The sequence below is a fragment of the Aythya fuligula genome, chromosome 1 (assembly GCF_009819795.1).
Source record: "Aythya fuligula isolate bAytFul2 chromosome 1, bAytFul2.pri, whole genome shotgun sequence".
Taxonomy (NCBI): domain Eukaryota; kingdom Metazoa; phylum Chordata; class Aves; order Anseriformes; family Anatidae; genus Aythya; species Aythya fuligula.
In genome coordinates this window covers 62,692,092-62,797,540 of record NC_045559.1, presented here as the reverse complement: position 1 = coordinate 62,797,540, position 105,449 = coordinate 62,692,092, and the positions used below count along the sequence as shown (strand labels likewise).

The 105,449-nt window shown below is 39.1% G+C and overlaps 1 protein-coding gene across 2 annotated transcripts; it reads left to right on the top strand.

Annotated features, from left to right (window-relative positions):
• The first annotated feature begins 2,420 nt into the window (after positions 1-2,420).
• On the top strand, positions 2,421-97,105 carry FGD4 (FYVE, RhoGEF and PH domain containing 4). 2 transcript variants are annotated; one of them, XM_032205387.1, is made up of 17 exons: positions 2,421-2,465; positions 54,680-54,844; positions 62,743-62,923; positions 66,605-67,091; positions 76,303-76,392; positions 78,138-78,283; positions 83,456-83,612; positions 84,799-84,937; positions 85,552-85,610; positions 86,221-86,367; positions 87,754-87,926; positions 90,724-90,754; positions 90,929-91,024; positions 91,433-91,558; positions 92,750-92,890; positions 93,660-93,800; positions 93,885-97,105. In XM_032205387.1, the coding sequence occupies exons 1-17, from the start codon at positions 2,444-2,446 to the stop codon at positions 94,140-94,142; spliced, it is 2,559 nt and encodes an 852-aa protein (XP_032061278.1). In that variant the 5' UTR covers positions 2,421-2,443; the 3' UTR covers positions 94,143-97,105. The 2 variants fall into 2 exon arrangements, with proteins under 2 accessions (XP_032061278.1, XP_032061286.1); XM_032205395.1 differs by lacking the exon at positions 2,421-2,465 and adding an exon at positions 39,467-39,638.
• The last annotated feature ends 8,344 nt before the right edge of the window (positions 97,106-105,449 follow it).

Here is a 105,449-nt window from a genome sequence, read left to right as displayed (position 1 = left end):
CCTAGAGATTTCATTTTTCTTTTTTAAAAGATCTCCCTTCCACAGATTAATCTGTTTGGACTGTGTATATGTTCAAGATCATACTTGCATCATAAAATGGTTATATTTAGCAGTAGTTTAGCATGTCAATTTTCTATCCTTAGTTCAAAGTCTGGAATGAAAACACACCAATTTACCTGCATATTTCTTTCTTTGTGAGGGGCTAACTTGGAGCTAGAAATTAATGGCAAAAAAAAAAAAAAAAAAAAAAAAAAAGGAATTGAGAATAGACTTTCTGTGGAGGTGGACAAAGATGATTACAGCTGGTGGAAGACCCTTAACCTTGTAGCATTCCTTCTGCTATAATCCCTGTACTGTCCTTTTCATATGTGGATTGCACCTACTCAATGCTGAACAGGGAAACCTTTCTAAAACTGTTTTGCCTGCTGCTTTCATGGCAATAGATGTCTTTGCATTTGTACTTTTTTTTTTTTTTTTTTTTTAAATCTTCTTCTCCTCTTCCTAGGTTATAAGTACTTAGAAGTTCAGTGTAGTCTCTGAAAGGTTAGAGAATCATGCTCTGAACTGCTGATGGCTGCCAAAATAAATTCGTCTCAGCATTTTTCTCTCCTGTCCTTCCTTCTTAGTGCTGAGCAGCATAAAAAGGAATGACATAATGGCTATATTTTTGGATATAAGAAGCAGACGTTACCCAGTAAGTGTACTTGCCTCTGTATAAGAACATACAACCCACAGGACTTTTCTATCCAGATGTAGGCCAAAACACTGGATCCTTTACTGTTTTGTGTCCAGTGTTAGTAAAAATATTTGACCTGTGGTTTTGAATTAATAGTCGTGTGCCACTATGCTAAAGAAACTTAAAAAATCATACTTCATCTGCACCAAGCATATCCTGTTTTCCACTTCAAAACATGGCTGGAAAGTTCAGTCCTACTTCTGCTAAGTTATTGCACCAAGTTATCAGCTGTAGCCCTCAGCACAGGGACAGTAGATTCTGAAGATGCCATGGAACTCTCTGAGATAAATCATATCACACAGTACTGTATGATGATGAATAGTGCTGGGCTGACTCTTTCAGAAAATTGAAACGTTCTGTTTGTCCACAGACGGTAGATGCAGTTATAGATTGGCTGGCTGCTGTGAAATCGCTGGTTTTAATTGAGAACTGTGGAGTGTTTTCAAATGAAATGGAAAAATGGCACATTTTACGTCTCATTAAAATAAGTATTGATATTTTAACAGAAAAACACTCATATTTTAAGCTTAAAAACAAATAAACCTTCTCTTGTACTGTTTTAGTTAATTGATATCTCTGTTATTGGACAAATAGGCATTGAGACTCTGTTGCTGTATAAACCACTCCAAAATAGCATGGTACACAAGATTAAAAACAATGCTTCTATATATATATTAGGGTGTTTTCACACCACAGGCTCTAAGTTAGAAAAAACAGAACTACCTGGTTTGTTATAACATTTAGACTGGTCTTGCTGATTTTGAGCATGCTTCAACAGCATTGTGGTGAAGAGACATCCTGCAAAAGTATTGACCTTGTATGCTATTAGTACAAGATATTTCAGCTACAGGGCTACTCAAAAACTGTTTGATATGATCTCACTACTCTGCTTGTGAAACTGAGAAGTAACAAAGTTGTGATGCTTTCTGTGCCCTATATCTCCAATGAAAATGACTTGGTCCTTTAACCAAATGAGTGATGTAAGGTGAAACATATTTACGGCAATCTTTTTTTATATTTTAAATAGGGGTGTCTTTATTTATTTATTTATTTATTTATATATTTTTTTAAGATAAACTGGTGCTTTTTAAGATACTTGGTGGTCCTCAGACAGGGGTGATAAAAACAAACAAAAAACCTTACTGATGTTGGCTGAGGCTTTCTTACAGAAATAACAGGCAATACTCAGTAGGCAACCACCTCACTTTAAGCAATGGCGAAGTGCAGTCTAACAAGATGTTCTTTTGGTAGCTACAGTAGTGTGCTTTCAATTCAACCAAACAGACTTTCATGTTCCCTTAAGTATCCACTGTCTGGAGTACATGTTAAGCATTCACATTGCAGCAGTAAGAATGAAGAAGTCTTCTGATGTTATGATAAATGTTGGCATCTTTGTACATGTCCCTAGATCAGAGCAAATTAATGTGAGAGGACATATCAAAAAGTAAGAGTGAAGCTCTCCCTTTTAAATTGTTTTATGAATATACTGTTTTTTCAGAAATATGATATTCTGGTGAACAAAACCTCTCCTTCTTACATTGGTCTTGAAAGCCACAAAAGGAAGTGAAAGACAGTGAGCCCTTCAGCATGTAGGCTGTACGGCTTTCTTTAGTGTGAATATTGAGGATGCAAACAGGAAGCAAATTTCATTTAGAAAGAACTGTATTTTGACCCAAGCAGAAGAAACAAATCCATAATTCTTAACAAATGCTCTTAGATATCTTCAATGGTAAGTTAATATATTACTGTGATTAGCTATGAAATATTTTGGATTAGTAAGGGTATGGTAGGGGTGTCGAGTGAAACTCAATAGAGTTTCTTTTCCTAAAGCAGTCATTTAATGCAGTGAATGTTTAAGCGAAAAAATAATTGTGGATTTCTCTACCTTGGAATGTTAAGGGGGAAAAAACACAACTCTATTTAAACTATATTCTTTTTTGACAATGATGTTACTCAGATTAAAATGGCTTTTTAAATTCCTGACTGTAGTTCATTAGGACTGAGAATCTCTTTCTAAATAATAATGCATAGGGAAAGCATAAGTGTTTCTCAGTGCAATTAAGTAGAGCTAAGAGTAAGGTTGAAATTAATTATTTCTGTAGACAGGATGTTCTGTACAAATTTAGTAGCTAAATAGCCTGGTTTTCTGAGGTAATGAATTTGAGCTCTTTTGAAAACTGGTTCACTAATTTACAAGTCTAAGTACTGGATTTGTATTTTCGAACTTCAGGCATGCAAACCGACAGATTTAGGTACGTAACTTGAAAGATTAGCATCAGTAAGTACATTCCAAGTATTGTGGCTTTTTGAAAATCTGACAAGTATATTTTATCTATTTAGATAAATAAATAAGATTGCTTGTGTATTTTTGGAGTGTTAAATTGCTAGTACAAGCAAAATCTGAACTGTGCAAATGGCATCTGCACACTGCTGAGATTTGTAGTGCAGTGAAAATGTGAGGTCTAGAATGCAGTAATTAGAGATGGTAGTCAATAGTTGTTAATGAAGATGGTGCTTGTGATCCATCTTTAAAGGGAGAGCAAACCACTGCTGCCCTGCCTGTGGTGCCCTTATTGACCTCCTGCAGCAGCTGCTCTCTGCTTCCATGGCTCAATCATGGAATAATTGGCATGTTTCCTTTAAGAATAAATAGTCTGTTTTCCAAAAGTGGTGGAAATACTTTGAGAGAAATGGAAGACTTACGACTGAAAAGGGTATGTCTGGGTATGTAGTTTGTGTGCATAATTTCATGTGTTTTTGTTTGTTTGTTTGTTTGTTTTCCGTTTTCTTTTTTCTTTTTTTTTTTTTTTTTTTAGGGTTTACAAAATCAGATAGCTGCTATTTGCTTTTTTTTTTTTTTTTTTTTTTTTTTTTTTAGTGTGGCTTTGCTTTTTTTTTTTTTTTAAATAGATCAGGCTAACACAGGTTTTTACACCTGAAAGAAGGACACAGTCTGTGAACTGCTTGTTGCTGCTAAAGGATAAACAAAGAGGTGTTTGGCAAACAAGCTTTAAACATTCATCACTGAGAGACTGATTCTGCCTAATTCCACTATCTGTATGGGAAGCCTATGCAACAGCCAGGCATGTTACTGCACTTGAATGTCTGTTTTGTCTACTCCTCTATTTGTGCAGTTCCCATGGGCTGTTTTTCTGCTTTTTCCTGGGATGCCAACTTGTAGGAGGTGATCAGAAGAATTGGCCTGTGACAGTAACCTCTTCTTTATTGTAGCTGTCAAAGCAAGTTTGCCAGGATCAAAGGTGGTGAAATGGTTTCTCACAGAAAGGGAGTCTTTGCATAGTGTTTCTTTTGAGGCTATTCTAAATCTGGCTTACGATGAAGAACGTGCCATTGAGGTGTCTGTCATCCTATTTAGTTCCACTGTTACAGGAGAAAGTACTAAAGATGAAGAGGTGTTCATTTTCCCATGAAAGACCAAAATGATTACTTTTTCCTTTTGGAGTAAGGTAAATAAAATAGATACCTTTGGGGAATTTCTTTATGAAGAATTTGTAGTTCATTGTAATCAGTTTTATTCAGGGTGAGTGCACTGCAGTGAGCAAGAAAAAAGACTCAAAAAATCAAGTTCTGCTTCTTCAGTTTCTCATGCTTGTTACCCTTATTAGCATGATTTGGTAGTAATCAAGGGTGTTCTCAGAAACTTTTATAGCAGCCTGTAGACACTGGTACGCTCGTGATACAGGGCAGTACTCCTAGAGCAGCTACGTCTAAAGGAAAATGTCCCTTGGCCCTGCTGATCCCTGGGCCTGCATTGTTCTTGATACCCAAATCTATTACTTGCAAGCTTACATTGACATAGATGGATTCAGTTTTTCTTAATCTTTAAAAAAAAAAAAAAAAGAAAAAGTTACAGATATTTAAAATATTGTTCTCAGTACTGAGAAAGAAAATGACTATTAATTTAATGGAAAAAGATTTACTGAAAGTGATTTTTGTCAGGACTGCTCTAAGTTAATAATTGAAAGATGGTACAGTGGCAGACTGCTGATGCTAATGGTGGTCTTCAGATTGTCAGCCTAATCCTGTGGACTTTTAGAATTTACTTGCTTTGATGTTTACAAGATGCCCACATAAACTTGTAGATGTTTGAACTTCTGGTGTGGTGAAATCTTACAGACCTGGATTTATCAATCACTTTCTCTGTAGACAGCTTATGTTCTGATATTAGCAGAACTTCTTTGTGCTAAAGTTAATTAAGTGGGATCTTGATCTTAGTGTGGAGGCTACTCCCAATAAACTTTCTGTGCTCATAGATAAAGTTTATGAATTCAGCCAGGTTGGAGCCATAGGAGAGGTAGCATCTTTTGCACTGATCCATGACTGGGGAGAGAAGGGATAGGAAGTTGAGCTTTTGACTGCACCAAAGCACTGGGAAAGTCCAAAACAAAGTAGAAAGCTGCAGTTTAGGCTTATTTTTCCTTCTCTGCCTCTCTTTATTTTTCATCCTCTAGTAAATCTTCTTGCAATACTTAACTTGAAGTGTAGCAGGGGCCTTGTTTGGGGAAACGTAATGTCAAAGCACAAGTCTTGTATGACTAAAGAATGAGCTATATTGGGTCTGTTTGTACTATTTGACACATGAAAGGCCTTATTTAAATTTAGATGCTTCCTGTGCTGCCTTGGTGGAACCATGAAGTCCTTCTCCTTAGATGGGGCTCTGTATGCTTTGAAGTAAGGAGGGAAGACAATGATGCTGTAAACAAGGCATTTGTGTTCTAGCAGAACTTCTGGGAACACAGAAAGAACTGATGTTCTGAGCAATAAATAAAATTTTCAAGGGAATATGTTTTTCTAGAAGAACGTATATTAAGAGTACCTTGCTAATTCCAGTTCAGTAAATTTCATGGAAGCCAGACATAGGGGGAGGAGAGGGAGTTTTGTAAATCCGAAGAACAAAGCATGGTTGACTGATACATTTGTCGTTGCTTCTAGATGAAGTGTTGTCTGTTGCCCATGTAAAAAACAAACAAAAAAACCTTTCTGTTTTCCTAAGACTGAAACCAAACCACCTACATTCAGAAAACTAAAACAAACAAACAAACAAAACACAACAGAAACAAAACAAAAAAAAAAAAAAAAAAAAAAAAACTTAATTTGTGCCAATCCTATAGTATCAAGTAAGGTTTATCGGTTTATCAGGTGGGGCATTTCAGAATACTTTGTAAGAAGCTCCTATTACCAATGTGTTAATTCTGAGAAAGGAGAGGCTTGTACAGCAGGGTCCTACATTGCCCTAGGGGTAATGCTACTTGCAATCTGCAAAGCAGAGCCTTCACATGAGGCTTAAGCATTGCTGTCACCATGCTTCTTCCATACTTGCTTCCGTGGACTGCTGGCTGCAGAGTAGAGGTGTTGGTGATGGTACTGCAAGTTGGATAGAATGAACATGTGTGCGTGTTTGTTTGTCCGCCTGTATGCATGGGAGACTGATGATACAGAGCCATACAGAAGGGGAAATGAGGGCATTTTGAGGGAGAGTGGACTGGAAGAAGAGACAATAGAAGAGGTTGTGAGTGAGGTGACAGGGTGAGTAGAATAGGTAAGAAGGTAGTAAGAAGGTAGGCAGTACATCTCTTGTCCTTTCATTATAGAACCAATTGTCTTTGTTTAGAGACTGACAGCCCAATACCTTTCAGTTTCCATACTTGGCCTCAGCTGTCACCAAGTTTTTCCCTACCCTATTGAAGACTGATGTATGAAAGCAGAAGACTTATGCGTGAAAGCAGCCCACCTGCTGGTTCTTTGGTGCTGCTGATAGACCTCCTGTCCTGCAGGTGGAATGGTGGCACTCTCTCTCGAAAGATCAGTCTGGTAGGGTGGTTTTGCCAAAAGCTTTGAGACTAAAATATCAATGATTCTTCAAAGTCAAAAGGTATGAAAAATTAAAACTCATGTATAGATTCTGGCTCAGGTAAGAACAGAACAGGGTTCTTTCTTTAATGATCTGCTTTGGGGTTTGCCAGCCATTGCAGGGTGCTGGTTGGCTTTAAAGTTACTGTTCTTTCCTGTCTTCCTGGGACTCTTGGAAGTACTTTTATCTGATTATCTGAGTTGCCTGCCATAATGCATGAAGTGCTAGCCCTGTTCTCCTTTGCCCACTGCTGTGTCATGTGAGCCTCCTGTGAATTTTCATCCTTGTTTTTTGGATCCTGGCATTGCCTTGAGATAGCTCATGGTCTTCTTTCTTTCTTTCTTTCTTCATCGGACTGCCCCAAAACAGTGAGATCTGTGGAGCAGGAAGACTGTAGTATGTAACACTGTAACTGCGATCCAAAACACTTCTGATGAAACACATTTTTATGTATTGGAGTGATCATCCTAGGTATCACAGAGAACAGCTTGTTCCTTTATGAAACTTGACTTGTACGTGATTTGAAAAAGAAAAAGTTAATGTTCCACAGTAATGGTTTATCTCCCGGTAGTAGTCAAAATGAAACCAGTGAGCCAATGGCAGTGTTTGCAACTCAGTTTATTTTTAAAACTTCCTTCTTTTTCTTGAATGTATTCCAGATAACTATGCTTATTTTCATACCTCAGGGAGGTACAGCCTGTGTATGATAGATACCTCTAAATTTGATAAACCTACTTTCAACTTTTACTCTTCTTGACACTTGAATTTTTAAATGGCATTGATGTAAATATATGTGTACCAAAGGAAATCACTAGCTTAGAAAACAGTTCATTTGTTAAGGCCTTTTTTTTTTTTTTTTTTTTTTTTTTTAAACTGACCTGCACATAGCAAATATTTTTTAATGTTGAAGTTGTTGTTGTTGTTTTTAATGCTCTTGAATGTAGTCAAAATATACTTATGACAAACCTCTTTGGTTGTTCAGTCTTTAGTATTTTCTCTCTCCTGCTGTGTCCCTTGATACTGTTCTTGAAGGTCAAGAAGGATTTTGAGGTTCCCGTTTTGTGGCCCAGTTTGTTCTGTAAGTAGAAAAGTAAATGCCTGGTTAGCAGCTTTTTCAACAGGAAGTTTTTGCAGCCTTAGAGATTTGTCTGACATCACTGAAAGAGACAGCTATGCTGATCACTCTGAAACAGCAACGAACTACAATAACCATGATTTAATTGTTTCTGTTGCAATAATGGTTGAATGCTGTAGTGAACTGTTAGATAGCAGTCAAATTCTGCCTTTTCTGTATTAAGGTTGTATGGTTCAATTTTTTTTCATGGTTGTTATGTAGGTAAGTTTTTAGAACAATACTTGTTAATAGGCATCTAGTCTTCCTGGCAATAACCACCTTTGATGTGTCACCCTTCCCCACACACATAGGGTACTGTTCACCCTTGCAACTGCAGAGGAACAAAATTACATCTGCCTGTTACCTCAAAACTAGTAAATTTCAGAGCAGTCAGTTGTTTCTCATTGAAGAGAACTTCTGGCTACGATTTGGCTGGAATAAATATTTCCTGGTTGTTCTGAGTGATTAAAGTAAGTGACAGCTGTTTCTGGGGGTGTTAAAGGACATTATTCTATGCTTGTGGATCTGAGTTTCTTCCTGCATCTGTCTTTGCTACTCTTTTTCCAGCTGATGCTATATGTGATGTATTTGAAAACAAAGTGCAGATGTTTTATAATGAATCACTTTGTTGTTTGGTTTGCACACCTTTACATCACTTCTTCATCTGTTTGACGGGTTCCTGTTAAGCTCTTACAAATATCACAAAGGCAATATATTCATCCTTCGCATCAGTTTTGATATCAGTGCCATGCTTTACAGACAAATTTTTGTTTAAAAAGAAAACCTGAGAAAAGTCATATTTTATAGTTTAGTTGCAAACATACTGCTATGTGGGAAAAATCTTGTTACATTTTCTTGGGTAGTTTTTGACTAGACTTAGCTCTTCCAAGTCCTAAAATAGTTGGAAATATGCTCATTACCAATGCTTCTCTAAAATATTGAGAGCGCATTGCTGAGAGCCTTGTACATGAATAATCTTAAAATACTGAGATAAATTTTGTATCTGCTGTCTTCCCAGAAGCACTGTGCGTTGCTCAGTAAAAATAGATTTGTGGTGATATACTAGCAGCAACATTCTCAGTCTAGAAGTAGTTCCCTTTGGAGTGGGATGTGCAGATCTGAATTCAGATCAGCACATGGGGCACTGGCAACTCTTTAAGTACGGATGTGAGCAGAAAAAAAAAAGGAACATTGGTTGCATTTTTGGAATAGCTGTTTTCATGCTGGACCTGGGAAATTGCAAGATGAATCTTAACCAAATTCCTGGTATCCTGGAAATTCACTGTCTTCTTCATGGATTTTTTCCATACAAGGTCAGTATTTAAACTCCCTAATGGCATTTTTCTAATATACTTTTAGAACAGCTTACTCTTTAAACTTGGCAGAGGCAGGCAGCTGCAGCCCTAAAATGATCCTTGGCAGTTGACTGCTGCTTTCCCCAGCTGGCAAGTTTTCCTGTTGTTTTCCTTTTCCCTTTTGTGTCAGCCAGTTGATGATATTTGTTTGTTCTCTAATGGAGAAACAGTTTCCTCCATCCAGTATTAGAACAAAGTCTGATTTTTATTTGGATTTCTGGGTCACTTTTTTCTCATGTAGTTGCTTAAAAATACCACGTGTGCCATCCGGAACTGTGTGTGTGTTTTCCTTGGTTTATATTCCTTGCTTTAAAATATCTGAACAACCTCAAGTAGTTAATGATTTGTTTTCTCCTTGTACCTTCATAGCCAGTGGGATTTCTAATCCTATCGTTACCTGCAGAGAAGTCTGCACAGACAGCGAAGGAGTAAGTTGAGGAGAAAAAACAAAACAATAATAATAATAATAAAAACCCTCATTGCAGAGCTGAAGAATTGGAACTTAGATTTCTTAAGGTAATTCAATAGCTTGCCATCAAGCTGTTCTTTTTTATCGTGGAGTTTTGGCATTTTAAATTTACCATGCAGATAATAACATAGTAATTCCTTTATTAATTCCTATTTGGATTACAGCTTTTCCCAGTTCTTTGCATGGATATCTTTCTGTTTTCTTGGTTCAGAGCATCACGAAGATGGATGCAGATTTTTGTAAACTGCACTCTTGAATGTGAGTAGGACACAGTGGTGTGGTGAACTTTCTTCTTTTTAAAGGATTAGTATGTCCTATGCTACACTTCAGTTTTTAATGGACCTCATTTATCTCACAGAATGTGAAGCCGCCTATCTGAATTGACAGATTTACTAAACTAACTTCTAAACGTTTTCTATGCTATGGTCTTGATCATTTATGACCTCATGTTCAAGCTTAATCTCTCTGTTGCCCCAGGGTAGTTATCATAAAAGTTATTTATCCATGTCATACATAAGCTATTTAAGAATTAATATTTAGACATAAGCAAAAAATTCCAGGTCACTGAAGAAGAGTGCAGAAGTAGTTTTTTTCAGAGGTATGAACTGCATTGTTTTGTGAAGTATTTTAGCAGATGTCTATTTATGTCAGATGTGGTGCTCCAGAGAATTTGCTTGTGACTTCAGCTAAGGTCCAAGGTTGATGTGGTGTGTGTCATCCATGGAACTTCTCTGCAAACTTACTTTCTGCGAATAATAATATGTTGGTATTGTCATTATTTAGGTTTTCCTGCTTCCTCCTGTTCCCTACCCCTTTCACCACTGAATAAATGCCAAAGACCCGAAACATAAAATGTCAGTTTGACATTTAGTGTGTCTGAACTTTTTTTTTCCATGCAAATAGTTGTGCAATGTACAACAAAAATGTAAAAATCTTTGCCCTTCTATAAGGTTACTGCATTCCAACTCCTCAGAGGATCCTTTGGGAAAGAAACCCACCAAAGCAGTTTTGCAAGGTTCTTCTTGGGTCTTTTTTGTTTTCTTTCTGTCATATGCACAAACAGTTCAGGACAGGAAAAGGAAAAGGCTTAAAACACAAGAAACTCAGCAGATGAAGAAATATAATAGATAACAGTCACTGGTGATGTTATTATGATATTTTAAATAATATTCAGAGTAAAGTAATTTGTATTGTATATATTATATAAAGCATTATATTGTGGTATTTGTGCTTGGACGAGGAGCCACCTTATCCTTTTGTGCTTATATTTCTTGAAATATTGTTCTTTGGGTAGGGACAAGGTGATAAGAGTGATTCTGGGGATGATTCTGGCTTCCAAAGCAACTTCAGTAATTCTCTGGAAGACACTGTTCGTATGATAGGCCAGCCAATTTACAGATATTCCCTGGAAGACAGGAAAACGGTAATTCCTTTTTCCTGGGTTAATTCTGGGGTTGACACTGTTCCATCTTAATGACAATTAACTAGCTGGACAATAGGAAGGAGGGCATCCTCAGCAAGTTTGTGAATGATGTTGAATGGAGGCAGAGTAGTCAATAAGAGTAAGGTAGGGATCCTATTCAGAAGGACCTCGTCAGGCTGGACAGGTGGATTGGCTGAAATCTCCTGCAGGCCGTCATGGGCAAATAAAAATGTTAGTATCTGCTGTGGATCATCTCTGGGCAGTAGTACAGGCTGCTGGTTGGAGAGCAGCACTGTAGAAAAATATGTGGGGAACTGGTGAAGAAGTTGTATGTGAGTCAGTAATGTGCCCTTGTGGTGAGACAGAACCAACCACGTTAGGTCAAGTAAAGTGGTTATTAGTGACAGCTCTGTACCTATCAAACCAAACCAGGAGCACTGTGTCTGGTTTTGGGCTCCCTGGTGCAAGGAAGATGCTGTGAAACTGGAGCAAGTCCAGTGGAAGGCCCTGAAGTTACAAAGGCTGAAGCATATGACACATTAGCTCAGTAGAACTGGATTTGTCCAGAAGAGAGACATCTACAGTGTTATTTTTTACTATTTTCTGACCCCTAATGGGGGTGTATGGAGATGACAGAGACAGACTTCTCTCAGAGATAGATGCACAGTGTTAGCACAAGAGACAGCAGACACAACTGCAGCTAAGGAAGTTTTAACTGCACATGCTGGTGGGAAATTTGGCATCAGAGTGGTGAAATGCTGAAATGGGTGCCCATAAGGAGCAGATACTTGGAAGTCAATTGGGAAGGCCTTGAGCAATTTGATCTAAGCTGGTCCTACTCTGAGCAGGGCATTGGACCAGATGATCTTTGAGGTTCCTTCACAACTAAGCTACTTCACAAACTGAGGTAGGGGAGAGAGGGGCTTGAACCAGATGGGATCTGACAACATTTCTTTGATCAACTGTTGTGATTTGGAGATCAGCTTATCAGAGTATAGATGGCTGAATGCTTGGCTGAAAAATATAAATGACACCCAAAATACAGTAGTTTTCAATCTTCCCCCCCCCCCTTTTTTTTTTTACTGCATTCAATAATACACACTGACACATAGAAGAGTGACTTGTCTTATGTAGGCAGGACAATAAGAACACATCTTACAGTAGAGGCTGTACTGAAAGTAAGTGCTTACTGAGATAGTCTTTGTCATTGCTGTTTTATTGTAAACATGAAGTAATTGTGACTGCCTCCTACAGGAAAGAAAGAAGCACAAACTTCTGTGTCTTACATAGCAAAAGAAACCATACAGAGTGTTGTGGTAACGTTTCAAGCTCTCTCTAGTCCGGCACTTTAGCTGCACAAAATTTTCTTCCTCCTCCCCCTTCCACATCCTCATTTTGTAGGAAAGTTATTAAATTATACATTCATTACATATATCATACAATAGATGCTACTATACTTTGAGAGGCCTTCCTTCGTCTTCTGGTTACTGTGATAGTCTGTACTGAAGGAAACATAGATTGAATATAACATTGCTTCTTGAACAGTCATTTTTCCTTCTAGGTTTCCTAGAAGGAAAGGTACATAAAACAAAATGGCAAAGAAGATGATAGTGTGCTCTAGGATCCAGATCTTGCAAAAAGGGATTCCTCAAATGCAAGCAGCAAATACTCACGTCAGTTATTTAGTGTCAATTATTTAGTTATTTAGATTTTTGAATTGGTTGCCCAACTTCATGCATCTGCTTTGAAAGTGTTTTGTGAGAATATCACCATACAGATAAGTTATTTAGGTTCTGAAAGAGCTAAAAAGTCATCCTTTTTCCCCACCTGCCATCTCCGTCTGGTCATGGTAGTTGATAGAAAGGATCAACAATCTATTTCTGACATGCCTAGGGCATATTGCAATACCAAAAATCTGTGCAAGGCTCATGCAGAAAAAAATAAAGAAATCCTTGGAAAAGGCAAAACCAACTTTTTTTCTCTGTGTGGTTTGTAGAGGCTTTTTTATTATTAAAGGTATGAGTGTAGAACAAAGTAATAGTGAGGATGACCTAAACCATAAACCTAAACCAAAGAGTAGGAAGCAGCTAAAGAGTAAGTAGCAGTGTTGGCACTCTAAAATAGTGAGTCAGAGTCATGGGTGTACAAGACTTTGACAGAGTAGAGTTTTTGAGGTAGTTCAGCTCTGTGGACTATTTTCAGTTTTCTTGGCTCTTGCTGCATGAAAACATATTGTGTGCTATGACTGATTAATATAATTTACCTTTTTAATTCAAATGGACACATATTGAATGTACAAGTGTAAGGACAGTCGGACACTGGCAACCTGATGTGACTTGAACATGATTGCTAGGAACTGTGCAGGGCGTGGCTTGTTTACAAAGCAGACACCTTCCACCCTCACTTTCCCCCCAAAAAGGCAGCAACAAGAGCAAAACAAACAAATAGAAAGCCCACAGACTTGCATCCTCTGAAATAAAAGCAAACTTCCTGGACTTATGTGCATGTCTGTGTTCTCCAGCTCCTCTTTTCCCTTAGTTTCCTTGATTGCAGAGTAAGCCAAAAGGTGGACTGTATGAAGTTCATTTGTTACCAGAAATTTGTGGTTTTTTTTTTTTTTTTTTTTTTTTTTTTTTCTTCTTATTGGCTATTCTACTGAAATTGGATGCTGAGTAGATGAGTCTAAAATTCTGCCAAGCCACTATTTCCAGGGTACCTTGTCTCCTAGTTGTGAAGTAGTGTGTAAAGCGAAGAAAAGGGGAATATTCATTCATCTTGGTTGCTTATTAAAAAAAAAAAAAAAAAAAAAACAACAACCAACCAACCAAACAAAAAAAAACTTATTGAATATAATTAAATTTGGCTATTGTTCTGTCTCTGGAAATGGGAGAGACTATGGTGTGAATGTGGAAACAATCCTCTGAACGCTCCCACCGTTTTTGCTTGTTTTTGGTTAGCATTTGGTAGTCTTCCTAAAATACAGTTCCTTAGCACGCTTTAGCTACAATATTAAGTGAAGATGTATGCTGTTGAAGGGGGAAGGGAAAATAGCAAGGATGTTTACCATCGTGTACTGCACTTATGTAGACTTACTGTGTATCCCTGAGAGAACTTCTCAGATCTTTCTGCTCCCAAATCTAAACAATGTAATCCCTCAAATCTCCAGAGATTTCTGAGGAAGACAGTATGGCTTCTTGTGGTTTATGATGTCCTCATAGTCTAAATAACTATGGTTGGAGTCTTTCAGCTATTTCTTTAGCATTTCCTGAGTTCTTGGTAACATGCAACAAAAATGCAACAAAATAGTTGCATTTTCCTTTTCAAAATAAAATATTGAGTAGTCTCTCTCTCCAGTCAGTGAGCAACAGAGGTGTTTCTGCCAGCTGCAGCTTTATAGGAAGGTGGCAAATGCATAGAATGTATATTATGTGCAGGGGAACACACTTATGGTCAGTTTGGCAGTGTCTCCCACTGCTTCTAAATTATGTGAAGTCAAATGAAGTATTTATGTCCATTTTTAGCATCACTTTTGATAAATCCCAAATGTAGATGCCTCTGGTCTGACTCTGTCTTAAATTTGGATTTGCTAAATCTTCCTCTGAATTGAGGAGTCGATGCATTTTGGAGATTACTTGCTTTCAGTCATGTAAGACTGAACTAAAAATCTATTCTGGGGTCTCCTCTCTGTCAGTTCTGTAGCTTCCAGGTATGAACATGACAATTTATTAGTCTTTACTTGTTACAGAATAGATTGACTGATTAATAACTCAATCTGAAACTTGTTAGATGAGAGATTTCTCTATACTGTATACCATCATAGTATGGGATTACCTTAAAATTAGATTATGATGATCTACTGAAGCAACAGAAATAGGAAAAGACAGAAAAATTGCTGTTATAGGGTGCAGCCTTAATCATTATTATTTTTTTTAAAGTTATATTAAGCCTTCTATAAAATAATAAAAGTTAAAATATATGGCAGTGTAACATATGATATAATGCTGTTATATTCTAGGTAATCATGGTCTGGATGAACAAGTGCTCTTTGTAGACTGTCACTCCTTTTGTTGATGATAGCAATCACTCTTAATCATTACAGTGCTTAAATCAAATGTAACCCTGCAAAACAAAAAGCAGAATTTTATGATGGTTTCTTTAATTTCTGTTCAGATACAACTTCTTTCTATAACCTGAAATTGCAGGAAGAAATAGAATATAAAAATTCACTGTCTGCTGTTAAAGTAGGAGGAGATTAGTAGAACAAACATGACCAAAACCATGGCTGTAATTCATACAGAACTTTTAATGACTAGCTACAGGGCTTGAAGGTTAGGAGGGTTTCTGGGTGAAATAGTGGATGGTGTTGGAGATGGCGATGTGAAACTCCAATTTGTCTAGGAATGCTGAGGATCTTAGCTCAGCCAGTAGCAGGAGAAAATGGTTGACTTCTGTTAGTACCATCAGATAGCTTTCTTAGTGAAGGCCTGTTAATAGACAGTTCACAAATTCATCAGCTGAACTGTCTAGCTGCACTGTGTTATTGTTTCTCTTCTGTTAGACTGAAGTAGGTATAGTGTATGCATGTGATGATGTAGTGTTGTCATAGCTATCTTCCTGGAATGGGCTAAGCATACTTAGTGTGCTTCAGGACTAAGCACTGGATTCTGTAGTCTCCTAAAATTTCATCCATTCATGTATTTCCTTAGCTATCTTATGTGCTGATCATAAAATGACAATTTTCTGAAATCCAAGTTTTCATACTTCATAGAGCAATAGCGCAGTAGACACATGCTCAGTATATTGTTTTAGCTGATAGTTCTTTCTGTTTTCAAAAACAAATTTGAGGAGATGGTACTCTAGTGGATGTTAATAGAGTCTTCTGATGTCAGCCTTTTCTGACGTGCTCTGTCTGTGGGGACCCTTAGCATGTAGGGAGGAATTCCTTTTTGCAAACTTTTATCCATTTGGTTCTCTTCTTTACTGTACAGTAAAACCTCCCCTGGTGCAACTTGAGGCCATTCCCTCTACTCCTAGTTATTTGTGAGAAGAGACCAACCCCCAGCTCCCCACAACTTCCTTTCAGGTTGTAGAGAGCAATAACATCTCCTCTGAGCCTCCTCTTCTCCAGACTAAACAACCCCAGTTCCCTCAGCCACTCCTCACAGGCAGGACTTGTGTTTCAGGCCCTTCACCAGCTTTGTAGCCCTTCTCTGGGCACATTCCAGGGCCTCGATGTCCTCCTTGTACTGAGGGGCCCAAAGCTGAACACAGTACTCGGCCTCACCAGGGCAGAGTACAGAGGGACAATGACTTCCCTGGTCCTGCTGGCTACTCTGTTCCTGATACAAGCCAGGATGCCATTGGCCTTCTTAGCCACCTGGGCCCACTGCCGGCTCATGTTCAGGTGAGTATTGTCTAGCACCCCCAGATCCTTTTACTCTGCACAGCTTTCGAGCCACTCTGCCCCAAGCCTGTAGCATTGCATGGGGTTGTTGTGGCCAAAGCGCGGGACCCGGCACTTAGCCATGTTGAACCTCATCCCATTGGCCTCTGCCCATTGACCCAACCTGTCCAGGTCCCTCTGCTGGGTCTTCCTACTCTCTGGCAGATTGACACTCCCCACCAACTTGGTGTCATCTGCAGACTTACTGAGGGTGCACTCAATTCCCTCATCCAAATCATCAGTAAAGATATTAAAGAGGATGAGCCCCAAGACCAACCCCTGGACAACACCACTGGTGACTGGTTGCCAGCTGGATTTCACTCCATTCACCACTACTCCCCTGGCCCAGCCATCAAGCCAGTTTTTAACCCAGTAAAGCCTGTACCCGTCCAAGCCATGGGCTGCCAGCTTCTCTAGACGAATACTGTGGGAGACTGACAAAAGCCTAGGTAGATTACATCAATAGGCTTTTCCTCATCCACCAGGAGTGTTACCTGGCTGTAGAAGGAGATGAGGTTGGTCAGGCAGCATTTGCCCAAAACCATGCTGGCTGGGCCTGGAATGAAAAATGAAAGAGCACCAAATGCAACTTACGTGATTGTCATATTTATGAGTTTTCTGATACTGAAAGATAATAACTTCCTGCTAGACATGATACTACTATGACAACAGTAGTGAGACTGTAAGTGGAAGCAGCTTATACAAATCCTTTCTCTGTATTTATTCGGGTGTTTATAGTTCTTCACAATCTAAAACACAGAACCCCTTACAGATTGAGTGACAGTCATTTTGCATAGCCAGAGTTGTCCATCATTTTCTTAGTAAATGAGGGCTCTTAAACTCTTCAAGATGCAATTAGACTATAGCTTAGGTAATGTGGGATAGAACATAGCTATAGGATTCTCCTTATTGGCAGTACCGAGATAAGTGAATTTTAACCTGTAAGGATTTTTATTTCTTTTTAAAGAAACATTTGCTCTGACTTATGTGCCCACTCGCACAATCTACTGTTAGTCTGTTAGTATGTGTTGAAATATTTCTTGTTGCGTGTTTCCTGAGATATGTTGGTGAGTTATGAAATCCAAAACTTCCTTTTTTATATAATGAGTTGATAATGCTTGTTCTAAGCCCAGTTTAAAGACTGCCTCCTAGAAAGGCAGAGTTACTTGCACAAAAACATTGGATTGTGTGGAATTCTGTTCATGGTAATGGCGTTTCAATATAAGGCATGGGTAGCTGTAAGTAGACTTCTCTTTTTGCCTTTTTATTTTTAATAGCTCACTCTTTTTGATGTGAATTACTGACTTAGGGGATAGTCTCTGAAATATCTGAAAATAAAGATATATGTAGCTTTCTCACCCTGGCCTGTAGGTGATATTGGATCTCTTTTAAAGCATTATAGGTCAGCAGGAGTCAAATAGGATCTGTTCTAGCCTGTGATCAAGATTCTTCTTGCAGGAGTGAGTTCTGTGGTCTAGATGTAGTTTTTCTGCTAATGACAAGAAGAATGCTTGTTTGTCACTGTCACTGAGGAAGGAGAAGTAATCTGTCAGTGTCCGAGGGTTTTGAAAACTGGGGCACTTGCTCTGAATTGACCTCTCATTGCATGGATAAGCAGCAGCAGAAGCAGAACATGAGAGCACTGATCAAAGGCAGCTATCACTGCAGTGAGAAGTAGAACCTCGTGACCTTCCTCACAGCACACGATGGGTTTCTGTTCGAATTTGAGCCTATTTTCTGTCACTTTTCTGCTTTTTTCTTCCTATTTTTTTGTCACATGCAGTCTGGGATAAGTGATGTTTGATGTGGGTGTGGGAAGGAGGGATGAATGCCACTTCAGCCCACCCACATCATTAGCTAGCAGTGCATCACCAAGTAGTCTCTTCTCTCAAACCTGAAATTAAGGTAATACTTGTATCTACTGGTATGCCTATATTCTAGCTGTTTAAAATGTAAACATAGATTGAATAAAGAGCATTTCACTGTAGAGTACATATATAATGTATATGCATAGATATATATACACAACATTTGCACTATCTTGTATTACTTGAGGGACATAGAGATACTGTTAAATATTCATCCCTCTTTGTAGTGCATGGTCTTTTGACTCAATGAGCTCATCAGTGTTTATAGTGAAGACAGTAAATAAATCTTATGAACTAAAAAATTTTGATTCCAAAATTTTTTTTTAGTGTGCAAGTTCAGTTAATTAGTTCTGTTCTGTATGTATCTGTATCAGTCACTATTAATTTCTTGTAATGTATAGGTGGTTTGGAATCTTTCTTTATATGTACATCTTGATTGATGATGTTTAAATATTTTTCTGTATCCTTATGTTTACTAAGAACTTTTGCATTAATGACAAACTATAAAAAATCTAGATCTTTCAAGGTATTGGAGTGACCTGTGTGCCAATATCCTTTTTTCCCCTACATTGTAACAAAAGAATAAAATCCCTGAAAGCTGTCGCTCCCTCTTTGTTGTACTATATGTCAGTAGTAAAAATATAAATCTCCATTATATCCTTGCTGCAAGCAAAATGCTGTACAAGAGTAAGCTATACTAAACCTATTACTTATATTGAAAATAATCTGAAAGAGACGACCTGTGTTTTCTTGCTGTATGCCTCTAATGCTCTACATCTATTGTGGGTCCACCTGGATGGAAACCCCATCAGTGATCTAGACCCCTAGTATTCATAATGCAGTCTCTGCCAAAACCTTCACTTCTTTTTCAGCTGCAGAGTTGGTTGCCCATCCTTTTGGGAAGGGGTAGACTGCATTGGGAGCTTTGAGCCATTGACACACATACAAAATAAAACCACAGGAATATTTTGGGTGCCTGCAGTGTAATGTGTAGTTGCTGTCAGCCTAAGCAGTACTGTAAAGCAGGGTTGTTTAAAAAAAACCTAACTCACTAGTGTAAGCTGGTATGGGATGTGGGTGGAATTTTTGGCATTCAGTGCTGTGGCAACTACCAGTAAATCCTGCACTGCTGGTTTTCCTTGCACTGGCAGTGGAACTGCTCCCTGTGGGTTGGGATGGGACAGGAGACTCAGGACGTTCTCTACCACAGTGTAAGTACCACAGTGGGTTTCCTAGGCAGCTGCCTGATCTGTTGACCTGCTGGAGGAGCTTCAGGCGAGGGAAAAGGAAGGTGTTTTTGTAAAACTGATCTGGCGCTTTGTCAGAGGACTGCTGTGGACGGCTCAGAGAACTGTTTGTGTTGGATCTAGCACAGGTGTTTCTCAATCTTAGAAGCCTGTGACAGATCAGTGAGTTTGGAGAGGAATTTGAATGGAATGAAAGTGTATTATATGAATGTGTCTGCTAAATGCATTTTAAGATATTTTGTTTCCCTGGGTTCTTTGCCACTAATGGGTTAGCCACCTGTAATGGGCTAAAGCATGAGGGTGCTGAGGTAATATTTAGTGCAGCTCGAGCACCGCTGCTCCAGCTGTACCTCAGGTTGCCTCTGTGAAGCACCAGCTGAAGTTCTGCAGTTACAACAACTTACTTTCTTCCGAAGTTTAATTTCTAAAGAACAAGAATGAGTTTTGGTGGGACTTCTCCAAGCCACAGCAACCCAGCTGTCCTCTGGTTCCCATCCAGGCTTCTCAGAAGCTTTTCAGTAAAGCCTACGGAGAGAGGAAGGTCCCATGGCCGTGTTTCCCACCCATGTGCATGTCTGTTCTGCTTTCACTGGGATCTTAACTGGTAAATAAAGAGCACAGGGCAGAGCCCTGGGGTCAGCTGCTCCCCCAGAGCTGGTTTTAGTCCCGCGTTGCTCAGAACCCTGTCCAAAGAGCCGCCTGTGATCTCTCTTTGAGCCTTGCATGTCTCAGCTTTGTCTGGCTCGGCTGTCAGACGCTGAATGTGTCAAACTAGAAGGCTGCTGCTTTTCCATGGAAACGCTTTGTGCAATTGCAGAAATAATCAGGCACGTCTGCTGGTTGTTATGCCCTATTGTTGGACCCTTCCAGACACCAAATTGAATTGTCTTACCTTGATAAACTGAGTTTTCAGCAAAAATCCGGTGCTGCTTTTGTCATTCTTCTTGCTTTTTTTTTTTTTTTGAATGCAGATGGATTGAAAAGTGTTTGTGTCAGTTTATTCTGTTGTTGCAATGTAAGCCCCTTGATGTTGGCTGTCCCTTTTCCCTCTGTTCATGCACATCTTGCAAAACCAGCTCCAGACCTCTTTCTTGCTTCTGGGTACCCCCAGTATGAGCTGTCTCATGCCTTCTGTGAGCTAGGCCTGAGTTGCTGTGTCCTCTTCAGGGAGGCTGTTCTATTGTATGTTCTTCTTAAAAACACTGATTGCAGTGCTTTGTACTGCTAATATTAAAAATAATCACTGTTTACAAAACCAAACTTATTAAAGTAACTGTAGCTGTTGCTTTGTGCTTAGCAATTTCCAAGAAGTTGTTCTAATCTCAGACCTTTGGGTTGGCAAGTGGATTTTTTTTGATTGATTTTTTTAATTATTTTTTTTTTTAATTGGCATTCTATGCATCATATCTATAGATATGATTTGCTGTTGGTTTTGAAGAAAAAAGCCAACATCTTTCCCTACAGACATATTACTAACTTGAAGACACAACTGATACAGCTCAGTGGAAGAGGTGCCTTAAAGTATTCGGAAACTGAAGTACTTGCAGCTAATGGACTAACTGTTTCAGTGTATTGGGTTGGTGCTGCTCTTACGTGTTTGGAGACATAACAGTGGAAGTCATGACTTTCCTTCTTCCTTTAAAAAAAAAAATTTTAAAAATTCTAAGTTGAAAGCTGTGCTGTAGGACAGCTGTGAAGGAACGGTAACTTTCAGACTTGTATTACAAATGCTTGTGGGTCACTAAGATGGCCTAGTGTGAGCTCTGTCCTTGTTTCTTTGTTGTCCTTTAATGATAGCTGCCAAAAATAAACATCCACATAAACAGCTGTCCTAACCTTTGGAAGAATGATTTGCTGCAGCGACTGAATCACAGAATCACAGAATCACAGAATTTCTAGGTTGGAAGAGACCTCAAGATCATCGAGTCCAACCTCTGACCTAACGCTAACAGTCCCCACTAAACCATATCCCTAAGCTCTACATCTAAATGTCTTTTGAAGACTTCCAGGGACTTCCATGGAGACAGTCCATGTCATTGAACTGGTGAGAAGGAGTTAGCTTGTCTTCCTATTGTGAATCCTGCTTTTATTAGAAGCAACAGTTTGGAAATGTTTATCACTTAAAACACTTAATCAAATAGTGGTCTTAACGACAACAACAAAAACAGTTGCTGCTGCTTCTCTCTTCTCTAACATGTGCAGCTCCAAGCCTGTTGAGCACGGTGTGGGAAAAGAGGAAACTCAGTAGTCTTGCTGCTTTTGTGACTTTGAGGAAGCATGTGCTGACTGGAAACCATAGGGTCCTGAAACACTTGAGAAGTAAGGGGAGAAAGCCCACCCAGATGTGAGGTCTGTATTTGCTTTATATCTGTAGAGGTGCTGTGGAGAAAGTACTTGTTGTCAGCAGAGTTAAATTCATTGCTTTTCTTCTGCAAAGTACAGTAGTTTACAATTTGGGAAGAGAACCAATTGAGATAGGACTGGAAGAGCATAAGTGTTGCACAAAGGGATCTTAAAGAACCAGCGTGGGAGCCTTACCCCTTCTATGCTGATCACCAAAAATGCTGAATGTTGGAAGTTTTTATATTGTAGATGAGTAAAAAGAAAACTGTGAATTTTGGCCCTTACAATTGCTTACACAAAAATTTTTTTTATACTCTTAAAAAGTTAGACATCCTATTTCCCTTAAAGTGAACTTCCTCAATACCAGATGCTGTCAAGTTAAAATAAATATATATATGTTATGTTGAAGCTATTACTCATAACGGTAATATACCAGACTTAGTGCTTACTATAGCACTTAGTTTTTTCACAAAAGATATTCCTCCTCTTTTGAAGCAAGTGTGAGAATTTAAAGTATCCTTATGCCTTTCAAAGTTATATGTTACATTCTGGTATGTTGGTTAATTTGTGTTTTTTTTTGTGTGTGTTTTTTTTTTTTTTTTTTTTTCACCAGTGGTACAAATGTTCATGAGATGTACAGCTGTATCCCTCTGTTTAGAACTTTAATTATAAAAATAAGTTCACATTGAAGAGTTAAAAAGTATCTTTCTTTTCAGAAACAGGTGATCCTGTAACAGAACATGTCAATGGTCTATTGTAGTGTTTTATCTCGGGCACTAACTTACACTTGATACCACTGCCAGGGCTTATAGGGTGGTTTTAGTACAACTGTGAAAACAGGTATGAGAAATGGGCAAAAGTTCAAAACCATGCACATGTGAGACCTGTTGTTGGTTACCCAAATGCAGTGGTTGGATTTATAAATACAACTTTAGATCTTACACAGGAAATGAAGACTAACACCTGTTAACATTTTTCTCAGGTTAATAACACGCGTTGTTCTAAACTCATATGATTGATTTTGGATTGATAGGTTTTCAGCAGTCAAAAAAAAAAACAAACAAAAACTATTTAAATAACATACAGTTCTAAAATCCAGTTTGAGTCTCAGTCAACTTCAGTAAAATACCAAAGTTTCCATCTATCAGATAGCATCTGGGACTGGAAAAAGCTGAAGCGTACATGGCATCATCATTATAAAAGACACTCGCTTTATGGTATTCCCTTCAATGAAATAAATTCAGGACACAGGATGTCAATATGTTGCTCATTTTTTGTTGACACCTTCTGACTAACCAATTTCTTACTAAACTCTGGCCCAAATGGGGCTAAAGAATAAAGGGAGATGGGTATGTTTGCTTTCCCTCCTCCATCTCTCCTCAAAAGCATTTTGAATGTGCTGTTTTCTTCTCTCTATTTCAAGCAGTTTAAATTTTTGTCAAATATATAGAGGATTATTTTTTAATGTTGTTGCATGTAATTTACATATTGCTTCTGCCAAGATTTGTAGTGCACCCTATTACCCCTTTTTGTGATCAGTATTGTGTGTAGCTTGTTAAAACTGGTTAAAATTAGACTTAATAATAATAATAATAATAAAAAGTTGGATATGGACTGCTGTTGCCCTTTATTCTGCTAGCAGTCCTCCTGTGGTGAGTACATCTAGTACTTGTATGAGTACAGCTTGAGGAATTATGTCAGTGTCTGGAATGGGTTTTCTGATGCCCAAGTTGTTTGCTGTATTTCAGTAACTACTTTTTTTTTTTTTTTTTTTAAAGCAGTCAGAATTAACATAAATCTAAAAAAAACCAAAAAAAACAAAACAGAACAACAAACAAACAAACAAAAAACTTTGCAGGAGGTCTCTCCTGAAGGAATTTTGAAGTCAGTGTGTTTGCCAAGAACTGAAATTGCTACATTTTTTGTTCCAGAAATGCATAAATACATAAAATAGACAAATAAAAAAAAATCCTTTTTTGAGCCATGTTCTTTACTTTTAAGAGAAAAAGCAAGGAATGTCATATGTTTCATAATGCTTAAACACTGAAAAGTTTATAATAAAAACATTAGCCAAATGTTAAAGAGGAAATTGGCTTCCTTCCTTACATTATTTTACCTTTGTTGGCAGTGAATGAGTAGGATTGGTGCTCATACTTGATCAAGACGTTTTTTGGTGATGTAAAAATGGCTTATTTAGGAGCAGAAAATGCGTTGAGAGGTTTTTCTTCCATCTTCGACAACGTGAGAGTAAATGAAAAGTGACATGCACAGCCTGGAGCACACACCGTGGTGCCAGGAGGAGGTGGGAGCAGCGGGTGGGAAGGAGCGGTGTGAGGCACAATGATCTGATAGCCCTGGGGTGGGAGCTGGCAGACCCGGGTTTTCTTCCTTGTCTGTCACCTGTGAGGGGTGTGAGTCCCTTCCCAAGGCTGGGTGCTGTTTGACTGCCAGGCTCCTCTCGGCTGTGGGGATGGCCTTACGGGTACGTATAGCACCTCACTGGTGGGGCTCTGGCCACGGTTGTTGGAGAGGCTTCCAGCGCTAGCTGTGTAATAATGGGGTCTCTTATCAGTGTAAGAAAAACTTAACTGCACTTGTGAAACAAAACTGCCTTCCTTACACAGTGAGGTAGAGGGAAACTGAAAGTTTAAGGGGGGAAGAAAATTGACCTCTGCTTGGAGTCACGGGAACAGATGAGCTTCTCTGTGATGGTGGGTTCTGGTGCAGAAGTTTGCATCCTTCTGTAGGAACCAGTGCTGCCTTGCAGGACCAGCTACAAGGTCAAAGGTGCCATTAAGGGAGAAAAGGAAACCATTTTCCCTTCCTCAAAAGAGTAACTTGCCAGACCTAAGTTAGCATGTAGGAACACAAAGTCCAAATTTGGTTCAGTTTTAAATAAAGTTACCCACAGACTTTTGACGCACTGTTAGTCATACGCCTTGCATGGCTTCGAGAGTGAGGGAGAGGAAAGTTGAATATCAGCACGTTCAGTCCATGGGTCCATGGGGTACTGCACTGTGTGCTTCTCACATCCAGGAGTAGGACCTTAAATATTTTGGGATGAGGTCCTGTACAATTCGTAGGCATGTAAAACTTATTTTCTTTTGTAGCTGTTCTCACTTCATGGACAGGATTGCTGCTGGTTGGTCTTGAAAACCCACTTCCTTCTCCTCCCCAGAGGAGGGGTGTGGGAATAGGGCTGCGTGCTGAGTTGGTGCACACAACTGCTGGAGTGCGTAGCGGCACAAGATCTGGTCCGGTGAGAGCTGTGGTTTCAGGTACAGCTTTGATGCTAAATAAATAAATAAAGCTTTTCCAGCCACACCCCCGCCGACAGCCTGGATGCAGAGAAACAGCGGCTTCTGCCTGCTGAATCAGCATCAACCTTGGCAGATGCAGGAGCAGATAAACCTCAGAAGCCGTGAGATCAAAAACAAGGAATTGGTCAATTCTTGGTGACTAAAACCCAAACTGGGAGTTTGTAGAATGCTCTGAGAGTGCTGTTGCGGGGTCCAGGAGGCTCCCACTCAGGGGAAATAAACCTTCTTTCAGAAAATAATCTTGTTAAGGGGAAAACAGCCCCCAGCTAATTTCTTTGAACCCTTCTGTGCGTTAAAAACACATGAAAATCCTTGCTATCCCCCGCCTCCATTTTAGCCTGTGCTTTACGCCCTTATTCCCTGGCGTGGCATGGGCCCAGGCCAGCGTCAAGGTTAAACCTGGTGGAGAGCTTTGTTAAGGTGCTCGGTGCCTGCTCGCAAAGGCAGGGCACCTGCTAGGCATGCCCAGTGAGCGCTGCGAGCTGGCTCTCCCTTCCTGACGGGTCTGCGAGGCTGAAGCACAAAGAGCGCTTGTTGCCCGCTCCCCGGTAGTCTCCCAGTGCTCCCACTAGCTGGGAAGGACTGGTTACCATGGAGGCTGCCATCTGTTCACTCCCGCTGGAATGTGATTATCCGTGCTGGGTTGGGAACCGGCACAAGCAGGGGAGCGTGTGCTGGCTGCAATTATCTGCAATGGAGTGTGGTAATGGAAGGCTTGAATGAGCGAGCTGGAGCAGCACATAAAAGGATTTTGCCCGAACTGTTAATGGTTTCTAGCCAAGAGGAGTAAATGCGGCTTTTTGTAAGGTCAGTGCTAAATTCATAACGCTTTCAGTTAATTTTTAATGGGGGCGATGTATTTATGATTTAGGGACGATAGTACCATGGTAATAGTGCTTATTGTTAAGAGTGCTATGGGGAGGGGAGAGTGGCTGTGTTTTAAAGATTTCTGTCTCTCTGTTTCAGTTTGAGCAGTTTAATTTGGGGTCATTAAAGTAGTAAGTCAGAACAATAACTGGCCAAACTGACACAAATGGAGCAATTCATATCTCTTGTCTTTATGAAATGCTGTTTGCTGCCAAATCCATTTGATTTACATGCCTCTTCACGTTGATTGCTTTTTGTCTGAGTGATTTTTATTTTCCTTTGGATGCGATAAGGGTTGTGTTTCTCATACTGGAATGATGGGTGAGAGATGGGGCTGAAGCAGAGCCAGTGGTACAATAGACCTTTGGGGTGTTTCGTGCAGTTTGCTCGGAGGAAGCAGTGTAAGGTAAGCTGAATGCAGTAGCAGGTTTTTCCCTCCTCGCTCCCACCCTTTGCCCCTGCTTCCAACTCGCAAACTGACCAAAAATTTTGGAGTCTTCCTCTCGTATAGCTTAATTGTACCGAGACTTTTCACAAGTTTTTCAGGCTGTTCTGCAAATATTTGGGCTGTTTTGGTGGGAGGATTTCATGGAAAGGAACACGAATTAGAAGTGTATGCTTTGTAAGGCTTTTGTGTCTCCTAAAAGACACGTTTGTTATGCTCTGGGAGAAGGTATATATATATTTTTTTCCCCCAAAATGCACAATGAATGTTTATGTGCAGTTCAAAATTATAGTGTTAAACAAGGGGCCACTGAAATTCATTTCGTAGAGCCCTATTGCACACCAAATAGATAAAATGTTACAGCAGCAGATATTTTTAGTCCTGTAGGGGCTTTCCCATCTCAAATAGAGCTCTTACGCTGCATCCCTCTTGGCAGGACTGCCATTTTTATTTGATACAGGGGAGGATACTGCTAGAGGCTTTTAATTAAAACTGTGTCTGCCCTAATTTTGACTTCTGCTTTTGTGCATTTAAAATGTCAGTGCATTGGCGTCTGGGAGAAAAGTTCCCAATACGGTTAATAAGTCACTATTGCAACATAGTTGACTATGGCAAATTTTTAACCTACAAGAGGCTTCGCAAGTCCTTGTGCCTAACAAAAGCTGAGGGGGGGGAGAGAGAAAGAGAGGGGCTGAGTTTTTTTTTTCTTTTTTTTTTTTTCTTTTTTTTTTTTTTTTTCCCCTTTTCTTTGAGTACTCAGCACTGCTGGCTGTATATGAGCTTTTCTCATGCCCGTGGGAGCCTGGTGTATGTGCCCAAAGTCCTTTCAGATGTTCCTTGTGCACGTTGGTGGAACTGGGTGAGTCTTCTCAATGCAGGCTGCCTCACCCTTGTGATTTAAAAGATTTCTTTTTAACGCCTTCCTTCTTCAGAATTTAAACATTCCGTTCCCATTGAAGCAGGTGATTTATGCCAAATGTGCTTTTAATGGGCTGCAGTGGACTTGTTCACACGTGCCGGTTGCACGTCTCTAATTGCGTTGTTAGAGAGAGTGCAGGGGGCAGATTGGCTTTTGTGCTTGGGAAGAGATCAGACTTTCACCCTTCAGAAGCTGGGCTAAAGCTTGCTGAGAGCCGTCAGGAGGGAAGGGCAACCACCCCAGGGCTAGTTATCCTGGAGCTGGTGTGGGATGTGTTTCTGTTCTCTGTTTGGTTTCTGGTAAGGTGGCTGTGGGTGGGAACAGAAAGCTATGATCATATTGACATAAAGGTAATGTCTTGTACACTCCTCCCAGAGGTGATTTCTCCTGATTGCTAGCTGGCGGTGTGCTGAGAAGCTTGCTTTTCCACTGCCTTTGCTAAACCTTACCCAAGAATAAACAGGGGGACTTTGCTCTTGGCATTCCCCAGCTCTGCTTCTTCTATTCTCTGACAAACATTGTGTGAAGGCCCAAATGGTCTTCAGCAAATGATTTTTTTTTTAATTTATTTCCTTTTCTGAATGGTTTATATGTAGCTGTTGAATATACATATTTTTTACTATTAAATTTTACTTTAGGTCACTGGGTCAGCTTTGTTTTGCAGATACAGGATTTAAAGGCTAGACACTCTTCTAATCCATTTGAGCATCTGGCATTTTATAGTGGACATCCCATTTCCATGTAGCAGAGGAACTGTTAAATGTCTGTTTGAAATTAATTATTTTTTAAAGTTTTTTTTTTTTAATCTTTGGTGGATTATTACAATCAGCTCTGATGTTTATGCTTAATGCAAACAAATAAAGGTCAGTGTAATCTGCTACATGATCCCTTGAAGGAGATTTGTTCTCAAATACTGTCTTTGGGGGCCAGCAGAGGTGGTGATGGGTTGTACTCAGTAGTGGTATTATTTTAAGATGGTAAGCTCCATTTTGGTACATCATCTCACAAAAAAAGGCACTTTGAATGAATTCCCAACTATAAATAGTGTTTAGGAATACAACCTATTAAACATTGGATTTCACATGATTTTGTTTATGATAGATATACATATCAAACTTCAGGAGACTTGTCATTGAATGGTGAGAAATCCTGAGTCAATATATAGGAGGCTGGCTTGCATATAAACGATCACAATTGTTTTCTTCAAACAGACAAGTCTTTCTGCTTTGCCTTCGACGCATGACTGTGGAATGCTGTTTGACATGACTTGCTTTTATTTATACAGTCTTCAGGCTGCTACTTTGCAGAGCTCTTAAACATGCTCAGTGTTTGATTCACTTTTTCCTGCCATTTACTGCTGTATGCTGGAGTGTTAAAACGATAAAAAGCTGAGGGGCTGTACTTGTCTCCCTCACAGTACGTTGCTATTAAAGCCTGCAGTTCCCTTGAAGAGCTCAGCGTTTTGGAAAGTCTGGGTGCCTGTTTACAAACTGTTTCTCTTTGCAACTCCATGGAATAATGGAGTCCTCGGGATACGGGATGTGGGAGGACAAACCTGCTGACACAGCACTGCTGCTCTTGGTCTGTTCGCAGGGCCTTGCATCTTTTATGCTTTGTATGGGTGAAGACAAAATGCAGGCATTAACGCTTTTTTGATGATACTAGAAGTTGTTGTGCCAGATTTTAGAAAACATGAAATTTGTTGAATCGGTTCTAAAGCAGATCTCCATACTAAACCGGTGCAGTGAGGCTCTTCTTTATGCACGGCTGGATGTGAGAGGCTGGCAAGGTGTGGAGTAATGATGCACCTGTGAATTGGAGCAGATTATTATTATTATTATTATTATTAGACCATTCTGGGGTCTTGCACTTAGTAAAGACGTACATTTGTCCTGTCCTTTGCAGTGTCTCACTGAAGACTCTGAAGGCTAGGAGCTGTTCTGCAAATGACTTCAGAAAACATTCCTTCCAGGTAATCGCTGCTCAGACTTAGCAGTTAGGAGGAGAAGAGGGTGGGGGTAAATGACCACAAACCAGCAAACAAATGTCTTGAAGGGGCATTTTTTCCCAAGGTGTTCAGCGCATCCAGTTGCTCTAAAGTACAAAAATATGACTTAGTCTGGTAGAAACATGAGAATTGCTTACTTTGTGATGAACATCTGAGCAGAGCAAATACTTGAGTGCATTTGGGAAAGTGGAGCTCAGAACTGGAAGTGATGTGGTGATGGTGGTCTATCCCTTAGTCACTGAGAGGGATGCTTTTGTGTGTGGGCTGTATGGTGTGAGCCTTCTCAGCTCATGACCTCTGCCTAAAGTCAGTATTGAGGTTTCAGAAGTCCTGAATTCCATTTTTTTTCCATAGCTGGGGGACTTTGTTTTGCAGGCACTGAGTTAGTGCCATGGGCGGCACTGAGTGCTGTCGATCACAGCTGCTGTTGGAGTGGTGGAGGGAAGATTAGCTCCAGGGCTTGTGTTACCGCTTCAAGGAACAAGTTGATTCTGTACTGAGCTATTCCTGTAGGGCAGGACCTGAACTTCTCACTTGGAATTTTCCTGGCTCGTGTCTCTTCCTCTGTCCCGGCACTGCTTTTGTGCCGCCACGTTCCTGCCCCGCTTCCTATGTGGGTTAATGTTTTTGTCATCCTTTTCTTAAGGAGATCATTGATGCTAAAGGAAATGAGTGCAGGCATGAAGTGTGCTTTCTGCAATTCAGAATAGTTTATGAAGGCTTCCCATATCATGCTTGCAGTAGGTACACTGAGACTGAGATGTATCATTTAGAAGAAATATTTTGATGCCATTTTTACTTTATTATTTGCAGCATGGTTGAGTATTGTACAGCTGTTATTAATCTTGCCAAAATACATAAACTATGAACCCTTTTGATGAGTACCTTTTTCTTTTTCTTTCCTTTTTTTTTTTTTTTTTAAAAAAAAAAAAAAAAAAAAAAAGATCCCATGCCACTTTTCTTTACAGCTTTAATAGTTCTCTGGCAGCTCTATGTGCCAAGTCAGCTTCCATGACTAATTTTGATGTTGATTCTCTTTAGTAGCTCTTGTTCATGCAATTGCTTGGAGCCTTATTTTGCTGTTATGTCTTGGACACCCACTGTAATGCAACTCACAATTTTTTTTGTCCTTTTGGCTTGTCAAGATTTCTGCGTGTGAGTCAGTTTTAACTGTGGAAGCTGCTAAAAGCAAACTCTTAAAGATAGCTGCTACAAGCCAAAATAAACTGGAAGGCTTACTGCTGGACTTAGAGCTTTATCTAAAACCTCAAAATACAACACATCCCAGTATGATGTAATATTCAGAGGTAGCCATGTGAGCACTGTTTGCATGCAGTGAAGTCACCAGTGCTGCACAGCTCTGTTAGTTTTAAGTTATTTTTGGTACATATTATTTGGAAAAAACTCATCCAGGACACTGTAGACAAAACACCATTTTTTCCTCATTTTAGACATTTTTTCCTTATTTTACTATTTATTCTAAATGCTATGGCATTGCTGCTGGCATAAGAGGATGGTTGCTGCTTTCATTTCTAATTTTTTGGGGGGCAAGTGTGTCTATAAATTATAAGTATTATAAAATATGGTCTTTCTAAACAGTTTACTTAAATTTTCCAGACTTGTCTTGTTGTTGATGATGGTCTGGTATGACTGAGAATACTCCAAAATGTTTCTACTGTTGAAAATTTCTGAGAATTGTAAAATGTTCTTTTGCTTGCTGTTTAGTACAGGAATAAAACTTCAGTTGGTAGCTGAGTTTGTTTGTTTGTTTGTTTGTTTTTTGTGTGTGTGTACACGTGCATTCGGTGTAACATCCTCAGCGTATGTGAATGATCCACAGAGATAACAAGTGTGATACATACTATAATTTCACATTAGATGTTTTCAGGGTAAAACAATGCACAGGGCATAGTCATTATAGGAAGGAAAATCTGCTCAATCCAATGTCATCTACTTACAGTTCTTTGATGCTGTAGTCTATTGATCATGGTTTGATGTATGAAGATTTTCTTTGTAGGTCACTGAAACCGCTTTAATCCATGTTTATCTCAAAATTGGTTGGAATTTTAGAATCTCTTTCCATAAGAAAGGCAACGATGACATTGTACAGTGTATGTTTTATAACTGGCATCTTTCCTGACTCTAGTTTTTCTCGAGTTCATAGACAGCAGTAAAAGAACTGTGGGGAAAAGCTTATTGATTGCTTTTGTGTTAAAATAAATGATGAAAAGCTATTACCAGCTGGCTGATGAGGTCTGGGGTGTGGATAGTAATACTTTAAAGAAAATTATAGTTTCATTAGTGCTGATGTGGTTTCTGAAGTATGTGTTTAACTAGCTGCATAACTTTGCTATGGAAAATGAAGAGTCATGACTGTCGCTGATCTTACACCTTTATGGTACCAAAACTGAAATTCTGTCACTTGTCACCACTGTCTGTACCATTACCTCCTTTTCTGAAATAACTTGGTTTGGGGAATCCCTTATGATCATTTTGCTTTGGACACTTGAAGTAAGGCCAGATAAACTGGAAAAAAAAGCAGCAATATATATTTATGGCAGGAGCTAAATAGACTGTAAAGAAGGTCCCAATTTGCTGACTATCCTGTAGGTACTAGGCTAGGCTGGTCTAAATATGACAAAGTCAAGAGACTAAAGCTGTTTGTGTTCTGGAGAAATTACCCTAATACTTTTTAGAATGGGATGGGGATGATGGAGAAGGGTGAAAGGGAAAGGGCAACACTATTGTGCCATCCAGCTTCTCTTCTTCAGGAAGCATGAAGTCAGAGTTGAGGTAGAACAGGTTAAAAATGCCTGTACTGTTGCATATTCCGTTCAAGAAATACAAATGGGACTCAGGAAGAGACTAAATAAATTTGCGGTGAATATGCCTGTCAGCAGCTGTAAAACACAGTTGCACAAACACATCTGCTGACTCCTAGACATCTGATGCTGGAAGCCATGGGGACTGAGGGAAAAATCATTGTGTGCTAGCTGCCTTCTGATGTTGGTTACCCAAACATTTGCTACTGGTTCTTTTCAGACATGCAATATTTGACTGAGTGATTTCCTCTTATTATTTTTTTTCTTGCCATCATTTGTAGTTCATATGCCCCTATCTGCTCTGAAAATGTACTGATGTATTCCACTCTGATGTTTTTTGTGAACTTGTCATGCTGTTTTTCATTAACTCAAAGCAAGAATAATTAATACTTTTATACTTAGTATCTGACGCTGCCCAACCTTTTTTTTTTTAACATATTTATATGAAAGCTAAATCACTGTCACTGCATGCTGACCAGCTCCACTTGTGAGTCTTTCTACTGCCTGGATTCCTAACATGGCAGGATAATTTTTAAGCTGAGGATGCAGCCTTTCACTAACTGCTAAATTTAAAGAAAAGTCTGTGTGCTGCTCTTTCTGGTTTGAATTGTGTTTTGCTTTGTCTTTTTTTTTTTTTTTTTTTTTTTTTTGGGGGGGGTGAGGAGGGGGAGAGAATAGGGATGTTTTTTGGCGAATGTGTAATGTATGACCAAAAGCTAAATTAACTGGAAAATGAGAGTCTGTGTCCTTCAGCTGTTTTGCATAGTTGTTAAATGAGCAATAAAATAAAAAAAAATCTATGAAGGTGAAGAACGATGGGTGGCACAATGCTATTAGGGTAGGTTGCAAGCTTTTTCTCCTCTCCCCACTTCCCTTTTCCCCATCCGTCCTTAAAGAAGTGTGTGGGTTTCTGTGGTAGCAACTAGCATGTGGTTCCCACCTGGTGAGGCATGAGGGCTGCTCTGCTGGCCTTGCATCACCAGCCTTTGTTAGCTTGGTCCTCCTGCCTGGCTGCCAGCAGAGCATGGTGGCAACTGGGACTGTCCCCAGGAGAGGTAGTGGGGCCACTGGGGAAGAGGCAGCAGCTGCGGTGCAGGCAGGGGCCTGGAGAATCTGCCTTCTCCAGGGGGAAGGCAAGAGGAGGAGAAAGCAGTGAAGACAATGTAAGGAAAGGGTGAGCTGGGGGGCTTTGCTTGGTGTTTATTTACTGTGTATTAGCATAACAGAAAGGATGGTGCTGTAAATAGTAATTTCCTTGTCCCTAAATTGTAACAGGAAGCTTTTCTCCCAATTTTGTAAAAAAAATAGTATGTAAAAAGAGTGAACTGTTAAGCCATTTCTTAAAACAGGAGAATCAAACCCAGTTGATAAACAAAGCCTTTGTCTACTCAGATTTAAAAACAAAACTTATTTAACAATTGCTGATTTTTGCAAGAAAGGATTACTTGGAAGGATGAACCACAAATTCCTGGATTTTTGGTAAATATGGGAATAGTATAAGTTACAGAAACGTAGCTTTATATGGTTAGTGTAAAACATAGAGTTGCCATAACAAATGCATCCCTTTTGTAAGCGCTAATAGAGTAAATGGAAGTGATGTGGCACTCATGTTCAGTATAATTCTTAGATTTTTGTAGAACTCCAACCATTTAATTATTTGTTTGGAGGGCTTTGTATTGCTTTTATGCTTGGACTAAATTACAGACACCAAGATTCTATCGTAACAAGTACTGTACAAATGTAGGACAAAAAAGCAGACTTTTCCGTTAAGAACTGATATTACAAGTCCTTTGGGCTTTTGTGCAGCCACTGGCTTTCCCTTTGGGGCACATTACAGCTGAGCTGGAGAGGGGGGGAAAAAAAAGATGGAAAAATACTGCTAGTTGTTTTCTAATTGTGGCACAATAACTGCTCATCATACCTGCCTTGGTATTGCTTGTGTTAAACCCAGGTCCTTGCATGTGAACCAGGAGAGCTGGAGGAGGGACTGGTGGAGTAGTTTTTGATGTTAGAACTGGGAGGGAGAGTCCGTTGAATAAACTTGTTTCTGTGTGGGCTGCAGATTCAGGATCTTTCAGAATACTTCTCACCTGGTGAGGCTAGTTACCCATCTCTTTAATGTACTATTGTTATTCTTCGTTATGGCAGTCCAAAATATCCATTTTTAAACTCCCTTCCCACCCAGCTCACTTCTTTGGACTTCTTGTCCCTTCTCTTCCTGGTGGTCACTTGTTTTTGTAGGTTACTTGCTGAATCTAGTTTGTTCCCCATCTTATTTTTCAATGGGGACATGCATGTATTGAGCTGTACCATTTTTTCTTCCTTCCTCACACACCTATGTGGTGAAGCTTAATGGATGAGGCTTAATGAGACCTCCAATAACTAGGTTTGCTTACTGTCCTCTCTCACCCTTTTTCCTTCTGTTGACACTGATGCTTATCTGACCCCACGGGCCATCTCAGCCTGCTAAGTTAACAGACCAATCCCAGAGAAAATGAGTATGTTTCTGGCAGATTAGTGAGCTGAACTGGCTTGCTTCACTGCCAGACAAGGCCCTGTAAGGATAGGAAGAGCAGCATTTTCCGTCATCAGCCACTGGCTTGATGTGACTGTACTCTTGGGCTGCATGCTGATCACCTCGCCTTGCTTCTCTTGAGGTTATTGGGCAATCATGCATGAATTTCACCCTTCGTGTATCCATTCAAGGGCCCTTGTCAACTCTTCACAGCTACTGCACTCGGTCATCATTAACCTTTGCAGTCCTGGGCAGCCCATTGCTGCCCCTGGGTAGGATGTCAGAGCTGAGTTGAGGGGACAGCCTGGCTTGGAGAAGGGTGGGTATGTTCCTGCCTGCTGTGCCGTGCCATGCCGTGGCTTCCACCACACACCCCTTGGAGCTGGTCAGGTTGTAGAAAACACCAGTTCAGTTTGCTAACCTGAAAGAAAATTCTTTGTTTTGCCTGTGGGGATTTTCCTGACGGGTTGCATTGCCTGATTGTGGGCTGGATGTTTTGATAAGGGATAAAATTGCCTATAGCTGCAAAGTGGTTCATGTACTAGAACCACTAAATTGAAATGCAGCTGTATCGTTAACCACATCCTTGTGGGCGTCATCTCCCTTCCTTGGCAGAGAGGGGAAACTGCTGAACATCCTTGTGGTGGTTTTCCTCATGTGCAGCTCCTGGTAGTTGGCAACAGAATAAAAGTCAAGCAGCCACATGGTGATCAAAGGCAGGAAGCCAACACCATGTCCCCCCCTACAGCCAAATGAAACAACAAAGCACAAGTGGCAGGACTGTGTTGGGCTCTTGCACATGGCTTATTTTAGGTTATCCCAAGAATCAAGAATTAAGAGCAGCATGTGCAAAGGCTGAAGGAGAGTGGGTTCTCTGGAGCAAGGGTGTGTGGTGCCTTGCTAGCTAATCCCATTACCCTAAGAACAGCTGGGAGCCAAGCAGTACGATGCAGACTTTTCTAGCAGGACCTTGGAAACTGCTTTGGCTTAGGGACAAAGCATGCCTTCAGTTTTGACTAGGAGCAAGTTACTGTCCTTTTGATGTACTCGGGTGGAAAGGAAAAGGGTGAGAGGTAAGTAACAATGTGAGACAGCTCTATCTACCTTACAGGAACCCCATGAAATGTGCCTGTTTGGTTGATGTGGTTTTAAGTTTCTTTTGGATTAACTGATACGTTTAAAGGTCTATCACAGGAAGAAGAAGAAGGAAAAGAAAAAAGGAGGGGGTGCTTTCAACAGAGCTCACTGATGTGTTGGAATTCAAACTGTTTGTGCCCTGTTCTGTGCTGGAAGGGATCTGAGGCTACTGATCCTTTAGGTGGAAGAAAAATCACTTTTTCTCCATGACTGGCTTGCAGAAACTGCATCCCAAATCCTGATGCAGTATTCTCAACAAAACTTTTCAAACACTCTGTGCCTGAAGTGAGCCTGCAGAGAGAAGGCAGCTGAAGGCAGAGAGGCTGAACGTAGGGCTGTGATTCACTGTCACATGAGCTGATTTGTTCTCGGGGGTGTGTGAAAGTGTGGAATGCTGTCCATGTCGCCCTTTAATACTTGGTTCAACTTTTCAGATTTCCTGAGTGCTCATGATAATGTGACTTCGTTCTCAACAGTAGCTTCATCAAATTAGGAATAGTCAAAAGAGGCAAATGATTTGAGTTCTCTTACCTGCAAGATGGGGAAAATGCTAAGAAAGCTTGTGAAGTTTAGTTTGCAGAGTGCTTGGAGGTGGAAATCAGAGTAAACCTCCTGTATTTATTATAAGTCATTTTAAAAGCTCTAGTACTGGCGTCATGAAGTCATATGATGAGCCAATACTTTTGAATTGAGATAACTCAGTTTTGTGAAGTTAAACTACTCTACTGTGCATGTCTGTGGACTAAAACCATACTGGTTTTAGTTTGAATAGCTATTTTATTCATATTAAATGATAGCAGCTACACAGTGGTATGATTTTAATTACCCACTAATGAGAACACTTTATTTAACTAGCTGTTCTCCATGCCCCTTTTTCTGTGTTTAGAAAAATTTAATAAAATTAAATTTATTATTCAGTTACTTTTTCTTTAAAGTTCAGGGACATGATCTAATGGCCAGTCAGATACAGCTGTGCCTCTTGTCAATGGGATTGCAACTAATATTTGATAATATGACATTTGGTTGTAGGTTGTACTTTGCACTGTTTCTGTTCTTACAGTAAGGAAAGCTGGGTATAAAACTCATGTGAAACCAGGGGAATAGATTAATGAGATGTCCCCATTGTATCTGTTTTAATCTCCCACAAATCCCCTTATCTGCTAGCTAATCAAACAGAGATAAAACAATTAATCTTCTCTTTTATTTTATTTTATTTTTTTTTAAGGGAGGATTTAAACATGTGTTTTGAAGTTAGACTTTGGAGACTTTATACCTGTTTTAATGTTGCTGTTCTGGAAATGAAATTTCACAATGTCCTTCAAGTTTGTGAATTTTTTTTATTATTATTTTTTCACTGAGCAAATCAGGATCTGAGGTTGCTCTCCATGAGCTATTGCAAGCAGTGGAGTCATCTGATGGGTAGAGGGTGGACCAGCCCTAGTCAGAGCTGGGATCTGGTGTGTGCTCTGTGCCTCCTGCTGGCACATCAGGGATGGAGGAGAGCAGAATCTGGGAGCTCAAATGGCCTCCCTCCCACTCGTCTCATGCTGCAGAGTCAGAAATAGCTGGGATATGTGCTTACCCGAAAAGGAAGACTTGGCAGCTTGTTTTAATTTTCCCTGTCATCGCCCCATGCTTTCCCTGGTCTGACCCCTCGTCTTCTCTTCCCTTATGGCAGGCAGTATCTCATATTTCTCTAACTGCTTACCTGAACCCATTGCTTTTTGTACTATTTTGCAGTTTTCTAACCTACTGTGTTGCTTGCATGAAAAAAAATTGAAATTTGAAAATTGAAAACTATTGCTGATCCCATCTGAATTTAAAATCTGCCATCTATGTGCATCATCAGTGTTTTCCCTGGGTTAGGAAGCGTGCATCAGGCTGAAGGAACATGGACCAAGTCTCACTGGCAGGTGGACAAAATAGTCTGGTGTGGAAAATGGTTTGTTTAAAATATGGGATACCCAAGAAACTGCATCTTCTTTGCAAAGCCTTTTCTGGAGAGAGACGGTGTTCTGTTGTAGGCTTGCTTCATCTGGAAGCCCCAAGTTAGGAGGCAGTCTTCAAATTCTGGGAGATGAGCTTCAGAACAGAAATGTAATGTGTTCATTGGAATTCTCAGTCTGGTCTCTTAGTCCAGCCTTTTATAAACTTAATCATTTACACAGTTACTTTTTGTTTTCATGGTGTATTGATGACCTGGGTGAATGAGATTTCTTTAAGGAGACTGGAATTACTGGCTAGGAGTATCAAAGATGGCAAATTGCCATTTTAGCAGTTCAAAAATAACATGCCAAAAACAACACACGAAAGTCTGGGTTAAAGTGCTAAAAATGGATTTTGTTCAGATCCAGGTGCGCTGAACTTGCATCTCCTCAGCTCAAGAAGAAAAATAAAACCAAAGTTTTGAAATAAATAGTTGCTCTTACAGGTTTTGGAAAAAAAAAAAAAAAAAAAAAAAAAAAAACAACAGCAACAACAAAAAGTTTGACATCTGTACTAGAAAGGAAATAATTAACTGCCCTCGTCAAGAGAGCTGTCTCCTCAGTGAAAAAACAGATATTCATAACAACAGATTGTTTTGCAAGTGTATTCCCTGTAACCCTTGGTACTTGTCCTTCAGAGCAGCTCTGCAGCAGCATGCTTGTGCGTAGCCTTGAGTGTGAGGATTAGGAGTGGACCTTGGTGGAAGGGGCTGCAGGGAGATGTGGTTTGGAGCCCTGGCTGAAGATGACCTCAGCTGCAGTGAATGAAGAGCTGGCTGCTGTATCCGGACTCGTATTATCCAAATTGACAGGGCTGGATTTAAATCCTGGTTTCTTTCTCCTGCTGATATAAATGCGTGCCAGCCAGGGACCACATGATCAGAGTGCTCACATGTGAGCAAAAAAAAAAAAAAATGCCACTTTCAGTAACTTCTCTTTTCTGTTGGTCCTTTCACTTTTTGAAAATTTGCATTTCACAATACAGAATTCACTGTAATCGCTTTCTGTTCTGCCCTTGGTCATGATAGCTAGTTTATGCCATTTAAAAATTGATTTTAAATAATTCCAGGGAGTCTTAATCTGTTCCAAATAAGCTAATATTTTCATGACAATTCCTTAGTGTAGACTTCTTTGTCCACTGCTCCAGTATTGTGTGCTGTGTTTATAAACTTATTCCTAGAATGAAGTATGCACATTATACAGGGAAAAAAATAATACTAGAAATGATCATTGTGTAGTATAAAGGGAGAGCGAAGTCCTGACCACAGAAATGCTCTAATTTGTCCTTTAACCTTGATAGTGCTTTATTTTCAAAGAGCAACGCAGTTTGTAGTGACAGAACTTTCATAGCAGCTGGGGCATTAGACAAAACAATTTATGGTCGTCCCTCCTCCTCTTCCTCCTCCCTTCTCCAGCACTGTGTAGTTACATAAGCTGATTTCTTTGTTTTTCCTCTTTAATAGTGAGCAGCAGCCTTCACTTCTTTCTCTAAGCTGACTGGCTTGCATGCTTACGTTTTTCCTCTTGAAACCGGCTGGCCAGGGGAGGAGCGCAGTATAATTGAAAGACCCAGCATGTAAACTGTCGGCATATACTGTACATCTGGCAAGAAGTCCTTTCTGGCAGCTTATAGGTCATGTAAATAGGATATATGTCAGCGTGCCACAGGGTTATTACCACTGTGAAAGCAATTCCTCGTGCAGTGGTACTGGAATATATTTAAAAAAAATAAAAATGTCTTCTGAACCAGGTAAGACTGAACGGGATGCTTCTGTTAAACCTTAATCTCTGCAAAGGTTGGGGGTGTTTTTTGTGTCCAGAGGCACAATGGGTTAAACTTTTTTGGGGGGTGCCTTGAAGCAAGTAAACACATTAAAATCCAGCTGCTGTGTGAGGCAATACAGCTGGAATGTGGTGGTGTCTTTTTGCTCTTATTCTGAGTAAATGAGATTGCAGTTGCTTGAGCTGTTTGCCCAGTAAATCTGCCACACAGGGAGCTGTGTTACTTTTGGCTTGTTCTGCTGCTGCTTTCACCAACTAGAGACTTTCTAAAGCAAATCAGTTTTGTGATATTTATTTCTACTTCTGGCTCATTTTTCAGGTTCATTGAGTTCTGTTCATAGCTGTGAGGTTTCTATAGTGCACTTCTGTAAATCAGCACTGGCTCAAAGCACTCTCTCCTGCATTGTTTTAGGAAATAGGTATATGCTTTCAATGTGCTTAGCTTTTGTTGTGTGATCTTGCAATAATCCATTTAACTTGCACTTCTGATACTTTTAAAGTACAGGATTAGCTTCCAGAATAAAAGAATGTCATCTTGTATTACACCATGCAATGAATGGTCTGGACTTTTTTCATTGAAAATATGTTTCTAACAATTTTTAAGAATACTGTTGAAGTTGCTGCTTTACTTGAGTGCATTTTGCAGTTCTGACAGAAGTTCAGCTTAGGGTAAGTTGAATTAAAATGGGTTATATTTAGCCCTAACTTCTGAATATTTTTAATTCAGTTCTGCACAGAGATATAGGTAGAATAGATCTGTGGAAGGTCTGGGTTCAGCGTGCTGGTTTTCCTCTGGAAAGCCCTCTGAAGGTGCATAGAGGGAAGGGAATGATTGCATGGATGAGCTTGAGAGAGTTGCTAGAGAAGCTTCGAGTAGATGTCATTAATGTCTCAGATTCCTGACCTCAGTGTTTGTGGGCATCTGATTTTCTGTAGGTGCAAAGAATGCTTGTTTTAAAATCTTTATATTGGCTCCTTATCTGTCTTATTATCAGGTTTGAAGTTGCCCTTCTCCCTTTAGATTTTGGTAATCACCCAACACCACTTTGTGTCATCATTCCGTATACTGAGAAAAATCTACATGGGATAGTAGGAAACTTTTTTTTTTTTTTTCCCCCATCAGTCTTGCTCTTTTCTTGCTGTTTTCTAGGATCTGTAATGCTTGCTGTTTTCCTATAAACATAACACAAACCCCCATAGATTTCCAGGAAGCTCAGTGTGGTGCCGTAAATACTATTTTTGGTATTACAAGTAATCTTCGCTTTTGGCCTTTGGCATGTTTTTGGCTATTTTAGTTTGGCTTACAGTATACTTACGTATAACAGGGGTCATCTGAATATAGAATACACTGGTGAAGCTGTGATCTCTGATTCTGAGAGATCGGATATCGGAAGTGCAAATGCATTTATATGTGCCTTAGGGTGACATAAAGAATACTGTCATACTGTTGTGGTGTTTTTCAGGCAGTGTCTCTTTGCTCAGGCTCCAGTTAGAAGTTGTATGAAAGCAGTAGTGGACTGTCTTGCAAGTACCTGGCTTGAAGGGTGAGCAGAGCAAAGAGCAGCCTATGGAAGAGCATGTAGGGATCACGTAGCATGACCTTCCCAGGCTGGTATCAGGAGACCCATGTGCATAGACGGTATGCATAAAAATGGTGACACCAAGTTGTTCCAGTCAGTGCAGGTTTGAAATGGAGAGGGCAAATATCCCTTGAAGTTCCTAAATAGCACCTAAAAGACACATGGAGCTACTGCTTCTGCTGTCACTTGCTGGGGCACTGGGACTTGAAGGGACAGTGCCTCTTTAGGGATGTAAATTCTCAACTCAGTTTAGTCACTGCAACTGCAGTGTTAAACATGCAATTGAGGGAGAGCATCCAGTTGCCTGACAAAAGCAACTCTTCCAAGTATTGAACAATATAACAAGTATAGGAAATGTGTACAGTGCATCTTTTCTGGAGCTTTGACGTTTTTTAAGAGAAGAACTTCACAGCTTTATTCTTATTATTACTATTCACTACAGGGTGAAAACATCACTGAAAACCTCATTTGAAGCAATTTAGTTTTGAAAGGTTCTATGACATTGTGACCCACAGAAGTCACCAGAGAACTGGGTGTTCTTCATTAGCTCCATCACTACGCTTTGCACTGTGGCTGCAGGCCCCAGAGTCTTCTGGTCTTTTCAGTGCTAGGTGCTATATAAACAGTGAAAGGGGCTTGAGTCTTTTCTAAAAATAGAAACTAGTCATGGCACACTCATTTTCCCCATGTTTCCCCCCTGCCCCAGGTTTACGATTGCTATGATACGAAAGGATTAAGTTCCTTGAAGGATGTGGAAACTCAGAGTCTGTGTTTCCTTGCAGTATGACAGACAGTCATCGACAGGAAGAGGAGTTAGTAGTTATCAAACACAATCTTTGCTTTATATTGTTGTGAAATATTTAACACACTGTGACTGCTCTCGCTTGTAAAGATGCCCATGCAAGAATGACCTGTCGCTTGCAGGGAAGGAGAAAAATGAAAAAATAAAGGAGGGAAGCAACAACTGGGTGGGGTCATATAAGGTGGAGAGGGATTGGAGTATTGCCAAACTTCAGGTTATAAAATAAATGAAATGTTTAGGCTTAAACAAACGTGGGTTGTTTTTTTTTGTTTGTGTGTGTGTTTTTTTTTTGTTTTTTTTTTTGTGTGTGTTTGGTTTGTTTTGATTAATGTCATAGATTTTTGTTTGCTCTCTGTTTTGGAAGACTTTCATCCCCAACATACAAGCTGTCAGCTTTTTTTTTTTTTTTGGTTAATGAATAATTTGATACTCTTCTGATGCCAAAAAGTGAGGCTTTAAGGAAAACAGTGAATGCTGCACAGGAGTCCTCAGGGTTGTGCTGCAGCTGGATGAGCAGTACACATGACCGAATGGGTGGGTGCTGCCAGGGAGCTGCCCAGGCTCTCACTGGGCCTTTCCCAGGCTTTAGGTCTCATCCCCAAGCCATTTCAGCTTGCTCACATAGCAGAAAACTAGTGTGATACAAGCAGCATATTGTTTTCTTGTGGGGTTACGTTGGCCTGGCAATAAATACAAAAAGTATTAGTGTTGGTAAGAAGTAAGTGATGGGAACTCAAAGGATGGTGAGGAAAGGAAGGGGATAAAACTAACCCTTCTCTGTGGGGGTTGTCTTAGTCTCTGTAGTTTTATTTTTGGTTTTGAGCAGCTTTTTTTAGTCTCTCCTGAGGCCATAAGCATTTTCATTTTCAGAATGTTTGCAAAGTGAAAGGTTGCACATCCTTCAAGTATGCTGGATAAAACTCAAGTTGTTTTAAAATCATTTCTCTTTAGGAAGTGTTGGTGGGTTTAATGTATTTTTACTTTATATGACTTTTTAAAAGCATTTTCTATCCATTTGCTCATTTGAAGATAGGGAAGTTATTTAAACAATCATATGACTATTAAGCTTTTTGGGACAGAATGGTAAATATTCATCTGAGTCTGCAAGAAAAAACATTTTAATTCTCTGAATTAAGTTTTAAGACATGACATTTCAAATTCATCATCTAGTAGTTATTTTTTAAAATATGTTTTAAATGGGATTCTGGAAAAGAGAGGAGAGAGAAATAAACATTACAATTGTTCTCAGTTTGTATCTCTTGGCCAGTTCATAGCATAAAACGTAAAGCTGTTGCAACCTGTTTTGATGTTCAAGAGGTGATTACGCTGATGGCAGGTCTGTTGAGCTGAAGCGAGCTCTGTGAACAGCAGCACAAACAGTAGTAATTTTTGGCAATGTAAGGCTAAAGCTTTATTCCCCATTTGGATTCCAGGCAACATGTACTTGACTTCCTTCCGTAAGGATGATTAGAAACTGATGAGTTAGCATGAAATAGTGATCTCTCTATCGCTCTTTATAGGCAAGGCGCCACATAAAAACTGGCATAATTATGGTAGGCTTTGAGGAGACAGAAAAAGGAAGGTCCCTCTTAAAGGAAGGCCCTAAATGTACTTAAAGCAAGCTTTTTCTGGCTATTCTTATTTTTTTTTTTTTCTTCCCCCAACCAGGTCAAAAGCAGGAAGCACTTGAATTCTTGTGAAATGTCCAGCTTTGGGTTCTTTATATTTCTGTTTCAGTGCAATGAGCCATTCCCAGGGAGCTGCTTGTTTTTCTGTGTCTCATAGATGATGGTCGTTAATTACTTGGCAGGGAGATGGGAGTGCTTGGGGAGCCTGACAGCGGGCTGTGCGCCGCTGACTTTGGGGAGGAAAAGTGTTCTCTGCTGAGCAGCTGGAGCACCACACAGCTGTGCTGCTGCTAAGTGTTTAAGGGACTCACAGCCACATGTTTATCACCCGCTTTATCACTGTTCTTTATTGCACCCATAATTTTAAATATACTTTTAATCTTTCAAATAATAAAAAGTAGTGCCTGGTATGCTGTTGTGATGCTATTGTGCAGTTAACACGCTGCAGCCTTTTCTTTAATTAGAGCATATTATTTTAAGTCTCGATTAATATAAGTTTAGAGAATAGGGTTTTGACACAAACACACACATTTCAATACTGTTTTCTCCAACAGTAACCCTTAAGAAGAGATTGAATGGAATTAACATCATCTAGTGGCTACTTGCCTCTAAAAGGGGTGCCTTGTCTTTCTTTCCCCTGTCAATATATTTGCATCTTTGCCCAAGCCCCAGTGCATCTGAGGTGACTGAAGGTGTGAATCTGGAAGAGAGTTAGTTGCCTTTTTTTTTTTAATTTTTGGCAGGGTTACATTTCTGAGAGCTTAACTTTCCCGGCCTGCATCCTGTGGCTAGATGCATGCCAGCACTGATGCAAAGTGGTGAGAGCAAGCAGCCAGGAGGAGGGAGGGGAGCGGGTGGAACAACTCGTGTCAGTGCCGGCTGGCTCCTGGATGGTTTTGGGTTGCCAGATCTGGCCTGACACACTGCCTCAGCAGCTGGCAGTGGGAAGCAGTTCCTGTCTATCAGTGATAATTTTATTGGCTTGTATTGCATAATTGACTTCTGTTTGGACCTTTAGCTATTATGCGTTTCAGATATAATACATATACATTCATACCTTTAAACTACTTAAATGCTGTCAGATGTATTTTTATATCAATGTGTTCAGATCAGCTGAAAGAATAGATGTCAGTTATAATTTGAACCTGCTGTTATTAGATTTTTTTTCCCCTTGTGGGTCTGTGGTATTTCTTTTTTTTATTATTTATTTATTTCTAAGCATCCTATTTCTAAAAATATTTTCCTAGCAATTCATCTTTTATCAACAGAAGTAGCTGAATGTATGTCTTACAGCATATGTGTGTTTTCTAAAATAGCTCTGAGTTGAGATGAGATGAATCTGAAAGAACTGCATAGGTAACTGGGCAGAGAAGAAGAGGAAAATGTCAATGATTGACTTGATAGGGAGGTCTTCTTAAGCAGTGTATAGTGAGCAAAATGGTGAAATTTTCATTTCAGTCTTATCTTTTTTTTTTTTTTTTTTTTTTTTTTTGAAAATCTAAGTATTTGTCAAAACTAACCTTGTTTTATAATAGCTTATAATGTATAGAAGTGGAGTACTTTTTTCATTCTTTGAATTAGTATTATAATTGCATAAGTATATTTTAATATGACATCTTGAATAATTTCAATAGTTTGTACAAAATAGAAGTATCTGCATGTTTTCCTAACATGACTCCAGTACTGGAGGTGCTCTCCTTAATATGAAATGTTAGGCTGCTGCTTAGTTATGCCATCCTGCTGGTTATCTTATGTATGGTAACTGGAAGAAATTAAATCATCTTAAGACTCAACAAATCAAGCAAAAGAGCTTGATTTGAGAGCAAAATTGATCTAGGGCTCAATGCCACAGCCCTTGTTCAGACAAGTGATTGTTCTGTGATCAGTGGGTCTGCTTATTCAAATAGGGTGTTCTCATTAAGTAGGAGGTCAGGATATTTCAAAAATGATGAGTGCTGCCAGTGTAAAATATGCTGATATCAACCTAAAATTCATTTAAAAAAAAAAAAGTTACTGTTTTGTAGAATGGCTGGGAAGCCATTCCTCACCTCACAGCTCTACAAGGAAAACTGAAAGGAAAAAATACTTCAGGAAAACTTGGCAGAAGTGCTTCATGCTAATCTTTTCTCATGGTAGGGTTCACCACAATGGCTATTAATGCAGTAGGGACTCGAGAAAGACACAAACCTTACTCAAGCCCTTCCTTCATCAAATGCATGTGAAACTGTAAAAAGCTCACAAGGACAGGGAACAAATGGCCCTCAGGTACAATGCTCACCAATCTTACCACGATTGCCACAGGGAAGAGATTGAAGCATGTAGTCAGTACTCCCCTGGGACTGTGAAATATAGCTGCATGAGAAGCACTTCTTGAGCTGAAAGTTGCTATCATGTATTACGGAACTAGCAAAAGACTGTGCTGACAAGGAGGGAGAAATTACCTGAAATTACCTGGTGTAGAAATGAGACAGTAATAGCAGAAAGCTGAATGTGGTGGTTTCAGGGATCAACTTACTCTGTGTTATCCTGAAGCAATGAACCTGCTGCTACTTTCTATACACTCTATTATTATTTATTTATTTATTTATTTTTGTGTAACGTCATCATTTTTAAATACATAAAGGTTATGGTTTATCATTTATAGGGTTAGAAACCTTGTTAGCCTTTAAGTCTTGGAGATAGTCTTCATGAAAAGAAGGAAATCAGGCCCAAATCACTTAACAATATTGATACTATTTTATTAAAAACAAACTATGAAAAGTCTCTACAGGTAAAAAGAACACAGCTGCATATTTTCTGTTTAGATTTTGGGCTTGATAATACATGTTCAAACACCAATGTGAAAATGAGTTTGAGGGACTGTTTTGTAATACAGAAACCTAAGTATTCATGCGAAAAAGTAGTTCTTGATTCCTGTAAACAGAACTTGTTTTGCTTACAGCTTTCCCTTCGATCATATATTTTCTTCTGGAGATGTGACTTGAAAGTTGCTTGTCTCTGTTCATATGAGAAATCTCCAATAATCATTAAACAGTTGATTAACAACAGCCATCACTAAAGCCATTGTCCCAGTTTATAGGAGTACAGGTGACTTCTAAGCATTTTAGTCTGTGTTTTTGGCTGAGGACTTCAGTTATGAGCTACTACTCTCAAGCCACAAACTGCACGTTGGCAGCACATTCTGAATTAGTGGTTTCCACTCAAGGGAAACACAGGCGTGCTTCAGCCAGAGCCAGGCAGTCCTGCCTGCTCCCTCCATGCCCCTTCTCCCATTCAGAGGAGGGGGTAGCAGTGGCAGGTTTCTGGAGGCCCTGCCATCTGGAGCAGTTGCTCTGTCAGTAGCAAGGCCCTCCATCTTATGATGGAGGAAGATGTAAGAGTAGAAAACCACAGCAGCAATGGCCAGCAGTGGGGTTGTCGCATTATCTCACAGACTTGCAGCTTCCGCAACCCTCCACCCCTGTGGCCATCACTAAACCTCAGCTTCAGCTGAGGTCCTCCACCCCTAAGGTGCCTGAGCATCAGTTTCACCACTGGCATCCTCCAAAAACTGACTGATTAGAGAGCACTTGGCACTGCAAGTCTGTAGACAGTAGGAAAGTTGTGGTCCAGCAGGGGGAAGGTGTAAAAGATGGTGACTGCAGTGAGCCTTGTTCTCAGAAGGCTCAAACTGTGGGTTTTTAATGCAGTTTTTAAAAGCTGTTTGCTGTTCCTTTTTCTGTTTTAGTTTACGTGACTAGTTAGCATTATACTATAGTATATGCCACTTGGACTTCTATCAAATTAATTTTGATTTTAAAGACTCCACATACTGAGGGTGTTTTTTTGACTTGCTTTGCATTCCCTTTCCTCACATTTCATTTCCATATTCCTGACTCCAGAATGTGCCCTTTCTGATGAGGCATGTATTGTGTTCCCTGTTGTAATCTCTAATTGTTGAATGGAGAAATTGTAATGTTTTCTAAGGAAGTTGGTTTTTGGGCTCAGTCCTGGAAAGAGCTATTTGAAGTCTTGTACAGTGTTTTTTTATTTTACTGGAGCAGTGCCAGCACTGTAAGTTTTGTTATTGTACTAATCCAAAATCTAGACAAATGTTGAAAGATAATCACATTAATTGCTGACTTACTCCTTTCACTAAGACCACAGCAGATGCACAGGCCTGCTTACTCGGAAATTACTTTTAGATCAGATCTCAAAGAACAGAGATCACAGCCAGGAAGGAAAGCAGAGTTAAGACACACTGAGTATGCCTGCTATAGCCAGTGTTGGCACAACATACGTAGTGAATGTGAAATTCACCATTGAGCCTTTTACTTTGTGTTATATAGAGCATCCTGAGACTGAGATCAGAAGGTTATCAATGTTATATCTTGTTGGTATTTCGGTGCTTCTTTTTGAAGCTTAGGCTTTAAAATCTTAAAGCAGGTAAGCTGTTTGAATGTAGTGGCTTCAAAGCTGGTAGCTTGGCAAATTTGTGCTCTTTAGCTGCAGCTACTGTAAGGCACTATTTCAGGCACAAAAATAAAAATTACTGTGAGAAAGACACATGGTTTCTCCCAGCCAGAACAACCATAAAGCTCAAGAAAACATGGGAAAGGTGACAGTGACTACTTGCATCTCATGAATACCCACAAAACAGACCAGTGTAGTAATGTGACATCTCAGACCAAGCAGATATGGGTACATATCTGCAGATATGGGTATGTATCTGCTTTGAACTGGGTTTTCTCAAAAACTCTCTGTATAACCCAGAGCTTCTTAGAGGTGAAATTATTTCAAAAGAATTATTATTCATAATGAAATAATTTCTTATTAGAAAATTGTGTGTCTCACATGGTTGAACTTGCTGAAGTTTGTTTCAGTTCTATATTCCTGCTGTTTGTTTTCAGTGGCTCACCTGTGTAGTGTGCATACTGTAATTTGGAAACCTCTGTTCTGCATTATTATGCAAACTAGCTTACCTTTTAAGATTCTGAATGTTTTCTGGTTCCCAGGAAGTATTGTGTAGCATGTATTTGGCACACAAATTTTAAGTTCGGTTATGTTTCACCTGTTTAATTTTACCATCAAATGTTGTGATTATATTCACCATGTTTATTGAACAAAAGGAGTGGTATTAATACGCTTTTTGTTTTCTACCTTATTTGCTTGCAGATTGGTTTACTCCTTGCAATAAATGCTATGAAAGGGGAAGACAGCATTTGGTAATCCTAGGCATGTTTCCATGCAATAACATGAGAAATAATAGCCTTGTATGCATCACATCTCTGTTATTCCCCAAAAGTGGTCTACCTTCTTCTGCTGAACCTAGAATATTTTTGCTTGTGTCTGGAGAATAGCTTTGCAAGGAAAAAAAACAACAAAACACTGCATTTTTGGATTTTGCTAGCAAGTGTATCTGAACTAATACTATACTAGAATTTGATCCGTGCCTTAAGTTTTTCCAAGATTCCACTCTTCAAAGGTGATTCTAAACCTTCTGATATTTGCCTTTTATTTATTTTTTGGCCAGCACCATATTGCAGAAAGAAAACTAATTTCTTCAGCTACACAGCCCTCCTGACTTCAGCAAGTTATTTTTTTCTTTTTAGAGCACTGCATTATCAACTGCTTGCAGTATTTCAGCAGTGGCTCACCACAATAAACGCTGCCTGACGTTTAACCTTTAGAGCTCATCTGCACAGAACAGAGTATCAGTGTGAAATTTTTGTACTATTCTGAAGTTGCAAAGCATTCACAAGTCTGTCATCGCTATGATAGAGAGGGGACAGTGTATCAAAACATAAATACATAATTAACTTCAGAGGATAGCATTTAACAGAATTTGGAAGAAGGTACATTTTTTGTTTGTTCTCATTAGAGACACTTGGACCTCCAGGCTTCCTATTCACCTCCTCCATACTCCAGATTTTCAGAGAGCTTTGGCTTATTGCAGGCTGTTATTCTTAAAACATGTTTAGGTATGTAATTAGCAGTATATGCCTCAAAGTATTCTATCGGTTCCTCACAAACAAGGCAAGCCTGTGAATAGTAGGCACTGAGTTACTAAAAACTTAATTTTGAGAGCAGGTTTGGACACAGCTGTGGGCAAAATCCATGACCTGATTTACTAGATTTCCTGCTCAGGCCTCAACAAATCTGTTATTGTAACTGCTTGTGCAAGAGTCCTTTGGCTGCTTTCTTCTTTGTACTTAGGAAACAGCTCGTTCTTGCCCTGGCCCTGCTATGGCTCCTGTAGCATTTAGTGAAGTAAGTGGATGTTTGAATGAATCTTTTTAGTGTCAGAACTACTTAATATTGTTTTCAGTTTACCAGGAGATTGTATGCCTAGATTTCTGTTGATAAACTAATGCTTTAGTTAAAGGCTTTGGTAGGGAGAATATTAGCTGAACCTCCATGTGCGTCTGAGGCAAATAGGAAGGGAGAAGCTTTGCATTGAAGTTATGTGAAAATATCTAGCAATATTAAATCAAAATCACAATCATTATGGCAGGTATTCTTGGGACTTAATGCATCGTGTATATCTATATCTATATATATTTGTGTAGTTTTCAGAGAAATAAAACTGTTTTTGAGACTTAAATTTTGCCTCCTGCCAGTCCCGAGATAGTAACCCTTGCCCCGTAGGCTTTGGTTACATCTGGAAATGTTGCATTTTGTACAATCAGAATGTACAATCAAGAGAAAATCACAATGGCAGTAAAAATTAGAGGGTACTGGAGCAATACGGATGCAGGGATAAAAGTGGGTATCATAGAAAATTTGATGGTGTTGAGATTATTTTCCTCAAGCTCATGGAACTCCTGATGGAAGACCAATGCAATACTAAAACATTACTTTAACCTTTTGTAAATACACAAGCCTTTTTTTCATGTTATTGGCATTTCAAGCTGGTTGACTGTCTAAAATGCTCATGGCTCCAAGTTATTTTTAATTAAAATACTCTGAAAAATTAGATAATGCATCTCCTAGCTTCAAACATCTTCTAATTTTCTTGCAGATGATAAGCAAAACAACTTAGCACTTATCAAACTTAAAATGTTTGTTTTTCTTTTCTGTTAGTTATTTCTCTTCTTTCTCATTTACATTCTTGCCTGCCTCCATTTTAATTTTCTCTGCTCTTCAATGTATTTAATCATCCCCAATTATAACAGGCTGTGTTAGTCCTGTACTAGCGAATACAGTAACTGGCAAGTAGTATTTTGCTCATTGCATGTCTGAGTTCAGTTAAAATCTCTCTGTTATTATAATATATAAAATTGCAGAAATACACAGGTGTTTCTTAAATCAGATTAAAAACAATCACAATGGGGATCTGTTTCAGCCCAGTAGAAACTGCAGGTTTTTGCAGCATGCCTGCCTTTTTGTATATAATAAAAAATAAATAAATAAATAAGCTGTACTTACAGAGGAACGATTTAATTTCTAAAAGGTAGATTGGTTGCTTAAATGGGCAGAATTGAGCAGAATTGCTTGTGGAGCAAACGTTTGGTATTTTTGAACGTGCTGAAAATAACGTGTTTGGGGTTTTTCTTAAAATATACTTGCAAGCCTTTGTTATTAGATAGAAATACAGGAATATTCACTACAGATTTTTGTCACATTTATTTATTTACTACCTACATCACCTGGAAGGTAGTATCTTTCACTGGCAAGAAACTAGGGCTTAGATTTCCTGGGATGTTAAAGTGTGCTTTTCCTCCAGAGAATGTGACTACACAGTTCTGTATAGAAGTACGGTGTGGCTAAAATTTCATTTACCTTTGTAAATGAATGTACTTTGTTCATCCTGATGCAGCTATATTACTCTTCAAAACATGTGGCTTGGGGATGTGGAATGATTAACAGAATTACTTGTTTGAAATACGTCTTGAATATCTGTAGCGTATCAATCTGCAGCAAATAAGTCTTCCAGACAGAATGAATCATTCATATAATGGCTTGTGCAACAATAATGAATTTGAAGATGTTCTTCTTCCCTGCACTCGCCAAGTGTTGAATCATTAGGAGTGTTAAACCAGAGTATATTTTAGGTCAGAATGCTTCTTGGAGTTTTGTATTTTATCAGCGGTTGCAGAAGATCTCGCTGCAAAGAAGCAACCTCTTCTGTTGCTTGTATTACAGTGGAGGAGCTTTGCAAAATGGCTTTTGTGCATTGAATGCAATGAGCATGTGCTAGTAGGGTGGGTGGGTGGGGGGATGCTGACAACAAAACTGATTTTTAAAGCAGACCAATGTTTTTGCATTAAAAGTTTGTTTTCAGATGTTCCTGGTTTTGTGAGACTTTGTGCTAAAGCTGTGTGTGTGTGTGTTAACAAGGCAGAATCCAAGCCTGAATAGTTACTTTGAGGAACTAGGGTTGCATTTAAATGATAGACTTAGACTGAAGTAAGGACTGCTGCAACAGGGAGCTGGCTTGCCCCCTGCCAGCCATGTTCCTGCCTCTTCCCTTGTGCCAGCAGTGGTGCTGGAGTGGCCATGGGTTCAGTGAACCCACCTGTCTAAAACGAAATCCAGCTTTCAATTGTTTCATTTCTGCTGCTCATCTCAATGCGTGGTTCCACAATTGCTGGTGCTAGCCTAGGAGGAGTAGCCAGGAGGAGAAGCTGGAGTAGTCACTGACAAGGAGGGAGAAGGAACTGCCCTGTTCAGCAGCAGCTCTGTGTCTGGGTGAGTGATAGCCTTAAACAGGAGAAAGCACGTTGCATGTGTAAAGTATGTTCTAATTCTGACCCTGGCAGTACCTTGTTTTCTCAGGGAATTTGAATAATAAGGTAGTACTTTGATGGCGATTTCCAGCCTTGGCCTGAACAGTTGGCAGTAGCAATGCCTCTCACTGATCTGCAGTTGTGGAGGTGGAAATCTTGAAGTGAGCTGTCAGATCTGCAGACAGACAGAACAGTTTTCAGAAAGCTCTAAGACATCACACTTTTCACCCTCACTGCAAAGTTGTAAGACTGATTTCTCATGTATGTTCAGTAGACTACCTGATGTGTGGGATGTACTGATCCTGCCAGGAGTTACTTTTTCTTAAAATTGTTTGTAAGTTGGGGATTTCCAAATTGGACTGTGAACAGTTGCAATATGGCATGGGTTTCTGTGGTAGAGTGAAGCTCAGCCTGTCAGTTCTTTGATGGAGATGGGGAAGACTTGCTCATACAACCCCCATGCCATCCCCTGGGTCTGGCCAAGAACTTTCAATGCTCCAACCTAAATAGGAGAGGTGGAGATGGCACTTAAGGTATATAAGGGATATATCCTGGTGTAATGTGGAATGGTCTGGGACAGAGCTCCCATCGTAGTACAAGACAACTTTTTGTATCTGGAGATACCCAAAGAAGCACAGCTGAAGAATTTCCTCCTAAGATCACAAATGTCTGGTGGGCCTTATTAAATTATTAAATTGGCCTTGTTCTGGAACCAGCCACCTTTATGTTCTTGGGGTAACTGAATGAAGCAGAAGAGGGAATGGTGCTGTGTTGCAGCCATGGGTGTCCTGCATGTGTTGTGATCCCAATACTGGTGCCTTGGTTGTGTGGGTTGTTGATCTCTTCATGGACCTTTGCAAACCTCCATTATTTTAGAAGCAGCTTCTTAGTGTAGGGCTATTGAAGTCTTTAAAAAGATAATAAGCTTCTAAGAAATAAGTATTTGAAAATACTGTAGCAATCCACAAAGTATTGAAGAGTCTTTAAACAGTGTTAAGCAATAGCTGTGGAATCTCTTTCCACTGCTGTTTTAAGAGTAGGCTTGGCTGTTGCTAAGAATGGCTTGATATAATGGATTTTGCCTCGGGATAGGAAGATGCATTATATCAGCTCTTCTAGGTTCTGCAGACCAGTTGTTTTTCAGAAGACAACAGAGGATTGCCTTATGAAATGGTTGGCTGGGTTTTGAATTAGTTTTTTTTGGAAACTAGCAAACAAAACCCCAATTGTACTTCATTTCTGCTAGCGCAAGCAAGCAGAGGTAAAATGATGGCAAAGAAAAGCAATAAATTTAACTATTCAAACTCTACCCTAATTATTTTGTGAAAATGAAAATAATTATGGCAACAGTGCAAAAAATGAGAAATGGATTTTCAGACTTCCCCTTGCACTTCCCGACTAAAAAAAAAAAAAAAAAAAAAAAAAAAAAAGTGGATTTTTTGATTCAGAAATGGAAGAATACTGACTTAAGTGAGATTTCCAGGTCCTTCATGTAGTATTTTAAGTCTTTGATAAGGTTTACAGAATGAATAACTTCCACACCCACAAAACAAAATGCATGGTTTAGGCTTACAGAAGTACCTTTCTAACACATGCTTTTACTACAGTTTCTGTTGTTTAGATATGTTTTGCTTTATTTTTGCATCCAGCTTTCTTACAAATAGCAGCATATCTCTCAATTAGAATGAATTCTGTCCTGCTAGGACAAAATTCAGTAGAAGTTCGCTTGCTTTGTGTTTTGCTCTTTTTTTTTTTTTTTTTTTTTTTTTAATGTCTGTAGTAATTGCTCTGGCCTAGAAAAAAAAAAAAAAAAAAGACATTTAGCAAATTTTGGATGCTACCCTCAATAATAAAAGAAATATTTTGAATGTATAGCATTTTGTAAACACTTTGGATACAGAAATAGAATGGCTGAAAAACATGCTGTTTTTTCAGTAATTCTATTGAACAAGCACATTGACAGTTCAGATGGGAAGAAGTCAGAGATTGTAAGCTTTCTCTAGGAGATACTAGGCTATCCATGGTGGAAATATATATATATATATATATATACACACATGTGTCTATATATATATTTAATACATGCAACTCTTCAAGATTTAAGCGAAGTAATAAGTTTGAGTGAAAGGTAAAGCATATTTTTACAATAAGACACTCTTCAAAGTGAAGACGGGTATTCAAATTTTCTCCGTGGAGAAGTGTTAGCACTTACAACGTGTGTTTGTAGTCATTCTACTTTGCATTTAATCCTGTTTCTAACTCTTGTTTTTTTGAATGCATTTGTTTTTCAGGCAGCAGCATCTGTCCAAAGTCCTTAATACCGTCTAGATCTTGCCCAGTGAGTGCCACAACCAGGCTAATTGAGCAGAATGCACGCAATGAAGCGGCTCAGGGATTAAATGGAAGTGTGCCAGTCAACCAGTCCCCACGTTCAGCTTCAAATCCAAAGCCACAAGGTAAATAGTATCAAATACTTCAGTTTGGTAATTTGTTCTTCATCTTACTTTCAGAGAAACAGAGCACCTTGAAAGAATTGTACTTCTTGAAGAGAAAATAATGGGGTAAAAACTTGCTATGGAAATACAAATGTTCTGTAAATGCTTTGAATGTGTAGTTTCTGATGAAGTAATATTTTGCTGAAAAAGGTTCTCAGAAGAAAGATTGGACTAACATGGTTTAAAAAATGGTAGATGGTGCTTGCATCTTAAGTATCTAGCAATTTGCCGTGCACTTACTGCCAGGCAGCAAGTGTGAAAGTCTTTTGGTGCCCAAGATGTGGCTATGGCTAGTAGTTAGAGATGAGAAAACATGTACAAGTCCCTTGTTAATATTAAGCTGATGTCAGGGCTTGTTTTTCATATGGATTACCATTTTTGAGCTGGAAGGTTGTGATACTATTTTTGAATGAGATAGTGTTTGGCAGGCTGACTTCACAGCAGGGAGGAAATTCAGGACCTTTGAGATTTCAGCTGAGCTCAGTTCAGGTAGGATTATGTGGAAAGAGATTGGAACTCGGTGCTTGCACAGTAAAAGCTGTACAGCATGTCCTGCAGAGTAGTAGATTGCTCTTCTTCCTGTCCATAAATAGCATTTTCAATTTTAGAAGACGAAGAGGTTTCTAACCTACATGTTGAAATTACATATCTATACCTCTAACTATTTTTATGTGGTCTTCTCAGTAACGTTGATGATTCTGCTGAGGTTGATCATAACAGAGTCCCTGTGTTCTGGAAATCTTGAATTCAAAGAGAATCTGAACTGATGTCTTTTAGTAGCGATGTACAGTAGGAACTTCATCTCAAAAGGAAAAAAGTGAATTTTGAAGACTGATATCATTTTGCTCAGTGAATTGGATTCTGAGACAGCGCTGATATGGCAGAAGCTAGGGTCACTTAGAGAAAACTAGATCACATCTAAACTATGAACAGAAAATAAAATCATGTAGACTCATCATGTTGTGGATTTAAAAAATCTGTGCATCAGTCCATGGGAAAATGAATCTTGAAGAATTTTGCAGTAGTTAAGTAGTAGTTAAGTAGTTAGAGTTAAGGAGGGGAAGAAATTTTTGAAAAGCTTTGTTTATTTAGGGAGAATGAGAGCAAAGTAAATATTTTTTTATGTTGTTTGTTGTTATTTAACCTTTGATAAAACATTTTTAGTTCAGTGAACAATACTGGCAGTCATATGTAAACATTGCTTATCAGAGTGGTCTTTCTGCACCAGTTCCTAGGGTTCTGAAAAGCATTCTCCAAAGCTAAGTTAGCAAGAGACCACATGTTCTTCCCAATAAAAGTATTTTAAAAGAGAAATGGGCAATGAATAAAAAGATTTAAACTTTTCAAAAACAAAGCCCACTTGGTATAGATTTCATCTGTTAGATAAATTAGGCATTGGATATTATTGAACCTCATTCATTCAAGGCGTTACATAGCTGTTGTTGCTCTTTTGTAGCCATGACTTCATTTATGCCAAAATTGCTTGCTCCAAAAAGTGGCATAGCCAGGAGTAATGTCATAGTCTAAGAAATGCAGCTGTGGAGATTCTATACAATAATACTGTCATGAGTAGTATTTTGTGCATGCTCTATTCATGAGCCTATGTCTCTCTCTGTTCCTATTAAATGTGTGCTGCATATCAAAATTACGGAGTATTTTGTTTGGGCTTTTTTTAATTCAATTGAAGCAAAACAAAATAGAATAAATGAGATCAGCATTTGGGAGACCAAATTGTTTAAGCAAACTAAATTGATTTAGTTTATTAGTTTAAATGTTACTGAGTTTTGTTTGTTTGTTTGTTTTTTGAGCAGCTATTAACGTACAGGTATGAAGTCATTTTAGTTTTATAGTAGCAGGAAATGTTTCTCCAAATTGTTGTTCTAGTCTTGCAAATACTAAATGTCCTTTTGTAATGAAAGGAAGTAAGATCACAGACCTGAATCGAAATGCCGATGTGTTTGGTTGCTGATGAATTAACTGTGAAATGACCTTCATTTAACCTATAAAAATGTATACAATTAAAATGAGAGAGAGAAAGAACACTTTGAAGTTGGATTATAAGTGGGGTATGGGTATTTTTAATAAGCTTAACTTTCATATAGAGGCAGAATGTCCAAAATCTTGCACTTGAAATAAATGAACTGTGGACTCTGAACCTGCTTTGCTTTGTACTTGGTCACTGAGTAGTAGTTTAAATTTTTGGAAACCGCTTTCTTAGGGCAGTTAGAGCAAGTGAATGCTTTTTCTGCACAGAATCCAATATAAAATTCTTTCAAATTATTTTTTTTTCCTGGCATTTCAAAGAGAAGACAAAGTAGCTGTCTGATACATTGATAGTAGGAAATAAATAAATAAATAAATAAAAAGCAATTTTTGTTCCCCAGTAATTCCTTCTATCAACAATTTAGCAATTCATATGTCAGAGTTCTGTGCTAAGTAGAAGTTGATTCATGAAAGTCTGCAAATTTGGAATGAAAGCAGAAGGTGACTGAAGGCCAGTTAGGGAGTTAAGTGCAGAAGCCTTGACCTCAGAGAAAAGCAGTCACAGTGTGTACCAGCTGTGAAACACGGTGCTTTGCCTTTGCATCAGCATGGTACATTCTGTGATAAAGGGGTGAATCCAGACTGGAGGTAGTCACTGGAAATAGCAAAATACGCTAATGAGTTCTGGGGCAAATGTGATGTGCAAGAAATGAAGCAAATTGTTAGAAAACTTGACATTTGCTCTCACCTACAAATACTTGGGCAGTGATCTGGACCTAGCGATAGCAGACTGCATGTGGAGTCACATGAACAAATTGATGCTTTTTTTTTTTTCTAGGTTCTTCTATTCCGAATTTTTTCTTCTAACCTCTTTTATGAACTTTATATGATGCCCAATTACGAAGTATTGGACACTAAAACTGTTGTCTCTAGCAGCCAGTATTGTTGTAGGAAGGAAAATCTGTTAAGTGTCAATGCTTCCTCAAAGCAATGAAGGATCTTGTCAGTTGAGGACTGCACATCAGTTGCTCATTTAGATTTTTCTAATGAGCACTTAGGAGTACTTGTGAATCTCCTGCTGATTCTAAAGAGGCTTCTTTGTTAGGGTTGGAGATTATGTGCTGCTCCAGAAGATGGCCTGGTGTGTGCTACTATGAAATGGTATGGACACAAATATTCAACACTTGGTCAGCTGAAGTGCATTTACTGTGTCATGTTAGTCCTGGTCTCCTTTCTCTGCTAATTATAAATTAGTCCATGGTTTTTAAGGTATTTGGTGGCCTGGGCCCAGAAAAGCTGAAAAACCTCTTAAAGGTGTGCAGTGTAGATTTTTTCTGGCAAAGGAAACTTGTACAATTAAGGTGAAGTGGACTGAAACTGAGAACCAGATAGACTTCTCCAAACTATGGTGCTTTAAGAAACCAAAACCTGTAGCAATGTCTCTTTTTGCAAACAAAATCCTAGTTTCCAAACCTAATTTTCAGAAAGGATATAAATGAATGAAACACACTTGAGTGTTACTGGTTTTATTTCTTCATATGTTTTTGAAAGACACTTGTTCTGACACGATATAAAAATGTGGAAATGTACATCCTAAAGAGGAGCTGACATTCTTCCTCCTCCTGCTGAGTCTAGGTTACTGGTTATTTTATACTGTTCTTGCTACTGTAAGTCTTCAGTATCTGTCCAGCTGTGCTCGTTTGATCCTCATGAAGGTGATGGATCATACAAAAAGACAAAGATGACTCAGCCAGGAGAACTGTGGTTGCTTACCACAGGAACTGTTTTTATATTTTCATTGAATTAAAATGTGGCAGCATTTTTAACCAGCATAATTTAAGTGCATAGAGGGGGAATGACCATGCTTTCTAAGAGAAGTGATAGACTTTGATAATATGCCTTCTTGTCAGCAGAGGTTGTTGCAGCAATTGAGCCATTTGTAGGTGTCTCAAATTACCTCGCATCTCCTTATGCTTGTACCAAGTTGAATGCACAACTAGGGACTACAATTTAAACACTGATTGTATATTTCAGTTAGCACAATGCAGTAGCAGCTACCTGAGTATACTAAGGTTTTTTATTTGTGTGTGTTTTTTTGTTTGTTTGTTTGTTTTTTGTTTTGTTTTTGTTTGTTTTTGTTTTTGTTTTTTGTATTTTTTTCAGGCAGAATATTCTGTTCATATCTCCTAATAAGCTCAAAATTCTAAAGTGTAGAGACAAGAGTATTCATAGATTTGACAGAGCTCTGTATTATGCAGTATATTACAATAGGCCGGTCTTTTCTCATTTCTTTTCTTTAAAATCCTTGCTGTGTGAACTTTGAAAAAATAATCTGATTAAAACAAAACACTTTAGAAGTACATTGAGAGAAGAATTAATGGAATTTGCTTTCTATAATTCCTGTTAATAAGGTTGACCTTACAGGGAGGTTTGCAGGGCTTTTTATACTATTGTGCTTTTCTTTTCATTGATCTTGTGACTGTCCTTTCCCCACTGCACTATTTCTAAAAGTAATAGTAGCATCAGCAGCAGCTGACTATGGGAAATGCTGTCTGTTAGATGGTAATAGGAAATAAAGAAGAAAATAACTCACACTGGGGATTTGGTATGTCCGTTTGGTTTGTGGTTCTCCTCTGAAGACGTCACAGGAATTTTTGATATACTGGTTTTGTCCAGTTTGACCAGAGATTCCTCAAGCTTACCCTACTGAAATATTATGTTGGTAATTCTTTCCTTTTTTTTCCTTAATAATAGCTACGAAAATGTGCAATCCCTTCACAGAATGTCCTAGAATTTGATTTTTGTCCCAATGGATCCCCTACAAAAATAGCTTCCAACTAATTCTTTCTGCTTTATTAGTAGACACTAATTCCCTCAAGTTTAGTAGCTTTAATATATCCTTGTGAGGATATTAACTTATTATGAGATGTACAAAAGAATTGATGTACGAGTCTATTAAGTAAGAAAACTCACAGGACTGCGGGCTCTACACAATGAGTTCCAAGAAGCCTTTCTATAAAAAAGCCGAGTGCTGGTCAGTAAACCCACCCAACATCCTCTTTCCCTTTCGTCTCCTACCCCAGGGAAATGGCAATGCCCACGCTCAATTATGTGGCCTGCTTTTTCCCAGCCCACTTGTCTCACATTTTTCAGCTGTCCCATCGCCTTTGTCAGCGCAGTAACCTATTGAGTGCTTTGACAGTTATGTGATGCTCGTTGGCCTAATTCTGCCACGCATTCTCAGAGCTCCCTGGGAAGACGGAGTGTAGGAGAAACTGTTCCACAGCACTTCAGCTGCGGGTGAGCAAATGCACACAGCCCCACAAGGAAGGCTTCAGTTAGCACATATACTCAAGCACTTACACAATTTTATATTCTGTTTGTTTCAGGATTGTGTTGTAACTATTTGAAAATTACAATATTTTCAGTTGTCTTTGCTGCACTGGATCCTTTCACAAACTTCCTTTTTAGCTTGTTTTATTAAATAGGAACAAAGCTTAAAAGAACCAAGGGTACACACATACACATTAAATAAACTGATCTACAATGACTTCCTTTCTTCTTCCTCTATTTCATTTGTCCCCAGTTATAGTTGATTGAAGTCTTAAGCTTTTTGTGGTACTTTCATTTCTTCACAGTGTCCCTCATGGTACTTTTCAGACTGCAATTATCTCTGCAATCTCTCTCGAGTACAATTTAGTTATCAGATGCACAGAAAAATGTTACCTTCTATAAATTTAACCTAAGGTAGGAGGTGGAAAGTCATCCTAAATTAAATGTCCCTTCAAATCTATCATATTCTGTGATAGTATATTTGCAAGACTTTACTCGCCACCACTTTCAAGTGCTGGTTGGTGGGATTGAAGCGAATTCCTATGGCACACAGTTTTTTCAGGGTAAATCAGGAAGCTGTTTTAGAATCATGGATGTGACAAGCATGGCTTTCTCACATCCATCTATTGTGCACCCTGTAGCAGTGCTTATTCATATGTTGTGTAAGTTATGTGTGTTTGCCAATGCACATTCTTACCTCTTTTCCCTTGTGCATGCTCCCTGGCAAGTCCCAGGTACCTGCTGGAGGGCCAGGCTTTGTGGCACACCTTCATGCAGTGCCTTCAGTCGAAGTGCATAGCAGTCGAGCCCAAGGAGCATCTGCTGCCATAGGCGGTGACTTACCTTCTAGTCACTGCCGTATTAAACACTGGCTGATCATTAACTATCTAATAAAAGCTTATGGTAGGGATTGTGGAAAAAATTAGAAAAATGAAAAATATTTTTGGGGAGCCAAATTTTCAGCAGTATAAATAGACAAAGGTTCACTAACAAAAGGAAGCTTGAAGCTGAAGACGAATCTCTTTTCCACTGACAATTAGCTTTGAAGTAATGAGGGAGAAGGTAAAGAATGAGAGCATCGATGGCTAAGGGGCAGCAGTTTAAATCTCTCTTGGGAAGAGATTCTTGAGTTCCACAACATGCCTAGATCCTATGACTAATTCCTGTTCAGAATAAAATCTGTATTTATGGAGGCAGCATATGTGTTTAATGCAGAACACCAAAAAGGAGAAGGAGAAAAAAGGGTGGGGGGGGGGGGTGGATGGGGCAGCTTTTAGCTTGGCAAGTAGCATGTGGTTTGGCTTCCACTCAAGAAATCAAAGAATCGTTAAGGTCGGAAAAAAACCTCCAAGCTTGTCTTGTCCAACCATCCCGCAAACACTGCTATCACCCACTAAACCATGTCCCTAAGCACCATGTCCAACCTTTCCTTGAACACCTCCAGGGACGGTGACTCCACCACCTCCCTGGGCAACCTGTCTCAGTGCCTGACTGCTCTTTCTGAGAAGAAATGTCTCCTCATTTCCAGCCTGAACCTCCCCAGGTGCAACTTGAGGCCCTTCCCTCTAGCCTTATCACTAGTTATCTGCAAGAAGAGGCCAACCCCCAGCCCCCCACAACTTCCTTTCAGATAGTTGCAGAGAGCAATGAGGTCTCCCCTGAGCCTCCTCTTCCCCTGACTAAACAACCCCAGTTCCTTCAGCCTCTCCTCACAGGACTTGTGTCCTTCACCAGCTTCGAAGCCCTTCTCTGGACATGCTCCAGAGCCTCGATGTCCTCCTTGAACCAAAGGAGAGCCCAAAGCTGAACATAGTACTCAAGGTGTGGCCTCACCAGAGCAGAGTACAGAGGGACAATGACTTCCCTGGTACTGCTGGCTACTCTGTTCCTGATACAAGCCCAGGATGCTGTTGGCTGCCTTTGGCACCTGGGCACACTGCTGGCTCATGTTCAGGCAAGCGTTGACCTCCCCCTCCCTCCCTCTGATCCCTTTCTTCTGCACAGCTTTCAAGCCACTCTGCCAGAAGCCTTTAGCATTGCATGGGGTTGTTGTGGCCAAAGTGCAGGACCTGGCACTTAGCCACGTTGAACCTCATCCCATCAGCCTCTGCCCATCGATCCAATCTGTCCAGGTCCCTCTGCAGGGCATTCCTACCCTCCAGTGGATCAACACTTTGCCCCAACTTGGTGTCATCTGCAAACTTACTGAAGGTGCACTCAATTCCCTCATCCAAATCATCAATAAAGATATAAAAGAGGATGGACCCAAACACTGACCCTGTGGGAATGCCACTCAGTCAGCTGGATTTAAGTCCATGCGCCACCACTCTGGGCCTGGCCAAAACGTAACAAGATGTCTGATACCACAAAGTACATAAGTGTATGAAGTTGCTGTATTCATAAAACAACTTGAAGGTTGGGTAAATCGAAGAGATTCTCTTCTTAATTACTGTGATAAATTCTTATGCAAAAATATGATATGTGTTCTGGAAATTCAAATAAACAACTCCTGAGTGATTGATCACCATTACTGTTGTTTGCAGTGCCTCCAAAGCCAATTCATCTGCAGAAGGTATCACCTGTTACATACCAAACCCCTAGGCATAAAGCTTTATCAAGTCAGAAGCCAAGAATGGAGGAAGATACAACTACCCCTGTTCCTAGTGTCACAAAGGAAAAGTCCAGTAAAGTGTCAGATCTCATCCATCGTTTTGAAGGAGGCAGGTATGTGGTATAATTTTAATTCTTTTGTAGTTCTGTCATGTGTGGCTTAACATTCAAGTAATGTGTAAATAATGTTGATAGTATGGTGGTGCTCAAAACTATCCCTGCCAGAGGAGCTGATGGCAAAACTGCATGCTTTGAAATGGTGTGAACCAATTGTATATATGATCTGTACAGGTCTGTGCTTCTTCATGAGGCCCTAGTCTTAATTTTTCTTTAAAGTGAGCAGACACACACACACACACATACCTCTCTCAACATTTTTAAAAACGTCCTGAAAAAAACAGTGATTTGAAATAAGTGCTGATTTAAGAATGAAACTTTGGAGAAAATCCTAAATGATCTTGTTCTCACAGGAAAAAAAAAATCACTTTTATAAACAAACAGAAAAACTGGAAATCCTGATTTTCCATTTATGCTGACTTAACCTCTTCAGATCATTCATGTGGAGAGCAAACATTTTAGTGGATGCATGCTATATGAGCTACTTGTATCAATATGGCATGCATCCACTAAACTGCTTCATGGTACTTGGTGATTTTAGTGGAATATCTTGAGGTTCCTTACTTTTTATGCTGTATTTCACAGGAAACACTTGGAACTTTGAAAAACAAGAGCTAGAGTGAGCTCTACATTAATGGAATAGTTCCATTTGTGTGTCTTTTAATTGGATGCATATGACAAACATTGTAAGCTCTGAAACAGAAGTTCCAAATATATCTACTCTGTACAAAGAAAGTGACTTTCCAGAAATCCCATGACAGAGGAACAGTTCAGGAAATGGTCCAGTAACAGTGGAGTGTTACAAGTTTGGGATATTGCTTTCTTCTGTTTCCTCAGGATATCGATGTTTTGAAGGAATGGCCCCTAGAGGGCTGAATGCATGATGTATGACAGATCATGTTGTAAGGAGACAGAGTATTAAAATTTTCATTGAAAGGATGCCTCCTCAAGATGGGGGAAATTTAATCCTTTATGCAGAAGCAGCTGAGCATTACAAAAGGAGGTTTGTTTAGTGGAATAAAAAACATTTTAGAGCTTTGTGTGCAAGAAACTTCCATCATTAGCCACAGGCTTAATTGTGCTGCTGTCATGACAATTGCCAAAAGGTGGGAAAAAGAAACTAGTGCAGCACTACAGGTCTGTCGTGGTTCCGCTCGAGTGGGCAGCCGAGCTCCACCACAGCCGCTCTCTCACTCCCCCTCCTCAAAGAGGAATGGGGAGAAAATATGTGAAAAGGGCTCAAGGATTGAGATAAGGACGAGAAAATCATGCAGTAATTATTGTAACGGGCAAAACAGACTCAGCATAAGAAGATAGTAAGATTTATTGGTCATTACTAACAAGCTAGAGAAGTGAGAAACAAAGGAAAGAAACCAAAAGCACCTTCCCCCCCCATCCACCCTCTTCCACCTCCTCCCCCCGAGCGGCGCAGGGGAACGGGGGAATGGGGGTTATGGTCAGTCTACAGCACTTCTTCTCTGCCGCTCCTTCTCAGTCACTCTCGTCCCCTCTGCTATGGGGTCCCACCCACGGGATGCAGTCCTTGATGAACTGATCCGGCGTGGGCTTCCCACAGGCAGCAGCTCTTCCAGAACTGCTCCAGATATGGGTCCATACCACGGGGCCCATCCCTCAGGAGAAAACTGCTCCAACCTGGCTCCCCTACGGGCAGCAGCTCCTGCCAGGTCACCTGCTCCTGCGTGGGCTCCTCTCCACGGGCTACAGGTCCGGCCCGGAATCTGCTCCGGCAGGGGTCTTCCACAGGCGGCAGCCTCCGTCGGTGCAGGGCCACCTGCTCCACCGTGGTCTCCTCCACGGGCTGCAGCGTGGAACCCTGCTCCACCGTGGTACTCCATGGGCTGCAGGGGGACATCCTGCTTCACTATGGTCCCCACCACAGGCCACAGGGGACTTCTGCTCCGGCACCTGGAGCACCTCTCCCCCTCCCTCATACACTGACCTTGGCACGTGCAAGGCTGTTCTCTCACTCCTGGCTGCTGTCTGGTGCAGCGTTTTTTTCACTGTCTTAAATATGCTCTCACAGAGGTGCAAACAACATTGCTTATTGGCTCAGATCTGGAAAACAATGGGGCCCTTCCCAAACATGGGGCAGCTTCTAGATCTTTCTCACAGAAACCACCCCTATAGCCCCCTGCTACCAAAACCTTGCCACGTAAACCCACTACAAGGTCCTGTGAATTTTATGACTGGTTCAGGTCTCCAGTCCTGTTATCACTTTGTTTCCCAGTCTTCCTTCAGAGAATTATCCAAGTCTTTTTAATAACTCAGTGGAGTTATTAATAATTCTGGAATGCCCTGCTGTGACTGGGGAAGGAGTGCATGTTTTGAAAATGTGCTCTGCTCAGAGAATGTGTCTTCCATGAAGGTCAACTTCACTAGTAATTATTGGTCTTCAAATGACTAGGTAGCATGTTCATGAATGAAAAACTGATTGTTGATTATTATAACATATTTTCATTAGTCTGTACAGTTCATAAACATACAGGCATGGAGAAAGTTAATTAAGCCACTTTACTGTATGCATGCAATGGAAAAAGGTAAATGAATTATAGCTAAGTTTCTCAGCATTTTGGGAGTGCTTTTTTTAAAAAAATAGAATATTTTTTTTGTACAACTAAATGAGAAATTATTTAGTTCTTTTGTTATATATATGATGGAAGAAAATGAAGATAGTGTAAGATATTTTTCAAGCTACTTGTACAGAAGTTCATAAGTATTTGTATAAACTGTCCTATAAATAAGGAGTAAACATAGAGTTTATAACCAGTTATCTTTCTGGAAGATTAATAGTCCATTCTGTGAGCAATATGTTACAGAGCAGTCATGTTGTTTCTTCAGGTTGAATATGGTTTGATAAATGTACTTAAACTGTGTAATTTTATTTTGTTTCCAATGATTTATTCCTTTCCCTTTTTCTTTAATTAAGCCAAACCTTTTTACAGAATGGGCTAACATTTTTATTAGCCTAAAATTAAAAATCTGAAAAATCTAACAGAGAGATAGTGAAAAGTATGAAAAAGGGTTAAGATATGTTTAAAGCTGAGCTAAAATATGGAGAGAAAAGAACTTCAAAAGAGGTGCAGTATTACTAAATAAGGAAACTGGAAGAAGAAATGGGATAGGAACTTACAGCTCTGCTTGCAATATGTTGAATTAACAAAAGGGATGCTAAATGTTCTTGAATGTTTTTTTTGTGCATTCTTGAAAAGCAAATAGAGAACAGGTTCTGTGTTTCTTTAGGAGTTGGACTGGTACTTGGGAGACCAAGATTCTTTCCCTTTTTCTGCCAGTAATCTAGGACACTTGGGGCAGGCTGCATCCTGTATCAGTGCCTCAGTTTCCTTATCTGTTGCATGTAGCTAATGATACTGCCTTCCATTTTAAAAACAGAGATACAAGAGAGATGAGGGTGTAGTCAATCAATATGAACTCCAGGTTTTCACTAAGAGGTGTGTGTCATGCTTTAATGGAAAAAATGCTATTCAAGTCTTGGTTGTGTGAACTTCCTAACATTAATATAGGAAGAAATGATTTGGAGGAACAGCTTATATGGTCTAACTGTCCTACTTCCCTTAATAGTTGTTTAATTATTTTTTTCTTTTATAATACCATGTTTAACTTTTCTCTCATCTATGTTTTGCTTGTCTGGTGTCGTAGCCCATTCAGTCCTAGTGATTTGAAGAAAGATTCCTCTGTTCTCAACATCTCTAAATCTCAAGGAAGATATGGATCAACACCATCACCTCAGCCAAAATTCCCCTCCCATCAACTGCTACAAAAACAGGGAAACAGTAATACCAACAAAACTCAGGTTGCACAGACACACACAGCCAATGGAGTACTAGCACAAGATCAGATGGAATGTGAGGACAGGAGGATACCTGACCAAGGATCTAATGCGTCCACCTCAGTTCCAGATAATTCAATCAACAGCAGCTTAATAAATGGCGAAAGAGTAAGTACGTCCAGAGAGTCATTAGAAACTACAACTTCCTGTGAAGGACAGATACTTAACAGCTGCTACAGGACTTCAAGCAGTGATACACTGCTCCCATCTGACAATGAAACTCCAGAAGTTAATACTAACATGGAGGAAGAACCAAATGAGGAAATCAGCAAACAAGATCAACCTACAGAAACAAAGGTAAAGAGAGAAGTTGTTTCTTTCTTGTGATATTGCTGTTCTGTGTATTTTCTCTAGACTTCTATTTAGAAAAGTAAGCTTCATAGGGCAGGTCAGAAAGCTGAAAATCTTCTAGTTATTTTTCCTCTAAAAACCTGAAAATTTATTACTGTTTCCTCATTATTTAAAAAAAAAAAAAAAAAAAAAGCGTTTAAAAGTAATCAGTAAAATGTCTTAAACTACAAAAAGAGAGCTGGAAGTTTGACTGTCCTGTGGCAATTGCTTCTGAAACAATCTATCCAAAAATTGTAATTTGGCAAAATTTTCTTGGTGTTGGTAATTTTATGTTAACCTGTAAAATGACACAAATGCTAGAGCAGAGGCTGTGCTACCAAAAGGATACCAATGTTTCAAATGTGTTCAAAGAGGTTAAAGGGGGGGGAGAGAGGAGAGAAGGGGAAAGGAAAATTTTATTTTTACATTCCCTCTTCTTCCCACCTCTTCCTCCCAAGTTAGGTAACTGAGGGTTTGGAAAAAAAAAAAAAAGTGACACTGAAATATGTGTACGTGGTGTATGTGTTTAGCACTAACTGTGAAAGGAGTTAGTGGCATATACAAAATAAAATTTCATGTGTATTAAACTGAAGCAAAACAGGGCTTCAGGAAGAACTGCCGAATGGATCCTTAACTTAGATGTAGATGTCAAAGCTAGAAAGTCAGTGGCAGTCTGCTAGCTACCAGATAGACAAGAGATTCAGAGAATACTAAATATATGCTTTGTTAGCAAGATCTATAGAACATGATGAATTTGAGCTTCCTCTTAAGGAAGATTTTAAATTATTAAGGAAAGTAAGTGGGTGGAAGAAAATCTGTCTTAGAAAAATTAATTGCTGAGAAAATTTGAGAAATTTCCCCTTTTAAATGTTTGATTATGCAGTTTGGCTTCTTGTACTGAAGCATTCATGGCCAGTGAGCATCATTAATAATTTCAGTCAATCTTTGCTCTGTGTGAGTCACTGCAGAAGGTCTGGGCTGGCACCTTCTGAGCCCTGGTCTTCTCCACAGAGCTAAAGGGGAGAGCAGCTAGATGAACATCCCATTGTGTGTTGCTGAGCACTGCTAAAGCTGTTCCCTAGTAGTCAGATATACACCTGCATCAGCCAACTACAAAACTTCAGGATGATTGTGGAGCTGGAAATGCAGGACTACATAGCTTTGGACTGCATATCAGTGTCTTCAAAGAATCATAGAACAATTTGGGTTTGAAGGAACCTTAAAGATCATCTAGTTCTGAACCCCTGCCATGGACAGGGACACCTCCCACCAGACCAGGTTGCCCAAAGCCCCATCCAGCCTGGCCTTGAGCACCTCCAGAGATGGGGCAGCCACAGCTTCTCTGGGCAACCTGCTTCAGTGCCTCACCATCCTCATAGTAAAGAATTTCTTCCTAATATCTAATCTAAACATACCTTCTTTTAGTTTAAAGCCATTACCTGTTGTCCTATCACTACAATTCCTGATAAAGCATCCCTCCCTCTCTCCTCTGTAAGCCTCCTTTAAGTACTCAAGGCTGCTATAAGGTTCTTCTGGAGCCTTCTCTCCTTCAGGCTGAACAGCCCCATCTCTTTCAGCCTTCATAGGAGTGGTGCTCCAGATCATTCTCATGGCCCTCCTGTGGACTCACTCCAACAGGTCCCTGTCTTTCCTATGCATGAGCATACTATGCTGTCTTTTCTATGTTGGAGGCCCCACCGTACTCCAGGTGGGGTCTCAGATCAGCAGAGCAGATGGGGTGAATTACCTCTGTTGACCTGCTGGCCACACTTCTTTCAGTGCAGTCCAGGAAACAATTGGCTTTCTGAGCTGCAAGCACGCATTGCCATCTCATATTCAGGTTTTCAGCCACTACTACCCCCAAGTCCTTCTCTGTAGGGCTGCTCTCAATCAGCCATCCCCCAGCCTGTGTTCATGTTTGGGGTTGCCCTGACCCAAGTGAAGCACCTTGCACTTGGCCTTGTTGAACTCTCAAGCCTGTCCAGATCCCTCTGGACAGCATCCCTGCCTAGTTTGGTGTCAACTACACCACTCAGCTTGGTGTCATCCACAAACTTTCTGAGGGCGTGCTCAATCCCACTATCCATGTTGCTGACAGATATGTTTAATAATACAGTCCCAATACAGACCCCTGAGAGGCACCACTTATTGCTGGTCTCCACCTGGACATCAAATCATTGACAGCAACTCTTTGAATGTGACCATCCAAATAATTCCTTAACCGCTGAGTTGTCCATTTGTCAAATTCATACTTCTCTATTTTAGAGACAAGAATGTTGTATGGGACAATGTCAAATGCTTTGTACAATTTGAAGTGGATGATATCAGTAGCTCTTCCATTAACCCCTAATGCTGTACCCCTGTCGTAGAAGGCCACCAAATTTATCAGGCACAATGTGCTCTTAGTGAAGCCGTGCTGGCTGTCACCAGTCACCTGTCCGTTTTCCATGTGCATTAACATAGTTTCCAGAAGGATCTGCTCCATGAACTTCTTATACAACTATTTTGCTGTTTTCATTTACAGAAGAGCAGCATCTCTCCAAGCCCTTGAATTACATTAACTAGGGACCCTATGTACCTAACCCATGTAACCTATGTAACTTAACTATGTACCTGTTGAGGATAAATTCTGTATCTAGGAAAAATGGGACACAAATTTACATGTATTACAGGGTCATGCCAAGAAAGTGCTAGTATGCGGGTTGGTTTTTTTTTGTTTGGTTTTGTGTTTTGTTTGGGCAATTAGTTTTTGCTACTAATGATTAAAAAATAATTTTCATGTAAAAGTAAGTCTGGTAGTGATTCGGGGTGCCTTTAACAAGCCACACCTTTCATTATGTTTCTGTCTTATGATCGGTAATGCCTGCTTCCCTTCTTTGTGCCAATAAAGTGCTGAATGCTCCAAGTTGTGCAGTAAGGTGCTGGCAGGATTTTTCAGGAAAAGGCAGAGATGGGAAGCATTTACGTTGTCATATCCAGGAAGGAACTGAGCAAATGGTTGGAGAAAATGTGTTTGGGAGCAATCTCATTAAAGTTTCTTTGACGTGCTGGGTGGCCTACAAAAGTTATCTGGCCTGTATTGACCAAAAGCCCAAGTGTGAGGCTGTTACTAGATGTACTGTTTGTTGATATTAGGAGGGTAAAACAAAACAAACAAACAAACAAAAAAAAATACAGAACAAGCCCATGCAGGATAACTCTTAAGACAGCATCAGTGGTGAACTGGATCTATAAAAACTGAATTGGATAACAGCACTTTCTGAGATACCAGTATGTTTGTGGTACAAGAACATCCTCTTTAATGATGTTAAGAAGCATATCTACCATAGATTGATCTGAGGGCCATACTTTACAAAATAAAATACTAATTTAGATTAGGGTAATGCTCTGTAATGTTCTGTATTTTTTTTTGTTTGTTTTAGGGTATAGATTGAAATGAAATTGAGTTTGAAGTGGCTCCTGCCATGCCATCTGGAGTATAGGAGGGGAGGGTGCTGAGGAACAAGAGAGGTCTGATAGAGCTCTAAGCTCTTACTGTGTCCCAGTAGGTGTTGGAAAGCAACAAGAGCATTTAGGCAGTTTGTAGATTTTACTAAGCACCCCTATTGTCAGTAAAAGATCTTAAAACTGGGATGCAGTTGAGTTGAAGTTGTGCTTTGCTGAGTAACAGCACCTTTCTGTTCTTTTTAATTAACCAAGCATGAGTATAGGTACAATTGAGTGAAAGCAAATAGGAGCAGATGCATGCAGGTCATAGACAAATTTTAAATTATGCATCTGATACTTATTTTGGTAGCTATGTGAAGTATCTTGTCTCCTGTATGCCATACTTCCTAACTCAGGGAAGGCTGGTGTAGCTTCACCTTGAGTACTATTTGCAGTACGGGACACTACAGTTTATAAGGACATAAAACTGTGTGTCCAATGGAGAACTACGAAGATGGTGAGGGGTCTGGAGGGCAAGGTGTATGAGTATCAGCTGATGTCCCTTGGTTTGCTCAGTCCCGAGCAGAGCAGGCTGAGGGGAGGCCTCATGGCAGCCTGCAGCTCCCTCACAAGGGGAGCAGAGGGGCAGGCGCTGAGCTCTGCTCTCTGGGGACAGCAACAGGACCCAAGGGAACGGCATGGAGTTGGGACAGGGGAGGGTCAGGCTGGGGGTTAGGAAAAGATTCAAGAAGCATTTGGACAACAGACATATGGTCTGATTTTTTGTGTGGTGCTGTGTGGGGCAAATAATTGGACTTGATGATCCTTATAGTCACTTCCAACTTGGGATATTCTATGATTGGCAGTCCACTGCTGGAAAGGGTGAATTAAACGGGGGAATGGTACAAAACCGAAGCAGAATCTGGTTTTTAGACCTGGAAAAGAAAGCTTATTTAGAAGTAATGGTGCTCCTTTATTTTCCAGCCCACCTCCTCATCACTGTAGGTCTGACTAAAGCCAAATTCTTTCAGGTTCTGGAAAAGTTAGGTGAAACTAACTAAATTTGGCAATGATCTGGGACTTTTTCCACAAATGAGCAGACCACAGTATGTATTATATCTGCTATTTACAGTATTAGTCTGAAAGTCACAAACCACAAATACCACAAGGAAAAAGACGATTGAAAGTTAAGTTTCCTGCCTTGCAGCAGAAGCACCTTCTGTCATAAAATTTGTTTTTTTCTAAAATGCGGAGGCTGACTAGTACAAGAACATCCCAATCAATTAGCTTCCTGAATAACATCTTGTGAGAAATCTGCTACCGGAGTTAACTGCAGGCAAGAAGACAAATGCTTCTGTATTTGTTGTGAGATTTGGTAGGGAATGGAGATATTGGCTGCATGCATGCCATATCTTTATTAAAGTATTTACTTGATAGCTCCTTTTAATGGCCATGTTGGGCACTCTGGTGTTTCAGATGCAAAACCTGGTGGAGGTCATGTGTTTCTAAAGGTAAGGTGAAGGATTGATTTAAATAGGATGAAACTTTTGTGCTATGTTAACTTCCTGCCAAGAAATGTCTAGCTGTTGCAGTTCTTGAGTAAGAAAGTAAAATCCTGGTTCTACATTTTATGTTCTTCTTTAGCAGCAGTAGATCATGAAGAAAGATATGTATCTTCAATACCCAATATAAATATGTGTAAATCCTCTTGAAGAATTGCCTTTTTAGGGTTTGTAGGATCTTCGCTGCTTATCTTGGTTACTATTCAAGAAACTCACAGATCATTTTCATAATAAACTGTTACATAGAGTTAATTTGTCACAATGTGGTGGCAATATTCAATAGCTCATGTGAAATTTGGTGTTTAACTTGATTTCAGAAACTAACTCAAGAGATTAAATGAAATCTTAAATTCTCATGAAGATTTACATTTATTTTCCCAATACTCACAGAACAAAGCTTCAGATCAAGAACCAGCCATGACACAAATGGTTTTAGGAAAGGAAAAACCCACTCTGTTACTTTAGACCAAATTCAGTATTTAAATCAAACAATCAAACTCACACGATGTAGATTGAATGAGTTTTGTTTGTATTTTACATCTCTCACCATATCTGTGTTTCTTAATATATTACTGCAAAGTCTGTGGGGTAAGGGCTATGCTGAGATAGGAGTGAATCATACACTGCATCATTATCATGTTGGTAGGTATAGTTTTCTTGATGGGAGATGGTACTTGGGAGATGGTAGGAAGTCTGCTTTAAATTAGTGCAATCTGTGGAGGTTTCACACAAGATGCAAAGAGTTTGTATCTCAGCAGCATTTTTCCTACCTCACCTTAATTTCAGAGTTCAATTTAGGTAGAAATTACTTGCTTTTGTAGAATGGTTTGGGTTGGAAGGGACCTTAAAGATCATCTAGTTTCAACCCCACTGCCATGGGCAGGGACACCTTCCACTAGACCAGGTTGCTCAAAGCCTCATGCAGTCTGTCCTTGAACACTTCCAGGAATGGGGCATCCACAATTTTAATGTCTTAAGCATCCATAGTAATGCAGTAATTCTATGGATGCGCAATTTGTACTAAAGAATAGGCAATTAAGCCCAGGTGAAATATTTAATTTAAAAATCCTATCTAGAGATACAGATTTGCAGTCCTGCCTGCATGAACTTTGTCAGGTGTTTGGATAGAATGGAAAGTATGGTTTGCTTGAAATTAATAATTTTTAAATACTTTTAGCTAATAACTTATTCAACCAGAAAAAATCTGTTTCAGGTCATTAGAAAGGTCAGTTTAAAGATACATGTATGTCACAAAATTGTCTAATTTGCAATTTTCAAAGGTTAGTTTTTGGAGGACAAATTGAACTGAGAGTTCAGTTCATCTGCAACCATTAGAAGAAACAGGAAAGTTTTACTCAACTTCATCCTTTAATTTGGAAAAGATTAATGCATTCTTTTAAATTAAGTGTTTAAAAAAATGCTTTGGCATTTTTGATATGGTTACATTCTGCTTTACAGTAGATCTCAGGAACTTAGTGTTACCTAACACTTCTGATATTTTGATCAACAGTTCAAATCCAGCCTCTAGCTGAATATTCTCTGTACATCACTAACCATTCCTCGTTGTTTGAATATTTTTTTCCCCATTTATTTATACAAGGTATTTCTTGAACAGCTCCAGTAACTAGCAGCTATGTCATTCTAACTGTCACAAAATATTGCTCAGTATTTATTTCCAAAAAATGTTGCAAGACTTACTTCGCTATTTGGAATAGCCCCATGCAGGTCTGCAGACCCTGTGCCTCTTCTGCTCTGCCTGCCCTGAGCCCATAGCTGTACCCACTCCAAGCAGCAGGTGGGTGCCCAAGCTGGGGGCAGAGGTGCAGCAGGGGCTTCACACATCACTTCTACTTGGCACAATGATGAGTCTTTTTATCAATTGTAAAACTTGAGACCTATGCAACTGGACCTGTTTCACCCCCTGCATTCAGGACAATTCCATCAAAAAAAAAAAAAAAAATTCAACAGGAAATGGATGCCACTACTAGCAAAATAGCCTGTGACCTGTTGTTTCCAACAGGAAGGAAGGTGTAGTTGACCTCATGGAAACCAGGTGCTTTTCTTTAGATAGGATGCTGAAAAGGCATGGAAGTGGGAGTATGAGAAGAGAGGGGGAGGGAGCTAGCAGAAGAAAACACAGTTGGGAGTTCTTCTAAAATGTGGACAAATATTGAGATGTTGCAGTGGGAATCTGAAGATTTCCTTTAAAGAAAACTAGCAATACAGTTTTCTGTTGTTCTTGCACAGACCTAACCCTGTAGGTAGATGTTCTTATGCTAGAATAAGAACATGCCACTGTGATTAAAGGAGAACTCACCCGTGCTGTGTATTTTCTCACACAGAAGATTCCTGAGTCAGGTAGTGACTGTAGAAAGGAGACCAAGGTTCAAGAATTATGATGATGTGTGAGGAAGGTACTGAGAGGGTGGAGAAGCTGAGGGGTAAGAGGGATTTGCCCTGGCTCAGGGGTGAGGATTTGAATGCTTTTTCTGAACTGCTCGTTTTGTATATATTTTGAGGCTGCTGTGCATTATTTTTCCCTCACCTAATTAGTTCGTGTAATCTTCTGAGAACTGTAAATTGATTCTGTAGCAGTGCTTCAGGGAGACAATGGGTTTTACCAAAAAATAACAATCAGTCAGTCAAACAAACAAAAACATGAAACATACATACTTTCAGAGAAGCCAGTAGCCTCCATGGTTTTGTGCCTCAAGCAAGTCCACGTGTAAAATTCCTTGCAAATGACTGCACTAAACAGCATGTTGGAGCTGTAACTGCAAATCCTTTAACTCTCTGCAACGTCTCTTGACAGCACTTAAAATGCTGTTCTGTAGGTTACTGTGGTTGCTACGTGGATTGAAACATTTAATGAACAGCTTTGAAGTCACTATTGAAAGCCTGTATTTAGGGAGGGATCTTGCTATGTAGCAGTGCGGCTGTTAACTCTGAAGATCAGAGTTGAAATGAGTTCAGATCTGGAATAATTGCTGAATACTGAAAGGTGAAAAAAAATGACTGTTGTCCTTTACATGAAAGTTCTGTACTTCATTACTCACTATTCTGTGAACAACCTTTATAAATAAATGTACTTGCAAATGTTTGTCTTGCAGAAAGCGTTATGCAGTTTGAAATCAGAAATAACTGTTTCAAGATCTCTTTACTTATTTATTTTTAAGGATTTCTGCAATTTGTCTAGAAAATTCCCACTGTCCTGTAAGCTCTGTTCGGACACACACTGCGACTTACATAGATTCAGATAGATTCAAATGTCATTAAACACTCACACTTCTCAGCATGACTGCTAAATCTAGAAGAAAATCTTGTAGTGGAAAAGTCATTTTGTTGAATTTGACACTTGTGAGCATGAGGCATTTTCCTAATGTATTAGTGTTTTAGAAGGGTGCACTTTCATTGTTTTTAAACAACTCAGAATTTTATATTCTAATGTACTAAATTTAATATTGAAATTTGAACAAACAGTTTAGCTTATATTTAGCAGAAGAATCAAAAGTATGTTTTGTGGAATGAAAAACTTTAAAGTGAAAACTTTCCTTGAGAAGTAAAAATGGCTTGTGTAAAGGGCTAATGAGGTAGCACTCTAATTGCAGCCAGCAATGCATCAGCAATGAGTGTATTGATGAACATAAAACATTTTGCATGGTATTTTTCAACAGTTCTGGTATGCAGAACAGTCAGTTCAAATAACTTTCCAAATGGGGGCGGGGGAGAACACCAACTAATTCCATCTGTTACATTTTACTCTGCAAATGAGTTCTTCCAGTGCTGAAAGGTTGGTGGTACTTGATTACCAGGATGTGAGCTGAGCTTTTCAGTAGGGAGTTTGGGCTTTGGCAAAGATCCCTGTGAAAACTGAGAAATACTAAATAATTTAGGCCTTGACTTTCGCTCTGGAGCTGTTTGTTTGTTTGTTGTTGTTTTTTTTTTTTGTTTTTTTTTTTAATCCTCCTATTACTTTTGTATTTGTTGGTGAAACTGGTAGAAAGCTTGTATTTACCAAAATAAGGTGATTATTACCTTTTGAAACTGCAGACCAATGTGAAACTTGCTTTTCAGATGCTTTTTAGACTCTGAGATAATCATAGGTAATCACATATGCTTTTGAATAATTTTTTTTTTAAGTATTGTTATGTTTCCTGCAGTATTCTAAGGGCTCTTCTGTTCTCCCTCAGGAGACAGATGAACAGAAACGTCACAAAATTGCTAGTGAACTTCTGCAAACAGAAAAAGCCTATGTTAGCCGACTTGACCTCCTAGATCAGGTATGTTTCTCTTTAAATTGTTTTTATTTTCTTGCCCTTAATTCACTTGAATGGCTGTGTGTGTGTGTGCATATTACATAAAGGAGGTGATATGCTTTTTATATTTTGCTGACCTTTCCAGTCAGTCATCTGTGGTTGCTGCATAACTTTGTCATTTTTTCTAATTTAAGAACACTGTGTTTTTAAAAAACACTTCAGAATTTTGTGACTATTAATGCAGTATCTTGTGTGTGCATGTAGACTTCAACATAAGCAGTAGATTTGCAAAATCTGTATTAGCAAATCCAACAAAGGAGATGAATAATGTTGTCCTCACTCATTTCTTGGTTGCTATTGGACAAGAAAGAGTATCATTTTATAATACCAATATTGTTTGCCCACTAGCAAATTACTAAATCTTTCAGGTTTGAGCTGTGTGAACAGCATTTCTCTTCAGTGCTGAAGAACCTAGGAAGATGCCCATCGAAAACTGTATATGTCCTACTTTTCTATTAAACATTTAGACCAAATTCTGTTAAAATGAACAAAAATTCCTCTTTGTGCAAAGGATGGGTTGAGTTCTTGTGCTCTGTAGAATCAAACTGGTGTTTCTAAATGTGGAAGTCTGGAAAGTGTTGTTATGCTTCTAAATAGAGTAACCTTTATAGTTTCCAAAAGAATTTTGTCAAATTCTCTAATTGTCCTATTAGAGATGGAGCAAAGTGAGTCTATTTTGAAGTATAAGTGAAAGCATATGGCTTTTTTGTCTTTCTTTTAAGACAGTTTATCTGTCTCAGCTGGGATTATCAAAATTTCTGTCTTCAGACTTTATTTCCCCAAAAACTCATACCTAAGCTTCTGAAGCCCTTTCCAGGCAGATGCAGTCTGTTCCTGTTCACCTGTGGGAGAGAGACATGGACCATACATTCCTGTAAACCCTGGTTCATGTGGTGTGCATATTAACAGCTGCATGTCTCTAGTCAGTTTGTAGCTATGTCTAATCAGATATAGCCCAGTGATGGGGAGATTTTATTACTATTATTTTTAAGAGACTACTGTAGTATTAAATAGCCCAATCAGAACTGCAGTTTTGCATTATGCACTATAAATGTTATTTATATATATTTATATATATGGGGAATATGCAGTCTTCCAATCAATGTCAATTTTTAAAAGTGTAAGGGGCTTCAGCATACATATAATCATAGAATGGCTTTCAGTTGGAAGAAACCTTAAAGATCATCTCGTTCCAACCCCCCTGCAATAGACACAGATGCTACCCACTAGATCAGGTTGCTCAGGGCCTCATCTAACCTGGTCTTGAACACCTCCAGGGATGGGGCATATAGGTGGTTGAGCTAATGGTAATCAGCCATCATGCTCACTGGAGAGAAAATGAGAGTGAACAACACAACTGGAGGACCGGGAAACCTGAGGTCTAACTCTTAACATGCCTAGAATGCTTGGACTCCAACCAGAATGGTTCTACCTTGGTTTGGCTTTCCTTATGTCTGTTCAGCCTGCAGCTCTTTTTCTCTCTCAAAATAAAAAAAAAAAATGGGGTGTAAGGGGAGGAGTAGCTTTTAACTTTTTATGAGGGAAAGATAATAATTTTTAGATAATGAAAGATGATAAATTACTTTTGTAATCACCTCCCTATGTTATTTAAATATTACTCTTGCCCTCTTTGGTGTAGAAGAGGGTGGATGAGTCTTCATCCAGTGATAAAAGGCTAATAGGTTTTGGGTTCTTCTTCTATATTGCAGGTATTTTATTCCAGACTCCTTGAAGAAGCCAACAAAGGTTCCTTTCCAGCTGAAGTGATTAACAAAATCTTTTCTAATATATCGTCAATAAATGCATTCCACAGTAAATTCTTACTTCCAGAACTTGAGAAAAGAATGCAAGAATGGTAAGAGGTGATTCACTGTCTAATAATCTACTAAAATAGCATCTCTAGGAACTGTTACAGGCTTGAAGTAGGGAAGGTGCATTCATAATTAAGTGCTACAGTCTGAGGAAGCTCTGTGGGTAGGAGAACATCTGCTCTTCACTCTTCATCAGGAACTGACTCAGCAGAGGACTTGCATCCCTTGTTCAAACTAAAGGACATCTCACTCACTGAAGCTAGTGAGATTACTAATGATTAAATGCCTTGCTGAATTAGAGGTTCACACTAAAATTATGTGCTACCTGATTAATTCATTGCACATAATAGAAAATTGAGATAAATATGCACATAAGACAAAACTGAGATAAATAACATATATATGTTTTGTGCTGCCCTTGTAGCACGGTAATGAGAATAGAATTGTTCAGTTGGAAGGGACCTTCAAAGATCATCTAGTCCAATAGCCTGATCAATTCTATGCTAACCAGAAATTAAAGTATATTAATGAGGACATTATCCCAATGCTTCTTGAGCACTGACAGGCACAGGGCATCAACCACCTCTCTTGGAAATCTGTTACAGTGTTTGACAGCCCTCATGGTAAAGAAAATTTTCCTTATGTACATTATGAACATCCCCTGTTGCAGTTTTGTCCTTTTCCCTTGCGTTTTATCATTGGCCTGCAGAACCTTTGCCTGCTCATAGCTTGAATGGGCGTATGCTTTATTGGGTAAAAAACTGGCTAGGTGGCTAGGCCCAAAGAGTTGTGGTGAATGGTGTTAAATCCATTTGGCAGCTGGTCACTAGTGACCAGCTAGACCCCCAGGACTCAATAATGGGGCCAGTTCTCTTCAATATCTTTATCAATGATCTGTACAAGGGGATCAAGTAAGTTTTCAGATGACACCAAACTAGGCCCAAGTATTGATCTGCATGAGGGTAGGAGGACTCTGCAGAGGGTTATGGATAGGCTGGACCAATGGGTCAAGGCCAACTGTATGGGGTTCAATATGGTTAAGTGCCGGGTCCTGCACCTGGAGCACAACCACCCCATTAAACACTATAGGCTGGGGGGAAAATTTGCTGGAAGGCTGTCTCATGGAAAAGGATGTGGGGGTTTTGATCAATAGCCAGCTGAATATGAGTCATCAGTGTGCTCAGGTGTGAAGAAGGCCAATGGTATCCTAGCGTGTATCAGAAATAGTGTGGCCAGCAGGACTAAGGAAATGTTTGTCCCTCAGTACTCAGCTCTGGTGAGGCCACACCTGAAGTACTATGTTCAGCTTTGGGCCCCTCAGTACAAGAAAGACGTCGAGGCCCTGGAGCATGTCCAGAGAATCACTGTGAAGCTCGTGAAGGGTCTAGAGAACAAGTATTATGAGGTTCAGCTGAGGCAAATGGGGTTATTCAGCCTAGAGACAAGGAAACTTTCCACTCTCTACAACTAGCTCAAAGGAAGTTGTAGCAAGATGGAAGTTGGTCTCTTCTCCCAAGCAACAAGCAATAGGACAAGAGGAAATGGCCTCAAGTTGCACAAGGGGAGGTTGGGTTGGATATTATGAAAAATGTCTTCACTGAAAGGGTTGTGAAGCATTGGAACAGGCTGCCCAGAAATATGGTTGTGTCACCATCTCTGGAGGTATTTAAAAGACATGTTGATGTGGTGCTTAGGGACATGGTTTAGTGGTAGACAGACTTCGCAGTGCTAGGTTAGTAGTTGGAGTTGATATAGGTCTTTTCCAGCCTAAAGGATTCTTTGTACTATTGTGCAGTATCTTTATCTTGTCTTGATGTACGGGATTCTGAAGATGTTATGGAGATGCTCAAATATGTGTATATTTCTGGTCTATCTTATTAAACTGACAAAAAAAAAAAAAATCCAATTTATTACTGCTCCCTACCCTTTTTGGGAAAAGGGGACACCTCAAAAATATACATACATACATACATACATACATACATACATATATATATTGTTTTGACCCGTTGTTTCATTCAGTTGTTTTACCTCAGCACATTTTTGGCTTCTGTTTTGCATGTTATCTGGAGTTTATTCTACTGTTTATTCTACTTGTCTATCCAGATACCCTTTCCAGTTACATATTCGTATAAGACCTTAATTGTCAAAAACTATGAAGATCTTGCTCTAGACACATTATAGAGCACAGGAGATGGGTTGCACTACCTTATGTATTTGCAAAATGGTATATTGCAAACGAATGATGTGTGTATAGTTATATATTTAAGGTTTAAAAGTTCTTTTGCAGATGAGCTATGAATATTGCAATGCAACCTAGTAGTTTTGCACCAAGCAACTGCTTGGAAACAATCTGTACTGTATGTGAGGCAGCTTGTTTGAATGTCCTTAAAAAATTATGCTTTGGGAAGGAGTTAGAAGAAGAATGGGTGCAGCTGAAGACAATGATCTCTCATCATTGCTTGGAGTAGTGTCAGGGATAGTTTTCTCTGCCCATCACCAGGCTCTGAACTTGTCTTCCACAACAGCTTCTGCCAAATACAGTTTGCTTTCCTCAGCAGTCTCTTAATAGAAAATACTGGAAAATTGGTACTTCTCTGCACTTCTACTAAAAATTCCCATTAAAAAAAAAAATGACACTTTTCCTAAATTGCAGTTGGTTTTGAATACTTGAAGTAAAAATACATAGAGCAGAACCAGATTCTGTTTTGGAAGAAAAGGCGATGTGTATCTAAACTTGTCTGGTGGAAATGAAGTTGTCTGGTGATGACATTTTGAAGGAGCTGAGCAACAGCTGGAGTTGACTACCTCTTTTACAACATATGGCTTGAAAACAGTGCAATATAGTTCCCATGAAAAAAAGCGAAACAGAGCATACCAGCAATTTAAAGTCAAAATACCAATCTAAATCTGTCTTTTTGTACCCAATGATGACCAATAGCAGATAGCTGGGGAAGCATATAAGACCATGGTGTGATATCTTCTGTTTTTGTTTTTGTTTTTGTTTCTTTTTTGTTTGTTTGCTTGCTTGCTTTTTTTTTTTTTTTTTTTTTTTTTTTCTTTTGTGGACAAATTATTCACTCTTTCAACACAAAATTTTAGACTAGCATTCTTGGGCAATTTCGGAGCTGACTTATTTGTGTGATTTTGCTTTGAAACTTCAACTTGCAATTTTGTTGGATGCCTGTTAGCTTGTATATCAGAAAAGAGACCAAGCAGTTGTTCTGTAATCACCTTGTCTGTGTTAATTTTTACAGACTTTTGCTTGGCTTCCTTTCAATCGTAACAGTTTTAAATTCAAATCATGATTAGCAAGTCAGCTATTTCATGCTCCAAGTTTCTTAGAATGCTTACGTGAATACCATTGTGGTCCGATAACACCGAAATAGGAAGTGTTTCTGTATCTACAGAACAATGCTAAGTCCAATTTCTTGAGATATATAACAATACCCTCTTTGTTTCCTGGTAACAATGCACTGCTGATCTGGGTCTATGGTAATAGTTCTCTTTTTGCAATCTGTCTATCCACAAAACCAGTAACAGCCCTAGACCTGATGTCATTTAGTATACTTTCCTGTTTTTGCTTATGGTGTGTTGTGTTTAAATATGAGAAGAAGTAGATAGATATACTTAAAAGCTGATCATGGGAAGATGCCTTTCTAAGAAGGTTCTGCTTTCTCTGAGTCCCTGTCTTTCAATAGTTCTTTGTGCTATGTGGACCTTGTCTAACTTGCCTAAAATAAATAATTTGTTTCCATGGCCTGAATCTTTGGACATAGAAGAAAAAAGTAAAAGTGAAAAGCAGTGAAAATTTTGAATCTTCATAGTCAGTGACAATGCAATGCTCTGTGTAAATGAGCAGTCATAGGTATCAAAGGAGCAGGCATAGCAAATGGTTCCCACTCTTTGTCTTTTAAAAGTTTTGATATTTTCTTGTAAGGTCTTTCTAGTAATAGATAAGAAACACGAAGAAATACTCATTTTTTTAATACAAATTGGCGTAGATACAAAGGATTGCTGCAGTCTTTCTGCTTTAAGCTTTTAATGGCAAAATCTCATCATTACCTACCTGTGAACTTTAGCAGAAAAACCTTTAAGTCTATTGTGTTTTTTATTTTCTTTTCCAGGTGACATTTAGAAATGAATTTACATTTATTTCAGTGCTGTTAGAATTGACATGATTTGTATTTTATTTTCAGTTTAAAAACATGCTGCTACATTGTGTTAAAATGATAACCTAGAGAAATAGAATTGAGTGAATTTGGTGGCTATTTGTTTTGAATTGCTAGCTTGCATTTGCAAGTGTGCTTGAATATAGAGACTGGTGGAGAAAATACCTGAATAAAGGCTGGAGAGCCTCAGTGATTTCAGAGACTACCTTCTCACCCCATCTTGCCCCCTTCTCTGGTTACAAGGTCCAGTGGTAGCTCTGCCAGGTTTTGCACAGGTTGTGTCTTCTACTTCCCTGAGCACAGCTGCAGCTGGGCCAGTCCTGCCAGTATTTGCTATTCAGGTAACTTTTCCTTGCTGCACAGCTTTTTGCTTGGAACAGTAGTGTTTTAGAGTAGCTTTAGGAAAAGATTGCTTTACTTCGTGCCACTATTGCACTATTGATTTCTGACTTTTAGAAACATAGAATTGTACATGTAGAATGGTTAGGGTTGGAAAGGCCCTTAAAGACCAAATTGTTCATCTCCCTTGCCATAGGTAGGGACAACTCCTGCTGGACCAGGTAGCTCAAAGCCCCATCCAACCTGGCCTTGAAGTCTAGAGATACATGCATTCAGGACTTTCAGAAATGCAGTATTTATATAGAGCATGGAAGGAGAGGTCTGTGGTACAGATTTAGTCCTCAAATAAAAGGACTAAATAGCTATTTAGAGGGTAAAGTGTGGTCAAAAGAATATAATATACCTGTAAGGAACTGCAAATAAAATAGATTAGGCTATGTTTTGTAAACGTAGAGTCCCAAGGTTTTCATTATAGAAAGTTTTTCTTTCTTTAGTGCTCTCCGTGATCTGTAATGCTTACACATCACCAGAGAGGGTGCAAACAATCCTTTAATTCAGGTCAGTTTTAATGGTTTTGTTGGAACTCTACACGAGATGATCCCAAGCAGAATGATACTCTTCTCTTCAAATACTTGGAACTGTTTGATAACCTTGTGCGACTTTTCTTTCCTGTTTGCTCTGAGATTCTGCCCTCTTACTTTACAGGACTCATACCCCCAGGATTGGAGACATTCTGCAGAAGTTAGCTCCTTTCCTCAAGATGTATGGAGAGTATGTGAAGAATTTTGATAATGCAATGGAATTGGTAAAAACATGGACTGAACGGTCACCTCAGTTCAAATTAATTATTCAAGATATTCAGGTAATGGAAGAATAATGTAGATCTCCAAGTAATACTGGTATATATAAAAATGTATTGGTTTGTGGGTGAGAAAAGTATTAAGTAGAAAATTACATAGTGAATCCTTTAGAACTAAGGGTTACTTTTATCCAGGTTGTGTTGCCTTCTGTTTCTTCTCTTTTTCCCTTCAAGTGTGCACAAACACCCACATAAATCCAGACTTTCCACTGCAGTATAGAGGACCTATGTATAAAGGTTGAAACATGAAAAGACTAAAAAATACTACATTTTGTCATAGACACCAAAAGTAAATAAATAAAATGATGTATTACTACAACTGTAGATCCTTGCACTGAATACGTAAACATTCTGTTGGCTCATGCCAGTGCTGTTATGCAGAACAATAAACTTTGGAAGTAAATCTGAAATACTAAAATGCTGAGCCACAAGAGGGAAAGGAAGCTAACAGCAGCACATTATTCTTCGCAAAAGCGTGTTTTATACCCTATAGTGCTCCCTGTAGGTTTCTGTGTGAATGGCAAGTATGTATCTTCCTCCCGCAGACTTTACAGCTAGAAATAGGGTAAGATATTTCTGCTTAAAATTCATTGCAGAGTAGGGCATTCCGATTCTAAGCCAAGGAAGGCAATTGTTTGTACTTCAATGTACTAATTATATATATATATATAATATAACTATATATTGTATATATAGTTATAACATGTATAAGTTTGTGGAAACGAGCGTATATCTTAAAATTTTTTTTTTGTGGGTGGGGTGAGGTACATTATGTATAAAACTCAGAGGAAGCATTCTCTCCTCACATAGATAAAATACACTTTATAGCCAATACACTTAATAGACATTTTCTAATAAGTGAACACGAACTGTTCGTATTAACACAATAGTCATTGTTTTGTTCTCAGAGTTATTACAAAACAACATTAAAATACATTGGAGTTGGAGTTTTTTTGGTAGGACATTTGTTAATGTATTTTACAGAATACATAGGAAATGTTTACAATTACTTTTAGTAAATAAATTTCCAATTATTTGTTTTGGTAAAGAAGTTTTTGTATTTTCTTTCAGAAGGTCTGCCATGCATGTTTCAAAATACTTTATGTTCTATCAATCATTTTTTATTTTACTATATTCTTGTAAAATAATATTTTTGCCTAATACATTGAAATATGTTTACAATTTTTAGAAGGAAAAAGTGTGTGGAAATTTGACATTGCAACATCATATGCTAGAACCAGTGCAACGTATTCCACGCTATGAGATGCTTCTAAAGGACTACCTAAGGAAATTGCCTCAGGACTCCCTAGACTGGAAAGATGCTGAAAGTAAATAACTTCTAGTCAATAAAATAGCTCTGATAAGCTATTAACAAGATGATACTGTAAATTAAACCTCTTTTCAGGAAAAATAAACTGAAAAGGAAAACCACTGTGAAAAGAATGATAGAATTTCTTCAGTGGAATTGAAGGATTATTTGGAAAAAAATGTTTGAACAGTGAGTTAAGTTAGCACAAAAACTGTAAAGCCTTTAGTTATTCTAAAAATATGAGTTTAGAGTATTACATAAGTTTTCCTTTAGTTTTGGAGTTATGCCTGAGATTTTATTATTTTATTTGCTTCAGGGTTGTTTAGGAGCTGTGTTTTTGTTCTTGTTTGCTGTATTATTTTGACATGTATGTCTCTTATTGGAAAAAAGGGGATTTGTGCTCGTTACTGTATTTATAAGCTCCTGCAAGGAAAAAGAGAAGTTTATTTTCAGTTCTTTTTCCTCTCTACATTTATACAAGAACAGTTCAAGCTATTTTGGCCAATCATTCAGAACTCACATAAAAACTGAAAACATCATTTTGTAGAATGATCCGGTTTTCTGTGTAATATAAAAACATTTAAAAATGCAGCCTTTTGTCTTCATATTTTTTTCTTTCTTTCTTCCATCTAGAATCTCTGGAAATTATATCCACTGCAGCAAGTCACTCAAACAGTGCAATAAGGAAAATGGTAAATGGTCCTTGTTTCCCTGTTCATTTTTTTTCAAATATTATATTTGAAAAGTGAAGCTAGGAGTATTAATTGCAAATTTTTCCTAAAATTGCAAAAACTTGCTTCATGGGCCCAAGTGATTGCTCCTGCTCAGTGTACTTATGTAGCTTCTTGGAATGCTAAACATTTGTCATGGTACGTAATTCCCATGTGTTCCAGGTTGAATTATCTGACAGTCTTGAACTCTTAACCTTGTCTCATCTGTTTCCGTGAGTGGAAGGGTGATTGTAAAGAGTTGTTACTGTTTCTCTACCATATCAGGCTGACATGATTGGTATTTCATTAAGTATTTTGAAATACCTAATTGGTACTTTGAAACTTTGTACAAGCAATGATGCAGGCTCTCTATATATATACCTGTATTTTTAAAGATTATCATGGCATTTCTAAAAGGTGTATCAACTAGGTCAGTCAGTCTAAATGGTTGACCTTATACACCAGGTGTATACATATGTTTATCAAAGCTGACATTCTCCAGGCTTACGCAAGCCCCTGGCATTTCATTTAAAATGCATGAAAATCTGTGCTATTATTTAATAAACTTTATAATTGTATTTTCGCTGAAAAGGAAAATCTAAAGAAATTGTTAGAGATATATGAGATGCTGGGAGAAGAGGAAGACATTGTGAACCCTTCCAATGAATTGATAAAAGAAGGACAGATCCTTAAACTCGCTGCTCGCAATACATCTGCTCAAGAACGGCACCTTTTCCTAGTAAGTATAGTGATGTATTTTAGCAGGGGTGGCTGTATGCCTTTCTAGACTTGAAAGAACTGCCAAAGAGAGAAGAAAATCATCTTCCAGTTGATGCCAGTGAGTAGCCTTTCTTCTAGTGGTATTCAAACTTGAGCAAAACCTATACTGCTTGTAGAAAGGCTTGAGAACACCGTTCGGAACAGAACCAGTGCCCAGCAACTCACTTCTAAATACATCTGCTAATCATAAATGCAGGTTCTAGATCGTGAGAACTTTGCCATTCTCATAAAACCGAAATGTAGAAGCTTAGGATTTTGATCCTGATAGATTGGAGTCCAAGTATGTTCTCGTGGTCCTCTGGGAACTTATTGTGGCAATTCATCCTCTAGTCAGGTGCCTTATCTTGTCTTAGGTGTAACAAACTATAGCAGTATGCCCTTACAGCTCCCTTGGAAAAGGTTTGAAGTAGTTCATTACTTGTGGTCCTCTGGCATTGCATGTCTTCTGTTTTTTAAAGAGCAGTAATGAGTTGTTGAGGTACAATTCCTACTTACCTGTGCTTCAAACAAAAGAAGTAATGAAATAGTAAAATATCAAATGGGGCTAGACAGCTGATTAAAATGACTTGTGCTTAACATGAGAGGTGACAAGTTTAAAAGGGATTTAAATGAGGTGAGTTTCTCTTTTTTCCCCTCACATTTTCTCAATATTAATTATTAAAATTTGAGAATATTAAATTCTATAGAGCTAATTTAAGAACTGGGCTTCTAGGCTGGCACTTCAGACATTTAAGTAAAATTTAAATGTTCTATTTAATAGGGAATATATCATTATACTGCTCAGGTTTTTTTTTTTCCTGTGATATTGAGAGTTTCAGTGAATAAAAGCAGAGTGCTCATTCTTCTTGGAGAAAAGACGAATATTCTTGTCAAATAATATTAGTTACAAAACTAAATAGGTTTGGTACAGGGTGTATATAAATTTATACACTGACAAAAAGAATTATGACTGTGCAGTTTAGAATAGTTTCTGTAGAACTGAGGCATAGGAATGATTTTTCTAACAAATGGTTTAAAATGTTATAAAATATCCTTTGGAGCATAGTTATGATAAAGGTTATGAAGACTGCTGCATATACAGAGCAATTATTCTTACTTGTATATCCATTGAGGCTGGCTTTTAATTTTATTTCTAAATCCCATAACAAAAAAAATCAGACATAGTCTTGCATTAGATGTTTGGTCTTCCCATACGTCAACTAAACAGAAAGGAACCTGCTTTCTCACCGACTGAGTTCAGCTTTGTGATATTGTCCAGCTCTCAGTAGAAACTGGCTGTCATCTGTGTTTTCATTAATGCAAAGCAACATGTGTTTTTTTGTTGTTTTTTTCTTTTTTTCCCCAGTTTAACAATATGTTGCTCTACTGCGTCCCCAAATTCAGCTTGGTAGGATCAAAATTCTCAGTTCGAACCCGAGTTGGCATTGATGGTATGAAGATTATAGAAACTCATAACGAAGAATACCCACATACTTTTCAAGTGTCTGGAAAAGAGCGAACACTGGAGTTGCAGGCCAGGTAAGAGAAGTCTTCTTATCTTTTTATGGAGGATTAAATATACACATGCAAAAGAATGGAGTGATGTATTTGGAGAAAGATGGACTGGGCTTAATCTTAGTATTAGTGTTTTGAAAATAACCTAGGCAGAAAGCGTAAATGATCAGTCTAAGAATCTCTTGGAATATAAGATGTATCTACAAAGTATAGTTCTTTATCTTGCTTTGTTGAAATACCTAAGGTAGTTGTGAGTGGGCTACCTGGAAAATTGAGATCAGTGTATCTAACTAATGCAAAGGCAATCTGTCTGGCTTCATCGAGTATTGTGAGATGCTGAGTCATGGGCAGTGCTGCTACCTAAAACACCTTGGTACAAATGGATCTGTTCACCTCTGGATGTGTCCACCCAACAAAACTCTTCACTCTGGTAGGGATATGTCTCCAGAATGTAGTTCTCTACAGCAGTAGATGGGCATTTGCTTTTCCTCAATCATTTTTCCAGTCTGCTTGTTTTCCTCTAATCCCCTCACCTTGTATGGCAAGTTCTTTTAGTTCTTGGGTCCTTTTCTTCCAGTAGCGCTCTTCGGAATGGTATTTTCTGATTTCTTTATTAGTCCTCTTGTCCTCCTTTTCATGGCGGTTACCTCCCTACTACTACTTTTTGCATTGCCTAGACTAAACTTCCCCTGTCTAGGTTACCTGACTTCAAATAAAGTGGAGTGCAGTTTTACATCTACCTTCCATGTTGGAGCTGCTTGAAGATCCTGTTCTTAGCAGTTAGGATGTCATTGCAGAAAGACAAGGATTAAAGAAGCAGGAAGATGCCTGTGGAGTTTACAGCTCTGTGTCAACACCATGTATTTGGGGACAAACCCTAGCTTGCTATTAAACTAAAGCTTGCAAGCTACTTTTCTCGATGAAAAATTACATAGCGATGAATGCAGAAATATAACAGCAAATAGCAATTTACTTACACTGTAATTTAATTAGAAATCCAATGCAATAGAAATATGCAATTTGGAAAATGACAGCAAAAAGCTTTCCATTCAAATCTGCAAGACTTCTGGGATATGTTTTTTGCTATCAATTCCATCTGCTGTAAATTGCTGCATGCTATTTTGCTAAATATTTGGCAAGCTTTTATGCCACACATCCATTTCAGTGGTGAAAGATTGCATCTTGTTGTACCATTTGTGAAGTACTTTTTAATTGGAAGAAAAAAGCTACAACAAAGTAAGTTTATTTTGGTAACCTTTCCAAATTATCAGTAATCTAATTTATTGTATTCATTTATTTTAAGTGTGGTAAGATCCTGTTTTTGTTTTGTTTTATGAATATTTTTAGAATTCATTGTACAAAATGATGAAGGTATAAATACCAACTGAAGTCTTATTAGAGTAGATTAGATAATTCAAGTCTTGATTAATGCATGAGTATTTTAGGTACCCTGTGCTTTAATGTCCTGAATTCATGAGCTTCTATTAACTTCATTATAATGTTTAGTTTACTCTTAAGGATTTCTTTACTAGTATACTTCTATTTATTTTTCAGAATACTATTTGGGTACATTTTCAATCAGTGGTTTTAAAAAGCTGATAAATTATTTCTTTGAGAGGTTGCTTATCTGGTGTGATATTTAATAGCTTGGATTTTGTGTTTTAATGTAAGCAGGTAAGGAGAACTACTTTGGCTGTGTAGACAGTTTTTTTGCCTCATGTACAGATGGTAGGTGGGAAGGGGAAACACTTGTAAAGCAAGTAGAATCCTAGACAAGTTGCAGTAATTTTGGAAAACAACAAGTGAGGAGTCATTTTTATTGAGATATTGCAAAAGTTGTCTTTCATATCCTTTGTAGCAATCCATAGCAAAATAAAATTCTGCATGTCAGATAGCGTATGGCTACAGAAGTATTTTTTCCACATTTTTACCCAGGGAGACTGCCACTTTCAAAGAGCCAGATATATTCTGGTACTGATTTTCATCTTTCTGACTTAAAATCTACAAATAAACAGAATTCCTTACCAGCACTGGCCAGTAGTTTCTAACAGTGCCGACACTTGTGAAATAAGATACCTTTCTAAATATTTAAATGTTGAAGTCCTACTGGTGTATTTTAAAGAGAAAATACTGGTGTATTTTAAAGAGAAAGCTATTGTACAAGATCAGAGTTTAAAATATATCCTTCATTTCTGTCTTACATATCTCATCTGTGCTTACTGTAAAGTCATCTGAAGTCCACCCTAATGTATAAAAAGCTGTTTTTTATACAGATGGCTGTTTTGTTTATAGTATTAAAGCAGAGTTCTCCTTTTGTTTAAATTGGATATTTTTCTTGCCACTGTATATAGTTTTAAACAGACCAAAACAGTAAGGAAATTATTTGGGGGTAAGGGAGGGCATAAGACTTAAGAGATATATATGAAAAATATATGCTAGTATGTGAACTTAGTGCATGAAATGAGAGAAGAAAAAAACATGTACAGCTAAATTTTCCATTCTCATCTTTTCCTTTCTATCCTGTTCTTGGGGGGAAAAAAAGTGTAACAATGAAAATAGTATTACTACTTTGCAATGTATTTACATTTGTCTTTGAACTTGAATTTAGTGCTTAGTAGTTGAAGCCTGCTGCAGCCTGAAGTCATGCTTTTTGTTATTATTCTGTTTTTGTTTTGTTTTGTTGGTCAGTTAATGATTGGTATTGTCTTTTTCTGAGTTTATGAGAATTACTTCACAACGTTGGTTTTTGCAGGAAGTTGTTGATAGTGAGATTATATTTCCTGAACTAGCTTTGGACTAATATGTCAAATATTTCTTTTAGTTCTGAACAAGATAAGGAAGAATGGATAAAGGTAAATTCATCTACATTCTTTATTTTTTTAAATGTATTTTCACTGAAGCAATCAAAAGAGCAATATCCATATATTCTGGCTATAGCTTCCCTCTGCTAATCAATAAATGGTCAGAATGCAGAGAGTCCATTCTAAGTGTAGTATGTATGAGGAAGTTTTCCATTGTTTCCCTAGGCGCTTCAGAGTACTATAGAAGCTTTTCAGCAGCGGAATGAAACTTTCAGGAGTGCTATTGCTAAGGAATATGAAGACACGCCTGTAGAGGTTTCTGTAAGTTGCTTTTATTCCTTTGTAACACTCTTAGTAGCCATTTTGTTCCTTAGTAACTGAAAAAAGTTTGGCAGAAACTTTATTTTCAAGCTAATCATTCTTAAAGCAGAGGAATTACAAAGTAGTCATTCGTAATTGTTGGTAATTGTTTTTCTTCATAATGCTAAATCTTATAAATGAGCTTCTTTTTTTTTTCTTGAAATGTGTAACAGAGTTCCCTTTCATTCATGCATAATCATTTTTGACTGGGTTCTTTGTTATTTCTTGTATAGATTTCAAAATGCATCTAGAGCTGTCTTGTGCCATTTCCTTTCCAGAGGAAGAGCATAATTATTTTATAAATAATTATTATCTCAATTTGAAGTACTGCACAAATAGCTGTTCTTATCCTCCCTCTACCCCCGTCAGAATGCTGAGCTTGGGAAGAGAGCACCGAGGTGGATCCGAGACAATGAAGTCACCATGTGCATGAAATGCAAGGAGCCCTTCAATGCACTGACGAGAAGGCGTCACCACTGTCGAGCATGTGGACATGTAAGTGCAAAACCCAAGCTGCTGTAGCTGGTGAGCAGGTTGGGAAATGGGTCTAAGCACCTAGTTGACTTCTGGTGGCTGCTTGTGAGGCTGCAGTTTGTTGCTGTGCTTGTGGCTGAAAGCAGAAACTGTGGACAGCACACCACAAAGGATCTTCTGTCTGGTTTAGTTGGTGTAATTTTGGAAGTAAGTTGCAGCAGAGAAGGTGCATTTGTGTAAATGTGCATTTGTGTAAAACACCCCGAGTACCTGGACAGACTTTGCTGTTACTTCTGAGTGGCTTCAACTGATCTCAACAGGTTCAAGACCACATTTAACTAGCATAAGCCAGCATTATCTCTGGCAGCATTGGCTGCTTCCTGATCCTATTCTGCTACCTCCTCTCTCCTCTTTGCAAGCAGACCATGAAGCCATGCAGTTAAAACATTTTCATTGGGTTATCTTGGAGCTGTTCCCAGATAGGTTCAGTGTGCAATTATGTGAACATGCCTAAGGTATTAGGGAAGGAGAGAAGGTTAGGATGAGGAGAGAGTATTACTGCTGCTTTCCATGTGTGATACTACATTAGTGCATTAATGTATGTCACTTTAAAGTGACCGTGTAATAGTGGTATGACTTAAGACTTTTCAGAAGTTAATAAAGAAACAAACATACTGTGCTTCCTTTTCTTGACATCCAGCAACTATACTTTTCTCCAGTAGATGGTGGTGCAAACCCAGGTTTAATTTTTTCTTGCAGGTTGTCCTGTATGACTTCTGTGTAGTGTTTGTATGTGATGTGAAGGTTTACTGCATTCACAACTCTGCTTCAGTGCTTTGCAGGACACTAAAGGCTTTTTTTAGAAGCTCTGAATTATTCGTTATACAGCTGTTATCTGTTTTGTTTGTTTCCCAGATTTTTCTACCTTAAAATGCCTTCATTAATCTTAAGATCACACCTTTCCCCTTTTTTCCCTTTTGGCAATTTGGACTTCTTTTTACTTCTGTTGGAGTGGCACAAATTTAGAAAATTATTACTTGCAGTTAAGCTATTGTTGACATACTAGTCAGACATTATCTTTTTTTTTTTTTTTGTATAATTGGACAATACATTACTATTATATATAATATTTCAAAATTAAATTCTGTTTTTGTGAAGTTTTGTAAATACTTAAAATTTATATGTTTGTAAATCTTTTTTTTTGTTTTTAAGGTGGTTTGCTGGAAATGTTCTGATTATAAGGCACAGCTTGAGTATGATGGCAATAAATTTAACAAAGTTTGTAAGGACTGCTATCATGTTATAACTGGTTGTACAGATAGTGAAGAAAAGAAGAAGAAAGGCATCTTGGAGGTATGGCATTTAAAGAATACCATATGAGCATAGTTGCTAGTAGTTTGGGCTCATCACTAGGTGAGAAAATGGTAGCGTTCTTGTGGGGCTTTTTGTGTTTGGGGGAAATAAAAGCAGCATGGATCAAATTCATCCCATCTGATGGGGAAGAGAGGGGCAGAAATGATGTAAAGGAAGTAATAAAACATAATCATTTTGTATTCTTCCTGCTCTTCTCAGGATCACTGTTTAACCCCAGAAGCATGTCAGTCAGTCTCCAGATTTTAAGCGATTCACCTAATGTTCTGTCTAGAATTAATACTTGTGTTCTTACTTTATCCTTAGAATGTCTTTGCATTGGATCCTGTCGTAGTATTTTGACACTAAAATAGAGTGGTTGTCATGTTGGATAGCTGATAGCATTTCAATGCCTGACTTGATGTTACCTTAGCAGTAAAACATTGCTGTAGATGTGAAGATACAGAGAAAGGCTAGCCGTGGTGGGAAAAGTGAGATTTAGAGACATCTAGAAGCATATAATCTCAAACTACCAGTGAAAGAAAGAACAGATTACACATGTGTAAGAGAACACATTGTGACGTTATGAATGTAATACATAAATATTCTCCATAAATACAGTCATTCATGATCTTATTTGCTCAAGTTCTTTTGCATGCATTATCCAAGGTTTGTCATGAATGGTGTATTTCAGGCTTTCTGGTCTTATACGTTTTAGCCTTTTATTTAAGGAAAGCTTATTTTCATTTTTATGCTTTATACCATCTCCTAGATTGAATCTGCTGAAGTCTCTGGAAATAGTGTCATATGTAGCTTTCTTCAGTACATGGAAAAATCAAAGCCCTGGCAGAAAGCATGGTGTGTTATACCTAAACAGGAGGCTGTTGTGCTGTACATGTATGGTGCTCCACAGGTATGCCATGAGGAAATGTATAGTGAATGAAAGGCAACAAGCAGATCAATTGCTTGTTCTTAATCAGGAATTTCTCCTTTGTAGGATGTTAAGGCTCTGGCTACAATTCCACTTCTGGGCTATGTAGTAGACGACACCCCAAAAAGTGCTGACCTCCCACACAGCTTCAAACTGACCCAGTCGAAGTCTGTGCACAGTTTTGCTGCAGACAATGAGGAACTAAAACAGAAATGGTTGAAAGTTATCCACTTAGCTGTCAAAGGTGAGACACCAGAATGTCAAAATGAACTGCAAGTAAGTTTAGAAGAACAACCTGAATCTTCTAAAGTGTCGGAATGCTGAAGCTCAAGAACACACGGTATTTTTAAGATTTCAATTGAATTTGTGGTTAACCTTTTGGCTAACCTTCCTTTGCTCAATCAAAAAAAAAAAAAAAAAGAAAAAAAAGAAAAAAAAAATCTTACTACCGTACACATCTTAGCACTTTATGTTTGGGAAAAATTCTGGTCTTTCTAGGGATCTTTTTCTTATATTTATGTTTTGTCAATGAAAGTGATGTACAGGTCCATTTCAGAGACTTTTTAAAAATGTGAATGCTATTAAAAATACCTACTAACTTTACTGTACTACTTGTTCGTTGTTATGCATTTTTTTTTTGAAAATTGCTATTTGGTTCACGTTTGCTACTTTCTTTAAGAATACAAATATTGAAGCTTCCTACTTACATATTAGGACTCTCAACAGGATAAAAGATATACCTCCACGTTTCCCAAATAGATCTGTAGTTAAATATACAGGGATAGTTTGGTTTAATGTATGTAGTTTATAGATCAAATTCCACAGTTCTGTACATATGTTGTATTCATTTGTTTCTTTTTAATTAAAGTAATGCAAATTGCTTTTACAGGTATATTGGCTTTTAAAGTTTCAATTTATCGAGGAAACAACCTAATGATTTTCAATCTAGAAATGAATACCTAAAATATGATAAAACATATAATATATGTACAGTATTAAAAATGTACAATACTTGATTTTTGCTTTGATTTCATGAGACTGGGTTCCTGTTAGTGAATAATTTATTTAAAAAGCATGTTTTCTATTTGAAATTAAACACAGTCCTAAATTAACAAATACTGTTCAGTGATTTGTTTTAATAGCTGACACTTAATGATCTTGGTATTTTTATGCATTAAAAAAATAGCAGTAACATAAGCGGCATGCAGTGGACAAATAAGTTCCAGTTGTGTTTAAAGGAGTAGTAGCTTTTCTTCACTGTCCTACCACTGTAACCTTTCAAGAGTGCAGTAGTTCATTACTAAAATGCAGTGTGTGGTTTGAGATAAGTAACAGATTCTGTTAATCTTCTGGAAATTTGTATTTTCACTATTACGGTTATTGGAACAAATGAACATTTTGAACCTAAATACCCTAATTGTTGCAGAAGATTAGATACTGTAATACTTATTTAAGACAACAATCTTTAAGGATTTCTATTGTAGTGTGGATCCTGCTTTATATGCAATTATTATGAAGTCTGAACCTGCAAATCTCAAGTTGCATTAATTGAAATTATTTGCATTTGACTTAAAGGAATTAGGACTTGTGGGCTTTACAATGCTAAGTCTATTATGAACTTCCATTCTTATGAGGGTTTTTTAATCCGTAGAGGCAAATGACCACCTTATTTTTTTTCTGGAACATCCTTGGATGAAATATGGTAAATATGGAGGTGTAGTGATTGACTATCAAGTAGATAAAATCATTGCCATCATTCCTTTTCTGACTCCTCAAAGGAAAGGAAATATGAAACTTCTACAATCAACATCTCATGGGAACGTTCAGGAGTCTTACTTCTCAATATAACTGCAATCTGTGTTTTCAATCATGTCAGCGTGAAGAGCTCAGGCTCAAGTCCAGTTTTGTTAGTAACACGGGGACAGATTTTTTGTAATGAGATTTCCAAACAAAATATTCACTCAAGTCCCACTTCACTCTTTTTTGCAACATGAGAAATAAATGCTCATTTTAGTTAGCATTTAACAAAGAAAGAATTGTTAAACTGTTTCTTTAGCATTATGCATGCATGAGTACACGATGTCTGCCACTTTTCAGTGAGAAGAATGTCACAACTTCATTTTAATGGCCTGTATTTTGCTCTCACCTGCACAAATCCAAAATTTATGATGGCCTTTAGACTTCAAAGCCTTACACTAGTGTTGGTAATAATCATGACATGGCATTGCAGAGTACTAACTCTACAGCTGATTTTGTACATGTCAGTTCTGAATTCTTCCTTGGGTGCTCTATGTGTCCAGATTACTTTGTGTATAACCCTAGTATCACTTTTATCTGATGTGCAGGCTCTTCTACAGCTCTTTAAGAGATCCAAACTTACTTCTACTGCCAGCTGTATTTACCTTTAGTTATGGTCAGCATAAGGTGTTTATGATTCATGTTGGCAAGTTCCATCAGATCTTCACCTAGGTGTCCCTAGCTAGTACAATGTATCTTGGCAAGGGATAGAGTAACATTTGGATAGGCAGGAAGAACTCTTCCTGAGTAATTTTCTCTCCACAGTCTGCAAAAGGATATCTTCTGAAAGAATCTGCAGTGCGCTTGTGGGATCTGGAAGGTTGTCTCATTACAACCTAACATATTAAAAACATTACTTCCTATGTTCAAGTTGTTGACTGTGAGGGGAGAAGTTGCCTGAGAGGAGACCATAGATAAGATGGACTGAGTTGTACTCAAAATAATACGGTGGTATGGTTGCTGTCATTTAGTACATTCTGTTTTCTAAGCTCTTGAAAACTTAATTCTGTACTAAGTAGGAAGACCTCTTTCAGGCTAAATGATTATGAAAATGATTATTAAATGATTAGAAACAGTAATTTTTGGGCTGCTTTATTATTATAGTGGTATTGACTATCTGAAGCTGCTCGAATGGTTTCAGCAAATCCCAGAAGCAGCTCTCCATGTGGACGTAAACAATGTGGAATTAAATTATCGTTAGGAGTTATTTATTTAGATGTTGGCCTCATGTTTGCTTTCGGCAATTAAAGTTTGTGTATAGTGGGATACTTTAATTACTCCAGAAAAAAATAATTTATGTTCTCTTAGTTGGTTGGTCAGAGTTGTTCTCTTCTGAGTCAGGATGTAATGGCACTCAAACATGTGGTTCTCTGTGTATCTTGTAGGAACAATATGTACCGCCAATATTAAAGATCAAAAGATGGAGAAGTTGCTTGTAGATTTAACCACCCTGACAGTTAGTCCATTCTTCACAGATGAATCCCCCCCCCCCAAAAAAAAAAAAAAAATCCAAAGCTTTTTCTTTAAAAAAAAAAAAAAAGTATTTATTAACATAAACCTATGCTTATAAGGAAATAAAGAAATAAAAAAAAAAAAACCTATAATTGTGCATTCATTCACAAGACATGAATGTTTGTGAGTGGCTCTGCTGCTTTATTTAAACTTTGTGATTCTTGTGTTCAAGAAATGCTTGTTTCTCAGTTTAAAAGTGGTAAACCTATTTAAACCTACAGCACAATTTAAAGTGAATCAAGCAATACTGTGTGCTTTTGTCTGTGTTCGTCCAAAACAATGGCTTCATTTTATCGTTATGTTTGTTTGAAACATAAAAATATATATTTTAAAAAGAGTTATTTCCACCCCTATTATGGAAAAATAGTGTATTGTGATGTCTGTATGTCTGCACCATTCTTCCAGGTCCCTTAAAAATTGTTTTCAGGCATCAGGTTGGTTTCAGGCATCATGCTTGGTTGAAGAGCTACTGTAAAATCTATAGCATCTATTACCTTCAAATCCCTTTACAGTTTGTTTATTCTAAAAGGTACTCAATTTTTATGTGCAAAACAGATATAGAGGACAGGAAACGTTATCTTCTATTTGGAGCAGAATATTAAACCATTTAAATGCATGTAATATAGTGGCACCTTTTTATGCAAAACCATCTTCAAGTGCTTTATAAATCTCCTCAAAGATTATAAATCCCTTTTATATAAAAGGGTTTTTATTCCTCATATTTTTAAAACGTGGATGAAGCTGAGCATTGATTTAAATGTAGAATAAATACACTACCACCTGCATAAGTTTTAGATTAGGTTATAAAATAGATGTATGTTCTAAACAGTTCCAAGAGGAGTCAGGAGAAAAAAGAAATATATATAAATATATATATAATGAGTGCTAAAGTTGTGGAAACACCTGACAAGTTCTTTGGGGTTTGTTGTATTTATTTATTTTTTAAATATATTTCCAGCCATACAGCTAGTTATAAAAACTGGCCAGCTTTTCATTTCATGGTTAAATAAAATGAACAATGGGTAGTGGTTCCGTATACTGAAGAAAAAGGCTTTCAAGAAAAACAAACAAACAAACATTCCATGTAGAAATAATTCTAAGCAATAAAAAAGGAGCTTTCTCCATAAATATATTTAGAAATCTTTAGATGGTATAAACTATCATACATTTGCTGGGGCTATTATGCCTGCAGTGATTTAAATTCATGTAGAATCTGCCTTACATTATATAAAGACACCAGTGGCAAATGAAGATTTTTCCACTTAGAGTACCACTGATTTACTGCGTCCCATCTGGAATCACAGTGTTCAGCTGAACCTAGGAGCAGTTTCACCTGGAGATAGTTGATGTGGGTGGGAGTGGGCATAAACAGCTGGAAACAATCTGAAAGTAAGTGATCAGGGGTGAGACATAATTTTGTGGAAGAACTGACTGTCCTTAAGATAAATCTGTTGTTGAAAGGGGGATCAGTCTTAGACTGTGATTTGATTTGAAATCTGAAGCAAAATATGTGGAGTTATGTTTTTTTCCTCAGTCTGTGGCCCTGTTGGTATGCAGAATGTACCTACCTAGATGGTTCTGACTCGTAGGACTGTAGTGAAGCGCGTTCCTTGGACAGGAGTTTTAATCTGCTAATCAGATTGTTTCCTAAATCCTTGTCCATTAACGGAACAAAATAGTAACTTAATGATTATATATTTATATGTGTGTGTATATATATACACACACACATTTATCTGTGTGTATATGTATATATGTGTGTGTGGATGAGACTATTATTCAAATGACCTATTTCAAGCAGTATTTTACAGTCAAAAATATACTGTACTGCATTCAAAGTATAATCTATATTGACTGTATTAAGTATACTATTCAGGAGAAAAAGAATAATCAACAGAATTAGATCTATTTTTGCGGCATGTTCACTGTTTGAGACTAATTAAAAGCAAACCAAAACAAAGTAAATTCAATAAGGTGTTCCATCTGCTTCCTCTAGAACCTAGTGATGAAATTTTTTCCCAAAATTGTCCGTGGCACTTTTGTGTCCATCCCAAATTCATCCATGGCACTTTTGCTTCCATCCTTTCTTCCTTACACAAGTGAATGTAGAATGTATTTTTTATCTAATAAAATTTCAGCAGATTTCTATTCATAAAACATATTTTCAGCCACTACATAACACTAACCTACTTCATTTTATACTTCATCCTTTGTAGATTCTTAACTGTGGAGAAAATATTCAGAAAGGGGGGTGGGGGGGAGCTGTGTGAAAGCATTTTTGCATGCATATGGCCTCATATTTTTAAAAGAGAAGGCAGATTTGTTGCATATAAGGAACTGTTTGCAGTAGAAGTATTGGTTGCTTTTTTTTTTTTTTTTTTTTTTTTTTTTTTTTTTTTTTTCCCTGTCTCTATTATTTCTGTAGTATGCTCTCTATTCTGCAGCCCTCAGAGCAGATTAATACATTAATTTTAGTGGAAGCTGAATCAGCTGTAATGTGACATCAGAATTACAGGCTATGCACTGTAATTCCTTTTCATTGTGGGGGGAAAAAAAAAACGGTTTTAATTAAGAAAACAGATTTTTTTGTTTGTAAAAAATACTAATATTTGGAAGAGGTGTAAATTTGTTCTGGTTTTTCAATAAACTGAAGAATATTTAAAAGGTGAAATTTAAATGCCATTCTAAGTTGTGCAAGTGTAAGTGGTCATTTTTATGGTAAAAAAAAAATACATTAATGTAAAATAGTTGCAGATATTGTACATATTTTCTGTAATATATGTATATTTGGTTTTAAGGTGGGTGGAGAATTATAAAAATGAAGCACTTTAATTCCTGTTGAGTACTTAAAACAAGAAAAGAAATTTGTATCCTGTAAAATAAAAACATCATTAAATAATTATTGCGGGCTAGTTATTTTTGTTGTTGTCTGGTTTGGTTTTCCTTGGGTGGGGAGAGGGAGCTTTGTTGTTTGTTTTTGCAACAATTAGCACCTGGCTAATTAGGCATCTGCAGCCAGGGAGCAGCTTCCAGCAGAAAGCAGAAGCAGAGGACAGCCCAATAGGGCTGAGAGCAAATGGGCCCAAACTCAGCAAAACACATCAAAGGGGGGTCTTTGGGGGTCTGCCCCACACACCTCCAGGTGCTGCGCCAGCCCCTGGGACCCCCGGGGTTATGGAGCTGGGGACATCTGGATACTTCTCCATTAATGTGTCACAGCGGGAAGGATGAAATTGAGAACAAAGTGTGCAACTGTGGAAGAAACAAAACCTACGGGGCTTGGGGTGAATGTGTGCCAGAAGCTGCCCATACGTAAGAAAGTGCTGCTGCCATGGGATCAGCACAGCACACTTCCCTCTTGCCCCAAACCACACTCTCCAGAAGATTTTTGGGAAGTCACTTGGTTCACACCATGCTTCAGGTTCTTATTTGTAACAGAAGGACTCTCAGTTTCTAAAGCAGGGGGGTTATGAGGAGAAGAGGGTGGTGAAGCGGGAGGAGAGTGGGGGGTGGTGGCCCCTCTTCTCCATCATGAGGGGGTTGAGGGGAAAAGCGAGGGGAAGTGGCAACATTGGGGTGTGGTTGGGCCTCGGGATGCAGGACCTATACCTCCTGCCAGGAATAAATGTCCCAGGAGAGCAAAGGGTGCAGTCGTGAGGTGTTTGGACTAGAGGGAATGGCCTCAAGTTGTACCAGGGGAGTTTCAGGCTGGCAATGAAGAGACATTTCTCCTCAGAAAGAGCAGTCAGGCATTGGGACGGGTTGCCCATGGAGGTGCTGGAGTCACCGTCCCTGGGGGTGTTCAATAAAAGCTTGGATGTGGAGCTTAGGGACATGGTTTAGTGGGTGACATTGGTGGCAGGGGGATGGTTGGGCCAGATGATCTTGGAGGTCTTTTCCAGCCTTAATTTTGCAATGATGCTATGAAGATAAAGTGACAGAAGCATGGATATGTGAGAGCTGCTCCTCCTACTTGGGCTCTTCCCAGGGTGAAGTTGCTCTGACAGCAGCACCCTGTAGCTGTACCCGCACCCAGGGATGCACTGCTGTGTTGGTGTGAAGGCCCTCACCCAAACGGGTGCAAGTTTCTGGAGACTGAGGCTAAAAAGAAATGAGATATGCAGGGCTTCCACGCACTATGGTGCATGGTAAACATAGTGGATGCACTATGTTTAGTGCATCCATGCACTAAACAACAAAAGTGATGGGAACCAGGGACCTGGCTGGTAAAGCATTAGCTCAAGCTGCTCAGGACAGCTCTCATCTTGTACCCACTCTGAGCTAACACAGGAGCACAACTCTCCACAGGGGAGTTGGTGTTTGAGAGGAGTTTGGAAGGACTCCTGCAAAAAGGACAAAGCAATGAGCAGGGATTGGCACAGGGATCTGAGCACTGCTGTTGTCCCTGAACAGCCAGAGGTGCTGGTAGAGCAGCACCTGAAAAATATGAGGGGTGGTTGAAGCATTGCAACCATCTTTAGGGGGTGACTGGCTTCAGTCCACATCCACATTCAGCCCTCCCAAGTGGATTACAGCAGCTGAGCCGCTTTGGCCCCTGGTGCCTTCATGCTGGGTGCAGTGAGCATTTGGCTCAGTTTTTCCTTGCTGTAACACAAGAGAAAGACCCTGACGGTGGGGATGAAGGAGCTCTGGAGCAGATGGCATCACAACGGCATGGACACGCTCCTCCTCCTCTTCCTCCGCAGAGCTTTTTGGGGCAGATGAACACTCCTTGGCCAGGAGAACTGGAGGTAAAGTCAGAATCATAGAATGGCCTGGGTTGAAAAGGACCTTAAAGATCATCTAGTTTCAACCCCCCTGCTCCAGGCAGGGTTGTCAACCACTAGAGCAGGCTGCCCAGAGACGCATCCAGCCTGGCCTTGAATGCCTCCAGGGATGGGGCATCCACAACCTCCCTGGGCGACCTGTTCCAGTGCCTCACCACCCTCTGAGTGAAAAACTTTCTCCTAACTTCCAACCAAAATTTCCCGTCTTAGTTTAAAACCATTCCCCCTTGTCCTAGCACTACCAACACATGTAAAGAGGCATTGCTCCTCCCAATTATATGCTCCCTTCGAGTACTGGAAGGCCTCAATGAGGTCTCCCAGGAGCCTTCTCCAAGCTAAACAAGCCCAGTTCCCTCAACCTTTCTGCATAGGAGAGGTGCTCCAGCCCTCTGATCATCTTAGTGGCCCTCCTCTGGACCCATTCCAACCGCACCACATCCTTCTTGTGCTGGGGGCCCCAGGCCTGCACACAGTATTCCAGGTGGGTTCTCACAAGAGCAGAGCAAAGGTGGACAATCACCGCCCTCTCCCTGCTTGCCACCCCTTTTTTAACGCAGCCCAGGACATAGTTGGCCTTCTGGGCTGCAAGCGCACACTGCCGGCACATGTCCAGCTTCTCATCCATCAGGACCCCCAAGTCCTTCTCCACAGGGATGCTCTTGAGTTCTTCTTCACCCAGTCTATATAACTACCTGGGATTGCCCCAGCTCAAGTTCCGCACCTTGCACTTGGCCTTGTTGAACCTCTTTAGGGTCTCATGGGCCCACTTTTCCAGCTTGTCCAGGTTCCTCTGGATGGCATCCCTTCCCTCTACTGCTTTGACTGCACCGCTCAGCTTGGTGTTATCTGCAAACTTGCTGAGGGTTTGCAATTCCCTCATCTATGTCTTTGAGAAAGATGTTGAAGAGCACCAGTCCCAAGACCGACCCCTGAGGGACCAACCTCCACCCAGACGTAGACCCGTTGACCACAATCCTTTGGCTGCGACCAGACAACCAATTCTTTAGCCACCTATCAGTCCATCCTTCAAATTCATACCTCTCCAACTGAGAGAGAAGAATGTGCTGAGAGACCATACCAAAGGTTTTGCTCAAGTCCAGGTAGATGATATCCATCACCCTTCCTTTGTCCACCGATGCCATCACTCCAGCATAGAAGGCCACCAGATTGGTCAGGCAAGATCTGCCTTTGGTGAAGCCGTGCTAGCTGTCTGGGATCACCTCTTTGTCTCGTGCATGCCTTAGCATGTCTTCCAGGAGGGTCTGCTCCATGATCTCCCCAGGCACAGAGCTCCCTGGGTCTTCCTTTCTCCCTTTCTTCAAAATGGGAATAATGTTTCCCTTTTTCCATGACTGGGGACTTCACCTGACTTCATGATTTTTCAAATACGATGAAGTGTGGCTCAGCAACCACATCGAAAATGTCTCTCAGCACCCTGGGATGTATACCATCTGGCCCCATGGACTTGTACACATCCAGTTTCTTTAGGTGGTCCCGGACTTCTTCCACTGTCACAGTGGGATGGAATCCACTCCTCTCACCCTCTCCTCAAGGTTCAGGGTCCTGACAGACATAGGAAACGTGGCCACCAGTGTAGACTGAGGCAAAGCACTTATTGAGTACCTCAGCTTTTTCCATATCAGAAGAAGCCAGCTCTCCCATCTTGTTTATCAGATGGGGAACACTCTCCTTAGCCTGTCTCCTCCTGCCTATGTATCTGTAGAACCCCTTCTTGTTATTCTTCACAACCCTTGCCAAGTTCAGCTCTGTCTGTGCCTTGGCTTTCCTGATCCCATCTCGATATATCCGGATGACAACCCTGTATTCCTCCCAGGCTACACAATCCTGCTTCCACTTCCTCTGCATTTCCCTCTTACCCCCCAGATTAAGCTGCCAGTCCTTGCTCAGCCATGCTGGTCGCCTGCCTTCTCTGCTCGATTTCTTCCACTGGGGGATGGAGAGCTCTTGCACTCTCAGAAGGCCATCCTTAAAGAGCTGCCAGTTCTGTTCCGTTCCTATGCCCTCAAGGACAGTTTCCCAGGAGATCCCAGCCAGTAATTCCTTGAGTGGTACTGAGGCTTTCCCTCAAACAGGCAAACCATCACCACTCAGTCTCTGAAAACCTATAGTGAAAATTCTTCTGTGCAGACAAGGCCTAAGAGCTACATTTAATTTTGTATTTGATTAAGAAGACAATACTTCTGAAACGGAGGTTTCCATGAAAAGTACAAGCAAGCTCACTCTCTTGCTGGATAAACTCCATCCATACTTATCAGGAAGTGGTAAAATGCCTCTTTGTAATGGAAATGATTGTGCTTTTTGATCTTTTTTTTTTTTTTTTTTTCACTTCCCTCTCTTTTAGCAGGAAGGTTCAGATTACTTTAATTAAATGGTTCTTGGGAGTTCATTGTGGTGTGAAAATGGGGTAAATTCTTCCACCCTCTGGGCAGAACACCTCGTGCCTAAACTTCCACTCAGCAACAAATCCATGGTTTTCTACCTAGATTCCTGGAATGGTGCTTTAAGTTATTTTTATAAAGTCATAAGTAATGGAAGGATGTTTTTTTTTAATTTTATATGGCATCAAGAATGGTCTGTTGTGTTGTTTTTCTGGCCAGCTTATTAAATAAATGGAATGTTTGCACAAACGGTTGTTGACTTTGATGGCTCTTCCAGGCAAAGAAAGCAGGGGATAGCAAGATGACTTTTTCAATGGGCCAGAAGAAGGCACCTTGATAATCCCAGCTGTGATTCATTTTAGTCTTTTGAGTTTTGAAGGCAGATTCTTCTCTGGAAGCAGGGTATGGGGCTATTTCATGTGCAATTTTTGCATGTTAAACATATCAGGAAGACATGCTTAAAAATAAGGAATGAATTAGGACCAACGCTACCAGTGTTTGCACAAGTGACTGACTCTGTGTGTTCTGGAAAGCCAGGAGTACAGGTTCCTGAGCTGTTCAGCAGTTTGGCTCTTCATATTGACGCACAGGAATAGCATTATTTTCAAGACTGTCTATAAGAAGGTCTGATCCTGGCATGTAGGGAATAAAGACATATACGAGCACGGCTTTGCAAGACTGAAACCAAATGTACGTGTTCTTTCTCATGGGTCTTGTTCTCAGTGTTGATGTGCATTGTTACATTAATTAAAATATTAAAAAGTCCAGGGCACTTTTTTTTTTTTTTTTTTTTTTTTTTTTTTTTTTTTCCCCTCCCTTGGGCTATTTCTTTGTCATCTGTGCATGATGACAAAGGTAAATGATAATGTCTCCATCTCCAGCTTGAGGCTTCAGTGGGAGCTGGCTGGGGCATGCAGCAACAAACCTGCCACCTAGGCAGCACTGCTCCTTCCTTTGTGCTCCCGCGGGTGTGAATTGCTGGATGTGGTGACTCTGGACAAATGCTTCCTTTAGTGGTACCTTGAGGTGCCTGGGTGTTGGAAAGACGGTCTCGGAGAAGCTGTAGGCCATATGCAAAAGCTTTTTGGTGTTTTAGTGAAACTGCTTCCAGTGAGGGGGATTCTTGTCCCAGCACC

Coding starts and splice junctions, on each gene's coding strand:
- FGD4 (XM_032205387.1), top strand. CDS start 2,444: ATGCTCTTAGATATCTTCAATG. Junction 76,393..78,137: donor GACTTGACCTCCTAGATCAG/GTATGTTTCTCT, acceptor TCTATATTGCAG/GTATTTTATTCCAGACTCCT. Junction 84,938..85,551: donor AGACTGGAAAGATGCTGAAA/GTAAATAACTTC, acceptor TCTTCCATCTAG/AATCTCTGGAAATTATATCC.